Below are 144,179 nucleotides of genomic sequence, written 5' to 3' on the forward strand. Positions count from 1 at the left end.
ACCTATGCCAAGAGTATAATCAACGTAATACTTCTAACAAATCATAATCGACACGAATATACTCTCAATACAATCATATAATAAACAAGATACCCCAAATATTACACCCAACACATCTGCACATATCACAACTCAGATTAGATCGATAAGATACATCCAATAAAACACTCAAACATATGTGCACATTCCACAACATAGTTTTTAATTGACAAATACCTCCAATAAACAATCAGACATGTATGTCTAACCACTCGGGTATAATCTACTAGAAACCCACAATAATCATATGTATAAAGGTATACAACCCAAAAGATAAAGTCAGAATTCAAGAACATCAAGACACTCTCCTTTTTTTTTTCCTCAAAAATATCAGCCCAAACAATATCAGATAAATAAGTCTCTACTCCCCATAAGAGCATATTAGCATTCAAAACATCGATCATTATTTATCCACATAGTCCAATATCAGAGGAAGCATATATCAATTTTTATCATCCTGTTAACTAACCACAACTAACCAGATTCATTAAAATTTCATGGGCACACTCAACCATAAACTCTCTAGCACTCAATTTATAATCTGAGCACCAACTATAATCATCAAACCTGTAAATATCATACATGACACTCATTATGTCACCATTAACGACATCCCAAATATAAATCATCAAAATAGTTATCCACTAATAGATCATCAAAACAAATATCTAGTAATTGATCATCAGACAACCACATAACATTTATCCTCATAAATCATTAGAAATCAACATATCACAATACATGATCTCACAATATCCCTTAACCTCAAACCATTCTCAACAATGATTAAACATGATAACCCCCAATGACCAATTCCCATCGTATCGGGTACCCTAATATCAAAAAGGTAAGAGTATAAAAACTCTACTGGCTAAGTCAACAGGAGTCTGTAGGTATCATCCATTACCCAACTAACAATAGCAGAGGCTGGTATGTGCCTCCATCTCCTAATAGTAGTAACAGAAGCTAAAACTACTGATGGTATGATATATAAAATCACCAGAGACTATAATCCTTGATCTCTATTAGGGTTGACCAAGATCAGTGGCTAACCCATCATATGTAATATGAGCTACAACAACCAGACAGGTAATAAAGATAAAGTGCTAATAGTTGTCCTAACTATCATAAAATAAACATCATACCTATTTGCCGTCTGGAGATGTTCCATCGCTGTCCAGTCCCCAACTTCTGACCTCAAAATTCCGAACGAGAAAATCGGCAGAAATCCATATAAATCCGAAACGGAAGTCCGAAACATAACCATAACGAAAATCCGTACAAACCGAAAAAGACATCCAAAAATCCAGAACACCAAAAGCAGGTATCCATAACCTGCTCTGATACCAATAAATTGGTATCAGATAAATCTCGAAAATCCAAAATACAAAAATCCAACAAGTATCGCCAAACTTGGCGCTCTAATACCAAGTAAATAAATTGGTATCAGGTTATCCCAAACATCAAAAATACGAAAACAAAAGATCGTATACCTGTGCTCTGATACCACTAAATTATCACGCCCCAGAGGAGTCCCTGTCCGAGAAAATTTTGGCAACATCTCCCCTGTACGGTGGACAATCTGAAACTTTTCTACATCCTCATATACCTCAGCCACAGGCGACTGGAATAATAACAATAAATAAAATCAATCACCACGCAGTTTATACAGATATTCAGCCTCTGGCTGTCACAACCACGCAGTTAATAATATGAATCACAAACTATAGTACTCTGACTCGAAATCCACCCTACTCAACTACACTCGTAAAGCTCAAACCCGACGAAACTCAGCTCTTCTACCGTCTAGGCAGGCATGTAGTAAAAACATATCGAATAGAACATCCATCAATATCAAAAGAAAAACATACGATGTCCAAGTATCCAAATAACCAAGTACACACATAAGCAAATAAAAACCAAACCAAATGGTAAATAAATTCTCGAGGTCAGCAGGGATCTAGCACTACGTGCAGTGAGGACTAGCGACTGGAACTCCCTCTGGACAGCATCAACCTGAAAATAACAACAATGGAGGCGGGGTGAGTCCAACACTCAACAGGTACAATTCATATGCAAAGTAGGGAAATAACACCTAGCACTAATCATGCGTACAGTCTCCTGATATAAGAAAGATAAAAATATGCATCTGAAGTAAACAGGAGAGAAACTGTACTAACCAGGACCTGAGTATAAGGTCAAACAGTCTGAGTGGTATAGGAATCCTGTATGCATGTCAAACATAGGTATCCAAACAATATGCAGCATATAAATGCAGCAAGCACAAACACAAGCAATAAATGCATCATGCATATGATGCCAATGATGCGTCCTGGTCACCCCTCACACCAGTCGATCATCTCACACACAATAGTGAGGCCGAGTGGGTAGGGCTGTGACAACCGTGCACTCTGTCGTCACTACTCCTGATGAGTGACCGAGTGAACGGGATGCTGTCGGAGTACACCTATCCTCCTACCCCAAATCATAAATGGGGGAGCGCAATGCTCTCATCTCCCGGTACTCAAAGACGGGGAGGAATCCCTGCCGGATAACACGTTGTGGCACACTACCCATGAGCGGACCAACGGTGCCTAACAGAGTCCCTGCTGCAACACACTCAACCTGAATCGACCACTAACCCATGAGTGGCGGTGTGTGCAGATCCATGTAACTGGCGATGTGCTCAACAATAATGGAGCGGACTATCGCACAGCATGCAATCATGCAAATGGTGCATGGAACTGACCACAAAATATCCTGACCTAATCCACATGTATATAAAAATGCATCATAGGTCAACGAATCAAAAACAATCCAAAGGTACTCAGAAGGTATAAAACCTAGGTCCTGAACATGGTCAAGCATGGTATATCACTACCCCTATAAGCATGTATAAACAGGTAAAATATACATGAGATGCAAAATCAATCAATCAATCAAGCATGTACCAAGATTTGGATAGTGATTAACCGAAACAGATAAGAGAACACAATTAATGCAAATTGTTAATTTCATTACTAAGCATATCAAAGACAATAAGTCAAAAGTACTCGCCTCTGAAAATAGAAAGGTCCAATCTGACTCCGAGATACTCGTCTCGCGTCAAAATCCTGTATATTAAACATAAGGTCTAGTTTAGCTAATTCTATCATACCACAAAATTAGCCAAATTAAATGCTAATCCAATTAAATAATAAGTTCATCCTTAATTCCAATATCGACCCGTAAACCTATTTCATATTCATCATCATAATAATCCAATTCCAACCTAATTCAATGTATTTACCAAATCTAAAAATCCTTTACAGTATGCATCAAATCCCTACTCCTTACCTCAATTCGTATGTATCACTGTTGATCCAAAAATCAAAGATGTTGGCTGCTGAAACAAGATTAGAGCCGTTGCTGGGGATCACAAAGTTACTACCCAAACAACACATGTTATGCTAATACACTGCATCAACATCTCCAGATTGCAAGATGAATCAAATTGAAGCCCAACATTTCATACCTAAATCCCAAGCTCCTGTTGACGCTCAACTGATCAGAAAACCAATTTAGCCGCAACAGATTAAAAACCCTATTCTGCCATATAAACCAAATCCAAACACTTATCAATTCCTCCACAACAAAATCTGAGAACAGAACCACAACCTAATTCCAATCAAAGTTAGGGTACATAGCCTAAAATCTGTGATGAATCGAACCTGTTGCCGGCGACAGTGCTAGGGAACAGTATCGGCGAAGCAAACTCGGCGACGGTGCTAGGTCCAGAGACGTCGGCGCTCAGTGGCTGGCACAGAGGAAAGAAGGGAGAATGGCGGCGATGTCTCGTGAGGCGGCGGTGCTGCTCTCGTCGCCGGCGGCAGAGGATCGGCAGCAGGGGAAAGAAAACTGTCGGCACTTCTCCAGGCGGCGTCGGCTGTGGCTAGGGCAACAGTGGCTGGTGCTAGGAACCCCACGGCAAGGGGCTACGGCAGAGGAGAAGAAGAAGTTCGGGACTAGGGTCGAAGACGACGGCGTCGATAGAAGGAAGACCGGCGGTTTCTCGCCGGACCAGAGGAGGCGGCGTCGGCGGTGACGCTAGGCACAGGGAACTCGGCTTCACAGAAGAGGAGAAAAGGAAGAGGAGGGCTCGGCGGAGGAGTTGTACGCTCGAGGAAGAGTAACCGCCACCGGCGGTTAGGGCAATGAGAGGGCGCGGGCGGCGTCGGGGAGAAGAGGACTCGGGCGCTCGGGTTCGGCGAGAAAGAGGGAACGGCGGAAAAATAAAAGAAAAGGCAAAATAAATAAAGAAAAGGAATTAAGAAATTCAACTTTTCCTCATTTAAATGGGGTAGCCTAAACAGGCTTTTTTGGTCCCCATTTTTATTCCCGTCAACTTGTCCTTACGAGCTCCGAAAAATTCCCAAAAAATTTCCAAAAATACCAGAAAATTCCCTTATTAATATTCGCCTATTTTCTGGTATTTTACATAATCCTAGTTATGTGTTATTAGTGTGTTTCCTAGCTATTATAGAACTCTTGTAGGTGAGTTCGGCACGAAGCAGTGCTGAAATCAGAGTTTTGCTGCGAAATCAGAAACCCCAATCGATCAATGGATCGATTGGGGGCCCTCAATCGATCAGCGGATCGATTGGGAGCTGGTTCCCTGAACAGTAAGCTTCTGGATCGATCAGCCGATCGATCTAGTCACTTTCTGTCGCAAACAGAGAGTTCAGGGATTGATCGTTCGATCGATCGGGAAATCGCTCCTGCGAACAGAGAGCTCTGGAATCGATCGCTGGATCTATTAGCCAGTCTGGATCGATCAGCCGATCGATCCAGAATATTACCCCGAGCACAATAGCAACCAGAATCAATCCATGGATCGATCCAACAGCTTGCAATCAATTGAGTTCAACCTGGATCGATTGGGAAGCTGGGTTTCGACCAAGAGACCTTGTAATTCAGTTCCCTGACCATTGGGGATGTAGGATATGCCATGTATACCTTAGATTGCATCCCTCAGCACATGTAGGACCAAGAACTTGTATTAGCTTAGTAAAGTTTCAAATTGACACAGTTTTCCGCACCTAGACTAGTGATGGTCATGGATATAGCTTAGCACAGCATAATGTGACGGTCCGGCCTTACAGCTTAGTTAGTAGAAGGCGGGCCGTTACACCTAAGGTTACCACACCTTAGGATTTTCACCTAGCTAACCACAGTTAGGACTTTCCTGAAACACTCAATCAAGCACGTTAGATCACAACAAGACTTAACTTTGAACCCTTTGCCATTATCAAAACTTGGGTTCGATCGTCAGATGCTTCCCGCACCAACAAACAAGACCTCTATTATTATAGAAGTATATACTCTTAATCCCGATATAATAACAAGCATGCATACTTAGTGTTAATTTCTTTAATTTATCAATGGGTGAGATTTATTCAGTTGAATCAATAGGCCCGATAAGTTAGAAAATAATATTATTTATATGGTGTGTTGTTGATTATAGAAGGAAACTGTGTCTAGTAATCTAGGTTAATGATGTCCCCTTTAGGAGCTCATAAGGATTGTCATGTAAACCCTGCAAGTGGACTTAGTCTGGCATGATAATAAGGTTGAGTGGTACTACTCTTGGAGTTAGATATTAATTAAGTGAGTTGTCAGTAACTCATTTAATTAGTGGGCATACGATATCTTAAACATAGGGAGATTAATACACTCATAATAAAAAGGAGCTCATAATGTAATTTGGAATTGGTGCGGTAGTTCAATAATAACTCTTTAGTGGTATGAGTTATTACTGTTGAATTTGAATTGGGTGTTCGGGGCGAACACGGGAAGCTCAAGCTCATCGGGAGACCAAAACCAATTTCTTCTCTAGGTCCTTGTTGTAGCCTCTATAAAGCCTTATATCCAAGTCCACTTCTTATCCAAGTAATAGGCCCGACACATCCTTGCTTGGTGCAAGGGGGCCGGCCAAGCATTAGCTTGGAGCCCAAGTAGTGGCCGGCCAAAGCATGCTTGGTGTCCAAGCATAGGGCTGGCCACACAAAGAATAAAAGGAGTTTTTAATTTTGTGTTAAAAACTTTCCTTTTATTGCCATCCACATGGTTTTAAAAGAGAGTTTTAAATTTTAAAATCTTTCCTTTTTTAGTTATCTACAATAGTTAAAAGAGAGATTTTAATTTTGATAAAACTTTCCTTTTTTGTAACCGTGATTTAAAGGAGAGAGATTAATTTTAAAACTTTCCTTTTGTTGCCATGCACAATAGGAAATTTAAAAGAGAGAGATTTTAATTGTTGTTAAATTTTCCTTTTTTACAAATAAGGAAGTTTTAATTATGTTTAAAACTTTCCTTTTTTACCATGACCAAAGATTATAAAAGAGATAGAGAGGGTGCCTAATGAGGACACACAACCTAGAGTCTCCTCTCTCTTATTCTCTTGTGGTCGGCCTTCTCATCTATCTTTCCCCTTTGTTTTCATTCCCATAAGGGCTGGAGGCACCTCTCTACTTATCTTCTTTTTTGCTTCCTTAGGGTCGGTGGCATCAAGGATTGGAAAATCCTTGTGGCCGGTTGCTTGGAGAGGAAGAAAAAGAAGAGGAGAAGCACTTGGTGGCCGGTTGCTTGGAGGAGAAGACGAGGAAGAAAGTTTCCTATTTTGGCATCCCTTGGTGGCTTGAGAGTCTTGGAGGAGAAGAAGTTGTTCGGGTGGAATTCATCTTGGTAGATCGTCACCCACACGACGTCCAAGAGGAGAGGAGTACTACAGAAAATCAAGAGGTCTTTGTCTATAAAGAAAGGTACAACTAGTATATTATCCCGCTGCGTACTAGTTTGTTTTCTTTGTGTGGATCCTGAAATACCAGCACAAGAGGCTAACGATTTTAGGTTGTCGATTTAGTTTTTCAATTTCGTGTTTTGATTTCATGTTTTGATTTCGTGTTTCGATCTTGTGCTGCTATTGAGGTCTCTGTAGTTAAACCTAGGTTACTGTAAGAAGTTTAAATATCCAATTTCTTTGAAAGACTTTGTCTAGGAAGTGGTGGATGATCCCATAACCAAGAAGGTCGAGTGTCTCACAATGTTTAACCTGGAAGTCAATCTTTGAAATAGATATTTAATCAACTTCTGTAATATGGTTTAAATTATGAAGAACACATCGATTGAACTTGGAGTAAAAATGTTAAGTATCGTTTCCAATCCAAGTTTAACTTCTGAAGAACGATTTGGATTAATAATGTTAAGCATTGTTTACAATCCAAGTTGAACTTCAGTAGAGCACATGGGTAGGTAGAAAAGTTCTGTGCTTGCACAAAAAATTTTGTTTAGGGGAACAGAACAGAATCCGGTAGTAGCAACCAACAATTGGTATTAGAGCTTAGATTTTAGCCTTTGTGTGTTTGGTTTTCTGTTAATTATGCACTTTTCATACACATATTTAGGCGGGATAATAGTAGGATGTGCAAATTGATTAACTTTGTTATTGCAGGCATCCTAGTTCCAACTATTATGGCCCAATTGTGTTTGTGTGTGATTGTACCCTTGGGCATGTCGAGGGCATTTTATGTGTGTGCATGATTTTACATTTTGTTCGATCTAGAGTGCATGTACATTCCTTCATGAAATATAGGCTCGATAAATGTAAAATTTTATTTTTGTCGTGGATTGTATCCTTGCGAGGCATGGTACTATTTGAGGACTAGAGGTGTAGCGGAAAAGGAAGCAAGATAGACGTGACGGCATAAACCCATTGGCGATGGCTAGGGTTGGCAGCATACGGAGGATAGCTATGGATGAGGCCATAATAGTTGGGAAATTAGTTTTCATATTTATTGCCTTTTATGCTGTGATGTGTGTGCTGTGTGCATGTTAAAATTCCTCGTTTCTAAATAACTAAGTGAGAGAGTAATTATTTAAATTCCACGGTCTCCATTATTGGTTTGTAAGTGATGCATTCAAACTTGCGCGTTGGCTCTGAGTGCCTTCCTCCACAACGGATGAGTTTGTTTGCGGATCACTAGATCAAACTTCCTTTATGGATGATTATAGGAAGTTATTTAGGTGCATGTGATCTTCTCTAACTGAAGGGGCACAATCCTATTTAATGGACTAAGTATCAAGTAATGGTATACACTTAGGCACATTTAATAGTATCCTCCCTATCGGAGTCACTGCTATTATTTGTATGACCAAAGAAAAATTAACTATTAATTTTATTTGTCATAAAGTTAGGATGACAAGATAATAAAATTAATGGGTAAAACCTCCTCTTACAAATGTTTGAATTTGTATACGTCCACACTAACGTGGCATGCAAAATTCACGGTGTCTTGAGGTATTGGTGAATTTAAATGATATTGTTTGAGGAATCAATATTATTTAAAATTCTAAAGTATTGACCAAATATTTTATGATTCTTAGGATTTCAAATGCTTTTCAAACCTCCTGCTGTTATATTAGAGAATACACTTACTAGTCCCAATAATATTAATTGGAATCAAAAAGTGGACTGTCGTCGCAAAATTGAGAACAATAAAGGTGTATCCTATTCATTAGTTGTTGAAACATGTTTAGTAGTGTTATCTACTGGTACCTGGTGTGTAGATACGGGAGCCACTGATCATGTCTGCAATTCATTGCAAGGGTTTCAGGAAACCCGATGACTATATGAAGGGGAGATCACTGTTGACATGGGCAATGCTACGAAAGTGGCGGCTGTTGTAGTGGGAGATGTTTATTTATCTTTTGATAGGAATAAAATATTGATTTTGATAAATTATCTTTACATACCAAGTTTTAGAAAGAACTTGATTCCAGTTTCTAAACTATTTATGGATGGATATTCTATTTCTTTTGATGACAAAGTTGTTGTTAAGAAAAATAGGGTAGTTATCTGTTCTGGTACGTTGGTTGGTAATTTGTACACCTCAATCCAATAACTCCCATGATGCAATAAATGGAAATTAATAACACATCTTCTAATTCTAATAAGAGAAAGCAACCTTCGGAAATGAACCAAACATATCTTTGGCATCTTAGGCTTAGTCATATTAACTTGAGTAGTATTCAAAGGTTAATAGGCGATAGAATTTTGGGTTCATTGGTGGTGGAAAACATTCCAACCTGTTAATCTTGCTTGGAAGGAAAAATGACTAAGAGACCTTTTAAGGCCAAGGGGTATAGAGCCAAAGATGTGTTAGAATTGGTTCATTCTGATTTGTGTGGTCCTATGACTAACCAGGCAAGAGGTGGTTTCAAATATTTGTCTCTTTTATAGACGACTATTCAAGATACGGGTATATTTACTTGATGCGCCACAAGTCTGAGTACTTTGATAAATTCAAAGAGTACAAGGCTGATGTGGAGACACGTCATGGTTAAAGTATCAAGTCACTACGGTCTGATCGTGGTGGCGAATACCTCTTAGGAGAGTTTAGGAGTTACTTATCAGAGGTCTGGATTCAATTCCAACTGTTTGCACCTAGTACACCCCAATAGAATGGTGTGGCAGAATGAAGGAATATAACTCTTATGAAAATTGTTAGATTAATGATGAGTTATTCAGAATTACCAAATTCATTTTGGGGATATGCTCTAGAAATGACTGTGTGCATTCTGAACTTGGTACCTTCTAAGTCAGTACCCTCTACTCTCACAAAATTATGGAATGGGCGTAAGTCTAGTCTGCAACATATTCAGATTTGGGGTAGTCCAGCACATGTGCTGAAGGGAGACACTGATAAGTTAGAATCACATACAGAAGTTTGCTTGTTTGTAGGATATCCTAAAAAAATGAAAGGCGATTTATTTTATAGTCCTAAAGATCAAAAGGTTATTATTAGCATCAATACCCGATTTTTAGAAGAGAACTATGTAATGAACCACAAGCCCATGTGTAAAATTATTCTTGAAGAAATAAGAGAGGACACATCTAATTTAGTACCAACGGTACAAGATGAGATACCACAAAGAAACTGCAACACGTGTCACAAATGATGCATAATTACAAGTAATGCCTCGTCGTAGTGGGAGGGTTGTTAGACAACCTGAGAAATTCTTATTTTTGGGAGAGTCTTTGGACTTGATCCTAGTAAACATGAACATGATCCCTGGACATATGACTGAAGCAAGCTTCGAGATCTTGAAACATTCGGTTTAATGATGAGATCCAGTCTTATAGATTCATTCAGTAACTAGATGAGTCTTGTGTATACAAGAAACATGACGGAAATGTGGTGATATTTTGCTCATTGGCAACAATGTCAAAATGTTATCAGACGTAAGGGTATGGTTATCCAAGCAGGTTGACATAAAGGACTTGGGAGAATATGGACATATTCTTGGTATCAAAGTAATAAGGGATTACAAGAAAAAATGTTGTGCTTATCCCAAGCTTCATACTATCCTAGCTCGTTTTAGCATACAAAACTCCAAGAAAAGTTTTCTACCTTTTTGGCATGGAGCACCTTTATCTAAAGAGATGTTTCCTAAGACATCAAAGGAGATAGAGGACATGAAGGCAGTTCCTTATGCTTCGGCTGTAGGAAACCTAATGTATGCGATGCTATGTATGAGACCGGATATCTATTTTGCCATGGGCATGGTTAGCAGATATTAAAGTAATCCAGGACAGGGACATTGGACTGTCGTAAAGCATATATTGAATTAACTGAGAAGGACTAGAGATTATATGCTAGTTTACCAGGTAGATGATTTACTTCTTGTGGGTTACAAGGATTAGGACTTCTAATCAGATAGAGACAATAGAAAACCTCGGGGTTTTGTGTTTACATTAGGAGGAAGAGCTATAGCATGGAGGAGTGTTAAAGAAGAAATACCTTTCGGACTCCACCATGGAAGCTGAGTATGTGGCAGCCTCTGAGGTAATCATAGAAGCTGGATGGCTCAGAAACTTGTTGATGGACTTAGATGTAATTCCTGGTTTGTCCAAAATTATCACAGTTTATTATGAATAATAGTGGTGCAGTAGCAAGCTCGGAGGAACCACGAGCCCAGAAGGTAAGTAAATACATAGAGCGCAAGTACCACCTGATACGAGGAGAGGTTGTTGTTGCCAAGATTACATCAAAAGATAACCTGGCAGATCCTTTCACTAAGGCCCTTTTTAGCAAGAGCTTTTGATGGGCATGATGAGAGGATGGGAATCAGATGTATGGCAGTATATATGGCAGCATAGTCTTTTAGTATAAGTGGGAGATTATTAGGATGTATACTAAAAGCTTAGCTTTTTGTATGTATATAAGAATCACATTGGTCAAATGTATGCATTTAATTAAATGTAGTTGTCCATTTAATTTATATTATAGATAACATGGTATATGGTGTCACACAGAAGATCATGTTATCATTTCCTTATAAATTATAAATAATAGCTCATAACCAAGATGGATAGGGACAAACCATTGGAATGGTCGTAGTGTAATTAGGTATTAGTTTATCTTGACTATAAAATTACACTAGTACACTATAAGTGTATTGAGCAGGAATATTTGAGGTTGTTTTTTTTATACTGACTACATAAAAGAATAAGATCTTTGTTATTATAGAAGTATGTACTCTTAATCCCGATATAATAACAAGCACACATACTTAGTGTTTATTTCTTTAATTTATCAATGGGTGAGATTTATTCAGTTGAATCAATAGGCATGATAAGTTGAGAAATAATATTATTTATATTGTGTGTTGTAGATTATAGAAGAAAACTGTGTCCTAATAATCTAGGTTGATGATGTCCCCTTGAGGAGCTCATAAGGATTGTCATGTAAACCTGCAGGTGAACTTAGTCCGGCATAATAATAAGGTTGAGTGGTACTACTCTTGGAGTTAGATATTAATTAAGTGAGTTGTCAGTAACTCATTTAATTAGTGGGCATACGATATCTTAAACACAGGGAGATAACACACTCATAATAAGAAGGAGCTCATATTGTAATTTGGGATTGGTGCGGTAGTTCAATAATAACTCTTTAGTGGTATGAGTTATTATTGATGAATTTGAGTTGGGTGTTCGGGGCGAACACGGGAAGCTCAAGCTCATCGGGAGACCAAAATCAATTTATCCTCTAGGTCCCTGTTGTAGCCTCTATAAAGCCTTATATCCAAGTCCACTTCTTACCCAAGTAATGGGCCGGACACATCCTTGATTGGTGCAAGGGGGCCGACCAAGCATTAGCTTGGAGTCCAAGTAGTGGTTGGCCAAAGCATGCTTGGTGTCCAAGCATAGGGCCGGTCACACAAAGAATAAAAAGAGTTTTTAATTTTGTGTTAAAAACTTTCCTTTTATTGCCATCCACATGGTTTTAAAAGAGAGATTTAAATTTTAAAATCTTTCCTTTTTAGTTATCTACAATAGTTAAAAGAGAGATTTTAATTTTGATAAAACTTTCTTTTTTTGTAACCATAATTTAAAAAAGAGAGATTAATTTTAAAACTTTCCTTTTGTTGCCACGCACAATAGAAAATTTAAAAGAGAGATTTTAATTGTTGTTAAATTTTCCTTTTTTAAGGGGAGACCACAAATAAGGAGGTTTTAATTATGTTTAAAACTTTCATTTTTTGCCATGACCAAGGATAATAAAAGAGAGGAAGAGGGTGCCTCATGAGGACACACAACCTAGAGTCTCCTCTCTCTTATTCTCTTGTGGTCGGCCTTCTCATCTTTTTTCCCCTTTTGTTTTCTTTCCCATAAGGGCCAGCGACACTATTAAAGTGTATACTAAAAGCCTAGCTTTTTGTAAACATTTATTATAAAATAAAGAATTATATTGATCAAATGTTTCATTTATATGCTAAATGTAATTGTTCATTTAATTTATATTGAAGATAACATGGTGTGTGGTGTCATGCATAGAAGATCATGTTATCAGTTCCTTATAAATTATAAATAATAGCTCACGACCAAGATGGAAAGGAACATACCATTGGAACGGTCATAGTGTAATTTGATATTAGTTTATCTTAACTATAAAATTACTCTAGTACATTATGTGTGTATTGAGTAGGACCATTTGAGGTAATTTTTTTTATACTGACTAAATAAAAGAACAAAGCCTCTGTTATTATGGAAGTGTAAACTCTTAATCCTGATATAATAACAAACACGTATATTTAATATTTATTTCTTTAACTTATCAAAGGATTAATGTGGTAGTTCAATAATAACTTTTTATTGGTATGAGATATTATTGATGAACTCGAGTTGGGTGTTCGGGGCGCACACGGGAAGCTCAAATTCATCAGGAGACCAAAACTAATTTCTCCTCTCGATCCTTGTCGTAGCCTCTTATGTATAAAGTATTATACCCACCTATACCCAACTTCTTATCCACCCATAGGTGGCCGGCCAAGCCAAGCTTGGAGCTCAAGCTTGGGTTGACCAAGCCAAGGGTTTAAGCCATGTTAGGTGGTCGGCCAAGCTTGGAGCCCAAGCTTAGGTGGCTGGCCACAATAATTAAAAGAAGATTTTATTTTTTAAAATCTTTCCTTATATGGAATCCATGGTTTTAAAAGAGAGTTTAAATTTAAATCTTCCCTTTTATAGTTTTCTACAAAAGATTAAAAGAAAGATATGATATCTTTCCTTATTTGTAGTTAAAAGGAAGATTTTAATTTTAGAAAAAACTTTCCTTTTTTGTAACCATCCACATGTTTTAAAAGAGAAATTTTAATTTATAAAAGTTTCCTTTTATAACCAACCATGAAGGAAATTTGAAAGATAAATTTTATTTTAAAAATTTCCGGAAACAAATAAGGAAGTTTTAATTCTTTGTTTAAAACTTTCCTTGTTTGGAGCTTGATGAGGTGGCCGGCCATAGACAAAGTTGAAAAGGAAATTTTAACTAAATTTTCCTTTTTAGTTGTTGGCAAGGAAAATAAGGAAGTTTTAATTATATTTAAATTTTCTTATTTGTCATGACCAAGGATATAAAAGAGAGGGTAGGGGTGCCTTCATGAGACACACAACATCTTCTATTTCTCTCTCTTTTCTTCTTTGGTGTGGCCGACCATTGTTCACTTTCTTTTCTTCCTTCTTTCTTCTTCTTGTGGCCGAACCACATCTACTCTTGGAGCTTGGAAGGTGGCCGGATCTTGCTTGAAGAAGAAGAAGAGAAAGGAGGCTTTGTTTCAAGCATCCCTTGGAGCTTGGTGGTGGTGGTCGAAACTCATCATCTCAAGGAGAAGGTTGGTGGCCGAAACTTGGAAGCAGGAAGAAGAAGGCTTGGGTGGATTCTCATCTCATTTGATCGTCGCTCACACGACGTCCGAGATAAGGAGAGGAATACGATAGAAGATCGTGAGGTCTATAAGCAACAAAAGGTATAACTAGTTATTAGTTTCTGCATCATAACTAGTTCATCTCTTTTTGTATAGATCTAGGAAAACCTAACACAAGAGGCAATCGGTTTTAGGCGATCGATTTTATGTAATCATTTTATTTTTTGATTCCGCGTTCGATCTTATGCTTCTATTGAGGTCTCTATAGTTAAATCTAGTTTACAGATAGAAGTTTAAAATTTTTATTTCTTTGAAAGGCTTTGTCTAGGCAGTGGTGGATGATCCCATAACCAAGAAGGCCTAGTGCCTCGCCACGTTTGTCCTGGAAGCCAATCTTTGAAATAGAAATTTAATCAACTTCTGTAATGTGGTTTAACTTGTGAAGAACACATCGGTTAAATTTGGATTAATAATGTTAAGTTTCATTTGCAATCCAAATTTAACTTCTGAAGGACAACTTGGATCAATAATGTTAAGTATCGTTTGCGATCCAAGTCGAACTTCAGTAGAACACATGGGTAGCTAGGAAAGTTCTGTGCTTGTACAAAATTTTTGTACAGGGGAACGGAATGGTATTCAGGTGTAGCAACCAATAATTGGTATCAAAGCTAGGGTTTGCCTCTGTGTATTTGGTTTTCAATTTTATTATGCACATGTCATACATAATTTAGGCATGATAATAGTAGGATGTGCAAATAGATTAACTCTATGGTTGTAGGCTCCAACTATTATGGCTTATGGTTATTGTGTGTGATTGGACCCTTGGACATATCAAGGGCATTTTAATGTGTGTGCATGATTGTATTTATTAAATATAGTAGGAGCTATATTAGACCTAGGGTTTATTTTTAGATTATGTTCGATCTAGACCTCATGTACATTTCCTCGTGAAATATAAGATCGATATATGTAAAATTTATTTTTGTCATGGATCATATCCTTGCAAGGCATGGTGCTATTAAGGACTAGAGGCACAGCAGAAAAGGAAGCTCAATGGACCCGACGACATGAACCCTAGAGTTGGCGGCACACGAAGAACAGTGATGGAAAAAGCCATAATAGTTGAAAAATTATTTTCCATTTTTATTGATTTTATTTGATGTGATGTGTGTGATGTGTGCTTGCATGTTAAAATTCCTCACCTTAAATAACTAAGTGGGAGAGAGATTTATAAATAAATTCCACGGTCTCCATTACTGGTTTGTAAGTGATGCAAACAAGCTTGCGTGTTGGCTCTGAGTGCCTTCCTCCACAACAGATGAGTTTGTTTGCGGGTCACTAAATCAAACTTCCTTTATGGATGGTTATAGGAAATTATTTAGGAGCGTGTGATCTTCTCCAACTGAAGGGGCACAATCCTATTTAATGGACTAAGTATCAAGTAATGGTATGCACTTAGGCACATATAATAGTATCCTCCCCAACGGAGTCACTACTATTATTTGTATGACCAAAGGAAAACCAACTATTAATTTTATTTGTCAAAAGTTAGGTTAACAAGATAATAAAATTAATGGGTAAAACTTCCTCTTACAAATGATGAATTTGTATATGTCCACACTAACGTGTCATGCAAAATTCACGATGTTTTAAGGTGTTGGTAAATTTAAATGCTATTATTTTGAGGAATCAATATTATTCTAAATTTAATGTCTTGACCAAAACTTGTTTTGTGATTCTTAGGATGACCTTCAACTCACTTGCTGTTATACTAAAAGACAACAAACTTACTGGTCCCAACTATATAGATTGGAAAAGAAATTTGGACATTGTCCTAACTGCTGTAGGCTATATGTTTGTACTGTTAGAGTCCTGCCCTAATGCACCTAATAATGACTCTACTGTAGAGGAGATTTAGAATCATAGGAAATGGGTCAAGGCAAATGAGATGGCGAGGTGTTACATTTTGGCATCTATGTCAAATGTACTACAACATCGATATCAGGCCATGGTCTCAGCCTATGATATGATGCTCAATCTCAAGGATCTCTTCGGACACCAGAGTCGAGTTGTTAGGCAAGAGGCTATGAGAAATTTGATGACAGCCACCATGACTGAGGGGACACCCGTAAGGAATCATATTCTCAAAATGATGGCTTACTTGAACAAAATAGAAGTCCTTTGAGCTGAAATCGATGGGGAACCCCAGGTCGATATTATTCTCCAGTCACTATCCAAAAGTTTTGAGCAATTCTGCCTGAACTACAATATGAATAAAAGGAATTATTCATTAGCGAAACTATTGATAGAACTTCAAGCAGCAGAAGGGATATTTCGTCATAATTCTCAAATTCACTTTGCTAGAAAAGTTTCTACTTCTAAATCGAAAGGCTGGAAGAAGAAGAAACAAGCTGGTTCGGCAAAGAAAGTGAATTAATCTCTAGATACTGGACCAAGATATGGAGTAAAGAAGCCAAAAGGTAAGTGCTTCATCTGCAAGCAGGCTGGACATTGGAAGGCGGACTGTCCTCGTAAGAAAGAGAACAATAAAGGTATATCTTATTCTTTAGTAGTTGAAACATATTTAGCGGTGTTATCTACCAGTACCTCGTGTGTAAATACAGGAGCCACTAATCATATCTGCAATTCTTTGCAAGGGTTCCAGGAAACACGACGACTATATGAAGGAAAGATAACTGTTTACATGGGCAATGCTACTAAAGTGGCGGCTGTTACAGTGAGAGACATCTACTTATCATTTGATAGGAATAGGATTTTAGTTTTGAGAAATTGTCTTTATGTACCCAGTTTTAGAAAAAATTTAATTTTAGTTTCTAAACTATTTTTGGATGGGTATTCTATTTCTTTTGATGATAAAGTGATTATCAAGAAAAATAGAGTAATTATTTGTTCTGGTACATTGATTGGCAATTTATATACTCTAAATCTAATTTCTCCCACAAAGCAACAAATGGAAATTAATAACGTATCTTCTAATTCTAATAACAGAAAGGAACTTTCAAAAATGAACCAAATATATCTTTGGCATCTAAGACTTGGTCATATTAACTTAAGTAGAATTCAAAAGCTTAAAGCTGATGGACTTCTGGGTTCATTAGTGGTGGAAGACTTTCCAACCTGCAAATCTTGCTTAGAAGGTAAAATGACCAAGAGACCTTTTAAGGACAAGGGGTATAGAGCCAAAGATGTGTTAGAACTGGTTCATTCTGATTTGTGTGGTCCTATGTCTATCCAGGCAAGAGGTGATTACGAATATTTTGTCTCTTTTATAGATGACTATTTGAGATACGGGTACATTTACTTGATGCGCCGTAAGTCTGAATGCTTTGATAAGTTCAAAGAGTACAAAACTGATGTGCAGAAATGTCATGGTAAAAGTATCAAGACACTACGGTCTGATCGTGGTGGCGAGTACCTCTTAGGAGAGTTTAGGAATTACTTATCAGATGTTAGGATTCAATCCCAATTGTCCGCACGTGGACACCCCAACAGAATGGTGTGGCAGAATGAAGGAATAGGACTCTTATGGAAATGATTAGATCAATGATGAGTTATATAGAATTACCAAATTCGTTTGGGGATACGCTCTAGAAACAACAGTATACATATGGAACATGGTACCTTCTAAAACAGTACCCTTTACAGTACCCATAGAATTATGGAATAGACGTAAGCCTAGTCTAAAACATATTCAGATTTAGGGTAGTCCAGCACATGTGCTGAAGGGAGACACTAATAAGTTGGAATCACGTACAGAAATTTGTCTGTTTGTGGGATATCCAAAAGGAATGAAAGGTTGTATGTTTTATAATTCTAAAGATCAAAAGATCATTTTAAGCACCAATGCTCGATTTTTAAAAGAATATTATATAATGAACCACAAACCCAAATTGTTCTTAAGGAGATTAGAGAGGACACATCTACTTTAGTACCAATAGTACAAGATGAAGTACCACATGACACTGCAATATGTGTCACAAATGATGCACAGTTACAGACAGTGCCTTGTCATAGTGGGAGGGTTGTTAGGCAACCTGAAATATTCATATTTTTTAGAGAGTCTTCGAACTTGATCCCTGGTAAACATGAACCTGATCCCCGAACAAATGATGAAGCACTCCAAGATAAAGATGTTTTATCTTGGCAAAGAGCAATGAATTATGAAATAGAATCTATGTATTCTAATAAAGTCTGGGAGCTTGTAGAACCACCAGATGGTGTAAAAGCCGTTGAATGTAAATGGATCTATAAAAGGAAAAGAGGGATAGACGGGAAGGTGGAAACCTTCAAAGCAAGGCCTATTGCGAAAGGGTATACTCAAAAAGAGGTAATCGATTATGAGGAAACTTTTTTGCCGGTAGTCATGCTTAAGTCTATCCGGATTCTCTTGTCTATTTCTGCTCATATGGATTATGAGATTTGGCAAATGGATGTCAAGACAACTTTCCTTAACGCAAGTCTTGAATAAAACATCCATATGAAGCAACCAGAGGGGTTCATTGCGAAGATCAAAGAGCATTTAGTTTGTATGCTCAATCGGTCCATCTATGGACTGAAGCAAGCTTCGAGATCTTGGAACATCATATTTAATGAAGTAATCCAGTCCTATGGATTTATTCAGTGTTCGGATGAGTCTTGTGTATACAAGAAGTGTAACGGAAACGTGGTGGTATTTCTTGTACTATATGTAGATGACATTTTGTTAATTGGTAACAATTGAAAGTGTTATTAGACGTAAGGGTATGGTTGTCCAAGTAATTTGATATGAAGGACTTGGGAGAATGTGCACATATTCTTGGGATCAAAGTGATAAGGGATTGCAAGAAAAGGATGTTATGCTTATCCCAAGCTTCATATATAGATACAATCCTTGCTCGTTTTAGCATGCAAAATTCCAAGAAAGGGTTCTTACCTTTTCGACATAGAGTAGCTTTATCTAAAGAGATGTCTCCAAAGACATCAAAGGAGATAGAGGACATGAAGGCAGTTCCTTATGATTCGGCTGTCGGAAGCCTTATGTATGCAATGTTATATATGAGACCGGATATCTATTTTGTCATGGGCATGGTTAGCAGATATCAAAGTAACCCAGGACAGGGAAACTGGACTGCTGTAAAGCATATATTAAAGTACTTGAGAATGACTAGAGATTATATGCTAGTTTATCAGTCAGATGATTTGCTTCCTGTGAGTTACACGGATTCTGACTTCCAATTAGATAGGGATAATAGTAAATCTACCTCAGGTTATGTGTTTACTTTAGGAGGAGGAGTCATAGCATGGAGGAGTGTTAAGCAGAAATGCGTTTCGGATTCTACCATGGAAGCTGAGTATGTAGCAGCTTTCGAGACAGCTAAAGAAGTAGTATGGTGCAGGAACTTCTTAATGGACTTAGATGTGATTCCTAGTTTGCCCAAAATTATCACAATTTATTGTGATAATAGTGGTGCAGTAGCAAACTTGAAGGAACCACGAGCCCATAAGGCGAGTAAACATATTGAGCGCAAGTACCACCTGATACGAGACATCGTAAAGCGAGGAGAAGTCGTTGTCGCCAAAATTGCATCAGCAGATAACCTGGCAGATCCTTTCACTAAGGCCCTTTCGGCAAAAGCTTTTGATCGGCATGTTAAGGAGATGTGAATCAGATGTATGGCAGTGTTTATGACAACATAGTCTTTTAGTATAAGTAGAAGATTGTTAGAGTGTATACTAAAAGACTAGCTTTCTGTAAACATTTATAATGAAATAAAGAATCACATTGATCAAATGTTTACATTTATATGCTAAATATAATTGTTCATTTAATTTATGTTGAAGATAACATGCTGTGTGGTGTCACGCACAAAAGATCATGTTATCAATTCCTTATAAATTATAAACAATAGCTCACGACCAAGATGGAAAGGAACAAACCATTGGAACGGCCGTAGTGTAATTTAATATTAGTTTATCTTAACTATAAAATTACACTAGTATATTATGTGTGTATTGAGTAGGACCATTTGAGGTAATTTTTTTAATACTGACTAAATAAAAACAAAGCCTATGTTATTATGGAAGTGTAAATTCTTAATTCTGATATAATAGCAAGCACGTATATGTAACTCCCGAAAATTCTCAAAAATTTTTTAGAAATATTCTATGATTTTTATGGAATTTTAGGATATTTTTACAGAATTTTTAGAGTAGCGGAAGTAGTAAAAACAAATATAACTATAAAATAGCTTACGCGGGAATTGAACCCGCGACCTTTGGTTGAACCGGGACTTAAGTGGAACCGGCTAACCAAGTGAACCCAGAAGGGCCGTTCTGAAAGGAAAGGGGAACAATTGTATTTATGTGTAAGTTGGGTCGAATTACCCACTTAATATAAATATGGGAAAATAATTAAGTGAGGGTTATTTTTTTTTGGTTTCCACCGAGAACTTCCTCTCCTCACCCTAGTTTCCACCGAACCCTTCTCCCTCCTCTTCCTCTCTCGGCACACCAAGCCCTAAGGGCTCTAGGAGCACCTTCCGGCGATGACTCCGACACGAGGACGCTTCTCGCAGCGAGGGGAACACGTAGACGCGAGAGGATCGTCAAGAAGATCGTCTCCACCGGAAATCTAGCGATTAGAATCGTAAGAAAACTAGCGCAGTAAGGTAAGAAACTCCTCACCTGCAGTATAAGTAGTTTCCGTATGATTTTATTGCATTAGTTTAGATATATGCAGTTTTTGGCACATAGGGTGTGCATTAGTGCTCACCGAGTGCTCGATCAAATGCTTAGCCCAGGTAAATGCCACCATAGGCATTTTTAATGGCTTAGATAAATGCAATAGAAGCATTTCACAGCTCATATAGTCTTGCTACAGCTTTCATGGGACTAGATGTCCAATGGGTGGGCCCCCACAGTCGCCTCTAGGTTCAGACAACCTAGCTCTAGGTTCAGATAACCTAGAAATAGCAAGATAAGAAAAATTTTAGCTATAATCAGTATTTTATTTTTGCAATGGCACTGTACTGGATTAGATATCCATTGGGTTGGGCTCCCACAGTCGTCCCTAGGTTTAGATAACCTAGTAAACCCTACTAAATTCGGGACTTGCAAACCCGGATCTAGTTAGGGATGCGCGCATAGCACGTAAAGTTGCCGGGCCCATCAGCAGCATGAATATGTATTTTAATCTATTATGATAGATAGTTTTCAAAACTCACCAATCAGTTGGGTATACAATTTAAACTCAGTTTTAGCTCAGTTTTAGTTTTAGTTCAGTTCATGCTTCAGCTTAGTTTTCATTATTGATACATGTGATAGTTCTATGATTAGTTTTGGTTTCTATATGTATGATACCATGCCATACTCTCACCTGTTCAGCAAGTATTTCAAATAGCATATTTTCAAATCATAAATTGCATCTTATGCATGTTTTATGAGGTAGATGGTTTCTTACTAAGCTCTCAAGCTTACAGATGCTATTTTTCCTTATACTGCAGATAAAGGTAAAGGGAAGATGGACTAGTGGAGGCTGGAGGTCAATGCAATGATGAAAATGTGTGTGGAAGGAACCTAGAGTAAAGATCTTGGAGAAATTAGCAAACTGAGACTTTAGTTTTTTTACAATGTTATCTTCCGCACTTCTAGTTATTTTGATGCTTGAACCGTGAACGACTTGCTTAGATTGTTAGTACTTATGCTCATAATCCTAGTTATGTGTTATTGGTGTGTTTCCCAACTATTATAGAACTCTTGTAGGTGAGTTCGGCACGAAGCAGTGCTGAAATCAGAGTTTTGCTGCGAAATCAGAAACCCCAATCGATCAATGGATCGATTGGGGGCCCTCAATCGATCAATGGATCGATTGAGAGCCTGGTTCCGCGAACAGTAAGCTTCTGGATCGATCAGCCGATCGATCCAGTCGCTTTCTGTCGCAAACAGAGAGTTCAGGGATCGATCGTTCAATCGATCAGGAAATCGCTCCCGCGAACATAGAGCTCTGGAATCGATCGCTGGATCGATTGGCCAGTCTGGATCGATCAGCCGATCGATCCAGAATATTACCCGGAGCACAGTAGCAACCGGAATCGATCCATGGATCGATCCAACAGCTTGCAATCGATTGAGTTCAACCTGGATCGATTGGGAAGCTGGGTTTCTACCAAGACACCTTGTAATTCAGTTCCCTGACCATCGGGGATGTAGGATATGCCATGTATACCTTAGATTGCATCCCTCAGCACATGTAGGACCAAGAACTTGTATTAGCTTAGTAAAGTTTCAAATTGACACAGTTTTCCGCACCTAGACTAGTGATGGTCATGGATATAGCTTAGCACAGCATAATGTGACGGTTCGGCCTTACAGCTTAGTTAGTAGAAGGCAGGTCATTACAGTATATTTAATATTTATTTCTTTAACTTATCAAAGGGTGAGATTTAGTTTCTTAAATCAATAGGCCAGATAAGTTGGGAAATGATATTATTTATATGGTGTGTTGTTGATTATAGAAGGAAATTGTGTCCTAGTAATCTAGGGTGATGATGTCCCCAAGAGGAGCTCATAAGGTTTATCATGTAAAGCCTGCAGGTGGACTTAGTCCGGCAGACAATAAGGATGAGTAGTACTACTCTTGGAACTAGATATTAATTAAGTGAGTGGTCAGTAACTCATTTAATTAATGGACATTCAATATCTTAAACACAGGGAGTCTAATGCACTCATAGTAAGAAGGAGTCCATAATGTAATTTAAGATTGGAGCGGTAGTTCAATAATAACTCTTTAGTGGTATGAGTTATTATTGATGAACTCGAGTTGGGTGTTCGGAGCGAACATGGGAAGCTCAAGCTCATCGAAAGACCAAAACCAATTTCTCCTTTCGGTCCCTGTCGTAGCCTCTTATTTATAAAGTATTATACCACCTATACCCAACTTCTTACCCACCCTTAGGTGGTCGGCCAAGCCAGGCTTGGAGCTCAAGCTTGGGTCGGCCAAGCCAAGGGTTTCAGCCATGTTGCGTGGTCGGCCAAGCTTGGAGCCCAAGCTTAGGTGGTCGACCACAATAATTAAAAGAAGATTTTATTTTTTAAAATCTTTCCTTATGTGGAAGCCATGGTTTTAAAAGAGAGTTTAAAATTTAAATCTTTCCTTTAATAGTTTTCTACAAAAGATTAAAAGAAAGATATGATATCTTTCCTTATTTGTAGTTGAAAGAAAGATTTTAATTTTAGAAAAAGTTTTCCTTTTTTGTAACCATCCACATGTTTTAAAAGAGAAATTTTAATTTATAAAAGTTTCCTTTTATAACCAACCATGAAGGGAATCTGAAAGAGAAATTTTATTTTAAAATTTCCGGAAACAAATAAGGAAGCTTTAATTCTTTGTTTAAAAATTTCCTTGTTTGGAGCTTGATGAGGTGGTCGGCCATAGACAAAGGTGAAAAGGAAATTTTAATTAACTTTTCCTTTTTAGTTGTTGGCAAGGAAAATAAGGATGTTTTAATTATATTTAAATTTCTTTATTTGTCATAACCAAGGATATAAAAGAGAGGGTAGGGGTGTCTTCATGAGACACACAACATCTTCTATTTCTCTCTCTTTTCTTCTTTGGTGTGGCCGACCATTGTTCACTTTCTTTTCTTCCTTCTTTCTTCTTCTTGTGGCCGAACCACATCTACTCTTGGAGCTTGGAAGGTGGCTACATCATGCTTGAAGAAGAAGAAGTGAGAGGAGGCTTTGTTTCTAGCATCCCTTGGAGTTTGGTGGTGGTGGCCAAAACTCATCATCTCAAGGAGAAGGTTGGTGGCCGAAACTTGGAAGCAAGAAAAAGAAGGCTTGGGTGGATTCTCATCTCGGTAGATCGTTGCCTACACGACACCCGAGATAAGGAGAGGAATACGGCAGAAGATCGTGAGGTCTATAAGCAACAAAACGTATAACTAGTTATTAGTTTCTGCATCATTACTAGTTCATCTCTTTTTGTATAGATCTAGGAAAACCTAACACAAGAGGCAATCAGTTTTAGGCGATCGATTTTATGTAATCATTTTATTTTTCAATTTCGCATTCGATCTTGTGCTTCTATTGAGGTCTCTATAGTTAAATCTAGTTTACAGATAGAAGTTTAAATTTTTTATTTCTTTGAAAGGTTTTGTCTAGACAGTGGTAGATGATCTCATAACCAAGAAGGCCTAGTGCCTCGCCACATTTGTCCTAGAATCCAATCTTTAAAATAGAAATTTAATCAACTTCTGTAATGTGGTTTAACTTGTGAAGAACACATCGGTTAAATTTGGATAAATAATATTAAGTTTCGTTTGCAATCCAAATTTTACTTCTGAAGGACAACTTGGATCAATAATGTTAAGTATCGTTTGCAATCTAAGTCGAACTTCAGTAGAGCACATGGGTAGCTAGGAAAGTTCTGTGCTTGTACAAAATTTTTGTACAGGAGAACGAAATGGTATCCAGGTGTAGCAACCAACAGACACCTCTCTATTTATCTTCTTTTTTGCTTCCTTAGTGCCGGCGGCATCAAGGATTGGAAAATCCTTGTGGCCGGTTGCTTAGAGAGGAAGAAGAAGAAGAGGAGAAGCACTTGGTTGCCGGTTGCTTGGAGGAGAAGAAGAGGAAGAAAGTTTCCTCTTTTGGCATCCCTTGGTGGCTTGAGAGTTTTGGAGGAGAAGAAGTGGTTCAGGTGGAATTCATCTTGGTAGATCGTCATCCACACGACATCCAAGAGGAGGAGAGGAATACAACAGAAGATCAAGAGGTCTTTGTCTACAAAGAAAGGTACAATTAGTATATTATCCCGCTTCATACTAGTTTGTTTTCTTTGTTTGGATCCTGAAATACCAGCAAAAGAGGCTAACGATTTTAGGTTGTCGATTTAGTTTTTCAATTTTGTGTTTTGATTTCATGGTTCGATCTTGTGCTTATATTGAGCTCTCTGTAGTTAAACCTAGGTTACTGTAAGAAGTTTAAATATCCAATTTCTTTGAAAGGCTTTGTCTAGGAAGTGGTGGATGATCCCATAACCAAGTAGGCCGAGTGCCTCGCCATGTTTAACCTGGAAGCCAATCTTTGAAATAGATGTTTAATCAATTTCTCTGATATGGTTTAACTTATGAAGAACACATCGGTTGAACTTGTAATAAAAATGTTAAGTATCGTTTCCAATCCAAGTTTAACTTCTAAAGAACAATTTGGATTAATAATGTTAAGCATCGTTTACAATCCAAGTTGAACTTCAGTAGAGCACATGGGTAGCTAGGAAAAGTTCTTTGCTTGAACAAAAAATTTTATACAAGGGAACAGAACGGAATCCGGTAGTAGCGACCTACATATGTTACTTAGTCAATCAGCTCTATTCGCAATTATGGTCGGGGTTGACCATATAAGCGATTAGTTGACACATTAAGGACTCGACCTTGATGAAGAGAATGTTGATTCTCTGGTAGCATCGATTGATACTGAGTCAAAAAGTGAGGGTCAAATCTATCAACAACTTAGTGGAGATTAAAGATTATAGTCTCAAGGAATTGATCCTACCTTACCAGCATTGGTACCAACTCTGGCTACTACCAGCTAGGTGAAAGATAGAGCTGTATACCCTTGTTGGCTTGGTCAATAGAGGACCAATTTATTCGCATTGGCTTGGTTAGTAGAGGATGGATTTAGCTTGTTTCATGGAGTTTCTGACCTTTGAGTTGCTTGTGCCTGGTTTGATAACCTAGAAGGAGCATTTGAGTACATGACTTGTATAGATATAGAAAGGACTGAACTAGATATATACCATTGTTGGATTGACTAGTCTATAGAGGATCAATGTATCATATTCCATGAGGACTTTGACCATAGACTGTATATACCTAGTTGGATAACCTAGAAGATACATTCAGGTAGATGACCCCTACTGATGTGAAAAAGTGAAGAGGTGGCTGCTTAACACTTACGACATACAACCATTACTAGGGTATATAATTTGGAAAGTACATTCGGATATATGACATGTACTGGTTCAAAAATGATGAAGTTCATTTCTTATCTTTTACGTGACCAAGCACCATGTGAAGGAAAATGTAGAAGATAACTTTTGGGAATAAGGCATCACTTGGTGATTACTTTGAGGTATTTTTAAGGGAGAGTGCTTCTCTATCTCCTTTGGTATAGTTCATTGTCAAGATTTTTTGAACCTAAAATGAGGAATTGAGGCATAATAGTTAACAAGGAGATGATTAATTGACTTGCCTAATGTTGTTCCATGGGAGATCCTGACTTGTGGAACTATTGAATATGATTAGATAACCTCAATTGTACATAAAGATATATGACCCACAATGACGGAGAGAAGGTGGTATTAGTTGATTAACACAAATAAAGTGGAAATAACAGATGGTGATCTTTGAGGGTAGAGTGTCGATTGACAATTATTTTAACAAGCTATTTAGTGATAATGCTCCTCTACCCTTATGTGCATGACCCGTCACTAGAGGTTCTTAAACCTCAGGTGGAGCAATCATAGTATGATGGGCTACAAGAAAATGGTTATTCGACTCAACTAACATTGTCTCAATCAAGTAGCTCAATACTTTGACTACATGATCTTTTACCCAAGGTCTTGAAGTATATATCTCATATCAAAGTGTTTCACCTTTTGTCGACATTTGTAGGAGGACATTTATGGGCACGATTATGAGAGTTATGGAGATACCCTCTTAATGGATAGAATCTCGGTCAAGAGGTTATGTGACCCTTTGGGCTTTGGATTATCATTCCCTTATAGCAGATATTTGAGTACCTAGAATGATGAGATTTGACATACTTTGTGGCATGTACTGGTTTGTCACTTATTGTGCAATATTCAATGACTGAGTAAGGGTGGCAACCTTGTAACCCCCGGACCAACCATCTTTGAGATTAGTCAAGACTAATGAAGAAGAAATAATTTGCTTGGGCACTATAAGTCAAGAAGTTACTATCTCATGTTGTCAGAGATATTTACATTCATTAATGAGATTTAACAAGGATAGTACATCACTTCACTCAGATATCTTAAACTCCTTAGCGTTCCACCTGGAAGTCAAGTGGAGTTCATGGTTAAGGTATTTTCAGGTACATCTCTGATACTCACTATCAAAAAGAAAGATGAATGATTTCCTTTAATTCTATTATTGCTCATGAAGTTCTCAAGGTTGATTGATGTTAAGGATGATTTGGGATTGGTGGATATGGTGAAATTAAATGTTGTGATATATACAATCTGATGATCTAGTAGTGGATATTTGACTTGATGGTTTATTGTTCGATAATTGTCATTGATAGTAGCATGAGTAGTAGCATGTGTATGATATCTATAGAGTTGATGATTTGTAATTGGTGATCAAATTATAAACTCATTGCCAGTGATCTTACGATTGAGTGTGTCGGTGTACGAACATTATCAATTCTTAGTAATATTATTTGGACTTACCAATGCTCCAAATATGTTCATGGACTTAAGGAACCGAGTATTCATAGAGTATTTGGATTAATTTATCATTGTCTTCATTGAGATTATTTTGATATATTCCTGATTTGAGGTGGATCACAAATAATATTTTCACATAATTCTCGAGACTCTTCGTCGAGAACATCTCTATTTGAAGTTCGGTAAATGTGCATTCTAGCTATCTTTTGTGGGAGTTATGGGACACATTGTTTCTAACAAGGGCATATTTATAGACCCACAAAAAATAGAGATTGTTATTAGTTGGGAGCAATCGAAGTTTGTATAGGAGATTTGTAGTTTCCTTGGTTTTGATGGATAGTATGAGGGACTTGTTGAGGGTTTTTCTAGCAATGTTATGCCATTGACTCAACTGACTAGGAAAAGAATGAAATTTATTGGACTAGAGGCTTTCGAGGCCAATTTTTAGGAGCTTAAGTAAAAACTAATAATTACACCTATTTTAGTATTATATTCTAGTGAAGACAGATTTGTATTCTTCATAGATCCATCGTATCAAGGATTAGGTGCAATTTTAAGGAAGCAAAAGTGAGTACTATCATATGCTTCTTGTTAGTTGAAAGATCATGAGAAGAATTATATGGTTCATGATCTGGAGTTAGCAGCTATCATTTTTACGCTGAAAATTGGAGACATTATTGTTATGAGATCACTTTTGAGATTTTCATAGATCATAAGAGCCTTAAGTACTCATTTACATAGAAAGAGTTGAACCTTTGATACAACTGATGGATGGAATTCTTGAAAGATTATGACTATACTGTTAGCTATTATCTAGACGAAGCTAATGTGATAGCAGATGCTTTGAGTATAAAATCTTGAGGGATTTTGGCTTGTCACTGAGTTATGATCATAGGATTGGTGCAGAGTTTCCGAGTTAGGATTGGTAGAGTAGGGATAAACAGAGTGAGGGTCTCTGATGTCCATGGTTTCTTAGTCACCTATTGTTGAGCAGATTTAGAAGGATCATGCTAGTGATCAATATCTTTGGTTTAAGCTAGTGATCAATATCTTCAATTTATATGTAGCCGAGTAATCTTAGGACTACAGATAGAATTCTCGTGTGATGAGAACGTGATTCTTTATTATCGTGAGAGATTGTGTATTCCTGGGTCACATCCCATCTAAGAGGATTTACTCCAGGAAGCACATCGATATCGATTTATGATACATCCGGGTGGTACCTGATGTATAGATACTTGAAGCATTACTAATGATGGAACAACATGAAGAAAGCCATTACAAATTTTGGTAACTTGATGTCTTGTATGTTGGCAAGTGGAGGCTGAACATTAGAGACCAATAGGATTGTTTTAGTAGATATATATACCAGGATAGAAATAGGGGCATACCATGATAGACTTTCTTATGGAGCTACTCAAGACATGGGGAGCACATGATGTGATTTGGGTAATTGTTCATTGGTTAACCAAATCTTCTCATTTCTACCGATTTGTGGGATGGATTTTTTGGATTGATTAGTAGAGTTTATGATATACCTCTTAGTATCATACTGGATATAAATTCATTATTTAGATCATGATTCTAGCGTAGTTTACAATAGGTTATGAGTATAGAGCTCTATTCTAGTATAATTTGTAAGTACTCCATGGTAGTTTTGATGTGATGAACCAAGTCAAGTTAAGTCCTATTGTGTTTGATCCTTGTGTCTAAGTGTCCAGGAATTTATGAGCACAAGAAGTTGAGCGAAAGATGCAACTAGTGAGCAAGATGACATGGGAAAGAGTTGATAGGCTCGGTGTATCCGAAGGACAAGGTGTTGTGGAAGAGTATGCTAGCGGATGAGAAGGAAGTGTGCGACATTTTCAAGGGACGAGAAGCCAAAGTGAAAGACTACTCAAGGAGAAGGCCGGAAGATGGATTTGAGTGAGCCCAATTTTGGATGGTCGAAATCACCCAATCGACCGGAGAAGACACTAGACCAGTCAATACAAGGATGAATAATAAGGCCGTCGGACCACCAGGGTGCCCGATGGGCACCTCGATGTCGTGGATCAACTTTTGGGTCCACATCAATAATGGTCTGATCACTCAAGGATGAATAAAACTGTTGTCCATATAGCGTGCGAGATAGAATCTAACTGTAAATGACAACAATCAGATTCAACCAGTAGGCTATAAATAGATACCTGGTCATAGTGGTTTCTAACAACACACTTCTGTACTTTGAAATCAATTCATTATATTTTTCATTTTTGATAATTATTTTCATGTACGAGGCTTCTCCGCCTCCAATGTTTTGTTTGAGAAGGAGATCTTCATAGTGAGTCTACTTTCCTTGGATTAACAATCTTCTAATTGCAAATCAATTAAAATTATTTGTCTCATACTCTTCTTATTTTTATTATCTTTTTGTTATTTGTGTAATTATTGAGGCTCAATAGTTTGAGAAAGGTATACTTTTGTTTTTGTGCAGGGCAATTGACTCTCTCTTACGTACTGCATGGAACCTATAATTGGTATCATAGTCCAACCCCTTTAAAAGGACTAACCACCAACCGAAGTACTGAAGATGATAGTCCGAACAAGTATCCACTTGCCTAAGTTCAAGGGAGACTTTGTTCACTAAGAGAAGAAAATAAAGGTATACTTCAAAATAGATTTTGATATTTTTAAAATTTAAAAAATAGTTTTAGAGTATGTACTGACAACAATGGCGAACTAAAGAAATAAAAAAATTGGACAAAGAAGGAACAAGCCAAATCTGTGGCCAACAGAAAAGTATAATTCCATCTGCTGAGTGCGCTGCCACCACAAGAGGTCAACAGGATCAGAGTCTACAAATCTGCAAAAGATCTCTAGAAAAAATTCCTAGAGCTTCACGAATGATCCTCCAAAGCCAAGCTTGCAAGAAGAGAACTACTTTGGAACCAACTAATAAATCTTTGACTGAATGAAGGTGAAACGATCCCTCAACTGCATGCCAAACTAAAGAGCTAATCACTGAACTCACAAATCTCGGAGAAAAAGTAACTAACTGAGATTCACTAAGGTATGCGCTTAACACTTTTCCAAGAACACAAGAATGGTCTACCTTAGTGGATGTATACTATATCTCTAGAGACTTACTGGTGTAACGCCCACCCCTCCTGCTAGTGGAGGTAGGGTTACTTTCTACATACATAACATACGTACATGAATTTCAAAAACAGCGGAAATAATCATTTTTTTTCTTTTACTTTCATTTAAATCACAACTAATCATACGAGCATGCTTAGCATAGTTATGAACTTAAAGAGTCATAATATCCATTTCTAACATAAGCATAAGTAAAGTGATCATGCAAGTCATCAACATAAATTAAGCATAGGTCATATCAATCCTAAATCAACGTAAGCAGGTCTTTCTTTCTTAGCCAAGCCACCACCACACACATCTCCTGCCCCTCCTACTGCTCCTTTAGTTTATCCATCCTTTACCTTTATCTGTGGTACAAGGAAAGTAACTATAAGCACACAAGGCTTAGTGAGATTCTTTCCTACTCACAAAAAAAACACATGTCATAGCAAAATCATACAACATATAGCATGGACACATAAAACATCTAAACAACATATCATGCAAGAGTATCATATCACATTTTAACAAAGCATAAAAGAGAACATCATATCATACCATATCATAGCATAAAAGAACATCATGTCATATCATATTATAACATAAAAGAAACATCATGTCATAACATAATTGAAAGCATCATGTCATATCATATCATAACGTAAAAGTAAGCATCATGACATATCATATCATAGCATAAGGAACATCATATCATAGCATAAAGAACATCATATCATATCATAAAAGAAACATCATGTCATGTCATATCATAACGTAAAAGTAAGCATCATGACCTATCATATTATAGCATAATCATATATGCAATGCAAGATGTCCTTTAAAACATGGGTAATATCATGTGCAAGATGCTTTTAAAAACAAAACATATCATATAATACTTGAACATAATATCATCATGAGGGCCCGGCTTGTACCACATACATACATAAATGCTCACAATCCCTAGGACAGGGTAGCTAGCCCCGAACCTACTAGGGATCTAGGTCCGTACTACGACCGTCGACCTAGGGGCATACTAAGGAGTCCATCCCTTTACTAGACCCATTCATAGTCCGTCGGCCTAGGGGCACTTATGGAGCCCACCCTTGGTACAAGCCATACAAAGTAAAATAACATGTCATATAATCATAGCATATAATGTTCATGTCATTCATAATTCATCATGTTCATGTCATTCATAACTTAACTTAGCATGAAGAGTGCTCTTAGTCCCACTTGATAGGGAAGAAACTCTTAGACCTTTCACTTAGCATATCATAAAGAGTGCTCTTAGTCCCAACAATTATGGAAGCAACTCTTAGGCCTTTCACTTAGCATATCATAAACATACGTACTTGAGCATATAGCACATCATAGGAGGCATTTTAAATGCATGATTCATAAGCATACATAGATGAACATATACCATATCATGGGAACATAATCATGCATGGAACATAAGTTAACATCTCCTAATTCATATCATGGCATGTGAAGCACATAAAGAGTCATAATTGGGTCTCAATCATCAACCTATCATAGGTGGCCGAAACATGCAAGGAATCACCTAGGTTGAAAGCAACATACAAGCATATGAACCCTAAACCAATTTCATGACATTTATCATAAGGTACATTATGAGCATATTTAGTTTAGGTTCTAAGCTTTCTAGGTCTACAAATCATGTTGTAGCCGAAACATGCAAAGCCTAAACCTAGGTTACAAATAGCATATAAACATGTGAACCCTAAACCAATTCCATATCATTTATCATAAGGAACATCATGAGCATATTTAGTTTAGGTTCTAAGCTTCCTAGGTCTACAAATCATGTTGTGGCCAAAACATACAAAGCCTAAACCTAGGTTACAAATAGCATATAAACATGTGAACCCTAAACCAATTTCATATCATTTATCATAAGGAACATCATGAGCATATTTAGTTTAGGTTCTAAGCTTCCTAGGTCTACAAATCATGTTGTGGTTGAAACATACAAAGCCTAAACATAGGTTACAAATATCATATAAACATGTGAACCCTAAACCAATTTCATATCATTTATCATAAGGAACATCATGAGCATATTTAGTTTAGGTTCTAAGCTTCCTAGGTCTACAAATCATGATGTGGCCGAAAGTCATGAAGTGTGAAACTAAGTTCTAAACCAAAGACAAGCATAAGAATATCATGTTAACTTCATATCATATCATAGGGAAAAACATGAGCATGTTAGGGTTGAGTTTAAGCTTGCCTAGCCCTTTTTAATCCTATCTTGGCCAAAAGTTCAAAGCATGAGTACCTAGTTCTAACCAACATGAAATCATAAGTACATCAAGTTATCTTCATACCATATCATGAGGAAGATCATAAGTAAGTTGGATTTGTGTTTAAGTTTTCCTAGGCTTTTTAAACTTGTCATGGCCGAAACCCTAAGGTGGGGTTCATCTAATTCTAAGTAACATACTAGCATGAAACACCAAGGAAATATTCATATTATGTCATAAGAAAGACCATACACATGTTAGATTTGAGTTTAAGCTTTCCTAGGCATTTAGTCTCCTCATGGCCGAAACCCTAAGGTGGGTTCATCTCCTTCTAAGTAACATACAAGCATGAAACACCAAGGAAATATTCATATCATGTCATAAGAAAGATCATAAACATGTTAGATTTGAGTTTAAACTTTCCTAGGCTTTTAAACTTGGCATGGCCGAAAGTTGCAAGAACCTTCTTAGCTTTTAAGCCATTTAAATTTATGGAAAACCATGAGCTACTTGTACCACAGGTGAGGGAATACTCACATCTTTTCTCTTCCGGTTCCTACAAACATGGTACCCTTGTGAGGAGGAAGAAGAGAGCTTCTCCTTCTAGCACTCCCTTTTTCTTCTCTTGCTGGGAAGGGGTAGATCTTGAAGGCTCCTTCTTGTGGATTAATATTCTTAGGAAGAAAAACCTTAGGTGGATTTCGGAATTAGGAGAGGGAGAGCTTTAGGTTTCGGCAATGGTGAGGAAGAGGAAAAGAAGGAAGAAAAATGAAATCCCTTTCTTTCTTTCCTCTTTATGCTAAGTGGGAGGAAGAAGCAAAGATGAACTTTGCCTTCCCTTTCTCCTTAACTCATTTATATCATTCCGTAATGAGAATATGTCCCCATTCATCCCCTTAATCCTTCTAATCCCATCTCCTCCTTCATCCTCACGAAAATGGAAGGAAGAAGAAGGGAAAGACAATTTGTCTTTTGCTTGTTCTTTTCTTAATCAAGAGAAGGAGGAAGAAAGCTACTTGATATTTTCTTGTTTCCTTCTCTTAACCATATTCTTACTTTATCTAAAATTTCCATCCCCCTTTCAACAATAATTCATGATAGCCTATTGGTCATTCCATAACTCCTAAAGTTTGCCATTTAATTAAAATGTTCAAGGTTCAATCCTTGACCTCATCTCTTTTCTTTTTATATCTTTTTGGTTCTATCTCCCTTTTTATTCTACAAAAACAAAGGATACTGACATATGTATAACTACTAGTTTTCGTGGGTGTTACAACAGGTAAGTAATCTAGAAGAGTTATTTTCTACCTTTAAAATTCATGAATCTAAATGTGCAAATCTAAAGAAGGAGCTGAAACAAAACATTATCTTTAAGACAAAAATGGATAAACCAGATTCTGAAACATCCCCCAACGATGATGAAACAATATTTATGGTAAGTAAATTTTTTAAAAATATAGATCTAATAAATTCAATCAAGTGCAGGCCAAAAGAAGTCAAAGGAAAGTGAGATGCTATCACTGTAATGAAGAATGACACCTCAAAGACAACTACCCAAAACTAAAGAACAAGGACAAGGATAAAAGACTGACCCAGAAAAAGTATAATAACTTAAAGGTGATGTGGGACGAAATGTCATCATCAGGTTCGGCAATTGAAGCCCGTGCCAAACTTGTACCGATGGCAAGTAACCATGAAGGTGATGAAACAAACTCATTTGAAATGAGCATCGAGAGTATCGATGAAGGGGGAGTAACGTCAGAGGGAAGCAGCACTACAGGGGAGCATCAAATAATGAGATTGACAAGGCAAGTAAGGTACGGTCTCTATCTCATGACTAGTTATACAAGTTTATTAAAATACTATCTAAAAATTTATGTCAATTAAAAATGATAATTAAAAATTATTAAAGGAAAACAAAAGGCTAAAAAGAACTTTAGCAAAATCTTGTCAATTAGAAGATTTCGATAAAATAAAATTTTAAAATTGAAAAAATAAATAGAAAATTTGAAGATTTTTGTATGTTCAAATTTTGCTAGTTCAAATTTTAGAAATTATCAATAACTAAATTGACAATTTAGATATTATAAGGGTCAAATTAGAAAATTATCTTAAAAATTTATTCTTAAAAAGTATCTGGTTAATCAAGTAGGAAGTGTTGGAGCAATCTCAATGGTCTGTACGACCATGTGTTTTAGTGTTTGGGCAAAGGGTTTAAGTTAGGTTCACCCTTGTATTTGATATGTGCATTTGAGTTGTGCAGGTTTGCAGGATACACATGTGACTCAGGTTGATGACTTCAGGTCTGGTGAAGGATAGAGCATTCGAGGGACCGTAGACAAGGCAGTGAGGACAAAGGTCGAGGGAACCGACTTCGAGGCATACGCGAAGGATGGCATTGGGGACGAGCCGCGGGACTGAATGCAACCGAGGGACGAGAGTCAAAGGAAGTAAGCTTGAAGGTATGAGGTCAAGGCTGAAAGAAGCGTCAAGTGAGTCATAAGTGTGAGGGTCCGAGTGCTGAGAGATTATACTCGAGTACCAATCGACTGGTGGTTTCATCAGTCGACTGGTGTAGTCAACTGGACAGTTGACTGGAAGCGAACAGAATGCTTCTGTTCGCTCGGCCAATGTGGAGCAGTCGACTGGTACTTTTACCAGTCGACTGGTATTGAGCCGTTGGGTTGTAACGGTCGAATTTTCACAAGTGGGCAATCGACTGATGGTTTTGGCAATCGACTGGTAGGTGGAATTTTTCAACCCATGACATATATAACCAAGCCTTGGGAGCTTGGTTGAGGTTGACGAAATTAGTGGTGGTAAACCCTAATTAGTAGTCTACTAGTTCTCAGGTGCTTGTGAGTGTTGTGGTGAGGTTTCTCCAACCACAAGGAGTGACTTGAGATAGCCAGAGTTTGCTAGGGGCTAACCCACCGATGGATAGGGATCGTCCACTTTACGGACAGCGGTGGAGTAGGAGCCCTAATCTCCGAACCATGTTAAACGAACGTGTTAGTGTTTTGCATTTCATTTCTTGTCTTGTATTTAGATTAGCTTGTTTGTTTTGTTTGTATTCCGCTGCACAAGCTAACATCATAGGAAGAGCGATCAATTTGGGGGCGACGTCTATCCAACCCCCCTCCCTTCTATCCGGTCGTCTGATCCCCAACAAGCAGTATCAGAGCCAGGTTGCACTTCACCAGACTAACCGCCGAGAAGAGCAACTACAAGAAGATGGCCAGCTTAATTGATCCACCGAAGTTTGAAGTGGGAAGTTTATGGGACATCACCTTTTGGAAGTGAAAATGAAGAATTTCGTCGAGACAGATTGGGACACCATGATGGTCATTGAGGAACCATTTGAAGTCCCAAGAGACAAGAAAAGGAAGAAGCTCCGACCACGACATTGGACGGAGGAGCAAACCACACGATCGGAGGCAAATTTAAAGGTAATATCAATATTGATTGAAATTTTGCCTTATAACGTGATAAGTCGTGTAGGTGAATACAAGAATGCCCACAAGTTGTGGAGCAAAATAAAGAAAGTTCTAGGAGAAGAACTTTTACTTACACATGAAGTGATAGAGCCCAAGGAGATAGGTTCAATTGCTCAAGGAGAGGAGGAGGAGCCAACGGAAGTTGAGCCATGCTCAACATCCGAGGAGGAGAAGGATGAAGAAATGCCCTCCGCAAGTGTGGATGAGGAAGTGTCATCAACATCCTCAACGGTTGAAGAAGAGTCCAAGACAAGTAAAGAGGAAGAATAAGAGGTCTTGGATGTCAACCTAGTGAGCACCTCCACCGAAGCAAAGTCAAAGGACCACATCATTTGCTTCGGGTATAATGAGAAGGGACACTACAAGAGTAGATGTCCATTGGGTAAGAAAGAGGTAAATCCTAAACTTAATTCAATTTCTTTAGAATCTAATTTGAGTTGTAAGAAGAAGAAGGAGAAGAAGAAGCACATTAGATGCTTCACGTGTGGAGAAATCGGACATTACCACACAAGATGCTCAAAGAAGGGAGAGTTTAAGAAGTTAGAGCATTTAAAGAAATGGGAGAAAGAGAAGAAGAAGAAAAGCTCAGGTCAAGGGGGAGATACAAGGGTAAGGGAGGTATACCCTAATTTAAAGTGTAATTTAAATTTAAATTCTTATACTCTCATGCATGCTAGGAATAATTCTTATTATTTACCCATGCAAAATTTTGGCTTTAGATATCATGATAGGAATAGGGTAAATGTCAATTATAACCCTAGGAGACCTATGCATGATAGACCTAGACAAGTTAAATTCTCATTGCCTAAGGAAAAGAAGGTAATAGAGAACCTAGGCATTAATCCCAAGAAGGGGAGACACATGCCTAGAAAGGGTAGGTCTAGGAATGTCCAAGGTGGACATGTTGACAAAGTACTCTAAGTTTAGGAACCTAGCAAGGGAAAATTAAGTTTTGAAGGCAAAGCTTGATAAGTTGGAGAAAACCCTAGAAAGATTCAATGTTGGATCTAAGGGTTTAGGTATGGTGTTGAGTAGTCAAAGACCCAACAATAATAGATTGGGTCTAGGGTACCGATCTAGTGTCTCCAATGCTAAGGGAAAATCTTATGCTAGGGTTGCATATAACTATAGCAAGGAGAAGCCAATAAATAGCAAGGGAAAGTCACTTAAAGGTAAGGAGAAATTAACCAAGGACAAGGTGTCCAAGGTTAAGAAGGTTAGGTTTGTAGGCTAAGTGTCACTGGAGGTGCACCGATGTGGCCTAGCAATTATGGATGAGTCACCTAGGGAGGTGACTGAGGCTAAAAGCTCTAAAGGAAGCTCAAAGAGTCAAGTTGGGACCCATGACCAATGGATCTCAAGTGAGTTTTACTTGGGAGTCTAGGTTGGGTCATGGAATGTGCCAAGTGGCTTGGAGATGGACTTGAGTCTCAAACCTAGGGATTTGGCACAATGAAGTTGTGTTTCATGCTTAGAAATATGACATTAGGGGTCATATAACATGATAATTGATTTTGGATATATAGATGCCATAAAAACCAATGCTAGGGATGCATTGTGGATTAGTATATGCAAATACATCAAGAGGAAGCCAAAACTAGGACTTTAGGTCAAGGTTCAATTGAACCATTTAGCTAGTTTTGGGTGTTGTGTCAATCTTGGGATTGGTCATAAATACATTTTTGAATATATTTTCCCAAGTAGACATGGTTAAAACATACCTCTCCACAAAATTTAGAGATTTTTGGATGTCAATGGAATTTTCTATGCATTTCTGAAATTGAGTCAGAAATGTAGGATAGGCTGTAAACAATGTGCCAGTCAACTAGTACAGTTACCAGTCGAATGGTAACAGTGAATATCGAACACAGAATGGTTCTGTGTGTTGTTTCGATAAGGGCAGTCGACTGATACCAGCCTGAAATTGTTTTCAGCATTGGATTCTGACCGGGTCAGCTCGAATAGGTATATGAGATCCAAGGGGGATAAATACACGAGTTTAGGGTCAGTTGAATGATAAGTTTTCAACAATTGGGATATTGTTGGAGAGCTTTTTGGATGTTAGGTAAAGGAGGAGAAGTAAGGTTTAGTTAGGAAAACCTTAGTGTCTTTGCGTAGGGGAGCCTTGTAGGTTCTTAAAAAGCCCTGTGGTAACAATCCTTGCTCAATGGGGAGCATAGGTGTAGGGGGAGCCTTGTTGTAGCTTCTTAAAAAGCCTTGTGATAAAATGCTAGTTCAATGGGGAGCCTTGGGATAGGTTCCAATGCATGGTGAGTCCATTCGGCGGTGTAAGTCCAAATGTGTAGCCTTGGCAACATATGTCCATTCGGCGGTGTAAGTCCAAGTGTGTAGCCTTGGCAACGTAAGTCCATTTGGTGGTGTAAGTCCAAGTGTGTAGCCTTGGTAACGTAAGTCTATTCGGCGGTGTAAGTCCAAGTGTGTAGCCTTGGCATCGTAAGTCCATTGTTTTAGCATGTTTATTTGCTATTTGTTTTCCCTAACTTAAATGTATTACCAAACATCAAAAAGGGGAAGATTGTTGGAGCAATCCCAATGGTCTGTGCAACCATGTGTTTTGACATTTGGGCAAAGGGTTTAAGTTAGTTTCACCCTTATATTTGATATGTGTATTTGAGTTGTGCAGGTTTGCAGGATACACATATGACTTAGGTTGATGGCTTCAGGTCTGGTGAAGGATGGAGCATCCGAGGGACCGTGGACAAGGCAGTGAGGACAAGGGCCAAGGGAAGTAACTTCGAGGCATACGCGAAGGATGGCATTGGGGATGAGCCGCGGGCTTGAATGCATCCGAGGGACGAGAGCCAAAGGAAGTACGCTTGAAGGCAAGAGGTCAAGGCTGCAAAGAAACGTTAAATGAGTCATAAGGGAGGCTCAGGTACCAGTCGACTGGTGGTTGTTGGTGTAATTTCCAGTAGGTCAAGGTTGACCTAGTTGACCAAGCGTAAACCTTGGTCATGGTTTCGATGTTTGACAATACAGAAAGACATGTAGACATGGACAATGCAGGTGCAGTTGTCCATGCGGAGAGATACTGATCAAGGTCTGATCAGGTTGATCAAGGTCTGATCAAGTTGAATGAAGAAGAGTCAAGTAGGTCAAGGTTGACCGGATACTTGACTGGGAAGTCCAAACTGGGATGTTAGAAAGTTCGGAAAATCCTGGTGAGTGAAGCCAGGCAGTCGGGAAATCTTGGTGAGTGAAGCCAGGTGAAAATCCTAGTGAGTGAAGCTAGGTGAGAGTGAAAGTCCTGGTGAGTGAAGCCAGGCAGTTGTGAAAGTCCTGGTGAGTGAAGCCAGGCAGTTGGAAAGTCCTGGTGAGTGAAGTCAGGCAGTTGAGGAAAGTCCTGGTGAGTGAAGCCTGGCAGTTGTGAAAGTCTTGGTGAGTGAAGCCAGGCAGTTGGAAAGTCCTGGTGAGTGAAACCAGGCAAGGGAAATCCAGATGGGTCATGGTCGACCAGACATCTGGTGAAAAGTCTAAGCAGGGAGCTTGGCACAGGAAAAGTCCAAGTATGGAGACTTGGCACAGAGATGGTACGAAAAGTCGGAGAGGGCTCGGTAGCTCGTTCTCCGGACTGTGGTCAGAGAGGGCTCGGTAGCTCGTTCTATGGACCGGACGAAGTCGGAGAGGGCTCGGTAGCTCGTTCTCCGGACTAGGTCAAGAGAGGGCTCGGTAGCTCGTTCTCAGGACCATTTAGGGTTTAGGGCTGGAGCTCTAAACCTGGATCGGTCTGGTGACCTATCCAGTGATACGAGTGATCGGTCTGGTGACCGATCAGTAACCACACAGTGAGCTTCTGTGTGTTATCTGATCGGTCTAGAGACCGATCAGAAGGTCGATCAGAGGGAGGCAACAGGCTCGGGAAGGAACAGCTGATCGGTCTAGGGGCCGATCAGGCTAGGGCCTGATCGGTCCCCATGACCGATCAGATAGGCTGTGGACCAATCAGGGTGGAGCCTGATCGGTCTAGGCCTAGCCGTTGTGACTCAACGGCTAGGCTATTTCGGGCGTCTGTGTTCTGGCCTTTTTGCTTGCAGGTTCGCAGGTTGGCTCAGGATATCAGAGGTTATAAAAGGATCGACGGCTTCTACAGCAGGTCTTTTTCTTCCTCTCCTCAGCTGCTACCTCTTTCTTCTGTAAGAGCTTGCTGTTGCTGAGCTTTGCTGAGCTCTTCTTAGCTGAAGCTTCGTGTGAGCTTCCTCGGCTGGGGTCTCCAACAGTTGCTGCTGTATTTGGCCCGTGAAGTTGCTGCTTCATCAACAGCCGACGAGAAGGCAAGATTGTTTGTTTTTACATTCATATTGTTGCTTCTTCTTGTGTATTATTGTACTCCTATTCTTGCTGGTGCAAGAAAGATTGTGGCGAGGTTTCTCCACCCAGAAGGAGTATATATATTAGCCGGTTCTCCGGGGACTCATCCACCGACGGATTGATAGGCTTCGTCCACCTTACGGACACGCCGAGGAGTAGGAGTATATCTCCGAACCTCGTTACATCGACGCGTATTGAGGTTTGTCTTATTCCTTTTCGTTTCTACGGTTTCATTTCCGCTGCGCTAAAACTAATCGTAGGAAGAAACGAAGATTTGAGGTCGGCTATTCACACCCCCCCTCTCTAGCCGCGACCGTCAATCCTAACAAGTGGTATCAAAGCAAGGTCGCTCTTCATTGGATCAACACCCGGGGGAGCACGAGCTAGAGAATGGATCTATTTGGAGAAGATGTCACGATTCCACCCTTCTACGATCGCGACGACTTCGCGTTTTGGAAGGTAAGAATGAAGTACTTTCTTATGACTAACCTTGAAAATTGGAGTTGTGTTCAATTAGGTTTCAAGCCTTCGATGGACAAGAAAGGAGAAACCCTAGAGAAGAAGGAGTGGACCAAGGAACAAGTCCACCAATCCCTAGTCAACGATGAGGTATTGAAAATTTTTGAATTCTCATTACCTAACGATATCTTGTGTAAGATAGGTGGTTACAACAATGCCAAGGAGTTGTGAAACAACTTGGCGAAGTTCCATGAGGAAAGCTCCAATTCAAGCCATGAAGAGGAGTCAAGTGAGCCAAGTAGCTCACATCATGGAAGTGTCGAATTAGAAGTTGAGGGTTACTCAACATCTAAGGAAGAAGAGGAGGAGAGCACTTCTTCAAGATTGGAGCAAGTAGAAGAAGCATCTACCTCCGGAAGGGATGAAGAAGAGAGTCTACATTCATCCTCAACCCTAGGTAACTCAAGCACTTTAATTTCAAGCAAATTACACATAATGTGTTTTGAGTGTAGGGAGCTTGGGCACTACAAGAGTAAGTGTCCAAAGAGGGTTAGGAAGACTCCACTGACGCCAAAGGTCAAGAAAGCCGGAGTCCTGAAACGCAAGAGCAAGGAGCACGTGGTGTGCTTCCAATGCATGCGAAGGGGACATTATAGGAGCCAATGTCCGAGGGGGAGGCAACCTCACAAGGACAAGAGATCGAGCACATCAATAGGGGGAGCTAAGGCAAACCCTAAGGTACCCTCTAAGGCTCATTTTTGCAATTATAATAAGACACATGCTAGTAGCCTTATTGCAATTGCCAATAATGATAAACATGTTAACCTTAGAAATCAATACATGAGCTTAGGAGCCAAACATGTTAACCTAGGTAAGGACAACACTAGAAATACCAACCCTAGGATTAATTCACCTAAGGCTAAGGAAAATCTAGGTAGAAATCCCAAATCATCTAGACATATGCCTAGGAATACCTCAAAGAAAAATGAAAAATGAAAAATTAAAAATTGAGGTATTAGAGAAGGAGAATCAAGTCTTGAGGTCAAGACTTGATACTTTGGAAAAGGCTCTTAAGAACTTGGAGAAGTCATCTCTAGGGTTTAAGGGTCAAAAACCAATGTCCAAGGACAAGAAAGGTTTGGGTCACAAACCTAAGTCCCAAGTGGTCAAGCCCACATATCATAATGTTCCATTCGATTATGGAACAAAATCTAGGGCTAGGAAGACCATCACCAGGGTCACAAGGGGAGTCACCCCTAGAGTGGATCTTGATGAGTCCCAAATGACCAAGGCTTTAAAGCCTAGGAGGGTCATTAGGAGGGTTGCTAGGGAAGTCATCCCTAGTGAATATTTAGTGAACCCAATGAGCTCCAATAGGTATTGGGTTCCTAGGAGCGTGATTTCATCACGCTAGATGAGTTAGGGTGTGCCAACCTTACTTGAATAGGTAGTTAACCTAATCATGGCAAAATGTGGCACTTTAGGAATTTTTAAGGTGTAATCAAGCCTTGGAAATGAAATGGAAAATTATTCCTAAGGTGTTTAGGTTGTGCCAATCACAATTGAAGAGTTTTCTAGGGTCAATCTAATTGGCACATAGTGATCTAAAAATCCTTAGTATATGATTTTAGGTCTAATACACTTAGGAATATGGATTTTATGGCAAAATGATCAAAAATGGCAACTAAAGCTAGAGTTAGGTATTTTCTATACCTTTACATGTTATTTGCCATATATTGTTTGCCATATGTCATGTCATGACATCATACTTAATTTATCATCATTTGAAATGTCATGATAATGCTTAAGTTATTTATATGTCATGCTCTAGTTAAGTTTCACACTTTATGCCATGACATCATGACATTGGCACATGTTTTCATTTATGATACTATTTTATGTCATGTCATCATCTCTTGCATGTATAATCAATTAAATTGATTTAAGGACAAAAACATAATTTGATATGGAAATCAAATTGTTGTTTAGAAAATGCATGAGAACTTAGCTTAAGGTGACCTAAACCCATATCTCATATCAAAATTGACTTGGATGTGTTTGATACACCTTAGATGTGTGTGAGATATTAGGATCATGAGTTAGGATCAAGGTGCATAGTTCTTGTACCTAGATGAGCCTAATTCGAAATTGAGGATCATAGGGAAAGCTTGTGTACAAGTCATGTACATTTAGCCCTAAGATTGTGGTCCTAAATTAAATGGTTTAAAATCATTTCAAAATTGATTTGAAAAACCTTGATGAAGCTTTTCTAGTGATAGCATTCATCATTGAGCAAGTTGATACAAAGTTTTGAAACTTTGAGCTATTTCAAAACTTTTCAAACTTTGTATCAAGATTTGAAAATGGAAGTTATTTTCATAGAAAACTATTTTTCCATGATAGTATATGTTATGAGGAATGTATCCTCAAAATTTTACAATTTTTGGAATTTTCTGTAATTTTCTATAGGTTTCTGAATTTCGTGGAGAGAAATCAGAACTTATCAGACCTTTATCAGGTTTGTGGACCGATCAGAAGGCTTTCTGATCGGTCCAGGGGAGCCTGGATCGGTCACTGTGACCGATCCAGAGGGAGCCTGATCGGTCTGGTGACCGATCAGGGCGTGCCAACCTGCTGAATTTCGACTGTTTGTCTGAAATTGTAGCTATGGAAGTGGTGTTTTAGAGTTCTAAAGGTTTGAAACTCTCCAAGACATTGTTGGTGCAATGGTCAAGGGGGAGTTGACCTTTAGGGGGAGTTTTACCTATTAGTTAAGGAGGAGTTGACTTTTAGGGGGAGTTTTTACTCATCGAAATTTTTGAGGATGAGTGATACGGGATTATCACTAAGTTGATTGTTGAATTTAGTATCAAGGGGGAAATTAAGGGTTTCAATGAAAGGTATGGGACTTTCATTAGAAATAAACTCTTAACCTTGATTCACTCCTTTTGATGTGTGTCTAAAAGGGGAAGAATGTCTAGAGAATGTTCAAGGAAGAACTTTGGAGTTAGTGGGAGAGTTTGTTGATCACGACGAGTGAAGTTGTGAACAACGATAACTTACTCTTCAGGGGGAGAGTTTGTTGATGTGTGCCAATAGGGGGAGAATGAAGGGTTTAAGTTAGGCCTTCATTATCTAAGAAGGAGGTTGCCTTCTTAGAAGAAGAATGTGAGGTTGTAACTTATGTTTCATTACCTAGTGGCATGAAGAAAGTTGAGGCTATTGGATTAGCCTAACTTAAAGGTATTGTCAAACATCAAAAAGGGGGAGATTGTTGGTGTAATTTCTAGTAGGTCAAGGTTGACCTAGTTGACCAAGCGTAAACCTTGGTCATGGTTTCGATGTTTGACAATACAGAAAGACATGTAGACATGGACAATGCAGGTGCAGTTGTCCATGCGGAGAGATACTGATCAAGGTCTGATCAGGTTGATCAAGGTCTGATCAGGTTGAATGAAGAAGAGTCAAGTAGGTCAAGGTTGACCGGATACTTGACTGGGAAGTCCAAACTGGGATGTTAGGCAGTTCGGAAAATCCTGGTGAGTGAAGCCAGGCAGTCGGGAAATCCTGGTGAGTGAAGCCAGGTGAAAATCCTAGTGAGTGAAGCTAGGTGAGAGTGAAAGTCCTGGTGAGTGAAGCCAGGCAGTTGGGGAAAGTCCTGGTGAGTGAAGCCAGGCAGTTGTGAAAGTCCTGATGAGTGAAGCCAGGCAGTTGGAAAGTCCTGGTGAGTGAAGTCAGGCAGTTGAGGAAAGTCCTGGTGAGTGAAGCCAGGCAATTGTGAAAGTCCTGGTGAGTGAAGCCAGGCAGTTGGAAAGTCCTGGTGAGTGAAACCAGGCAAGGGAAATCCAGATGGGTCAAGGTTGACCAGACATCTGGTGAAAAGTCTAAGTAGGGAGCTTGGCACGGGAAAAGTCCAAGTATGGAGACTTGGCACGGAGATGGTACGAAAAGTCGGAGAGGGCTCGGTAGCTCGTTCTCCGGACTGTGGTCAGAGAGGGCTCGGTAGCTCGTTCTCTGGACCGGACGAAGTCGGAGAGGGCTCAGTAGCTCGTTCTCCAGACTAGGTCAAGAGAGGGCTCGGTAGCTCGTTCTCAGGACCATTTAGGGTTTAGGGCTGGAGCTCTAAACCTGGATCGGTCTGGTGACCAATCCAGTGATACGAGTGATCGGTCTGGTGACCGATCAGTAACCACACAGTGAGCTTCTTTGTGTTATCTGATCGGTCTGGAGACTGATCAGAAGGTCGATCAGAAGGTCGATCAGAGGGAGGCAATAGGCTCGGGAAGGAACAGCTGATCGGTCTGGGGACCGATCAGGCTAGGGCCTGATCGGTCCCCATGACCGCTCAGATAGGCTCTGGACCGATCAGGGTGGAGCCTGATCGGTCCAGGCCTAGCCGTTGTGACTCAACGGCTAGGCTATTTCGGGCGTCTGTGTTCTGGCCTTTTTGCTTGCAGGTTCGCAGGTTGGCTCAGGATATCAGAGGTTATAAAAGGATCGAGGGCTTCTACAGCAGGTCTTTTTCTTCCTCTCCTCAGCTGCTACCTCTTGCTTCTGTAAGAGCTTGTTGTTGCTGAGCTTTGCTGAGCTCTTCTTAGCTGAAGCTTCGCGTGAGCTTCCTCGGCTGGGGTCTCCAACAGTTGCTGCTGTATTTGGCCCGTGAAGTTGCTGCTTCATCAACAGCCGACGAGAAGGCAAGATTGTTTGTTTTTACATTCATATTGTTGCTTCTTCTTGTGTATTATTGTACTCCTATTCTTGCTGGTGCAAGAAAGATTGTGGCGAGGTTTCTCCACCCAGAAGGAGTATATATATTAGCCGGTTCTCCGGGGACTCATCCACCGACGGATTGATAGGCTTCGTCCACCTTACGGACACGTCGAGGAGTAGGAGTATATCTCCGAACCTCGTTACATCGACGCGTATTGAGGTTTGTCTTCTTCCTTTTCGTTTCTACGGTTTCATTTCCACTGCGCTAACACTAATCGTAGGAAGAAACGAAGATTTGAGGTCGGCTATTCACACCCCCCCTCTCTAGCCGCGACCGTCGATCCTAACAGTGGTTTCATTAGTCGACTAGTGTAGTCGATTGGGCAGTCGAATGGGAGTGAACAGAATGCTTCTGTTCTCTCAGCCAATATGGAGCAGTCGACTGGTATCAAGTCGTTGGGATGAATCGATCAAATTTCCACAAGAGGGCAGTCGACTGATAGTTTTGGCAGTCGACTGGTTGGCGGGGTTTTTCAACCCATGGCCAATATAACCAAGCCTTTGGAGCTTGGTTGAGATTGACGAAATTAGTGGTGGTAAACCCTAATTAATAGTCTACTAGTTCTCAGGTGCTTGTGAGTGTTGTGGTGAGTTTTCTCCACCCACAAGGAGCGACTTGAGATAGCCAGAGTTTGTCGGGGGCTAATCCATCGACGGATAGGGATCGTCCACCTTACGGACAACTGTGGAGTAGGAGCCTCTATCTGGTAATATGGATGATCAAAGAAAAATAATAGGTAGTGAGTATAAAATACTTAGTGGGTATAAGAAAATAATGCAAGAATAATATACTATCAAAAGATCAAAGTGTAAGTACTCCAAAGTAGATTTGATGTGATCAATAAAGTTACGTCAGGTCTTGTTGGTATTTAACCCTAGTATCTAAGTGTACGGCTAACATAGGAGCACAGGAAGTCGAACGAAAGATACAACTAGCGAGAAGGACGACATGGAAGAGAATCGACGGGCTCGGTGTGTCTTAGAGGCGAGGTGCTGCGGAAGAGTTTGTGGACAGATGAGAAGGAGGCGCACGACATTTCTGAGAGACGAGAAGCCAAAGCGGAAGATTGTTCGAGAAGGAGGAAGTTGGGTAGGGGTGAGCCATATTCCAGATGGTCGAGATCACCCAAGCGAGTGGAGCCAGAGCGGAAGACTTAGATCAAGGCTTGCAGAAACGGAGCAAAAGACCGGGATCAAAAAATCAACAAGAGCTAATTTTTCGGTCTGGGGCGCCCCGAGCAGGTTTGGGATGCCTAGACCTATTCGGGGCGCCTAGAGCAGAAAATTATCCGAAACACAACGTGGTGTGTTTCGTTGCGACGCGGATAAAAGTTCAAGCACTTTTTATAAAAGTTCGTTGTGACTAACAGTCTTAAGCTCTCATATCATATTACCCATTTTCCACAGATGTTGGGTCATGGTAACATTCGAGCGCTTTTTATATCTATCAAACTTAACTGTTAGCTGACAAAAATTACTAAGACTTACTCTACTGTACTTCTCTCTAATGGCCACCCGGATAACATAAGCTGATGGTAATGGCTCATACTCGAATACTAGGCATCCACCATTGAACTAATTAATATTCCCTTAGTAGTGGAGTCCTTCCTTTTCCATGCCTTATAGGTATCAAGGTCACATCTGTGCTGTGTTGTAAAACCATCAACCGATTCTTTCATGAAATGATTTACAACCTTTAGAATTTCTTGTTCCTTAAGAACGTATTGTATATTGAGGTGCCAGATTTTGTAGTTATTCCCATATAATATCTCCCTTATTGAGTTCAGCAATAATATTCTTAGTTGTCATAATCTACAATAAATACATACATTATTTATTATTTCTGTATAAGTCATATGCATATAATTAATTATTGACTTAGTGTAAATTAAAATTGATTTACAAAACCAAGTGATAACTATGTTTTTACTCATCATTTATACCAATCCAATTAACATTGATAAATTATATTACATACATCTCATCTAATGAACTAATCATTAAATGAACTAATTATTTCATATGAATTAATCATATATTTATAAACTAATCATTAAATGAACTAATTATTTTCATATGAACTAATTATTTTCATATGAACTAATCATATATTTATAAACTAATCATAAAATATTAATTAATCATAAATAAAATGAACTAATTTTTTTCACATGATTAAATCATTGAATATGAACTAATCATATAATATGAACTAATCATAAGAAAGTTAGTTAACACATAACTATTTTATTTTTCATAGAATATAGCACTGTTTGTGCAAAATAATATTTTCCACTACATTATTTTCTGAAAAACAAAATAAGTTCATATAGAAAACTAATAACATAGATAATCTAGCACCACTCCCACTAGAAAATATGCTAATGCAGTGGCCAATTCTATCTCGTTCATGCCAGACTCAACCATGGCAAGATCAGACTCAAAATCATCATTTAGATTCATATTTAGATCCATTTCTAGATCTTCTACATACTCTTCTAGATCTTCTTCTAATTCTTCATGATTTTCCTCCTCAGATTCTTCGAGGTCTATTTCTGGTTCCTCCTCAAATTCTTCAGGCTTGTTCTCTAGATCCTCTGCGAGATCCATTTCTGGATCCTCCTCAAATTCTTCGAGGTCCATTTCTTCAGGATCTAGATCCTCTTTTGATTCAATAGGATTCCATGCCAAATGAAGTAGATCCCTGCACATTTCTAAATATGAGATGCGCCTTTTAGAGCAATCTAGTAACTAGTATGCTATATCAAGAAGATATTCCGAAAGTGACTCGAACAGAGCCCATCTTCTGTGTTGGTCGAGGACTAGATACCCTTCTGCTCAAGTTTCCAAAATATCCGATCGATCAGACTCCGTGATACGGGTCATATTCTAGCCCCTTGATCTCCTCCCAAAGCTCATTTTGTTGTCCACAGCGACTAGTCATTGTGTATCTTGTTCATGGTATCTCGAATTAAAAATAATGATGTCAGTATAAAACCGACAACCCAGTAACAAAACCGATCAAATTCAATTCTCACATATGCATAGAACAAATGTATACAGAATATATAAGAAAAATAAATTTTATTTATTTAGAGGGTTTCTAGTTGACTTACACATTGGATCTGTTGACCAGCTCCTGTGTTCGGTCTTTTTTTCAATCAGAACTAATCTAATTAGAAAGGGATGTTTTATCTATGTTTGTTCTGATCTATATTTACTTATTTCATCAAATCTCGACTCATTAGGTAATTTGACTCATATGATCAAACCTGACATATTAGAACAAATTCGGTCTGATTTGATCAACCCAACTCATGAAATAAAATCAGCCTAATTAATTCAATAACAAGTTGATCCGGATAAACCAACCAATGGTCTGAACCATACCTTGATATTATTAAATCAAACTGGTCTAGTTAAACCAACCAATCGTTTAAACCATACCTATATTTGATTGGACCAAGTTAGTCGGATTCTGTCACGCCCCGGAGGAGTCCCTGTCCGAAGAAATTTCGGCAGCACCTCCCCTGTACGGCGGACAATCTAAAACTTTCTACATACACAATATACATCAGCCACAGGCGGCTGGAATATATACACACAACCACGCAGTTATATATATATCATCAGCCCACTCGGCTGGAACAAAATCAAAACACAAAGACTGCTAGCCGGCTAGGCTTACACAACCAATAACAAATACAAAATACCACATATCAACATCAACACTCCAAAAATAAAACCGGAGTACAGAGCTAAACAAACTGATACATAAACAAACAAAACATACGTGAAACCGATAAGTCTTCTGATGTGACGTGGGGACCAGCAGACAGGATATTCCAAGCGACACCAAAACCAACCTGGTACCTGAAAAAGATAGTATCAACGGGGGTGAGTTCAACAACTCAGCGAATACCAATGGACATGAGTAGTAAGATATATCTAACAGCAACAAACATGGAATACAGCTTCCTAATCATATATAGGGAATACGCAAAACTGAAAGGTAACTAAGGAAGCTGTACTCACCAGGAACTCCTATCCAGACAAAAGGGTCGTCAAACCGAAAGTGTCAATAATCCTGTATGCAGGTCAAAAGTATGTATCCAACCAAAATGCAGCAACCAAATGCAGCAAACACAATCATAAAAATATAAATGCATCAATGCATATGATGCTAATGATGCGTCCTGGTCACCCCTGACGCCAGTCAGTCATCTCACACACAAATGGTGAGACCGAGTGGGTAGGGCTGTGACAACCGTGCACTCTGTCGTCACTGCTCCTGATGAGTGACCGAGTGGACGGGATGCTGTCGGAGTACTCCTGTCCTGTGACCCCAAATCATAAATGGGGGAGCTCAATGCTCTCATCTCCCGGTACACGATGACGGGGAGGAAATCTCTGCCGGCTACTACGCTGCTACACTAAATGCCAGCGGAGCCAAACAGAGCGGAACTGACTGCCGGCTACCACGCTGAGTCCTCAGACCAACGGAGCCAAACAGCAGAACCGCCACACACCTGTCTGATATACCACTAATCCATGAGTGGTGGTGTGTGCAGTACATGTAACTGGCGATGTGCTCAACTATAGTAGAGCCGACAATCGCACAACATGCAATCATGATGCATGACACTAAGCATGGTTATAAACTGATCAACATAACCATATCCATATGTATAAAATGAGTACAGTAAAATCGATGGTCACATACCAAGATCTAGAGTACACAGGTCAGATAGAATATCAAAAACCTATGTCCTGAACATAATAAGTATGGAATGTCCCTATCAGCATAAAGAAAAATCCATATATACATAATATGGGTACCACAGTATCAGTATGTCAAATCCACGGATCTAGGATATACTGGTCCTCTATGGTATAACAACCTAGATCCTAAACATATCCCCCTTCCATAGCATATGTACCTACAATATGCACAGATCAAAGCCACAAGATCTAGGTACACGAATCATATATGATATACCAATAGAAATACACAATCCAAGCATGGCATAAAAACCTAAGTATCAGATAATTTGGATATACATGTCAGAAACAAAAATCCAGAGTCTAACCCTAACCTCAGTAAAGCATGGTATGTCACTCTAGAAACTAAGATACTCATGGCAATAAGGTACTCATGGCAACAAGATACTCATGGTAACAAATCATGAGATATAAGTACGGATACTTCACAGGTGACAAATCTAACATGCTATGGATATCAAACAATGACATACCAAAGGCAAACATATTCATTGCTTGTAGTTATAAAATACTATGCATATCCAATGACAATATCATAAAAGATAAGTCAAGAGGTACCCGCCTCCAATGTAGATCGTATGTCCTCTAATCAAAGCTCTTGTCTCAAATCAGAACCCTGAAATAAATATACAATCAATCACTTAGGTTTATCGTAGATCGGACAATGCAAGCCAAAATCTTAATAAATCCAATCTAACAATCTCATCCCTTTCTTCCAAAATCCATCCAACACTTGATAATCATTTTCTGTTGATTTAATCCACCTTAACAATTCCTCAAGTAAATGATTACTAATGAATCTAAATCTGTAACTAAACTCCAATCATACAGCAAAAGATTTGCTGCAACCCTAATCCTCAGTACAAAAACTCACCTCAACAGATGAATTGCTGTTGATCCAAAATTAAAGAGCTGCAACGATATGCTGGACAAGAACACCTCAGCGCGAAACCACCTTGCTGGATTCTCCCCTTCTGGTCAAAAATCTGCCCGCACAAGGGCGATGATCTAGGGAGAAGGACTGCTGGAAGATGCAGATGATCAACAAAGAAGAAAGTTTGATGATCATACAGCGCCGACACTAGGCTCCTGTGATCGGCGGTGTCTCGGAAGGGTGAGGGAATTGCGGTCGGCCGGCTAGGGCAGAAGAAGTCGCGGCCGGTGAACAGGTGCTTTGGATCTAGGTCTTCATCGTGGCCGGCGAACAGGAGGAAACGTCTAGCACTGGTCCTAATCGAAGGTGTGTGGTGCCAAGGTGCTGCAGCAAGGACGACAATCGATCGGCGGCGGATCGAGAGCTAGGGCTCCGGCGCTAGGTAGAGGAAGGTAGCTTTGCTCGGCGGCCGGAAGAAGAAAACAGAAGGGAAGCAAGGGTTCGGCCGGCGGAAGATCGCGGCGTCGCGTCAGCCAGAGGAGAGAAAGAGGGCGTCGGGAGGCGCTAGGGCACAGGCGACGTGCTAGCTTCCTATGGACGATGATCGGCGCTCGGCTCGACATGTGGTGGAGCAAGGGGCGCCGTCAGGTGGAGGACGAAGAGCTCGGGAGGATTGAGGAGGAGAATCGGCGCCGGAGGGGGTTAGGGCACGCACGGGTTCGGCGGGAGGGAAGAGAAAGGAAATAAGTAAAAAGAAAAAGGAAAAGAAAATGAAAAGAAAAATAACTTTTCCTCACTTAAAAGGGGTAGCCTAAACAGGCTTTCCCGGATCCCGTTTTTATCCCCATTAACTCGTCCGTACGAGCTCCAAAAAATTCCGAAAAATTCCTTTATTAATATTCGCCTATTTTCGGTATTTTACATTCTCCCCCACTAATAAAAATTTGGTCCCCAAATTTCGTTATCTACCATCAGCAAATATTAACAACAGGTAACGAGTATAAATGCTGAACGGTAAATAAAACCACATATCTCTAATGAAAAATGGGGTATCAAGCTCGGATAGTATCCTCAAGCTCCCAAGTAACCTCCTCGTTCAAATGATACTGTCATCTGACTTTAACCAGTCAAATAGTCTTGTTCCGCAACTGACGCTCTTCCCGGTCTAGAATCCGTACCGGAACCTCCTCATAGGTGACGTCAGGCTGAATAGAAACTGAGATATTTGCCAACAAATCTGTCGAGTCGGATATATACCACACATGGAATACATCGTGAACACCTGACAGGAACGATGATAGTATCAGACGATAAGCTACCTCTCCAATCCTCTCCAAGATCTGCAAAAGTCTAATGTATCGCGGAGCTAGCTTACCTCTGAAGCCAAATCTCTTCGCCCCTTTTCGTGGGTGAAACTCGCAGAAATACATGGTCGCCAATAGAGAACGCTAGGGGTCTGCGTCTCCGATCAGCATAACTCTTTTGGCGGTCCTGCGCCTCTAACATTCTCCGTTTGATAGTACGGACCAACTTTGCGTCATGCTAAGCTCTATGAGGTCCCAACCACTGGCCTCCCCAACCTCATCTAGAGGGTGGGTGTCCGTCAAGGTCTACCATACAACGCTTCAAACGGTCGCATCCGGATAGCCGAACGCAAATCGTTGTAGTAGGCGAATTCTACAAATGACAAATGATCCACCTAACTGCCTCAAAAATCCAATACACGTGACCTCAGCAAATCCCCTAGAGTCTGTATGGTCCGCTCTGACTGTCCATCTGTCTGTGGATGGAACGTTGTACTAAAACAGAACTGAGTGCCCAGGGTCTGCTGCAGACTCTGCTAGAATCGAAACGTAAACCGAGGGTCTCTATCCGAAATGATAGTCAAAGGGACACCATATAATATGATGATCTCCCGGCAATACAGATCTGCCAATCGATCCAGGGAATCAAACTTCCGGATCGCCAAGAAGTGCGCCGATTCGGTTAATCAATCAACGATTACCCCAAATCGTGTCATAGCCTCATCGTCTCCTCGGCAAACTCATCATATAGTCCATAGTAATATATTCCCATTTCCACTCGGGAATAGGAATCCGCTGAAGTAAGCCGGCAGATCTCTAATGCTCGGCCTTCACTTGCTGATAGACAAGACATCTAGCTACAAAATCCGCGATGTCTTCCTTCATGTCGTTCCACCAATAGAAACACCTCAAATCTTGGTACACACGGGTACCGCCTGGGTGGACAGCAAATCATGAGCGATGAGCCTCCGAAAGTAACTCTTATAAGACCGGATGAGACTGAGGTACGCATAATCTACCTCGGAAGTATATAATACCCTCCTCGTCTCGTGTGAACTCGGTCTGCTACCCGGAAGCTATCTGGCTGCAAATAACCCGCAAATACAGCCTAGGGCTCTCGGATCCTCGTCCTGATCGACGACTGAGCAACCATGGTAACCAGAGTACCCTGCTCTGTCTGTCCTATCCCCTTAAGGCCCAAATCAGAGAAACCTTGAATCAAGTCTGTGACCACAACTCGGTGGCAAGCTAAAGTCCCTCTAGACTTCCGGCTAAGTGCATCGGCAACCACATTAGCTTTCCCCGGGTGGTAGCTAATGGTACAATCATAATCCTTCAGAAACTCTATCCATCTCCTCTATCGGAGATTAAGTTCCCTCTAAGTAAAAAGTTATTTGAGACTCTTATGAACTGTGAGAATCTCCAATATAATGTCGTATAAATAATGCCGCCAAAGCTTCAAAGCAAAGATGATGACGGCTAGCTCCAGATCATGTACAGGACAGTTCTTCTCATGCTTCGTCAACCGACGAAAAGCATAGGAAAATACTCTATCGTGCTGCATCAGAACGGCGTTCAAACCCTGAATAGATGCGTCGAGGTAGAGGACATATCCGTCCTCTCCAGAAGGTAAAACCAAAAATCGAAGTCGACACTAGTCTCCACTTCAGCTCCTAGAAGCTAGTCTTGCATTCCACAGTCCAAGTAAACTTCACGCCTTTCATGATCAGGCGTGTAAGTAACATAGCAATCCGTGAGAAACCCTCAACGTATCTCCGGAAATATCGAGCCAAACAAAGGAAGTTGCGAGCCTCTTCTATAGACTCCGTCTACTCCCAACGGTAACAACCTCGATCTCCTGTGGAACCACGGTATACTCCTACTGGTGACCGTGTGTCTCAAACATCTCACAGAAGACAACCAAATCAGTACTACAGATAATCACTTGTACATGTTCTCGTCGAAACATCTTTAGATCTATGCAAAGGTGGTGTACTTGACTCACCTCAGATCCGTAATAAATCACAGCATCGTCAAACAAGACAATGGAAACCGATCCAAACATTCTAGGGATACCCATATCATCGAGTCCATGATAACATCTAGGGCACCTCAAGCACTAATGGTAAAACCAAGACACATAATGTCCGTATCACAGACATTCCTAACCATAAGATCCTCAACAATAAACAGATCTAATCACCAACGATATATAATCACCAAAGAATAGAACCTCCAGTGTGAGAGCAATGCTCTATCACACGAAATACCACATATGTGGAAGCAATACTCTACCACAAGAAATCCTCCATATGTGGGAGCAACGCTCCACCACAAATAATCCAAAATATGTATCCACAATAAATATGGGAGCAATGCTCCGCTACAAACAATCCGCAATATGTAGGAGCAACGCTCCACTACAAAACAATCCCTAAATATGTGGGAATCCAGAATATGTGGAAGCTACGCTCCACCATAACCATCTAAAATATGTGGGAGCTACGCTCTACCACAAACAATACATAAATGTCCAAGGCACCTAACTATCACACTAGAGACTGCACGAGATCTCTCTACCACAGATCACTGTGGGTAGCCTAGGGTATAACCACCCAGTAAGAAAATCAAATCCATAGTTAACTCTATCATCATCCTAGTGAGTCGGTCACCCACCAATAGGAGAATTAGTTGACAGGGTAATACAACCAATAACATAATGTAGACACTCAACATTCTACATGTCACGCCCCAGAGGAGTCTCTGTCCAAAGAAATTTCGGCAGCATCTCCCCTGTACGGCGGACAATCTGAAACTTTTCTACAAGCACTATATACCTCAGCCACATGCGGCTGGAATAATAACAATAAAAGAAAACAAACATCACGCAGTTAATATCAAATTCAGCCTCTGGCTGACACAACCACGTAGTTAAATATAAAGCAGCCCACTAGGCTGTACCAAAACCAAAACACAAAACTGCTAGCCGGCTAGGCTTACACAACCAATAACAAATACAAAACACCACATAACAACATCAACTCTCCAAAAATAAAACCAGAATACAGAGCTAAACAAACTGAAACATAAAACAAGCAAAACATACGTGAAACCGATAAGTCCTCTGATGTGACGTGGGGACCAGCAGACAGGATGCTCCAAGCGACACCATAAATAACCTGGTACCTGAAAAATATAGAGTCCACGGGGGTGAGTTCAACAACTCAGCGAATACCAATAGACATGCCTAGTAAGATATATCTAACAGCCATAAACATGGAATACAGCTTCCTAATCATATATCTAGGAAAGATGCAAAACTGAAAGGTAACTAAGGAAGCTGTACTCACCAGGAACTCCTATCCAAACAAAAGGGTCGTCAAACCGAAAGTGCCCTAAATCCTGTATGCATGTCAAACATATGCATCCAACCAAATGCAGCAAATAAATGCAGCAAACACAATCACAAGAAATAAATGCATCAATGCATATGATGCCAATGATGCGTCCTGGTCACCCCTGACGCCAGTCAGTCATCTCACACACAAATGGCGAGATCGAGTGGGTAGGGCTGTGACAACCGTGCACTCTGTCGTCACTGCTCCTGATGAGTGACCGAGTGGACGGGATGTTGTAGGAGTACACCTATCCTCCTACCCAAATCATAAATGGGGGAGCGCAATGCTCTCAACTCCCGGTACACGATGACGGGGAGGAATCCCTGCCGGCTAACACGTTGTGTCACACTACCCATGAGCGGACCAACGTAGCCAAACAAAGTCCCTGCTGCAACACACACTGCCTGAATCGACCACTAACCCATGAGTGGTGGTGTGTGCAGATCCATGTAACTGGCGATGTGCTCAACAACAATGGAGTCGACTATCGCACAGCATGCAATCATGATGCATGACACTAAACATGGCAAAAACTGATCAACATAACCATATCCATACATACAAAATGGGTACTGTAAAAGCGATGGTCACATACCAAGATCTAGAGTACACAGGTCAGATAGAATATCAATAACCCTATGTCCTGAACATGATAAGTATGGAATATCCTGATCAGCATAGAAAAATCCATATATACATAATATGGGTACCACAGTATCAGTAAGTCAAATCCACGGATCTAGGGTATACAAGTCCTCTAAGGTATAACAACCTAGACCCAAATCATATCCCTCTTCCATAGCATATGTACCAACAATATACACAGATCAAAGAATCAGGGTCTAAACACCCGAATCATATATGATATACAAATAGAGGTACACAAATCTGATATGGCACAAAAACCTAAGTATCAGATAATCTAGATACACAGGCCAGAAACAACAATCCAAATCCTAGTCCTAACCTCAGTAAGCATGGTATGTCACTCTAGAAACTAAGATACTCATGGTAACAAGATAACCATGGCAACAAATCACGAGATATAAGCACGGATACATCACAGGCGACAAACCTAACATGCTATGGATATCAAACAGTGACATACCAAAGGCAAACATGTTCATTGCATGTAGTTATAAAATACTATGCATATCCAAAGACATTATCATAAAAGATAAGTCAAGAGGTACCCGCCTTTAACTGTAGATCCAATCCAGTCAAATCCAACGTCAAGATGCTCGTCTCTCGTCAACGTCCTGTGTCCACTAACAATACATATATATTTTATTTAGCTAAATCCATATAATAGCTAAATAAAATCTTTAAGACTAAATTAGGGCAAAATCCTAATCAATCTACACATATACCTAATTTGTATCATTTAAACAAAGTAATAATTAACCTTTAAAAACTTACCCAAATCCAAGGTGATCACCAATAGATCACAATCAAAGATGTTGCTACCGGTTAGGGAAAGTTGCTGGATAACACCTCAATAATCACAATTCCAGCATCACAGTAATAGAGCCTCACTGCTAAAATCCTTCCCACTGATCAGATGAAGATAACATCTCAGGTGATCAAGAAATATACACCACAGAATAGAACAGAACTTCACCTCCTGTAATTCTTCTCCACTGTCCAGATCAAGGTTGGAATCAATCGAATCCAGTAAAGATAGCAATAGAGATCATAGATCAAACAACACAACCTAACTCACCTTGTTGTTACCTTACCGAAACACCCTTGCCCTAAAGAGGAGCCGAAGCTTGGAGCTAGGGCACGGCACGGTAAATCCAAGCCGACGATGAGGAGAAAGGGTCAAGACTAGAGCTAGGATTCCCCTTCTTGATCGGAGACCTCTATCATCGACGCACGCTCCTGGCTCCCGGCGATCTAGGGCACGAGTCCGCAAGGTAGAGGGCAAAGATCGGCTCGCAGTGTGCAACGGGGAGGTGCGGCAGTGGTGACTCGCTGCTGCTCTCTAGGGCACAAGATCACTCGACTGTGGAGAGGAAGAAACCGCCGGCGTCGACGCCGGTTAGGGCAAAGAAGGTGAAGCGCGCGTCGGCGTCGGGGAGAAGAAGGAAGGGGTGCGGCTTTGGCTCGGTTTCGGCGACAACAAAACGAAAAACAAAAACAAAGGAAATAAAAAGGAATAAGACATATAAATAAAATCTTTTCCTCGCTTAAATCGGGTAGCCTAAACAGGCTTTTCCGGGTCCCGCTTTTATCCTCGTGAACTCGTCCGTACGAGCTCCGAAAAATTCCCAAAAAATTTCTAAAAATTCCAGAAAATTTCCTTATTATTATTCGCCATTTTCCGGTATTTTACATTCTCCCCCACTAATAAAAATATGGTCCCCAAATTTCGTTATCTACCATCAGCAAATACTAACAACAGGTAACGAGTATAAATGCTGAACGGTAAATTAAATCACATACCTCAAGTGAAAAGATGGGGATATCGAGCTCGGATAGTATCCTCGAGCTCCCAGGTAGCCTCTTCGGCTGTATTATGCTGCCATCCGACTTAACCAGTCGGATAGTCTTGTTCCGCAACTGACACTCCTTTCGGTCAAAAATTCGTACCGGAACCTCCTCGTAGGTCACGTCAGACTGTACGGAAACTGAGATATCTGCCAGCACATGTGTCGGGTCAGGTATGTATCTCCTCAGCATAGATACGCGGGATATGTCGTGAACTCTTGTCAGGGACGGCTATAGTGCCAGCTGAAAAGCTACCGCTCCAATCCTCTCCAAGATCTGGAAAGATACAATGTATCACGGAGCTAACTTATCTCTGAAGTCAAATCTCTTCACCCCTTTTGTGGGTGAAACTCGCAGAAATACATGGTCGCCTGCAGAGAACTCTAAGAGTCTCTGACTCCGGTCTGCATAACTCTTTTGCCGGTCCTACGCCTCTGACATCCTCCGTCTGATAATACGGACCAACTCTGCCTCATGCTGAGCTCTATGAGGTCCCAACAACTGGGCCTTCCCACTCTCATCCAGAGGGTGGGTGTCCGACAAGGTCTACCATATAACGCCTCAAACGGTGCCATCTAGACAGGCGAATGAAAACTGTTATTGTAGGTGAACTCTACCAATGGCAAATGGTCCTCCCAACTGCCCCTAAAATCCAATACACAAAACCTCAGCAAGTCCTCTAGAGTCTGAATGGTCCGCTCTAACAGTCCATCCGTCTGCGGATGGAAAGTTGTACTGAAACAGAGTTGCGTGCCCAAAGGCCTACTGCAGACTCTGTCAAAAAAACGAGACGTGAATCGGGGTCTCCATCCGAAATAATAATCAACGGGACACTACGTGATCTGATGATCCCCCGGCAAAACAGATCTACCAATCGATCCAAGAAATCTGTCCTCCGATTAGCCAACGAGTGCGTGGATTTGGGTTAATCGATCAACGATTACCCAAATCGCATCATGACCTCGTCGTGTCCTCGGCAAACTCACCACAAGGTCCTTAGTAATATGTTCTCATTTCCACTCAGGAATAGAAATCTGCTGAAGTAAGCCGACAGATCTCTAATGCTCGGCTTTCACTTGCTGACAGACGAGACATCTAGCTACAAAATCCGCGATGTCTTCCTTCATGTCGTTCCACCAATAGAAACACCTCAAATCTTGGTACACACGGGTACCACATGGGTGGACAGCAAATCATGAGCGATGAGCCTCCGGAAGTAACTCTTATAAGACCGGATGAGACTGAGTGCGCATAATCTACCTCGGAAGTATATAATACCCGCTTCATCTCGGGAAAACTTAGCCTGCTGCCCGGAAGCTATCCAGCTGCCAATGGACCGTAAACACTGATCTCCAATCTAGGGCTCTCAGATCCTCGTCCTGACCGACGTCTGAGCAACCATGGTAACAAAAATACCCTGCTCTGTCCGTAGCCACAACTCGGTGGCAAGCCAAAGTCACTCTAGACTTCCGGCTAAGTGCGTTGACAACCACATTAGCTTTTCCTGGGTGATAGCTAATGGTACAATCAAAATCCTTTAGGAACACCATCCATCTTCCCTGTCGGAGATTAGATTCCTTTCTAAGTGAACAAATATTTGAGTCTTATGGTCCGTGAGAATCTCAAATGTAACACTGTATAGATAAGACTGTCAAACCTTCAAGGCACAAAATAATGACGGTCAGCCACAAGTCACATATTGGGTAGTTCTACTCATGCTCCTACAACTGTCGAGAAGCATAGGAGACTACTCTATCGTGCTGCATCAGAACAGTGCTCAAACCCTGAATAGGTGCGTCGGTGTAGAGGACATATCTGTCCTCTCCAGAAAGGTAAACCAAAATCGGAGCCGACACTAGTCTCCACTTCAGCTCCTAGGAGCTGGTCTTGTCATCCTCAGTCCAAGTGAACTTCACGCCTTTCTAGGTCAGGCGTGTAAGTAGCATAACTATACGAAAGAAACCCTCAACGAAAGGTCTGTAATATACTGTCAGTCCCAAGGACTGCGGATCTCCTGCACTGATTTCAGCTGCTCCCAACGGTAACAACCTCTATCTCCTGTGGAACCACGGTACACTCCCACTGGTGATCGTGTGTCCCAAACATCATCTCATAAGACAATCCAAATCAGCACTATTGATAATCACATATAGATATTCTCGTCGAATCATCTCTAGATCTATGCAAAGGTGGTGCACGTGACTCACCTCGGATCCGACATAGATCACCACATCGTCAACAAAGACAATGGAAACCAATCTAAACATCCTAGGAATACCCATATCATCGAGTCTATGATAACATCTAGGGCACCACAAGCACTAATGGTAAAACCAAGACACAAAATGTCCGTATCACAGACATTCCTAACCATGAGATCCTCAACAATAAATAGATCTAATCACCAACGATATATAATCATCAAAGAATAGAACCTCCAGTGTGAGAGCAATGCTCTATCACACGAAATATCATACATGTGGGAGCAACGCTCTACCACAAGAAATCCTCCATATGTGGGAGCAACGCTCCACCACAAATAATCCAGAATATATATCCACAATAAATATGGGAGCAATGCTCCGCTACAAACAATCCGTAATATGTGGGAGCAACGCTCCACCACAAACAATCCAGAATATGTGGGAGCTACGCTCTACCACAAACGATCCATAACATGTGGGAGCTACGCTCTACCACAACAATACATAAGTGCCCAAGCACCTAACTATCTAGCTAGAGACTGCACAAGATCTCTCTACCACAGATCAATGTGGGTAGCCTAGGGTATAACCACCCAATAAGCAAATCAAATCCATAGTCAACTCTATCATCCTCCTAGTGGGTCGGTCACCCACTAATGGGAGAATTAGTTGACAGGGTATAACGACCAATATCATAATGTAGACATTTAATATTCTACATTTAACATAGGTAGAATTATCATGATGCTACCAACCATACATCTGACACACGTGCACACACAACATAGGTATGATCAACATAATCCTCTAATTAGTCCACACCCAACATACTCACAATATAGGTGTAAATCACCGTGATATCTCCAACAATACATACCGAACCCGTGTGCATATATCATCGTAGGTAAAATCAACAATACCCCCAAACAACACTCACATGACAAATATACACATATGCCAAGAGTATAATCAATATATACTTCCAATAAGGCATACTAAAACCCAGGTGCATTTACAAATCGCACATAATCAACAAGATACCTCCAATATGTCAATCAGACACGTACAGCTAACTAAATAGCTATAATCCACAAGGAACCTACAATAACCATATCTAGATGGGAATACCCACACTATCCACAAATGAACTATCCATCATAGAACTCCTTCAACTCATAACAACCATATGTACACTTCATATATATGCATAATCAACATATTTAATCCAATCTATCACACAAATCATATGCCACCTTCTAAGTTATCCAATCAGGTACATACAGTCTAAAATTAAAGTATCCATAGAATATGATACATCGATCCTCCATAGACTGACCAAAATCGACAATGATATACGATCAACTCTGTCTTTTCCACATCAGTACAAAACATGTACTCAAATGTACTTTAGATACCAAACTAAGCACAAACTACCCAAAGATTCAGATCGGACCAATAAAGCTAAATCGGTCATCTATTAACTAATCAAGAATACCTTAATCCTCCATAAGCTACTAAGGTATATCAATCTACGACTACCCAAGTCGACAAGCGTAAGTCAGTTTTCTATTGACCGATCTAACCAGAGTACAATAATCATCTACCGACGAAAACTAACTAAAGTATATCGGTATTCTACTGACTAGTCAACATGAATATGAAGGTACTATCTCCTACACACTAATAACAACAGAGGCTGGTATGTGCCTCCATCTCCTAACCAATTAGTATTAACTAAAGCTAATACTACTAATGGTAAAATATGAAAAATCAACAGAGATTATATTCCTTAATCTCTATTAAGGTCGATCAAGATCAGTGACTATCCCATCACATATAATATGGCTACAACATCAGACAGATACCAGATACAAAGTGTCATAACTATCACAGTCAACAATGCATACACTAACTAAATAATAGGATAACAGTATACCAACATACCTTCCATAGCTTGGAGATGTCCTGCTGCTGCCAGGTCCCGAAAAGTCACATCGAGAAAACCAAAACACAAAATCCGAAACACCGGAAAAAATAAGACACGTAAGTCGATCTCTGATACCAAATAAATTGATATCAGATAAATCTCGAAAGTCCAGAACACATAGCAAGTATCGTATACCTGCTCTGATACCACTAAATTGTCACGCCCAGAGGAGTCTCTGTCCAAAGAAATTTCGGCAACATCTCCCCTGTACGGCGGACAATCTGAAACTTTTCTACAAGCACTATATACCTCAGCCACATGCGGCTGGAATAATAACAATAAAAGAAAACAAACACCACGCAGTTAATATCAAATTCAGCCTCTGGCTGACACAACCACGCAGTTAAATATAAAGCAGCCCACTAGGCTGTACCAAAACCAAAACACAAAACTGCTAGCCGGCTAGGCTTACACAACCAATAACAAATACAAAACACCACATAACAACATCAACTCTCCAAAAATAAAACCAGAATACAGAGCTAAACAAACTGAAACATAAAACAAGCAAAACATACGTGAAACCGATAAGTCTTCTGATGAGACGTGGGGACCAGCAGACAGGATGCTCCAAGCGACACCATAAATAACCTGGTACCTGAAAAATATAGAGTCCACGGGGGTGAGTTCAACAACTCAGCGAATACCAATAGACATGCCTAGTAAGATATATCTAACAGCCATAAACATGGAATACAGCTTCCTAATCATATATCTAGGAAAGATGCAAAACTGAAAGGTAACTAAGGAAGCTGTACTCACCAAGAACTCCTATCCAAACAAAAGGGTCGTCAAACCGAAAGTGCCCTAAATCCTGTATGCATGTCAAACATATGCATCCAACCAAATGCAGCAAATAAATGCAGCAAACACAATCACAAGAAATAAATGCATCAATGCATATGATGTCAATGATGCGTCCTGGTCACCCCTGACGCCAGTCAGTCATCTCACACACAAATGGCGAGACCGAGTGGGTAGGGCTGTGACAACCGTGCACTCTGTCGTCACTACTCCTGATGAGTGACCGAGTGGACGGGATGCTGTCGGAGTACTCCTGTCCTGTGACCCCAAATCATAAATGGGGGAGCTCAATGCTCTCAACTCCCGGTACACGATGACGGGGAGGAATCCCTGCCGGCTAACACGTTGTGTCACACTACCCATGAGCGGACCAACGTAGCCAAACAAAGTCCCTGCTGCAACACACACTGCCTGAATCGACCACTAACCCATGAGTGGTGGTGTGTGCAGATCCATGTAACTGGCGATGTGCTCAACAACAATGGAGTCGACTATCGCACAGCATGCAATCATGATGCATGACACTAAACATGGCAAAAACTGATCAACATAACCATATCCATACATACAAAATGGGTACTGTAAAAGCGATGGTCACATACCAAGATCTAGAGTACACAGGTCAGATAGAATATCAATAACCCTATGTCCTGAACATGATAAGTATGGAATATCCTGATCAGCATAGAAAAATCCATATATACATAATATGGGTACCACAGTATCAGTAAGTCAAATCCACGGATCTAGGGTATACAAGTCCTCTAAGGTATAACAACCTAGACCCAAATCATATCCCTCTTCCATAGCATATGTACCAACAATATACACAGATCAAAGAATCAGGGTCTAAACACCCGAATCATATATGATATACAAATAGAGGTACACAAATCTGATATGGCACAAAACCTAAGTATCAGATAATCTAGATACACAGGCCAGAAACAACAATCCAAATCCTAGTCCTAACCTCAGTAAGCATGGTATGTCACTCTAGAAACTAAGATACTCATGGTAACAAGATAACCATGGCAACAAATCACGAGATATAAGCACGGATACATCACAGGCGACAAACCTAACATGCTATGGATATCAAACAGTGACATACCAAAGGCAAACATGTTCATTGCATGTAGTTATAAAATACTATGCATATCCAAAGACATTATCATAAAAGATAAGTCAAGAGGTACCCGCCTTTAACTGTAGATCCAATCCAGTCAAATCCAACGTCAAGATGCTCGTCTCTCGTCAACGTCCTGTGTCCACTAACAATACATATATATTTTATTTAGCTAAATCCATATAATAGCTAAATAAAATCTTTAAGACTAAATTAGGGCAAAATCCTAATCAATCTACACATATACCTAATTTGTATCATTTAAACAAAGTAATAATTAACCTTTAAAAACTTACCCAAATCCAAGGTGATCACCAATAGATCACAATCAAAGATGTTGCTACCGGTTAGGGAAAGTTGCTGGATAACACCTCAATAATCACAATTCCAGCATCACAGTAATAGAGCCTCACTGCTAAAATCCTTCCCACTGATCAGATGAAGATAACATCTCAGGTGATCAAGAAATATACACCACAGAATAGAACAGAACTTCACCTCCTGAAATTCTTCTCCACTGTCCAGATCAAGGTTGGAATCAATCGAATCCAGTAAAGATAGCAATAGAGATCATAGATCAAACAACACAACCTAACTCACCTTGTTGTTACCTTACCGAAACACCCTTGCCCTAAAGAGGAGCCGAAGCTTGGAGCTAGGGCATGGCACGGTAAATCCAAGCCGACGATGAGGAGAAAGGGTCAAGACTAGAGCTAGGATTCCCCTTCTTGATCGGAGACCTCTATCATCGACGCACGCTCCTGGCTCCCGGCGATCTAGGGCACGAGTCCGCAAGGTAGAGGGCAAAGATCGGCTCGCAGTGTGCAACGGGGAGGTGCGGCGGTGGTGACTTGCTGCTGCTCTCTAGGGCACAAGATCACTCGGTTGTGGAGAGGAAGAAACCGCCGGCGTCGGCGCCGGTTAGGGCAAAGAAGGTGAAGCGCGCGTCGGCGTCGGGGAGAAGAAGGAAGGGGTGCGGCTTTGGCTCGGTTTCGGCGACAACAAAACGAAAAACAAAAACAAAGGAAATAAAAAGGAATAAGGCATATAAATAAAATCTTTTCCTCGCTTAAATCGGGTAGCCTAAACAGGCTTTTCCGGGTCCCGCTTTTATCCTCGTGAACTCGTCCGTACGAGCTCCGAAAAATTCCCGAAAAATTTCTAAAAATTCCAGAAAATTTCCTTATTATTATTCGCCATTTTCCGGTATTTTACACTACATTCAACATAGGTAGAATCATCATGATGCTACCAATCATAGACCTGACACACGTGCACACACAACATAGGTATGATCAACATAATTCTTCAATTATTATACATCAAACACACACACAACTCAGGTATATTCAGTATGATACCTCCAACAATACATACCGAACACGTGTGCAAAAATCAACGTAGGTATAATCGGCAATACATCTTTAAAAATCAACGTGTGAAATAATGTGCAAAAATCAACGTAGGACTTTAGGTCAAGGTTCAATTGAACCATTTAGCTAGTTTTGGGTGTTGTATCAATCTTGGGATTGGTCATAGATACATTTTTGAATATATTTTTCCCAAGTAGACATGGTTAAAACATACCTCTCCACAAAATTTAGAGATTTTTGGACGTCTGTGGAATTTTCTATGCATTTCTGAAATTGAGTCAGAAATGTAGGATAGGCTGTAAACAATGTGCCAGTCAACTAGTACAGTTACCAGTCGAATGGTAACAGTGAATATCGAACATAGAATGGTTCTGTGTGTTGTTTCGATAAGGGCAGTCGACTGATACCAGCCTGAAATTATTTTCAGCATTGGATTCTGACCGAGTCAGCTCGAATAGGTATATGAGATCCAAGGGGGATAAATACACGAGTTTAGGGTCAGTTGAATGATAAGTTTTCAACAATTGGGATATTGTTGGAGAGCTTTTTGGATGTTAGGCAAAGGAGGAGAAGTAAGGTTTAGTTAGGAAAACCTTAGTGTCTTTGCGTAGGGGAGCCTTGTAGGTTCTTAAAAAGCCCTGTGGTAACAATCCTTGCTCAATGGGGAGCATAGGTGTAGGGGGAGCCTTGTTGTAGCTTCTTAAAAAGCCTTGTGATAAAATCCTAGTTCAATGGGGAGCCTTGGGATAGGTTCCAATGCATGGTGAGTCCATTCGGCGGTGTAAGTCCAAATGTGTAGCCTTGGCAACGTATGTCCATTCGGCGGTGTAAGTCCAAGTGTGTAGCCTTGGCAACGTAAGTCCATTTGGTGGTGTAAGTCCAAGTGTGTAGCCTTGGTAACATAAGTCTATTCGGCGGTGTAAGTCCAAGTGTGTAGCCTTGGCATCGTAAGTCCATTGTTTTAGCATGTTTATTTGCTATTTGTTTTCCCTAACTTAAACGTATTACCAAACATCAAAAAGGGGAAGATTGTTGGAGCAATCCCAATGGTCTGTGCAACCATGTGTTTTGACATTTGGGCAAAGGGTTTAAGTTAGTTTCACCCTTATATTTGATATGTGTATTTGAGTTGTGCAGGTTTGCAGGATACACATATGACTTAGGTTGATGGCTTCAGGTCTGGAGAAGGATGGAGCATCCGAGGGACCGTGGACAAGGCAGTGAGGACAAGGGCCAAGGGAAGTGACTTCGAGGCATACGCGAAGGATGGCATTGGGGATGAGCCGCGGGCTTGAATGCATCCGAGGGACGAGAGCCAAAGGAAGTATGCTTGAAGGCAAGAGGTCAAGGCTGCAAAGAAACGTTAAATGAGTCATAAGGGAGGCTCAAGTACCAGTCGACTGGTGGTTTCATTAGTCGACTAGTGTAGTTGATTGGGCAGTCGACTGGGAGTGAACAGAATGCTTCTGTTCTCTCAGCTAATATGGAGCAGTCGACTGGTATCAAGCCGTTGGGATGAATCGATCAAATTTACACAAGCGGGCAGTCGACTGATAGTTTTGGCAGTCGACTGGTTGGCGGGGTTTTTCAACCCATGGCCAATATAACCAAGCCTTTGGAGCTTGGTTGAGATTGACGAAATTAGTGGTGGTAAACCCTAATTAGTAGTCTACTAGTTCTTAGGTGCTTGTGAGTGTTGTGGTGAGGTTTCTCCACCCACAAGGAGCGACTTGAGATAGCTGGAGTTTGTCGGGGGCTAATCCATCGACGGATAGGGATCGTACACCTTACGGACAACTGTGGAGTAGGAGCCTCTATCTGGTAATATGGATGATCAAAGAAAAATAATAGGTAGTGAGTACAAAATACTTAGTGGGTATAAGAAAATAATGCAAGAATAATATACTATCAAAAGATCAAAGTGTAAGAACTCCAAAGTAGATTTGATGTGATCAATAAAGTTACGTCAGGTCTTGTTGGTATTTAACCCGAGTATCTAAGTGTACGGGAACATAGGAGCACAGGAAGTCGAACGAAAGATACAACTAGCGAGAAGGACGACATGGAAGAGAATCGATGGGCTCGGTGTGTCTTAGAGGCGAGGTGCTGCGAAAGAGTTTGTGGACAGATGAGAAGGAGGCGCACGACATTTCTGAGAGACGAGAAACCAAAGTGGAAGATTGTTCGAGAAGGAGGAAGTTGGGTAGGGGTGAGCCATATTCCAGATGGTCGAGATCACCCAAGCGAGTGGAGCCAGAGCGGAAGACTTAGATCAAGGCTAGCAGAAACGGAGCAAAAGACCGAGATCAAAAAATCAACAAGAGCTAATTTTTCGGTCTGGGGCGCCCCGAGCAGGTTTGGGATGCCTAGACCTATTCGGGGCGCCCAGAGCAGAAAATTATCCGAAACACAACGTGGTGTGTTTCGTTGCGACGCGGATAAAAGTTCAAGCACTTTTTATAAAAGTTCGTTGTGACCAACAGTCTTAAGCTCTCATATCATATTACCCATTTTCCACAGATGTTGGGTCATGGTAACATTCGAGCACTTTTTATATCTATCAAACTTAACTGTTAGCTGACAAAAATTACTAAGACTTACTCTACTGTACTTCTCTCTAATGGCCACCCGGATAACATAAGCTGATGGTAATGGCTCATACTCGAATACTAGGCATCCACCATTGAACTAATTAATATTCCCTTAGTAGTGGAGTCCTTCCTTTTCCATGCCTTATAGGTATCAAGGTCACATCTGTGCTGTGTTGTAAAACCATCAACCGATTCTTTCATGAAATGATTTACAACCTTTAGAATTTCTTGTTCCTTAAGAACGTATTTTATATTGAGGTGCCAGATTTTGTAGTTATTCCCATATAATCTCTCCCTTATTGAGTTCAGCAATAATATTCTTAGTTGTCATAATCTACAATAAATACATACATTATTTATTATTTCTGTATAAGTCATATACATATAATTAATTATTGACTTAGTGTAAATTAAAATTGATTTACAAAACCAAGTGATAACTATGTTTTTACTCATCATTTATACCAATCCAATTAACATTGATAAATTATATTACATACATCTCATCTAATGAACTAATCATTAAATGAACTAATTATTTTCATATGAATTAATCATATATTTATAAACTAATCATTAAATGAACTAATTATTTTCATATGAACTAATCATATATTTATAAACTAATCATAAAATATTAATTAATCATAAATAAAATGAACTAATTTTTTTCACATGATTAAATCATTGAATATGAACTAATCATATAATATGAACTAATCATAAGAAAGTTAGTTAACACATAACTATTTTATTTTTCATAGAATATAGCACTGTTTGTGCAAAATAATATTTTCCACAACATTATTTTCTGAAAAACAAAATAAGTTCATATAGAAAACTAATAACATAGATAATCTAGCACAACTCCCACTAGAAAATATGCTAATGCAGTGGCCAATTCTATCTCGTTCATGCCAGACTCAACCATGGCAAGATCAGACTCAAAATCATCATTTAGATTCATATTTAGATCCATTTCTAGATCTTCTACATACTCTTCCAGATCTTCTTCTAATTCTTCATGATTTTCCTCCTCAGATTCTTCGAGGTCTATTTCTGGTTCCTCCTCAAATTCTTCACGCTTGATCTCTAGATCCTCTGTGAGATCCATTTCTGGATCCTCCTCAAATTCTTCGAGGTCCATTTCTTCAGGATCTAGATCCTCTTTTGATTCAATAGGATTCCATGCCAAATGAAGTAGATCCCTGCACATTTCTAAATATGAGATGCGCCTTTTAGAGCAATCTAGTAACTAGTATGCTATATCAAGAAGATATTCCGAAAGTGACTCGAGCAGAGCCCATCCTCTGTGTTGGTCGAGGACTAGATACCCTTCTGCTCAAGTTTCCAAAATATCCGATCGATCAGACTCCGTGATACGGGTCATATTCTAGCCCCTTGATCTCCTCCCAAAGCTCATTTTGTTGTCCACAGCGACTAGTCATTGTGTATCTTGTTCATGGTATCTCGAATTAAAAATAATGATGTCAGTATAAAACCGACAACCCAGTAACAAAATCGATCAAATTCAATTCTCACATATGCATAGAACAAATGTATACAGAATATATAAGAAAAATAAATTTTATTTATTTAGAGGGTTTCTAGTTGACTTACACATTGGATCTGTTGACCAGCTCCTGTGTTCGGTCTTTTTTTCAATCAGAACTAATCTAATTAGAAAAGGATGTTTTATCTATGTTTGTTCTGATCTATATTTACTTATTTCATCAAATCTCGACTCATTAGGTAATTTGACTCATATGATCAAACCTGACATATTAGAACAAATTCGGTCTGATTTGATCAACCCAACTCATGTAATCAAATCAGCCTAATTAATTCAATAACAAGTTGATCCGGATAAGCCAACCAATGGTCTGAACCATACCTTGATATTATTAAATCAAACTGGTCTAGTTAAACCAACCAATCGTTTAAACCATACCTATATTTGATTGGACCAAGTTAGTCCGATTCAATTTTCAATTAACTGAACCTTAATTAATCAATCTCAATTAATTAGATAGTGAACCAATAGATTTATCAATGTCAATGGTTTATTTAAACAAATAAACAAGTTGGAAACTGTTTATGCATGGTTTATTGTTCAGGATTCTAATTTCATTTTATTTGAAACGATTTAATCGATTAAAAATTTAATTGATTGATTTAATCAATTAAATTTCAATCGATTGATTTAATCAATTAAAAATTTAATTTTTTCAATTGATTAATTTAATTGATTAAAATCATGATAAAACTATAGTAGCATTGTCTTCTCCATCATGACGAATGAGTTGGCATGTGAACACCGGCCTTTCAATCCAATAGTGAGCGCTCACCGGCCACAAACACTGGTCGCCAGCCTCTCATCGACGCTTGCGTCAGTTCTGGTGACTGAGAGAAAACGAGTCAGCTATTTTTTTAAAAAAATATCTTTGACTTGAATCGATTACACAGATTTATTATGTTTCGTTAATTTAGTCAATTACATAGATTTTTGAATCGATTAAGATCTATTTTAATCAATTAGTTTAATTAATTAAACTTCTTCTTCTCTTTTCTGTCGCAACTACGACGCTCACTTCTTCTGCTGCGAGGAATACGGTTGTCGCGATTGTCGATCGTCAATCATCTTCTTCTATCTGAATGCTCTTCACAATTGATTCGCGCGTACACGTCTTCTTCTCCGGTCACGTCTTCCTTTGAACTCTTGGATACAGTAACGATAGTGGAATACATGGTCTATGTTAACGTACGCAGCAATAACGTAATAGTAAATCTTGTTTATGTTACTTCACACAGTAGTAACACTAACACTTCTAATTACTCAATTTTTGTACAAGTAGTTTCTGAATCTTTTAAGGTAGAATCCGCTTCTTAGGCTCCGTCAAGTCATTTGCACTAGTAGGTCCTTCTTCACCGAAGATTTCTCAAAATATATTTCTCATTGCATGCTTTAGTGTCGTGTAATTGACTCTTCCTAGTGAATCTCAAATGCTCTATTTATAGGGTTCGGATCTTCTGGTCCCGAAATCCCTGGTCCCTCCCTGGACCACATCTACCATATAAAAGCCTCCCCCACGTGCAAATCATGTGACCGCGCCAACTCAAAAAATAAAAACCCTAGCCTCGTTTGTTTCCTTCTCCAGCACTGCTTCCGCAGCCGTCTCCCTCATCGCCTGCGCCACCTCCGCAAAAAGGCCCGGCACTCTCGACGACCAGTGCCGCCCCCCTCCAGCGCCGCCTCCGTACAAAAGCCCTAGTCTCTCGACATCCAGCGCCGCCTCCCTCCTGCTGATTCCCTCGTCGCCTGCGGCCTACCTCCAGCATCGTCGACCTCCAGCGCCTCCCTTGTCCCCTTGCAGCCTCCCTCCAGCATCGCCGATCCAGCGGCCTCCATCTAGCGTCAGGGACCTCCAGCAACCTCCCGTCCTCCACCTCCAGCGATCTTCTGGCGACCTCGAATTCCCTCGCTCCCGCGACCTAGAAGGATTCCAGCTGCCTCCATCCTTCTCAGAAAGGTAATCGTTTACATATTTTTTTGGTTGAACTATATAGAAAATGTGCCTTGAGCTCTGGTCTCTGAAGATCATTACGGTGTAACTTAGAAAGAAGAGAATATGTAGTGCAAAAGCCAATTTCCAATTAGTATAGACTGTATTATAACGTAGAAAAGTGTCGATGCTAATATATTTCTATCTTTTGGTTGTGATGTTACAAATTCATTCTCAAGTAGTTTTCTTTTAAATCTTAATCCTCATGATCATTTCATCCAAGAATTCATTGCAGAACTTGAGGGTCAAGATCTTTATCACTTTTTTTTCGCTTTAGAGTTTAGGGTTTTTTGCATCATGGTCTTCTGCCACCATCTATAGCTCAATTTAATGCAATTCTATCCCCACTTTTCCTTTTCCATTTCCAGAATGTGTTTGGTCTACTTTTGGATTCTATACAGTTTGTCTAATTCTGAATAGTTATTTGTTTTAATTGTATATTAGGTCTTCACAACCAGATTTGGGAAGATTGGTGTCGGTAAGTAAATTGCTAATTGCGCCTTAACACCGTTTACACTGTGAGGCTGTTAAGGAGCCAAGATTGTAGTTTTAGATAAATATGAAGAATTTTTGGTTTGAGGAACTTGGTGGACTTTCATTGTAGCAATTTGTTGGGATCAGTGGTTCCCTGAAGCTGCTAGAGCTATGGTCCTTCAAGGGGCAGAGATATTACTCTATCCTACTGCCATTGGATCCGAACCTCAAGATCAAGAGCTTGATTCTCGCGAACACTGGAAGCGCGTAATGCAAGGGCATGCTGGTGCTAATTTGGTAGACAGTTTTGCAGAACCAGACCATCTCACAATCTAAATTCTATATCACACAAACCTTCTCCCGCTTTCTATCATTATAGTCAGGTTATGTTTGACGATTCAGGTTCCAGTTGTAGCTTCTAAATCATATTGGGAAAGAGACCATCAGAACCGAGCATGGTGACAGCACAATCACGTTCTATGGAAATTCATTCATTGCAGGTATACAAAGCCTATCAGAGACCCATGTTTGATCTTGTGGCCTTTTCTTTCTTGTGGCATTATATTTATCATGCGCATATAAATGTTCAGGACCTACTGGAAAAATAGTGGCACTTGCTTAATGACAAGGATGAGGAAGTTCTGGTTGCAGAGTTTGACCTAGATTATATTAAAACTCAAAGACACGGTTGGGGAGTTTTTAGAGATCGACATCTAGATTTGTATAAGGTGTTGTTAACTCTTGATGGCACCGAATGATCTGGTTTTTAGTTGATTTAATGAATTTCTTTTAAGTTTTTAGAGTTCAAGCAGAATGCCTCGCGTGGAGGTTCACGTATCACTTTGCTTTAAGCTCGCAGGATATGCTAATAGATTTTTGAAGAATGGGTTCATTCATCGTTGATGTTTGTCCATTCTCCACCAGACATTTTATTGTAGCTATGTTCCATAGTAGATTCAAAATTTCAAATAGAAAAGAAACAATTATCAGGCTAAAGTAAATAGTCAAGTTAATTGGATGTTTGCATTTAATCTTAATCAGTAAAATGACTTGTTTTAATTGCTTGCATGGAAACCTTAAGAGTTATTTAGAAATTTAAAACCAAAGCAATCATTTTCTTATTTCTACCTTCCTTTACGGTGGCCGATTCAATAAATCCAGGAAGCACATAGACAATATTTTTGCATAAAAATCGAACCGACGCAATGTTTTGTACAATCTAATAAGATGGATTGTTGAAAACACGAAATATATGCTGTGGGTAATATTTATGTGAATCTAAAAATGCTAGATTGTCTCATTAATCCTCCAAAATAAAACTCCTAGTCCACCATTTTAACTTAGTCAAATATGTTTCAAAACATAATGCCAACAAATAGTAAGCCAAACGAGCACCAACTTAGTTAACCGTTCGACAAGATTACAACAGCAGAAGTGCAGTAAGTTTTTAATCAACGCGAAAGTGTAGAATTTTTTGATATGGCAATTCAGCCTGGAAAAGAAATTTGAATCGCAGAATTTACTTGATCTTCTTCTTAGGCCTCAGCTGCAGAGATCAACGAATGAAATTCACCAGAAGACAATGCATCGACATAGAAAGCTATAAAAGACGATAATTGTGATCATTTGGGAGGCAAATATACCTGATTGCAGTGGCCACATTTTTTCTTCCGGCAGTTTACAGCCCTCGGATGCAACCGTGCATAGCACCTAGAAAAGATAAATACATGGTTATGAACAATACAGCGAAGATAATCATCACTATGTCTATGATGGAAGCTAAATCATGCATCCAATTGCTAAACATCTCAACAGCCAAAAAGGCATCTCCTTGGAGTCGCATGCAAATTTGTGATTAGTAAACTAAGAAATTAATGATAAACCAGCAAATCCTGAAGAAGCAATTCAATATTGTAACACTTGCAACAAAGGTACATGAGGCATTAACTCAAAGGTCAATCAAGGTAAAGCACCGAAATAGCAAAACATTTGAGAACGAGAAGAAGCCATGGATTCAACATGCAAACAGATAAACTTATACAACTTTTTTTAAAGCGCATGCATTTGAGATCCTTGTGTAGTAAGTTTTGAAGGGGGGAAGAAGTCGATAGACTTAAAAAGTAATACACACGATGATGGGATGAAAAGGCCAAAGAAAATAATACCACTTACCTATAAATTCAGGTAATCAGTATCCATAAAATTATAGCCAATTGGCAGGTCAGAATCCTATTATGCCTGAAAAGTTAAGCTAATTCCTTAGCACATCTAATTGATTCATCACTCTTGCCAGGCAGCTCAGTGTTTTCTAATATTTACGAATTGAGAACGTTGATTTTTCTTTTTCAATTAAAACTTAAAAATAAAGTGAATAAAAAACAAGGTTTTAGCCTTGCCTTAAATTTAAATCCACAATTTTTCAGGTTGTAGATTCATCTAAGATTTAGAGTTCAAAGCACTTCTGAAAGATTCACAAAAAATAGGATTAGACTAGGAATGCTGGACATTTACACACACAAAAAGTGTTATGCAACATTAATCACTAGGATCCTTTTGGCTGATATGGATCTAAACTGCCAATGTCGGTCCAGGGCCAGATGAAAAGATTGAAGGTTGTGTAAAGCCTGGATGAGTATCATAAAAATTTGTCCAAACTTATGAACAGCCAATCACAAAAAGTTAAAACAGGATGATGATGATGATTCACTAATATAGGTTTACAAGTAGATATAACAAAAATAACTTATCAACCAATCTTCCAAGAGATCATTGCAATTGCAGAACAGACATATCTTACACAAAGATGAGGTTGTTACATATCTAATTCAGAAACTAGCATAAACTTTATAGACTTCAAAGTAATTCACATAATATTTAGACGAAGGTACTTGAGAATGAATTTGTAACATCACAACCAAAAGACAGAAACATATTAGCATCGACACTTTTCTACGCTATAATACAGTCTATACTAATTGGAAACTGGCTTTTGTACTACATATTCTCTTCTTTCTAAGTTACACCGTAATGATCTTCAGAGACCAGAGCTCAAAAGGCACATTTTCTATATAGTTCAACCAAAAAAATATGTAAACGATTACCTTTCTGGGAAGGATGGAGGCAGCTGTAATCCTTCTAGGTCGCGGGAGCGAGGGAATTCGAGGTCGTCAGAAGATCGCTGGAGGTGGAGGATGGGAGGTTGTTGGAGGTCCCCGACGCTAGATGGAGGCCGCTGGATCGGCGATGTTGGAGGGAGGCGGCAAGGGGACAAGGGAGGCGCTGGATGTCGGCGATGCTGGAGGTAGGCCGCAGGCAACGAGGGAATCAGCGGGAGGGAGGCGGCGCTGGATGTCGAGAGACTAGGGCTTTTGTGCGGAGGCGGCGCTGGAGGAGGGCGGCACTGGTCGTCGAGAGGGTCGGGCCTTTTGCGGAGGTGGCGCAAGCGATGAGGGAGACGGCTGCGGAAGCAGTGCTGGAGAAGGAAACAAACGAGGCTAGGGTTTTTGTTTTTTGAGTTGGCGCGGTCACGCGATTTGCACGTGGGGGAGGCTTTTATATGATAGATGTGGTCCAGGGAGGGATCAGAGATTTCGGGACCAGAAGATACGAACCCCTATTTATATAGGAAGCCGTGTCCCAATTATCAAGGATCTACACATCTTCTAAATATTCAAGATTTTGATTAACAATCCGAACATATAATCTTACAGAAAGTCTGCTTGGCCTATTAGATCCAACAATCTCTGTTTCATCAGTAGTTTGTCGTGATTGCAAAGATGATGTCCAATCTTCGCAGATAGGACCATCCATGTCACCTTTTACTCATGACTGCCAAAGATGAAATTGATCTTCTTGTGGCATATTCATGATATACTTTTATTGTGTCTTTTCGGATGGGTCTAGTAGTTAGTGTATGAGATGTTATCATAATGAGGTATGGAGTTCGAATCTCGGTAAAGCCGAGGTAAATACCTCTCTTATATGCTAGTCATTATTCCAAAGACTAATAATTACCTATGATTTACCTCCTTATGTTGACCTTGGGACGGATTGATGAAGACATTGATAACGAACATATTCATCATTTTACCACAATATACTTTTATTGTTTCCGATGACATAGTCAGCATCTTTTAGTGAATTAATATAGCTCCATTTCACAATTTCTTCACCATCACAACGTGTCAAAATTTCTACTGGATATCCTCTAAAATGGACCGTTAGATTCGTCTTGCCACTTCATGATGTTTCAGACCAAGGGAAATGAGAAGCATATCATCTTGTTTTAGAATCCTCTGCAATGTTAACCCATTCTTTGCCTGAGCAATTTCAAATGGGTAGGTTCCACTTCTAAGAATTTAGAATCAATTCCATCTGGCGTCTAAAATTTTGCTGTGGGAATTTGATGTCATTATTTTCTGATTTAATCAATTTCACTCATCATCATCGTAACCTGATTCATTAGTCACCTCGATTTCGCCTCACACGTCTTCTTCAATCAACAAACCAACAAATTATTTTCATGTGGTGACCACCGGATATAACGCAAATCTTGAGGGTGAATTGATCAACGATTTTGATCGCCCCTAATCATTGATTTACAGCTCTATGACTTTTCCCCAACTAAGGCACATTGGAAACTTACATCCTACCTCAATATACAGTGTCGCTGAGAGATAGATAGAAATTGAGGGTATTCAAAAAGAAGAAAGTGACTTTTATTTCTTTTTTTTCATCTTCTCTTAATCAGTGATCTTGACTTTGCTTTGTCTAGCTCTTAAGCACCGCAATTGCTCCCATCACGCCAATGCTCAACCCTTGAATTTGATGACAACCATCTTTATTTTCGCACAATCAGGTACTTCCACATAATCAAAAATTCTCACCACTTCGTTAAGTCAATCAACGAATTTCTCAATCCGTAGCGCACTAGTAAACTCCAAAAGATGAACTAGAAATTTGATATCTTCATATCATTTTTCTCGACCAGGGCTTTCATGATTCCAATAGAAGTTTTCAAACGTGGAAGCATAGTTAAGAAAAGGGAACATACAACCTTTAAGATCTTGTGTCGTTAGATGCTTGGATAACTTTGCAACTCGTCTTTGTACTAAATCTTCAAGTATCTCATATTGGGTATTACAATCACCGAGTGAGGCTTACTTAGTAGGAACCTGTCTATCATAATCTCAATCACAACCACAAGGTCTATCCATGGGATTTAAAGCTTTGATACCGACTAATATCAAACATAATAACGATTATCCTGCGGACTTCATTGCTTCCGTTAATTTGACACATGCGAACATCGTTGATATGGCGTATAAGTAAGGGCCTCGAAGGGACGTGGCAGTCAGAGGTCAAGGAAGCGTGACAGTCAAAAGTCAAGGGGAGTGGCAGCCAATAGTCAAGAGAACGTGACAGTCAAAAGTCAAAGAAAGAGGGTGGTTAGACCGCCTTGCCTCACCTACTGCATAACTCCCAATCTGTCATTGGCAGGTCGGGTACCCAGATCTGAGACATAAGACCAAGTAGTTCCTGGCCTGTCTCCGACCGATCAGTTCTTACCAGCCTGGGCTTTATATTGTTCAGCTCACATGGTTCAGCTCATCTTCCTCATCAAAATGCCCCAGCACAGTAGCTCTGTAGTCTCCCAAGCGGTCCACAACTGAACCTGAGCAGGTACAGACAGCGCTAGATGACAATAGTAGTATAGAATCGCAACCGCCTATTAAAGAATAACTGTCATCAGCTAGGAATATTTCAGTGGGCGGTCATTCCCTGAGAATTGAACCTTCTTTCTGTTGGGTTTTTCGGGCCTCAAAAATCGCTTTTTGGGTTGCGGAAACCCCGAAACCCCGCCACCGGATCCGTGCGAAGAAATAAAATTTCGTAAAAACTTTCACGTATGAGTTTTCTAAACCTAGATCTACTTTAGATCTACAAGATAAGAATTTACCCTTGATGCGAAGCCCTTCGCTTAATCCCGCTCGTCCAAGGTTCGTCGGATCTCGAGAGTATCAAAGTAGATACTCCTCTATGTGCATCCACACAAGCAAGAGATGGAGAAACCAAACAAAAGGTGTGCTAGCACCTTTGAAAGGTTCGGCCAAAGAGGAGGAGAGAGAGAGAGGTTGAGAGCTTGAGGAAGAAGAAGGAGGTTTCAACACAAAATGAAACTTACCCTTGAATTCATGTGGTCGGCCACATTAAGAGGGATTATAACCTCCATGGAATGCCAAGAGTCACAACTCTTGGTAACTCCCATGAGGTGGCATCCCACTTAAGCAACCATGATGATGTAGAGCATCATCATTGGCCCACTCTTTGCCAACTCACCAATGAGGTGGCAAATGGTCAAGTAAAACTTGACCCTTCATCTTCCTCTCAAGTCAAGTCAAGCTTGACTACTTCTCTCCCTTGATTTATCTAATCTAACCATTGGTTTAAGTCAATTTTAATTTAATGAATCTCTATTTATTGAATTAAATTAATTAAATGAGTCTAAATCCAAATTAGACTCACTTAACACATGAACCAAATTGAGTCCAACTCAATTAGCTCAATTTGGATTACTCTTAATCCAATTTGGTTCATCACATGAACCTAATCCTTTAGGTTCATCAAATAAACCTAATCTCCATCTAATTGCCCTTTGTGTGTGACCCTATAGGTTCTTATAACGTTGGCAATGCTCCTAAACCCATTTAGAAGCATAAGCAATGAGCGATATCTAGCAACACATCATTACTACCCAATTTACAAGAATGTTGAGATTCAACATCACCTTGTGACTACTAATTATGACTCCTCACAATATATGACATTGTCCTTCTATCCTAGACATCTAGATTGATCAATATGAGGAATAGACCGTGTCATCCTCTAATCAATCTAAATCTTGAACTCCAAGTAGACTCACTCAATCAAATGAGCTCAATATCTTATATTGACTCATTTGGGCATGGCCATGCACTTAGTGGTCTCACTCTATCAAGAATATCGTTGTCACTCTCCTCATATAGGAGGGATAGATCTCATCTACATCGCTCACATCCCTCCGCATAATTTGTTACATATCCAGTAATCGCCTTTATAGTCCACACAATTACGGGTGATGTTTGACGAAGCCAAAGTATGTAACTCCTTATGTAGGGAACCATGGTGACTTCAGGTCCAAGGACTGATAGTTATACTAATAGTCACATGAGAAAGTATATGACACTCATATAACGATCCATGATACTTTCTCATGGTGGATCATTCAGTATACATTCTCCAATGGATACCCATGTGTCAACTTGATATCTCTATATCCATGACTTGTGAGATCAAGTCATCGAGTTGACCTACATGCTAGTCTCATCGTATTAACATTGTCCCTGAATGTTAATACTTGACTAGGAATGATTAAGAGTTGTATTCTCTATATCATCTCACTATCGATTCAACCAATCGATTGATATAGATAAGAACCTTCTACTTAAGGACGCTATTATACTTAGTTATTTGATACTAATACAAGTAAGTATAATAACCATAAAGAAATGTCTTTATAAATATATAGGAATATAATACATCGAGCCCATACAACAATCATCACATTATTGGCTCTAGGGCTCTCACTAACACCGATAATATGATCTTTTATGTGGCACCACACACTATGTTATTTACAATATAAATTAAATAGACAACTACATTTAACATAAATGTAGACATTTGACTAATGTGATTCTTATGTACATACAAAAAGCTAGGCTTTTAGTATACATCCTAACAAGAGGGACGCTAGAAGAAAGGCCTCGATATTAATGCCAATCATGTGATCTGTAAATGATGTATGTGGCGTCAGGTGTAGGCGCGTAACTGATGTTGGCCGTTGGATCATCTTAGAATATCGTGTAGAAGAGTCTTGTCAGAAAAAGTTGGGTCGAACAACATGTGGTAAAAAGGAGTTGGAAGTCTTTATGACATCGGAGACAGGCGATGCTACAGTAATCCCTACTTGGCAAGTGGGAGGACTCTAGAATCACTGTGGTTCGCAACCGATCGAGTAGTTATACTATGTAATCCGTTCGGAGAGATGGAGTGGCCAGTAGGTATTAACGCCCGATCAGTTGAAACGTCTACCCAAGTTATAAGCTGACCAGGCATCCACGAAGGGGACAAACACTTAACAGGTTACTTAATCATACAGGGTGAAATGTCTAAGGGTCCTGGACGCGTCCAATAGACATTTAAGCACCACATTGCATGCTGATAACATGTTCATTTACACAATAGTTACACAACATCTTAAAGAAATTTCAAATTCAAAGTCACAAAGAGGTTGAAAACCTTACATCATCATTCAAAATGGAGAAAGATAGTTACAAGGGGACACAGACTATTTAAAAGTAGGGAAGGCTTTGTCAGGGAGCTCGTTGAGGAGACGGGTCCGGTCCAAGAAGTTTTTAGGAGGAGTCAACTGGAGCAAACCTTTCTCTTGCAGCTGCAACAAAGCCCCTATGCCACCATAACAAAGCATCTGGTCGATGAGGTGACCTATCTTAGCTCCAAATCTTTGGAACCTAGGAAGGAGGTCTTGTGAGCTACTAAACGAGAGTCCTCACTCGCTTGGTAGTCCTTCAGCTCTTCCCTGGCCTTGTCTGTGTCAGCCCGTGCCTTAGCCAACTCCTGGCGAACAGCCACTATCTCTTCCTTGGCCGCTGAGAGCTCCTCCTGCACATACTTGAGGGTAGCCTGAGCTGCATCCAATTACTTCTGAAGGGCGGCCTCCCGATTGATGCTGACAAACAGATTTGCCATTTTAGCCGCTAGGTATATCCGTAGGGAGGCATTTGCCTTTTGGAGATCCTGCAGTTGGAAGGAGAGGTTGGTATCCTCTGTGTCCCTTGCCTCCAAGTCAGCCAGGATTTAAACTCGCCTCATACCCTCAGATATAAGCTTGGACTCACTGGTCTCCACGGCAGTCTCTAAGGACTTTACCTTATCAGACTCGACACGAGCTAGGCCCTGGGCAGTTCAAGTCTGGTCCTTTACTGTCTACGGGTGGGATTGAATCAAGCTCTCAGATGTGGTCAGGTCAAAAGCATGACCCGCGGTCAAAGGGGATGCCATCTCCTGAATTCAAGTCCTCAAAGACTCATTCTCCCGATGAAGACCTGCTACGTACTGGGAGAGGCTCAGCCATATGACATAGATCTGTAAAGAGTACAGGTAGGATTAGCTATATTCCAAGGACATGAAGAGGAAGCAGATAAAACTTACCAACACTAGTCGTTGGGAGAACTGGTTGGCCAAGTCCAGTTAGGGTATTCTAAAATTTGGTCGGTAGTACTCTTCTATGAATCAGCCAGGGCACCATGAAGTTGCACCTGACCGTAGTTGGGAGAAGTCCTGGAGGAAGGGATTGGACCCAACACTTGGAGGGATGGTAGTTGAAATGAACAAGTGAAGGCATACCATCCTTTGAGACACTCCTTGGGGTGAGAAGAGGGAGCAGGAGCCGAAGGTGGTTGCTGGCTCAAGGATGGAGGAGTAGAGGGCATAGAAATCCTGGTCTGGCCTTCTTATCGGGAGGTTGTCTACTCCTAGACCGGGATAGGGACAAGAGAGGAGACAACAACCTCCAACGTAGCTAGAGTGCTTACCCGAGGGGAGTTTTGGCCTTAGAGGGCGCCCGCGACATAGGAGGCCTCTAGGGAGAAGATTGGGCAGCTGGAGTAATACGTCGTCTCTTGCGTTGAAGGTGCAAGCACTGCTTGGGAGCCGAAGAGGAATCCTTCTCATCGGCAGTTGCCTCGATAGGAAGCGATTCATCTTCGGGGGCCTCAGGGTCACCCGACTGTTGAGAGGAGGCCCCTGTTGAGGCGCTGGCCTGGGGAACCTCCTGGCCAGATATAATCTTTCTGCCTCACTTCCGCAGGATTTCTCTAAGCACCATAGAGGAGTCGAGGGTGAAGGATTAGAACATGATGACTTCTGCATGCAAAAGAAAATACCTCAGTTAGTGAAGATATGAAAGGAGAGTTGGGTAATCTTACCAAAAGGTGCACTCAAAGGCGTCTGGATGGGGCTTAGCCGAAAGTGCACAACACACTCTCCTGTAGCAAAGAAGAGAGTCAAAGTTATACTCCATCCAATTTCTCAGAAGCCCTGAAATAGTCGGGTCGATGCTGATAGCCACTCAACTCAAAAGGAGAGGGAAGATTGGGACGTTATTCAACAGGCCAAGTCACAGACTTAGGCAACTAGACATAGAAAAAATGGGACTTCCAGCCTTTATTAGAAGAAGGCATACCCTCAAAAAATTTATACTCGGTCCTGGATTACACCATGAAGATACCCGGATCCGATCGCTTAAGGGAATAGAAATGGTGGAAAAGTTGAGGAGTCAAACGAATCTCATACAAGCGACACAGAATTTGTTAGAGTGTATACTAAAAGTCTAGCTTTTGTAAACATTTATTTTGAAATAAAGAATCACTTTTGGTCAAAAATATCAACATTTATGTTAAGTGTAGTTGTTCAATTAATTTATATTGTAGATAACATGATGTGTGGTGTCACATACAGAAGATCATGTTATCAGTTCTTTATAAATTATAAACAGTTGCTCACGACTAAGATGGAAGGCAACAAACCATTCGAATAGTCGTAGTGTAACTAGGTATTAGTTTATCTAGACTAATAAATTATACTAGTACACTTTAAGTGTATTGAGTAGGACCATTTAAGGTAAGTTTTTTTATACTGACTTAATAAAAGAACGAGACCTTAGTTATTATGACAGTGTGTGTTCTTAATCCTAATATAATAACAAGCACATATATTTAGTATTTATTTCTTTGACTTATCAAATGGTGAGATTTAGCTCGATAAATCAATATGTCCGATAAGTTGGGAAATGATATTACTTATAGTGTGTGTTGTTGATTATAGAAGGAAACTGTAGTTATCTAGGTTGAGAATGTCCTCAAGAGGAGCTTATAAGAATTGTCATGTTAAACCCTGCAAGTGGACTGAATCCGACATGACAATAAAGTTGAGTGGTACTACTCTCGGAGCTAGATGTTAATTAAATGAGTTATCAGTAACTCATTAAATTAATGGGCATTCGATATCTTAAACACAGGGAGACTAACACACTCATGATAAGAAGGAGCCCATAATATAATTTGGGATTGGTGTGATAGTACAATAATAACTCTCTAGTGGAATGAGTTATTATTGATGAACTTAAGTTGTGTGTTTGGAGCGAACACGGGATACTTGAGCTCATCGGGAGGCCAAAATCAATTTCTCCTCTAGGTCCCTATCGTAGCCTCATTAATGTCTCATATTCACCTATGAAAAGCTCATCTTGATGTCCAAGAAGGGGGTCAGCCCAAGGCTTGGTGACCAAGCCAAGCGGTCGGCCACCATCTTCTCTAAAGGGGTCGGCCACAAGTTTAATAAAGGGGGCCGGCCACATAATTCAAACTAGGAGGGGTGTTTTAATTTTTAAAATATTCTCTTTGTAGATATCTACAAGTTTTAAAAGAGAGATTTTAAAATTATAAAACTTTCCTTATTTGAATTAGGCCACATGTTTTAAAAGAAAGTTTAAAACTTTCCTTTTTTAACCATCCTCATTGTTTTAGAAAAAAAAAAAAGAAGAGAGTTTTAAATTTGAAACTTTCTATTTTTGTAACCATGTTAAAAAAAGAAAATTTTAGAAGAGAAGGTTTAAATTTTAAAACTTGGTTTTAATTTTTAAAATTTTTCTTTTTTAACATCCACATTAGGAAATTAAAACAGAGCTTGTAAAATTTTATAAGAGCATTCCTTCTTTGCTTATAAATTTTTACAAAATTATTTTTCCTTCCTCTTAGGGCTAGCCACCCTTGCTTGGTGCCCAAGTAAGGGGTCGGCCAATCAATTAAACCAATCAAAGATTGATGATTGAATCAATCAAGAGGAAAGAAAAGGAAAAATAAGAGGAAGATTTTAATTTTTGTAAAAGTTTTTCCTTATTTGCCTTGGGCAAATAATATAAAAGAAGGGGAGGGGAGGCCTCATGAGACATCAATTCTTATTCTCTTGTTGGAGCTCTTCATTGTGGTTGGCCCCTCTCTTCTTTCTTTTCCCCTTGCTCTCTTTTGTTCCTTAGTGGTGATGGTGGCCGAATACTAGAGAAGGAGGAGGAGCTTTGGGTGGTGTTCATCTTGGAGGATTGTCGCCCACACGACGTCCAAGAGGAGGCGAGGAATACGGCAGAAGATCTCAAGGTTATTAACATACAAAGAAGAGGTATAACTAGTAATTATTTTTCGCATCATACTAGTTCTTCTTTTTTAGAATTCCAAATACTCTTGAATTCCAAATACTAGTAATTATTTTTCGCATCATACTGATTCTAGAGTTTCAGATTTTTTTCGAAGTTGTGTTTTTTTTGTTTTTGGAATTTGTGATTCGATTGTTCTTTTTGGTTAAACCTAATGTTATTTTAGGAAATTAAATATTTAATTTCGTTAAGAGGTTTTGTCGAGGCAGTGGTGGATGCTCCCATACCCAAGAAGACCTTGTAACTTGCCATGTTTGTCCTGGGAACCAATTTCCGAAATAGATATTTAATTGAATTTGTAACATAAGTTGATTTGAATCAATAGTGTTAAGTTCTGCTTGCAATCCAAGTCTAAACCATTAAGAACAGATAAGTTAAATTTGGAATCAATAATGTTAAGTTCCGTTTGCGATTCCTAATTTAATTTCTAAAGAACACAATAGGTTATTTAGGAAAGGTTTGACACTTGTACAAAATTTTTGTACAGTGGAACCGGTACAATCTTCCTAGGACCAACCAACAGAATTATCATTCCACACATGGCATCGAAGGCATTAGGTGCGAACTAGGATAAGGGGATACCAAAATACTGACTCAAAGAGGAAAAGAAGGAAGGGATAGAAAAGCAGAGACTACCGAGAAGCTGGTCTTTGAAGAAGGTCATGAAGCCGGTGGGAGGAGGACAAGGATGGCCGTCGGGTCCCAAAAGGTGAAGCTTGTATGCTTCAGAAAGCTGCAAGCTAGATTGTACCGACATAATGTCACTCTTATCAAAATCAGAACGAAAATACGTATACCACGATACTACCATTTCTCCGGCCACCATCGAATCTAAAAACGAAGGAGCAGAAGATGAGGGAGGAGAAGCACTTACAAAGAAGATGCATGAAGGGGAAATTGAGCAGAAACAAGTAGAGAAGGAAAGGTTAAAGGAAGACAAAACGCCGATGAGCAACTGTGGGAGGCTTTTAGGGTTTTTAAACTAAAACCCTTATAGAACATGTGGATTTGAGCTGGACAATCGAAACAGTGAGGCACACGATTGCAGTCAGATCAAGGGAGAGAAGTGTCATTGGGTCGTGTGTAGAAAGTGTGCGTCAGGCATCATATCAAAGGAAGTTCGTGGGGCACATGTCAGCTTCCTATGAAGTGGCATTTTATGATGGAAAGGACAAGGAAATCAAAGAGTCGATATGGGAACAGTGGCACCATGCCTCAATGGTACCATGCCTCGAGGACTGAAAATTCCATGCGGCTACCTCAAGAAATAAAGTAGGAGGCAACAGGAAGTGTTGATCAAAATTTGGCACCTTATCCCAACCTCAGAATCAGAGTATGACTCAAATTTAACTAATGTCTTATGTAATATGCTTCATGGTCACAGGTGGATTGGGCTAAGTCCACGGGCACATTTCCTTCAATCCCCAACGACCTCTCAGTCGAGATTCCAAACTCTCGCCCCAGTGTAAGTTATAAGTGAACATGTTCTCACGCTCAACGGGCTCTCAGTCATGATTCAAGACTCTCGCCCCAGCGTGAGTTATAAGTGAGCATGCTCTCACGACCAACGACCACTCAGTCAGGATTCCAGACTCTCGCCCTAGCTGAGTTATAAGTGAGCATGTTCCCACGACCAACAACCTCTCTGTTAGGATTTCAGACTCTTGCCCAAACACGAGTTGTAAGTGAGCATGCTCTCACAACCAACAGCCTCTTGGTCGGTATTTCAGACTCTCGTCCCAAGGCAAGTTATAAGTGAGCATGCTCTCATGACCAACGACCTCTTAGTCAGGATTCTAGACTCTCGTCCTAGTGTAAGTTATAAGTGAGCATGCTCTCACGACCAACAGCCTCTCAGTTCATATTCCAGACTCTCGCTCCAGCGCAAGTTATAAATTAGCATGCTCTCACGCCCAACGACCTCTCAGTCGGGATTCCATACTCTCGCCCTAGCACACTACAAGAAAAAAGCTAAACAACAACGCTTTTTTGGCGTTGTCGTATGTACTTAAAAAGTGATGTTGTAGATGGTGTTGTAGAAAGTCATATCAAAGACAACGCTTTAAAAGCGTTGTGGTTGGTCACAAAGACAACGCTTTTTAAGCGTTGTCTTTTCGTTCTTAAAAAGCGTTGTTATAGATGCTGTTGTAAAAATGCACATATCAAAGACAACGCTTTAAAAGCGTTGTGGTTGGTCACAAAGACAACGCTTTTTAAGCGTTGTCTATTCGTTCTTAAAAAGCGTTGTTAAAGATGTTGTTGTAAAAATGCACATATCAAAGACAACGCTTTAAAAGCGTTGTGGTTGGTCTCAAAGACATTATTTTTTAAGCGTTGTCTTTTATTACTTAAAAACGTTGTCTTTTTAAATTTATAAAAATAGTGTTTTTTAAATAGCAAAATTATAAAAATACTCAAAATTTACATATAATTGAATATCCACAACCACAATCATTTTTATAATAAGACTATTTAACAAATAAATAAAACTTTATATTATACAAACAAAATGTATACATATTGATCCACAAATTAAATTTGTATCATACAAGTAAAAGACAACGACATTTGCGGACATTTGCGGACTGGTGCTGCTTAGTCCAGTAAAAGAGCTCACTTGGGACATTTGCGGACTTTGCTGCCCACCAACAGCAAGTTGCTCCTGCTCCTGATCTTGCTCCCTCAAAGCAATAATGTAATCATAGGTGCTGATTCCCTGTAAGCGCATCCATGTAGAGTAGCATGAGCTAGTTAAAGTGTCAATTTTCTCCAGAATTGATGAATAAACAACACCATATCGTTCAAATTCTACTATTTGTTTTCCACTATGGAAAATCTATCAGTTAAATAACAAGCTGTAATAGTTCAGTTGGATAATAAGTTTCAGTAATGCTCAGTGTATGGATGAATGCAAAGAATTTGAAAATATAAAAGATATATTCCTTGAAATAGAGATATTTGACCGGATACATAGGTTTGTTTTATATAAATGTAGGAGTTGTGTAACTGGTAGTGTTTGCTGTGTCACAAGTAGAAATATGAAAGTAGTGTACCTTTTTTATTAAAAGAATATGGAAGAAGAAAAGTTGTGCAACTGGAAGAGTAGCAACCATGGCTAATAAAGTGCACACAGCCTGCATTATAGAGACATTATCAAATTAGTATCAGAACCTTGAAAAATCCTCATTATGATGTGTGATTTTCATTCATTTTCTCTTCTGAGTACTCACCACCACAATGATAAAGGGTGCCAAGGAAAAGCTACTACCCAGCTTTGAAACAATTTCAGCAGAAAATCTCCTTCTCTCAACAAAACACAGTATCAGCACAAGCATCCCAACAGCCCACTGCAGAATAAGCTGGCCCAAGGTGCACAAAGCATGGAGACCAATCAATAGTCAATCAGAATGAAAAGGACCTGACATAAAATGCATTCTATGTATCAGGTCCTTCACGTACTAAGAAAATAGTATCTTCTAAGTTGATGCACACAGATGATAAATCTACACTAAGAAAATAGTGTCAATCACTATGATTAATGAATACAACTATTGGAATGGTAGGAAATATTTGTGCTTACCAAGAGAAGAGCAAACACCATGAGGATGAAGAACCTTTTGTAATTTTTTCTTCCTATGCAGTTATTGATCCACTACAAGGAAAGATGAATACTGCATATTACTACAAGATAACAAAACATATAAGGTTGTGAATGGAGAAAACCCTCACCCTGCAATGATGATCAAAGCCATCAACGCATTTGTCACAGACTCTACAATGCTTACTATATTTTAGAACCTGCAATACAAACAGATAGAAATCATTAGAGAAAAACCAAGTTAATATAAAGCACATAAGAACTTTATTTTTCTTGAAAAGATTGTGTGGCTCATCGTAAATGAGATCTCTATCACCTTTCTCCCTAATAACCAATATTCTGAATTATCCATCTTTTATGGTTATGCATTTGTCCAAAGGCCATCTGATCAAGCAATCAAAAAAAGTAAATTACTCATCTTACTGTCCTATTCTTTTTAAGACATCCTACCACACCACATGAGAAGCACCCACATTGTTTTGGTTAGCCTAGAAATTTGCAACTTATCACCTCGAATCCCAACGGTGGCATCACTCTGAATTATTGCACAACTTCTCCATCCATAGCAATCCAAACATCAGAACACGAAATGGCGAAGAAATATTACCTTAGTTAAGATGGAAGATTAAAAGTATTGATCAGGAAGAGACCAACAACTTTAGAAGCCTCGAAGTTTTAAATTTTGTCCATGCTGGTTGGCACAGGGAAAAAAATTCATTCCATCTGCCAACTGGCACACGAAAAAGAACAAAACTGAAGTGTTCCTCTTTGTCGGTTGAAACCTACTATGTCACCTCATTGCCAATTGAAACCCACTGCATCCCCTCACGAGCAGTCTTCTGAACAGCCACCCACTGCATCCCCTCACGAGCAGTGTCACTTAACATGGCCAATATATATGCTTGGAGAAGATGACTTGTTTCAGAAGCTTTTTAGATCAAAGATACGAAGATGACTAGAGGATCTGGCTTTTTGACTTGAAGTTGGTTCAAAGAAGACAAATCAAATATACAAATACTAAGATGAAAGCATAATGAAGTAGTTAACTTTTTCTACTTTACCTGATTATAAGATCTATAGCTTCTTGCTCAGTATTTTGCTGCACGAGTAATTATTAGAAAAACAAACCCAATAGTGGAACAAAAGCTAGATAAAGAAACTAGATAATTTACACTGACAGAACTTTACAGAATAACATATAATACAGTGCTTTGTACTTGCATATTAATCCAGAAAACATCCTTTCACCTAAGTGACAATTTTTCCAAAACATCATCATTCACAAAACATCATCATTCACTAAAAATTTTCACAAGTTTTTAAACTTCAGTGACAACTTTTCTTTGGGGTCAACTGCTCAAGGTCGATCTGGTAACTATGCACTGCATCAAAAAAATTGGCATTAACTATGATTCCACCAAAAAAACCACCATTCCATGAACTTAAATCTAAATAGAATTATGGCAACTATCATTCCATACCTATTCATAAATATGATCTTGTATGCACTCCGCCAACTCGGACCGAACCTCATCAATTTGTTCACGAGAGTACCCTTTTTTTGTGAACTGTGAGCATACACAATTTATGTTAATGGAAAAAATAATCAACACTGATCACTTTGCAATTTTAAATAGTTTATGTCAAATAATTTGAGATAAGCTAAATAATGTTACTATTGATTGCAGCGAATCTCTCTCAATAGTCTCAACTTCTTCAATAATTTCTCTCATAAAGCGCATCACAAAAAAACCACATTGTTTCGCATCCGGTTGTTGAGGAGCCTATATATAGTAATTAGAGTCAAATTGTTAATGAAAATTATACACATTACAATATATGTTAAACAAAAGTACACATACCTTAACTACTTCCCACTTAACATTTTTCCTACCTTTCCTTCCCTTGGTTGAATTAAACAATTTTAAGGCCCTTCATACGTTAAGAATATTTGTTAAATAAGATTTTTATTATAATAAATATTTACTAAAAGAAATCTGAACTCACATTTCCATTACGTATTTTGAATCATCATCGCGAATGCGGCAACTTAGGGAATCCAACAAGTAAATAGCATCCTTGTAAGGTTCAATAACACTAAGATTCCAATGGAAACTAGGCAAATACATAGGATTAGATCATAAAATTGAATAAATTATCGAAAGGAAGCAATTGAAAGTGATGTTTTACTTCTTGCTTACCCGACATTACATGGCACTAACACTAGTTGATCTGTTGATGCACTTGTCAGCTTATCTGCTAAAAGAGTTGCCCTTTGATTCAGGGTTTCAAGCTTAACTGATTTGTCTTGTGCCGTTTTTGCCAGATATGGGAGTTTGTGAGGATTCATAAATCTGAATTTCTTTGTCTTGGTATCTTTCACCATCTTTTTATACAGACACCTATCATTGCAAAGAAAAAAATATTTAGATACTAAATAATAAAATTTAGATACAAAACACTCATAATAAGTTGGAAAAAATAATGATCACTCATAACACTAAGTTATGGCTGATGATAGTAACATCCATACATGAGAACTTACTATGAACAGTCTTGCATATTAAACATACCAGAAATGTATACATGCAAATTCTTTTATTTCTTGAGGACAAGCACATTTAAGATACTTAAAAATATACAAGAAAAAAGATATGAGCAAAGTACTTCCTGTCTAGAAGAACAAATGGCAGAAGGCAAACATTAAGGGCCGGTTGAAAATGAATGAGCTATATTTATGTAAAGTGTACCACATCAATTGATATTATTAAACCTCTCAATAGAAATGATGAACTATTAACTTAATGAGAATAACATGGTATGAGAAAATTACTAGAAGTTGAATTTTTCAAGAGTAAACTTGTTCACACAACAATATTAGTAAACTTCTTGCAGTTCAAATCAGGGATTTTCTGTCTTGCTAGATATTAGAATTTCCCAGCAAGCATAAAGCAATGCAGTAATTTCCCAGCATAAGTAAAGCAATGCAGTTGCAACCGAGAAAATAATATTTAGATACTAAATAATAAAATTTACTAACAAAACAATCATGTGGATTAAAAAATAATGATCACTCATAATAAGTTGGTGAAATTGTAACAATAAACCATAATAAGTTGCTAAAATTGGGAAGCAAACATGTGATGAAAAAGTTGTTGAAATTGCTTAAATAAACTTACTTACCATATGTAGGCAACGATCAAATTTCCTGAAATTGCCTCCAAATGATACAAAGAATTGATGTCCTCAAGGTCAAGAAAAAGTTCACAATCTTCATCAAACACTTCATTATCTAAGCACATTGATATACATTTTCCTCCATCTAGAGCATGCTTACTGTAACAATATAACATATGTAATGCTCTTGGGACACTTGTTGACAAAGTAGGTTTTGATTTTTTTCGTTCAAACTTCTTCCTTCTAGGCTTCTAATAATTTCAAATATAAACAAGTTAGATAGCTAGGTTGAATAATAATAAAGTGGCAATATAATTAGAAATATAATAATAAAGTGACAATATAATTAGAAATATAATATCTCATATACCTCATCTTGCTTCACAATCTATTGTTCAGGCCAAGCCACAACAGTTCCTATGGCATCACCAATTACTTCACATTCACTTGGAATTGGATATGGCAAAGGAGCGGATTTGTCCACTGCTTGATCAATGGAGACTCGAATGCAATTCTTGGGAAATGGAATACCATGAAGCATTTTTTCCATGCCATTCAAACAAACAATTGTACCATATGCAGCAATATTTGAGCAAGATTCCAATGTCAATGCAACTGATTGACCCTAAAATATTAAAAAAAAACATGTTGATTATATTTAGTTTATAATGCTATAATAATAATGAATATCACTATAACTTGTATTTTACCTGTAAAACTTCGTCTTTACCCACAATCTATACGTCATCTTCTTCAATATTCTTCTGATGAAACTTCACCGAGCAACTGCCTTTGTCATCAATTGAATTGTCCCATGCACCCCTTTTATGCATTAATGCTTCAAGTTTTTGGATGCGTACATCTTGTTCTAAAATTTGCATCTTCGCCTCCTTCAGCTCCCTTTTATGCTCAGCGATTATATCTAGGGTAACATCATATTTCTTCCTTGTTCTACCAACATTGAAATAGATTGTTGGGTTGATATGACCTCCGATACCCCGGACACGCCCAGAATATTCCTGAGTTTCAAGTGCCTTGGTAAGAATATCCTCTTTTGCTCCTTCGCATTGCAGCTTACCCTCCCTCTTTTGCTGTATATATTCATCCTGTAATGCAACATTAAAAAGAATTATCAGTACTTTACCAAGGATAATTACCAAGGATATGCAATATTGGTTTAAAAAATACTGATGTCCAGGCCGGTTCTTCCCCAAGTAAACCACTGCATGTAATAGACTTTTCGACTTGATCTCTTCTCCAAGTAAGAACATTTCAAACCTAGATACCTAGTAAATCCACATCTGTTCTATATAAACCCGTCACCTCTAAGCTCTCAATGCATTCATTCACCATTTACTTCCTCAATACATGCTCTAGTACTGAGAATTCAAGCTATGCAAGGAATGGCTGTTAAACTCCTCATTGCACTGCTTGCCTTGGCTTCCTCACGCAAAGGGTATGCATGCATGCAACTTTACTCTCGAAAACGGCAAGGTTTCTTGAAGTCATTATCAGAAGAACATGAAAATTTACTTACAATCTTGTGTACTGTGTCCACCAAATCTTCACCTTCAAACTCTCCTCCTTTGTTGGCGCGTCCTTTCTTCCACATAATAGCTCTATTGATGTCATTATCATCACATAATTCAGTCCCCTACAACAAAGAAAAATCAAATAACAAATGTGAAATAATTTAATGTGAATCAATTAGAGGGTTCTTAGAGGAAATATATTTTAAAAATACTTACAATTTCTTCAGCAAAGCGTGCATACCCTTTGCGTGAGAGTCGATGAGGATATCTATTTTTTTCCTTCGATCTTTTTGCTGATCACTGCGATTCCCGTTATTTCAAACAAGCGACATATCAAATTTGAATAATACATAATGAATTATGATCGAATAGTTTCAAAAGAAAAAATTTAGAATCTTACAATGAAATCTTCAGAAATGCGACTAATGACAAACGCACGCCAATCTTCTCTTGTAATTTCAAAGCCAACAGGTGGCTCATTCAACTCCTCAGGTTTGTCACGCCTGCTTAAAATAAATTTTTGGGTGAGATGGGTCTTGTATTGCCTCCACTTACTGTTTGCAGACCTCAAACATCCCTTTTTCCACTTTGAGTCAACATTATAAATCAACTGTACATCAAATAAGTGGAAAACATTAATAAGATTAATTAAGACAAACATAAAATATATCTATCATTAGTAGTGAAATATTATAATTGTTAAAACATGCTAACTTGCTTACATTGACTGATTCCCATATTAATTCTTTGACAGCAATTGGGACTTGCTTCCATGTCTTGTATTTAATATTAACCTTTTGCCGAGCCAAGACACCAATGTAACTTTGCATGGCTACAACAGCTGGTCCTATCGGTTGTCCAAAATTATTGAATGACACCTCATTTCTAATACCTTGCATTCTTTGCTTTGTAATCTTATCCAACTGTGTGCGACCTCTAGAAGTTCTTGAGGAGATAGTGTCTTTGGAATCCAACACTTTATCACCCTCGCAACTCTCTTCACGGGCAGCTGTAATGACTTCTTTACCCTTGTCCAACTTTGCAAGTTGCCCTATTCTCTTACTCTTTCTAGTAGAATCCATTGATCTGTAACAACTTAGACTGATCAACATAAGTTTAGTTAGAAACATGCATAAACTCACAGCAAGATGATATATTTACACCAACAAATTCACAACAGTATGAAAAAAAATAAAAGATAAAAGCAGAAACTTGCAATAACATCACAACATATCTGATTCGAATTAAAGTGAGGAATATAACATATTAATATTGTCCACAAATTCATCCTCATAGGTAAATTGTTTACACACTTATATTCAAAAGCAAAAATTCAGCAATTAAATATTGTCAATCCAACTTCCATCACAGTCTTCACGAATACATGGTGGTTCATTATCATCTTCTCCGTCAATATCCATTGATGGTAACCCCCTACTAAAACATTGATAGTGGATAGCAGTGTCCTCTAACTCTTCGCCCTTTAGGTATTCAAAGTAGTCTCTGTTTGGTGTTGCAAGTACAACACTCCATAAAGGATCTTCAGGATCTTCAATGTAAAATACTTGCTTTGCTTGGCTTGCCAGGATAAAAGCGTCAGATTTGAATCCAAGTCTATTGAGGTTTACCAATGTGAAACCAAGATCATCTACTTTAATGCCGTTATTATGCTCCACCCAATTACATTTAAACATTGGAAGTTGAAATTTATGGTAATCAACTACCCATATTTCTTCTATAACTCCATAAAAAACCATATCTGACACAATAGGATTTTTATCCTTTGCACTTGCAACTTGCATTGTCTTTGCAACTAAGCTGACTTCGGAGTTTTGAACAACTCGTATAGCATCACGCTCTTTTGTAGCATAAGTAACCCCATCAATCAAATAGCTAGAGTATTTTAGTACTTGCTTGTTAGGCCCGCGAGCTATCCACATCAATCTTTCTGAAACTTGATGAGTGGAATGGTCAACTACATCAACAACCTAAATTTTTATGCAATAAATTTTAATTATGCATAAATATGAAAATGAATGTATGCCAATATGTAATACTAAAGAAACTTACACGATCACGCAACCAAGTAATAAACGTTCGATTATGCTCATCTTGTAACCACTTCTTGGACTTAGCCTTACGAGGAAATCTTGCATTCAAATACGTCATGTGTTCCCTAATCAAATTATTTGGTATAAATAAACCAACAGAATGTAAGCAAACCACATTAAAATATTAATAAGTTAGATACATTACTCGATATAGAGATCAATCTCAGCATCATTTGCCAATACATAACGATGTGCTTGCGTCAACTCATCGTGAGTAGTGGAGTAGACTACTGCACCTGATAAAGGCTTAGTAAGTTCTATTTGTCGATGACTTGATGGGATCCCAATTGTGTGCACACTAGACAGATAGTCTGAGCAAAATTCAACAACCTCTAGAATATAAGATTCAGCCATACACCCTTCAGGTCGATTGCGATTTCGCACATAACCTTTCAAAATCTTCATGTATCTTTCAAATGGATACATATACCTATACCAAACCGGTCCACACAGTTTCACCTCCCGCACAAGATGAACACTTAAATGAATCATTATATCAAAAAATGAAGGGGGAAATACTTTTCAAGTAAACACAATATTGTCACAATCTCTCTTTGCATATCATCCATCCTTGAAACATCTATCACTTTATTACATAACACATTGAAGAAGAAACACAAGCGAGTGATAGTGTCTCTAACATGTTTGGGCAAAACACCACGTATCGCCACAGGAAGCAATTGTTGCATTAAAGTGTGGTAGTCGTGTGACTTAAGGCCAATAAGTTTTAAGTCCTTCAACGACACGAGGTTTTTAACATTAGATGAGTAACATGATGGAAGTTGTATTCCAAACAAAGAATTCAAAATTTTCCTTTTCTCATCCTTACTAAGTGTATAACAGGCTGCTGGCAAAAATGTTTTCTTCTCCCCCATCCTTGGTGCCAAATCTGTCCTGACATTCATTTCCAAAAGGTCTAATCTCGCTGCTACTCCATCCTTTGTTTTTCCTGGAATATCAAGTAACGTTCCGATAAGACTTTCACAAATATTCTTTTCAATGTGCATCACATCAAGAACATGTCGAATGTATAGATGTTTCCAATACTGAAGTTCAAAGAAAATTGATTTTTTTTTCCAGCATGATTTTACATCATCATTCGACTGAGACTTTCTACTCATTTTTCCCCAATGACAATTAATTCTTTCAACTCTTTCAAAAACTTCATCGCCACTTAATGGTTTTGGAGCAGGGTTAAATTCTTGGTTCCCATTAAATGCCTTCCGTTGCCTTCGATAAGGATGAGTTGCAGGTAGAAACCTTCTATGACCTGTATAAGACATTTTCCTACTATGCTTCAACCTTGTTGAATAGGTATCTTCACCACAAATAGGACATGCATGATATCCTTTCACAATGCATCCTGACATGTTCCCATATGCAGGAAAATCATTGATCGTCCATAATAAGATAGCCCTAAGCATAAAAGTTTCTTGGCGATATGCATCATATGCTTCGACACCTATATCCCATAAGCATTTTAAGTCATCAATTAGAGGTGCTAAGTAAACATCAATATCATTTCCCGGCTGTTTGGGACCAGAAATTAACAATGTGAGCATCATAAATTTTCTCTTCATACACAACCATGGAGGAAGATTATAAGTAATCATTAAAACTGGCCAACAACTATATGCAGAACTCATTAAACCATGAGGATTCATCCCATCAGCTGATATAGCCAATCTGAGATTTCTTGCCTCAATACCAAAATCTGGCCATTTGCGATCAACTATTTTCCAAGAAGGTGTATCAGCTGGATGGCGTAAATATCCATCACAAAGTCTTTTTTCGGCATGCCAAGTCAACTCCTTAGATATCTCTTTATTCCAAAACATTCTTTGAAATCTTGGAATAGGGGGGAAGTACCACAAAACCTTGGCAGGAATTCCTTCATTTATAATATTTTTTTTCCCAACTTCCACCTTGACATCCCGCAAGTAGGGCAATTAGTTAAATCCTCATACTCCTTCCGGTATAAGATACAATCATTAGGACAAGCGTGAATTTTTACATAATCCATCCCTAATGCAGATAAGCTTTTCTTTGCATCATACAGAGATAAAGGCAATTTATTGTCATCTGGAAGTATTTCTCCTAACAAACTGAGTAGGTCAGTGAAACTTTTATCACTCCAACTATATTTGGCCTTCAAGTTGAATAATTTCACAATTGCAGATAACCTTGTAAATTTAGTGCATCCCGGATATAAAGGTGTCTCGGCATCTTCAAGAAGCTTATTGAATTGGGTTGGATTCTCAGCATAACTATCATATGCATCATGAACCATATTTATTGGTTCCTCACGAACATATTCATTTGGCCCTACTTGGTCACTTTCATTTTGTGAAATCCCTATCGTAGATCTTTCGTCGTGCCATATCCATGTATGATATGTCATATCTATACCGTTACAATACAGATGTGCCCTGATAGTTTGTATATTTTTCTTCTTTAGATTGCCACATTTTGCACATGGGCAAGATATTCCCATATTCGGATCATTAGTGTTTTCCATTGCAAATTGCAAGAAAGACTCAACTCCATTCTCATATTCACGTGATAGTCTATCCTTTGACATCCAATCTTTGTCCATTCTTTATAACTAATCAATCAACAATGAGCTAATACCTAAAAATATTAACACAAACAATAGTGTGAAACTATAACAAAATATTTAAACAATTAATCAAAATTGTATTTCTACCTGAAAATTTTTGACCATACAGGTTTCTCATCAAAATGCAATCCCAATAGCAATTTTCTCACTTGGGGAGATAACCTAGTTATCTATATTATCCATATGTACATGTTTGTTAGAGTCTACGTATAGGTAGTTAGGTACTTTTGCCTTGGTATAAATTGTAGAGTCATATAATATTGGAGCATTCACCAAAACATATTCTCTATTGAAACATGTTAACCTTTAGTTGAAAAATGAAACCATTCCAGGAAAATGCTTGAATTATAACTTATAATAAGCAACTTTGTTTCTTTAGCACTTGAGAATCTGCAACTTCCTCAAAGGGACATCAACATAAGCAACTCAATGCAATAGTGCATGATGTATTAAATCATACTTAAGCCATTAAGCTCTTAGAAGGCAAGTGACATAAATATAACAATAGTAGTTGATATAAATTCAACAAACTGAGTAGGCACAAGTCACTGCCCAGAATTAAGATGAGATAATGCAGAACACAAGTTTTAGATACAATAAAAATGAGAGATATTCTCTGCGCATTAAGGGTACACAATAAAAATAATAGTAGAATAACACTAGAGATTGATTATTTTCAAGCTGCACATTATACCTGACGACATAGAAAGTGGATAGCAGTATCCTCTAACTCTTCGCCAACAGCTTCACACTGAATTTGAGAAAAAAGGATAGCATGTTATATGCTTCATGCTATTTTTAAGGATTAATACCTACTGCCAAAGTCTATAGCTAAACGTTTAAAAATTCCAGATTAAATCATGAGAAAATACAATCAGGGGAGGGGGAAAATTGATGCAGTATGAATCCGGCAAAATGGCTAGTTCGGAAAATAATCAAAAATAAACAAAATCTTATTCTAGAGGGATGGAAGAAATTTTACCTTTCTTTCTTCCGTTCCTCCTACTCTCGAATATGCTCTGCGAGGAAGGAACTAAGATCGAAGGGTTCAGAGGAGTTGAGGAGCCGTGAGAAGATTAGGAAGGGTAAGCTGACTTTGATTGAGGAGATGGGGAAATGCGAGATTAGGGATCTCGACTTGGAGGAGTTGGGCCGGCGTGAGGAGTTTTGCGTGAGGAGTTTGGGTCGAGATTAGGGTTCAGAGGAGATCACGCGGCAAGGAGAGGAGAAGGCGCTCGTGGAGAGGAGTGGAGAGGAGAAGGCGCTCGTGGAGAGGAGAAGGAGAGGAGAAGGCACTCGTGGAGACGCCATTACGAAGGGATGAGAGAGCGAAGTCGAGAACGAGCAGTGAAGGTAAGGAAGAGCAGAGAGAGGGAGGAACAGTGAGGGCAAGAGCAAAGATATCGAGGAGCCGGATCGAAGAACCGCGTGGCAGTGCTACGGCTCCGTCGGATAGTAGAAGAAATTGAGGGATCTCGGCTCCGTCGGCTCCGCCGTGAGAAGATTAGGAAGGGTAAGCTGACTTTGATTGAGGAGATGGGGAAATGCGAGATTAGGGATCTCGACTTGGAGGAGTTGGGCCGGCGTGAGGAGTTTGGGTCGAGATTAGGGTTCAGAGGAGATCACGCGGCAAGGAGAGGAGAAGGCGCTCGTGGAGAGGAGAAGGCGCTTGTGGAGAGGAGTGGAGAGGAGAAGGCGCTCGTGGAGAGGAGAAGGAGAGGAGAAGGCACTCGTGGAGAGGAGTGGTGAGGAGAAGGCGCGCGCGCGTTGAGGGTTTAGAGTTTAGCAAAGCGAGGGCTGCGAATTTATTTTAAGTGAGTTTAGGGGAAACATACACAACACTTTAAAAAACGTTTTTTAAAAAAATATTGTCTTTGACCATAAACAACAACACTAAAGACAACACTTCATTAAAAACCGTTGTCTTTAGTAAAAAGTAAATACCATAGACAACGCTTTTCACTAAAAGCGTTGTAAAACAAAGAACGACAACGTTTTTATTAAAAAGCGTTGTCTATTGGGTGTTGTTGAATGCAAAAATTCTTGTAGTGGCACAAGTTATAAGTGAGTATTCTCTCACAACCAACGACCTCTCAATCGAGATTCCAGACTCTTGTCCCAGCGAGAGTTATAAGTGAGCATGCTTTCACAACCATTGACCTCTTGGTCGGGATTCTAGACTCTCGCCCCATCGTGAGTTATAAGTGAGCATGCTCTCATGACCAACAGCCTCTCGGTTGGTATTCCAAACTCTCACCTCGGCGTAAGTTATAAGGGAGCATGCTCTCATAACCAATGACCTCTAGGTCAAGATTCTAGACTCTCGCCCCAGTGCGAGTTATAAGTGAGCATACTCTCACACTCAACGGCCTCTCGGTTGTGATTCTAGACTCTCGCCCCCAACGTGTGTTATAGGTGAGCATGCTTTCAGGACCAACGACCTCTCAATCGGGATTCCAGACTCTCGCCCCAGCGTGAGTTATAAGTAAGCATGCTCTCATGACCAACAACTTCTCTGTCGCTCTATCGGGATTCCAGACTCTCACCCCAGCATGAGTTATAAGTGAGCATGTTTTCACGATCAACGACCTCCTGGTCGATATTCCAAACTCTCGCCCCAGCACAAATTATAAGTGAGTATACTCTCATGACCAAGGACCTCTAGATCAGGATTCCAGACTCTTGTCCCAGCGCGAGTTATAAGTGAGCATGCTCTCACGACCAAAGGCCTCTCGGTCGGTATTCCAAACTCTCGCCCCAGCGTGAGTTATAAATAAGCATGCTCTCATGCTTAATGACCTCTCGATCAGGTTTCCAGACTCTCACACCAGCGCGAGTTATAAGTGAGCATGCTCTCACAACCAACGACCTCTCATTCGGGATTCCAGACTCTCACCCCAGCGCAAGTTATAAGTGAGCATGCTCTCACAACCAACGACCTCTCAATCGGGATTCTAAACTCTCGTCCCAACATGAGTTATAAGTGAGCATGCTCTCATGACCAACGACCTCTCGGTCGGGATTCCAGACTCTCGCCCCAGCATGAGTTATAAGTGATCATGCTCTCACGCTCAATGGCCTCTCGGTTGGGATTCTAGACTCTCGCCCCAACATGAGTTATAAGTTAATATGCTCTCACGACCAACGACCTCTTAATCGGTATTCTAGACTCTCGCTCAAGCGCGAGTTATAAGTGAGCATGCTCTCACTCCCAACAACCTCTCGATCGGGATTTCAGACTCTCACCTCAGCACGAGTTATAAGTAAGCATACTCTCACGACCAATGACCTCCCGGGCGGCCTTCCAAATTATCGCATCAATTCAAGCGCCAATGGCACCTGGTCAATAGATGTAGGGAGTCGCCGTGTAGAAGGAGTTACTGTCTTCGTACTCGCAGAGGATTGAGCCTTTGTTGAGATAATCGACTACACCCCAGTCCCCTACTTACCAAAGGAAGCAACAAAGAGACTAGGGTCTAGTCAGTTGGACTTGGATCTCCTTCAATTAGACTTGGAGGGGAGGCTTATGATACGGCGTATAAGTAAGGGCCTCGAAGGGACGTGGCAGTTGAAAGTCAAAGGGATGTGGCAGTCAGAAGTCAAGGGGATATGACAATTAATAGTCAAGAGGGTGTGGCAGTCAAAAGTCAAGGAAAGAGGGTGGTTAGACAGCCCCGCCTCACCTGCTACAAAACTCCCAATCTGTCACTAGCAGGTTGGGTACTAGATCTGAGACATAAGATCAAGTAGTTCCTGGCCTATCTCTGACCGATCAGTTCTTACCAGCCCAGGCTTTATATGGTTCAGCTCACATAGTTCAGCTCATCTTCCTCATCAAATTCCCCAGCACAATAGCTCAGTAGTCTCCCAAGCGGTCCGCAACTACACATGAGCAGTTACAGACAGCGCTAGATGACAACAGTGTCAGAGAATCACAACCGCCTATCAAAGAATAACTGTCATCAGCTAGGTAATATTTCAGTGGTCGACCATTCCTTGAGAATAGAACCTTCTTTCAACCAATGAGAGGGCACCACGTTTCCTTCATCACCCGATAGACCCTGACATCCGACATTCTCTGACATCGATCAAGCTCGAGAGGTACACATTGTCATATAAAAAAAGGACATCCTTTCCCTTGAGCAGATACGCAACATTTACAATAGCCAATAGGCAATAGCAATAGCATACTGTATAAGACGGGCATTCATATATATGCACTTGACATTAATCAAGGACAATCATCAACGACAACTTGCCCTGATCTCTCTAAGGACAATTATCAACGACAGGATGAAGACGTAATCCACGTTCGGAGTCACTGTCACCTCCAGTTTGTCCCTTGCAAAAAATGCATTTTTGGGATGCATCTACAACATCGATTAATTATATATGAAACAAAGAAAATTAAATAGGGAAAGAAGAGAAAATTAAATCTCTAATTTATGTATTTTTGTACATGCTCACTTGTGCTATGATTTCATCGGATTCGCCAATGCAAATGGTGCAGCTCTTGCACCTTCCAGTTATCTTAAAATCACAAGGGGTAGCTTGGTCGGTGTTGGCGGTCGCCAAGATCACATCAAAGTTGTCCTTCCACTGACATATCTTGGGCTTTCGCACGCTGAACAGCAAATCGTTCGGGCTGGTGCTCTCTCCTCTGAACACTCTCCATCTTGCGTGCCAAGTATATGCCTAAAATTTTATGAGAATTAAGCGTGAGTACATACATGATTTGAATTGGGCAAAATAGAATACCTTTTGTTTCATGGTGAGGAGAGGGGTGCCGGCGGCGTCGAGGAGGAGCCAGCGGTCCCTGAAGCATCTGAAACCCTTCGCCTTGAACACCACGTCGCCGTTGGTGTCCTTGACCTCGTAATAGCCGTTCAGGCAGAGCAAGCCGCCGGTAGTGGTGATGGTGAAATTGACAGCACGGCAAACTGTGAAATGCCGGCCGACCACCACCACGGCAGGCGCAACATCTTTAGCTGTCTGCCCATCCATGACTCGAACACCCCGAGGCTCTGTGAAGGTTTTGTGAATTAATCAGTATTAATTAATGGGGAGATCTGTTGTGTTGTCCAATCTTGTTAAATAAATACGATCCTCAGGCCGGGAATAAGAAGTTAAGTCAACGTGTATTTTAAAAATAAAAAGGAGAAAATCAGTGGCGGTTCGTCTTATTTTATTCTTCGCTTACTGCATTAAGACGGCCGGAGTTGATTGCAGCTTCTCGGAAACTTCTGGCTGCATAATATAGATTAAGGGAAAATTTGCCAGCCAATCCATCGCAGCTTAATTTTTACATACCGTCTCCGTGTCTGAAAACAAAAATTATTTTCACTCGTTAAGAACAAAAATGATAGACACGAATTTATTTAATTATTATTTATATTTTTCAAAATTTAAACATGAGTATAATTTTTTTAAAAAAAATTGAACATATTAAATTAGAATATAATATATTTTTTATAATTTTTTTACATCTTAATTGGATGAAAAATATATTAGATTTTATTTAAATAATATTTTAATTTGATGAAAAATATATTAGATTTTTTTTAAATGATGTTAAATTTAAAAGTAATTAAATAATGGTGTTGATATGAGAAAGCAAAATTTTTCAATAGGGTGAAAATAAAAATTTTTTTACATGAAAATTATATGTAAAATTGAAATTATCATTGAGGATTTTTCAGATAATTCACCAAAAGATTAAAGAGAAGACGGATAATTTTAAATCCTTCTGCAGATTAATTTAAAGTTTTTTGTTATTTGTTTCAAATTCGGCATAAATAATTTTTCATCTTATCTCCTACTACCGACTTAGTTGACCTTTTGCTGCCGGCGAGTTTCTGCCCTGATCCGATCTGACGTCAACGGATGAGTTGACGAAGGTCAGTCAATGGTTATTGGTGGAGACTTTGATTGAGTTTCCGCTGACTCAGCTTTCGCCTTCCGGTAAGGTCGGTCTTCAATGAGGTCGGTTTTAGCCAATGTTTTGAAAATCGGATCGATGATTGAATCGGTGAGATGATCTAATCGAGATTTTTAAAGTTTGATTGATCGATCCGATGGTTGATCGATTTAGGACGATTTTGATAGATCGGTTTTGTTTGATTTTGACCGATTTTAACCGATTTTAAGTAGTTTTGACCAATTTTGATCATTTTTTTTTATTTTTTCGATTTTAATGATTGATTAGACCGGATCAAAAATCAGCTCGTGGTTCAACCGGTCGGACCTGTCGGACCAGCCGATCCGGTCCGATTTTCTCGACACTGGTTTTAGCTGAGATCAGCCTACAGTAAGGTCTGCTTCCGGTGAGATCGGACTTCAATATTGAGCTAGGTCACAATCAGCCTACTCTTAAAGTAGTTGAAGAATACATTGACTCATGCATAAGAAAAAAAGATTTTTCCATTCTTAGACTTGCGTAGTGTACAATCAAAAGGCTACTTCACGTGACAATTTAACGCATTAGGATTCGAAAATTTGTTGATGAAAGCAAATTGCTATTCTAACAGGCGTCACAATTGATACAATTGATATCTAAGCAAATCGATTAAGCTTTCATGTACGAGAGCTCTATGGTTAGTGCTTGCTTCCAAAGTTACGGTACAATAGAAAGATATTAAATTATCATTCAAATATCTGCTGTTTGATCTAAATATGTTCTATTAACCCAGTGACATTTGAAATATTTATTTCTATTAGGATTTTGAATTTTGATCCTCTTATTTACTCCTCTACAAGATTTACCACTATAATATACCCTGTGCTAATAAGATTTTAAAATATGATATACCCTTTAAATATTTGATAAAATTTATCGTGTCCTTTGTTAATTAGTATAAGTCCTAAAAGTCAATCAAGAGTGTTGATTGACTTATGACATATTATATCATATTTAATTAATAAAAGATAAAAAGATTATGATTATTATATTTACTTCAAATTTATGTCAGATTAATAAATATAATAATGTTCTACGATAATAGACTTTAGTTTATAGCATATCAATTGGTTGAATTGATAGTGGGAGGCTGTAGCTATATATAGAACACTACTCTAAACGATTCCTAGTCAAAACTAATATACAAGGACAATAATAGTACGTTGAGACTAGCATGTAGGTCAATTGATAACTTAATCTCATAAGTTATATATATAAGATATCAAGTTGATACATGGATATATATTAGAGAATATGTATTGAATTGATCTGCCATGAGAATGTCTCATGGATCGTTATATAAGTGTCATAAACATTCTCATAGTGATTATTGATATGAATAGTCTTTAGATCTGAAGTCACTATAGTTCCCTACATAAGGAGTTGTGTACTTTGGTATTGGTAAATATCACATGTAACAAGGTAGATTATAAAGTCGAACACTAGATATGCAATAATTTATGCAGAGAAATGTGAGTGATTAAATGTGATATATCTCTTCCATATGATAAAAGTGATATATGTGAGCTCATTGATTAAGTAGGACTACTAAAATACATGATCATGCTCAAATGAATCAATATGAGATTTTGAGCGCATTTGGTTGAATATATTTGGAGATCAAGAAACATAAAGATTGATAAGAGGATGATACAGTCTATACCTCATTAATCAATTTAGATATCAAGGATAGAAGAATTAAGTCATATAATATAATAGACACAGAAAGGTTAGGTTTGATCTCAATATTCTCATCACTTATGTAGCAATGATGCATTGCTAGATGTCACTCATTTTTTATATATCTAAAATGTTATTTTAGATACATCACTAACATTATGAGAACATATTGGGTCACTCACAAAGAATATGTTAATTTGGAGATAAGTTCATTTTTAGTTTGACTAAAATATGATAAATTATTGGATTTTTATTGAATTAAGTCTAATCCAGAATTAGACTTATTGGATTAAACTTAAATGAATTCAACTATTGGATTGAGTTTAATTCGAATTAGATTCATTGAATTAGATCAATTGAATTCACTCATTAAAGAAGAATAGTGATGATTAATTTGGATTAATCATGCATTGAAGAAGGAAGATCAAAAGATAAAAAACCTTTGGTATTATTTGAATGAATACAAAAGGATTTTTTTTATGACTTTTGAGGATTCATTCTAGTTTTTTTCTTCTCCTTGTCTTAGTCGAAACTTCCTTGAGTTGTTGATAGCATAATAAAAATTGTTTCTTCTCCAAGTAGTGAGTTCATCAGACAGACAACAAATGTATTTGTGTGGATATCGAAGAAGTGCGAATATTCTGATTATGCTGATATTTGCATCCAAATCAAAATACTGTTAGAAGTTCTGTTCAAATAACAAAGGTAACCAACTATGTGATTCGCATGAATTTTTTGTTATGTTATATATCGTTTTATGCATAACATCTCTGCACCCTTGACCTGTGGTAAAACAAGTTATATAATATCAACTTATATTAAAATTACAATTTACAGATCTGATTAATTATCTGTGTAGTTAACGAAATCCAGCCAACAAAATATATGCAAATTGATTTTAAACGTGTATATATATATAAAATTGATCTGTTGCACGCCCATGGTTGTGCACCTAAGAGGGCATGCCCATGCGATAACGTTGACCACTAACTGCCACATGGGCGCGCCCTCCAAGTGCGCTCGCGGGCGTGCACCCATGGGCATGCAGCAGATCAGTCCCCTTCCTTTTGTTTTTGTGTAATTAAGTTAATCCATGAACCATCTTCATTGATTCCTCCCTCTGCATCTTCAGTTGCATGTAGAAGTTCCCAATGAATGCTTCACTCTTGGCAAACAATTCTTCCTTGCTTAGCTCTTCCTTTGAGTGGCACCGCTTCAATCTCCGCGGTCTTGGTGCAACTTTCATAATCTCCTCCTCACAAGTCTGTTTAGGAATGCCAATCACTTCCTTAGCTATAAGCTCACTAGTCGGAGTATGCTCCTCGATGTTCAATGTTTCCATGCTGTCATGAGGCCGAGAGATGGCCTCAAGGAAGCCAGCCTCCATGCCGAGGCAAACGATAAGTATGTTGAGGAGCAAGTAGAGATAGGAGGATCTGAAAGACGACGGTATGAAAGGGATGAACATGAATAGGACGAGGAAAACAAGTCCCTTTGCTACTTGAGACTTGGGCAACTTCTCCATTAATGCGTAGTGGTAATGTAACATGGAGCAAAGTGGCACGTATTTATAGAGAGTAAGGGGCTAGAAATGATCCATAAACAATTGCTTATTAATTGTTAAAGAAGACAAAGATCAATAAAGGTCGTTGAGGAACCCCCGGGACTTGAGTACAATGGTAAACGGTGGGATGAGTCGCTTAATTATCAAGAATTTAAATCTTATCCAAAACACATTACCCTGGATGAATTCAAATTATTTATGACATTGGGGCTATCAATCAGAATCCATCTATATTTTTTAATTTATTCTAGTGGCCGATAAAAATTTTTTTTTATAATCGGATTGATCATTTTCAAGATTAATTAGATCACAAAAGTTGGATAACTGGATTAAAAAATAATAATTATAAAGTTCGTTATTGAGGATCTTTCACCACTGGTTTTAAGGGATACATCAAAGACAACACAACATGCATTGTTGGGCACACTGGAAACATTAATGTTTTGGAATCTTATACTTTGCTCACCACTTCTTGTCATGGGATAAGATCTCTTCTTCTTTACTGTGATCTTAACTTCATTTCTCATAGAATATTGAACCCTTTACTCTAATGGTAAAAGTATGACTTCTTGTGAAGGATTAAGGCATTTTTTCAAGCACAAAATTGAAAGTATACTTTCAATTATCTATATTACCAAAAGAGTATTTTTTTTTTTTCAGCAGCAATGGTGTAGCGATAACTTCTTAATTTTTCAAATATTTAAGGATTAAATCTTAATTTTGACGAATTAACAACTTCGATGAATTAATGAATGAATTTCTTTTTAATGACAATGGACCTAATAATACTATCCGATACTTTCCGATTTATCCTCAATATTCCTCTTTTAAATATAATTAAAATTACATTTCATTAGTTGATGCCCGAAATGACTTTATGCTCCACTTTAGAGTAGTTTAGTCAAAGTGCTCCAAGATGATATCGTTTTTGACAAAATTAATGATCTAAGGTAATGTAATTTTAGTCAAAACTATTCTAAAATGATGCATTTTTTATATCAAAATTACTTTAAGGTGGTTCAATTTTAGTTACTAATTAAAAGTGGTACAATTTTGATCAAAATTGATTTTATAATCTAGGTGTCCAAGTTTTGCTCGATTAATCCTAGAGGTAAATGATTTTCCTCCTAGTTCTCTTGTCGAGTAAATTGAATCATAACTTATACACACTTAAAGGCCGGCCTTTGTCCCCAGGGCATAGCACAGATGGAGAGTGCATGGTTCTATGGCTAAAAGGTCCAGGGGTCGATCCCCGGGGTGTCACTGCCTGGGGTTAACGTCTCCGCCATGCACTTTCCACCTGTGTACCTGCATTTACCTCCCTCCATATCCGTGGGACCGGCTCTAGGGGGGCCGCTGATGTGACGGTTCCACATTTTTAAAGGCCGACCTTCAAAATATTCATTTATATTGAAATTCAAATTATGATCTTATTTATTCTCTCAAGTATTTTACCACTACACTACACTCGTAGAGCTGGTCAAGGTTACTTTTATAATAGATAACTAAGAGGTACGAGTGCCCCCACGAGTTGACACAGATGATTCCTACATAGGTATTTGTTCTAATAGGCCATTGGATCAATTCCAACGAGTGTACAATGCATCATTGGATATCTGACCTCCCTCATTAGAAATGATTGTTGCGTTCGAGTAAAATCTCCCTCGTGATTTATCTATCTGTATCTTGTTTTAAGGTTGATGACCATTTGGGACGAACGATATCACCTTATTACTCCACTGAGATGTACGAGTGAATATTATTTTGATAATTTTTTAAAGAAAAATGCCCTTTTAACTATATAAATAATTAGGTTAGGGTTCGGTTTAAATTTCCTGCCATATTTTTTCTCCCACCAGCAAAGCGCAGCTGAAACGAATATTTTAAAAGGATAAGAGATAAGGTATATTGTATATCTTCATGGATTGATCTACCTTTCCACATGCATGTGCATTAAGAGGCTGTCAAGAACGCAAGACGAATCCATGGGGAAAGGAAAGAAAGCTCAAGATTGCCAGAAAGAGAGGTGCTTGATAGTGAAACAAAAGTGGAAGACCTTTACCGTCTCCAGCGCTACTTCTATTTACTAAGATAAGCTTTAGTCAATGCGGTGTAAGGAGAAACATCCGATCATATTTTATAAGAGGCTATTTTCAGTATTCAAAGAGTGCGTTCCTAAAAACATCGACTTAAACTAAGAACTCAGGGAGTTAAGTTGCAGAACAGATTCGTTCTCTCTCTATTGAGGCAGGTTGTTCATTGCGAATTGAACAATGTCTCCGAACATTATCACTAGATAGAGGCAAAGAATTGCTTACAAGTTGCGCTCGCATACAAGTCAATTTAGTTCAAAACAATTCAATCCTTAGTTTTGTAGCCCCCTTGCAAGAGCAAGGACAAGCACTAGAGAGAATCTCTCGTCCAATCATATCTACAATGTTTTTAAATTGTGATTCAATATAAATCAACATTATTACTATAAAACTTTTGATGTTAGCTAGTCATTCATATTGGAGCTAATGTTATTCATTTTTCATTTACTTTTCTAGCAAGTTGAAAAGATTATAGAACATCACGACGAATCCTCATGTAGTAGTAATGAAAGTGAAGACAATACTCCATCCACACTTTCCTCCCATGCCTTTGATATTGAAGAAATCGGTTTTTTGTTGAGCAACCTGCACTCTAAGCTATTTTACACGAAAAATGCTCAAGGGTGACGGATTTCACCTTTGTAGTATTTTACACGAAGAAAAAGAGTCAATGTACAATTTCAAATAGTAATGAAGGAAAATTTAAGAAAGAGGACGAAGTCGAAACGTCAAAAAGGAAAGCCTTTCAAATGTCTTTTGAATTTCTTAATTATTCATTCGATGATCACATAAATGATCGATCGAACAAGAAGATGAATGAACATTACAAATAGAGAAAAAGCATCATCTTCAAAATTCTTCAATTTTTTGTGTTAATACAAGTATCCAAGCCTTTACAACCCAACAATTCCACCTTGCACAGTCACTCCATCAATTAATAACCTTATTGCATGCCCTAGCAGCCTAGCTAGGTATTAAATTGGCATGCTATGTGAAGCCATCAAATATCTTATTGCTAAACATAGAGTCGTTAATTTGAATTGGGTTGTCTCGTCAAGTAATTTAAATTAATTGAGTTGAAATTTTATCAACTCATTTAAAAGTGGGTCTAAGTGAGTTGACCTACCTAGGTTCATAACCCACGTGGGTCGGCCTGCAACAGGCTGGCCCACGGGTTGACGAAAAAAAATTCCCTAAACTTAAAACTAAAATGGAATGTTTTTTGGCATACTAAAGTAGTCACCAGATTTTAACTTTTGTACATGCATTATCACCATATTTTGTTGTATTATGCCTATTTTGTTGGGGTTTAAGGGTTTGGGGTTTTGTTGTGTGGTCACCACCAATTCTTGCTTGTGCATTGCTATGTGATCATCACCAATTCTTAGTATACCTGAGTTGTCTATATGTCATTGCCCCTTCTTTTTGTTGACTAGTGGCCACCCATCTATTTTCTCACACAACTCAAACTCATTCAAATTCTAATCTTCCACAGATAGTGGTGTTTTTTAAGTCTTGGCTATGCCAAGGTTGATTTTGCAAGGAGATACATGGACACATTACAAATTGGAGGTTATTTTTGTTAGGACCAAAAGTACTCATGGTTTTATTTTTGGACTTTACTCAAAAGGTCTCATATTAATGGAGATATATTTCCCTTATAAGTCCATGATCTCTTACATGTGTTTTCAATGTATGACTTGGTTTGAAATTGATGTGGTGATAAAGGGAGCCCCTACCAGTGGGTCAAAGTAAAAGAAAAGCAGCGGACGTGGAGGTCAAGGCCAGAGCAATCAAAGGCCCCATCCCAGGAAACAAACAAATTGAGCTGAGCGGCGCATCGTCTGTCTAGTCGGGCGTAACCACTCGGTCAGCCCTAACCATGTCCGAATGGTCGTTCTAGGAATTAAAGCTCGCAAGTAAGGCTGATAGCCAAGCAGCAACTCCCCTGAACCACCACTCCTAGCGGGAGGCATGTCCGATCGAACAAAGGGCAACCCTCCGACAACAGTATAGCTGAACGGAAGACAGGACAATAGTTCTATGTGTTACGGCCGGACGATGACTACTCGGCCAAAAAGCGGTCGGTCGATTGTGTGTGGACCTACGGACTATCTCATCATATCCTTTTGGAAGTTGTTACCGATGACGACATAGTATATCCAGCAGGTAAATCGTACTTTAGAAGCTTCCAGGTTGTCACATCAGAAAGTTACATTGCTGCTTAAGAAATGGTGTTAAAGACACTTTTTAACATGTCTTTTCCTAGGATGCCTAGGGAAATATGTCTACGCTTTGAGATGCGTGCATGAACACTACAGTGACATTAGAAAAGGAGATTCTCATATATAGGTGAAGATATACGGAACTTAGTTTTCTACACGCTCTTGCTATAGTTCTTTATTTTTCTACTCATCGAAAACTGACTTAGCATCGGAGGGTCATCGTTGGGAACCCCTTCTCGGCTTGGCACTAATGACTTTGCATTGCAGGCTTACATGTTCACTTCATCAACTTTCAAACCACATCCCTAGTTTTCTATCATCTCCATTTTCAGACAGGATCAGAAACCATTGCAAGTTCGGTGAAATAAAAGAAAAGAGACTTCGGCTCGGAGCAAAATTAAATAATCCGAGCGGAAGTAGAAAAGATATTAGAGGTCGGCCACATACGAGAAGTACAATTTCTGAGTTGGCTAGCTAATGTGGTGCTAGTCTCCAAGCCAGGCAATAAATGACGGGTTTGCATTGACTTTCGAAACTTGAACAAGGCTTGCCCGAAGGACTATTACTTGCTGTCGTGCATTGATCAGATGGTGGACTCAACGACGGGCTATGAACTGATCTGCATGTTAGATGCATATTAGGGCTACCACCAAGTCCTACTCGCCAGAGAAGATCAGGAAAAGGTTAGTTTTATCATGACCGATGGGACCTTATGTTGGTTGCTACTCGGAATACCGTCCTAGTTCCCCTGTACAAAAATTTGTACAACATTAGAACTAACCTAGCTACTCATGTACTCTGCTAAAGTTAAATTTAGATTGCAAACGATGTTTAACATTATTAATCCAAATTTTCCTTTAGAAGTTAAACTTAGATTGGGAACGAAACTTAACATTCTTACTCCAAGTTCAACTGATGTGATTTTCCTAAGTTAAATCATATTACAAAAGTTATTAAATATCTATTTCAAAGATCGACTTCCAGATTAAATATGGCGAGACACTAGACCTTCTTGGGTATGAGATCATCCACCACTTTCTAGACAAAGCCTCACAAAGAAATCAGATATTTAACTTCTTACAGTAAACTGGGTTTAACTATAGAGACCTCAATAGAAGCACATTATCGAAACATGAAATCGAAAAATAAAATCGATAACAAAAATGACAGCATAAAATCAATAGCCTCTTGTGTTTGTTTTTTCAAGATCTATACAAAGATCATGAACTAGTTATGATGCAGAAACAAATAACTAGTTATACCTTTCTTTGTAGCTTAAAGACCTCTTGATCTTCTGTTGTATTCCTCTCCTCCTCTTGGACGTCGTGTGGACGACGATCTATCAAGATGGAATCCACTCGAACCACTTCTTCTCCTCCAAAACTCTCAAGCCATCAAAGGATGCCAAAATAGGAAACTCCTTCTCTTCTTCTTCCTTACCTCCAAGCAACCGACCACAACAAGATAAGCTTCCTCTCTTGTCGTCGGCCCTAAGAAAGCCTCCTCTCTTGCCGCCGACCCTAGGATGGAATGCTTCTTCTCTTGTATCACCGACCCTTACTCAAATAAGGAAGACTATTGCCGCCGGCCTCTAGGAGAGAAACCAAAGGGAGAAGAGAAAAGAAAGAGTGGTCGGAATCCAAGGATAAGACAAGAGGGAATAGAATTATGTGTACCCATGAATCAACCTCTCCTTCTCTTTTATAACCCTTGGTCATAGCAAAGAAGGAAAGTTTTAAACATAATTAAAACTTCCTTGTTTGTGGCCTCCCTTTTTAAAAAGGAAATTTTAATAACAATTAAAATCTCTCTTTTAAATTTCCTATTATACATGGCAATAAAGGAAAGTTTTAAAATTAATCTCTCTCTTTTAAAACATGTAGACAACTACAAAAAACGAAAGATTAATTAAAACTTATCCTTTTTAAATCATGGTTACAAAAAGAGAAAGTTTTATCAAAAATTAAAATATCTCTTTTAAACATTATAGATATCTAAAAATAAGAAAAGATTTTAACAAAATTAAAATCTCTCTTTAAACTTTTGTAGATAGCTATAAAAGGAAAGGTTTTAAAATTTTAAAACTCTCTTTTAAAACCATGAGGATGGCTATAAAAGGAAAATTAAAATCTTTCTTTTAACCATTGTAGATAACTACAAAAAAGAAAAGATTTTAACAAAATAAAATCTCTCTTTTAACCATTGTAGATAACTACAAAAAAGGAAACATTTTAACAAAATAAAATCTCTCTTTTAACCATTATAGATAACTACAAATAAGAAAAGATTTTAACAAAATTTTGTTTTAAACAAAACTTCATTTTCCTTTTATTCTCCATGTGGTCGGCCCTTAGCTTGGGCACCAAGCTATGGCTGGCCACCTCTTGGCTTCCAAGCTCATGCTTGGTCGGCTTCTTGCACCAAGCAAAGATGCGATCGACCCATTACTTGGGTAAGAAGTGGACTTTGTGGATACAAGGTTTTATAGAGACTACAACAGGGGCCGAGAGGAGAAATTGGTTTTGGTCTCCTGATGAGCTTGAGCTTCCTGTGTTCGCCCCGAACACCCAACTCAAGTTCATCAATAATAACTCATACCACTAAAGTGTTATTATTGAACTACCGCACCAATTTCAAATTATATTATGGGCTCCTTCTTATTATGAGTGCATTAATCTCCCTGTGTTTAAGATATAGAATGTCCACTAATTAAATGAGTTACTGACAACTCACTTAATTAACATCTAGCTCCAAGAGTAGTACTACTCAACTTCATTATCATGCCGGACTAGGTCCACCTGCAGGATTTACATGACAATCCTTATGAGCTCCTCAAGGGGACATCATCAACCTAGATTACTAGGACACAGTTTCATTATATAATCAACAACACACCATATAAATAATATCATTTCTCAACTTATCGGGTCTATTGATTTAACGAGCTAAATCGCACCCTTTGATAAATTAAAGAAATAAATATTAAATATATGTGCTTGTTATTATATCATGATTAAGAGTACGCACTTCCATAATAACATAAGTTTTGTTCTTTTATATAGTTAATATAAAAATAAACTACCTCATAATGGTCCTACACAAAACACTCATAGTGTACTAGTGTAATTTTATAGTCTAGATAAACTAATATCAAATTATACTATAACCACTCCAATGGTTTATCCATTCCATTTTGGTTGTGAGCTACTATTTATAATTTATAAGAATCTGATAACATGATCTTCTGTGTGTCTCCTCACACCATGTTATCTACAATATAAATTAAATGGACAACTACACTTAGCATAAATGTAGACATTTGACCAATGTGATTCTTATTTCTAAATAAATATTTATACAAAAGCTAGGCTTTTAGTATACATTCCAACAGTTCGAAGGGACTCAATATCGATCGACCAGAGGAGACTTCGCTAGCTATATCTACCAGTCGGTCGAGAATTCGAGCCGAACAGGGAGACAGACGTAGAAGTAATGCTCCTTCTAGTGCTTATTGGAGGAAGATATTTTATCGAAGTAGACTGTGCCCACTTAGGCTTGAAATAGAAAGGTGTCCAGCTCAGATAGTTTGGGGTAGTAGAAATAATGAAACACACAGGGTATCAAAAGAATGTCGTGCAGGCGGAATAGTATGACTACCCCGCACAACAGTCTAAAGGAGTTGGGCATTAATTGATATAAAGAAATATAAAAATATTTACAAACTTTGGAGAAAAGGGGTGAATGAGAAATTACAGGCCGGTTAGAAACTGATCCTTAAAAAAGGACAAAAAATTATCGAGAGGTGTATGAGGACGGTATTAGGCAAATGGGATGACCATCTGATAACCCTCGAGGAAACGATATGTTAGCTGCATCTGGTCAACCTCATCGTCGTTGAACTTAGATTCGATGAAGGTATACCATAGCCTTAGGACGGCTAGGGGAGGATGAGGAGATTCAGCCATAGAGCAAAGAAAGGGAAGGAAGGCAAGGATTCAATGAGAAGAGAGGGCTTACTGCAAAAAAAAAATCGTTGGTGGAGAAGAAGAGAAGATGACTGTGAGCGCGAGGAAGACGATAGGGCAAAAAGAAAGGGATGAGAGCTTAAAAACCTGGAGAGCGACTGGTCTGAGTCGTTCAATCTATGGCTTTAGAAAATCGACATTCATCACAACCGTTGAATTCAAAAAGGTAGTCATCACATCAAGCACAAACAACCATCTATCACATCACACAAGCGGTGGTATATATGTAGAGGCGACACATGACATTTTGTTACAAGTGGCATTAATGATAAGGCAGAAAGCATGATTACGGGGTAGACCAAGTGTGCTTGGCATTAATCAGAGAAGATTTGAATGACTCTTGAGAAATTATAGTAACATCAACAACAATTAAAAGGGACTATGGTCAAAGAAGAGATCAGCAACAAGTTCAAAAATTGGCTAAGTGTTGATAGAGCCGAATGACGACTATAAAATCGTTGGAGGTCGTCATCAGTAGCGAACAATGGCTATAAAACCATTGGAGGTCATCAACAGCAGCCGAATGATGACTATAAAATTGTTGGAGGTCATAATTAGCAGCCGAACGATGGCTATACAACCATTGGAGGTCGTCATTAGCAACCAAATGACGACTATAAAATTGTTGGAGGTCATCATCAGTAGCCGAACGATGGCTATAAAATCATTGGAGGTCGTCATCAGCAGTTGAGTGGCGACTATAAAACTGTTGGAAGTCATCATCAACAGTCAAACGACGGCTATAAAATTGTTGGAGTCGTCATCAGCAGCCGAACGACGACTATAAAATGGTTGGAAGTCATCATCAGTAGTTGAACAACGGCTATAAACCCTTGAGTCAAAAAACATTGAAAGTCGGGCGACAACTATAAATCCTTGAACACCCAGATGGGGAGAAAAGAGTTCTCGAATATACTAATCATCCAGTCAGTCGGACTTGTAGCCTCCTTCGACTAAACTTGTGGAGAAGGCTTATGATGCGGTGATAAATGGGGGCCCTACCAGCAGGTCAAAGTAGAAGAAAAGCAGCAGATGTGGAGGTGAAGGCCAGAATAGTCAAAGGCCTCGGCCTGAGAAACAGACAAATTGAGCTAAGTGGCGCGTCTTCTGTCTGGCCGGGCGTGACCACTAAGTCGGTCCAAACTGTGTCCGAATTGTCGCTCTAGGAAAGCTCGCGAGTAAAGCTGATAGCCAAGTAACAACTCCCCCGGACCGCCACCCCAAGCGGGAGGCATGTCCGGTCTGACAAAGAGCAGCCTTCCAACAATAGTAGAGTCGAACGAAAGGCAGGACAATAGTTCTATGCATTACGATCGGAAGGGGACTACTCGGCTGAACAGTGACCAGTCGGCCACATGTGGACCTATGGAATATCTTATCATATCCTTTTAGAAGTTTGTGCCGCTGACAGCAGAGCACGTCTAGCAAGCAAATCATACTTTAGAAACTTCTAGGTGTAACATCAGAAAGTTGCATAACTACTTAAGGAATGATGTTATAAACACTTTTTGACGTGTCTTTTCCTAGGATGCCTAGGGAAATATTCTTATGCTTTGAGATGCTTACACGAATATTATAGTGACATTATAAAAGGAGGTTCTCATCTACAAGTGAAGGTATGCGCAATTTCATTTTCTACATGCTCTTGCTAAAGTTCTCCATTTTTCTACTCATCGGAGACTGACTTGAGCATCAGAGAGCCATCTCAGGAACCCCTTTTTGACTCGGTACTAACGACTTTGCGTTTAAGGCTTGCGTGGAGTCTTCGCTTCGTCAACTTTCCAACCACAACCCCAGTTTACCATCATCTCAGTTTTCGAACAAGATCATAAACCATTGCATGTCAACAATCCCCCCTCAAACAAAGAACTGCCCCTCAAGCTTATCCGCTTGATGTCATCTAATTCTTGATCCACCAGGACTTTCCTGCCTTTCGGTCCAACTGACCTATTAGAATTTCCTTGACCCTCAGTCCAACCAACTTACTAGGTCTTCCTTGCTCAGCTGTAACTAGGACTTTTCTGCTTATTGTCTGGTCGTCTTGATCCAAACATGGAAGCCTCCACTTTCTTCATTAGAAGTCAATATTCCACCCACATGGCTCAAATGGACCATGACTCTTGTGCACAATCGCCAATTAGTTCTTCTAGTAGTCCGATCTCTAATACCATGATATAATATTGTCCACTTTTGACTTAAACTCTCATGATTTTATTTTTTGTCTATATCCAAAAGACCTTATACCAATAGAGATATCTTTCTTTTATAAATCTATAATCATTTGTATATATTTTCAATATGAGACTTTATTTACAATCATTACAACTCAATAATTTTTTACAATAAAAACTAATTGATCAAATACTATTTTGATCTATTTAATTGTCCCATCAATTCACGTAAACAAAGGAAAATGTGGAATATTTAGATGACCCACCGTCTCATTGATACAATGATACATTTGTCTACTTAACAAACAAAAGATTATTAAAGTTGGAAGCTAATAACAATATTTATTTTGTAGAAGCAGTAATATTGTTCAAATTTTTAGCAAACACTTTAGGAACTCAAATTTCAGTAATAAATTTCAAAATTCAACAACCGGTGTGAGTTTTTATCACTCAAAGTAAAAGCATTTATACACTGATAAAATTTGTTCCTATCTCTTTGATTGTTTGAGGGGAATTTTTAATTTTTGAATATATATATATATATATATATATATATATATATATATATATATATATATATATATATATATATATAGTGGGATGATGAGTTAGCTCGTCTAATCTGTAACCCATTTTAAATTGGATTGAGTTAAAGATTTTCTAATGTACTAAGATAATGAGTTAGTCGGTCCCATCTTACGGAATGATTAGACTATCGCATACCGATCCATTCTACTATAAATTAGTCCATCTGAAAGCTCTAAGCCTATACAGTGTCAAGGGCACTCAAGGGGTGAAAAATCCACATTAGACATTTAATTTTACTTAATTGAAAATGTTAAAGATTAGTATAAAATTACCACGAGCAGAATTAGTTTCATATCCTACTTTCGCCCTTGTAGTTTTACATTTTCTACTTTGATCCTTCAAATGCTAATCTCATACTGTAAAGTCTGAATATAAAAAAGGGTGGGTGCTATCCACACCCCAACATTTACAAAACACACCCCAATTTTTTTGTAAAATACGACACCTATATATAACCTTAAGGAAATTTTTAGAAATTTTTTGAAAATTTTTCGGAACTCCTCATAGCTACAGATCTGTTTCGGGGTAAGGTTGCTGAATTTAGTTTTTCCTTTGGAGTACAAGGCAGTTTCTGTTGTGGATCATATTGGAGTGTAGGAACCATACTAAATGTTGATTTGGGGAATGACTAATGCAGAAGGCAGCGGCTTCACTTGGTCTCAACCACCGTCACCGGCAGTGGGTTGCTCCGACCGTGAGTAGAGCAATGGAATTGGGTAAATTTTGGTGTTGAGGTAAGAAGTAGAGGAATTGTTTCATTGTTGTTGAAGCTAGGAAAGGTTAGGGATGAACTGTACTCGAATTTATGTAAGCTTAGGTTGATTATGTATAGATTTTGATCAAATTGAATAGTGGAAGGGTTAGGGTTAATGGAGCTAACCCTAATTAACTTGTGAGTTATATTTAGGGGCTGCTTGTTTGGGGGGTTTGGAATGGGAATGAAACTAAACTTGTGCTTGGTTTGAGGAAATGAAGGTGGGACCCATGGATTCATTCCTCTAAATAGAGGAATGGGTCATTCCCCACTAATATAAGGGGTATGAGTATTATTCTCATTTCATTAATATTTGCAATCATTCTCATATCCTTTCTCATTCCCTTACCCAAACCAAGCGCCCCCTTAGTTAGGGATTAAGTAATGGATTTAATCTAAGCTTCAGATTAGACTCGATTATGTAGCTAACGAGATATAATGAAAGAATTATGGTTCTTGGTAAATAAGAATTTGGTTTAGCTGATTTGATATATATATGTGGGAGTAGCTAAATTAAATGTGTTGTTACAAGACTCTGATTTGCGACAAGCCGCTTTACGTAGGGATTTTTTTTGGCATGCGCTATTTTTGAGGTGAGTACTTTGACTTATCTTTTAGATATTGTCATTTGATATGCATAGTGGATTTTAATGAGTAGTAATAATTATGTTATATCTGCATCAGTATGTCATTGCTTGATTCCTTCAGCATGCTTATTTATTACCTATTTTACATCCATGACCCTCTTGATTATTTATGCTCATAGAGGTAGTGACATACCATGCCTTATGATGTACCGGACTAGACATTTACTATATCTGATATGTGTACCTAGATCTTCTTATTTGAGCCATTTATTTTTGGTACATGTTTTATGAAGGTAGATATGGTCAGGATTTTCATGCTTAGTGTCATGCACCATCTCGCATGATTGCATGCTGAGCGATTGTCGGCTCCATTATTGTTGAGCAAATCGCCAGTTACATGGATCTACACACACAACCACTCATGGGTTAGTGATTTTTATTCAGGTAGGGTGTGTTGCAGCAGGTTGCTCTGTCAGTGCTCCACTGGTCCACTCATGGTTAGCGTGATGCAGCGTGGTAGCAGGACAGGGATCCCTCCTCTGAACTATCTCAGGGAGATAAGAGCATGAGTTCCCCCACTTATGATTTGGGATAGGAGGATAGGTGTATTCTGACAACATCCTGTCCACTCGGTTACTCAGGAGCAGTGATGGCAGAGTGCACAGTTATCACAACCCTACCCATTTGGTCTCACCATCGTGTGTGAGATGCTGACTGGCGTCATGGGTGACCAGGACATGTCATTTGCATCATATGCATGATTGCATTTATTGCTTATGTTTGTTGCACTTTGGTTGCTGCATATTTGGTGGATGCATATGATTGACATGCATACAGGAGATATGACATTTTCTGTTTGACGACCTTATTATTCTGATAGGAGGTCCTGGTGAGTACAACTTCTCCCATTTCCTTCAGTTTTACATTTTTCCATTATTATTCCAGGACACTGTACGCATAATTGTTACTATTGGTTATTTCGTACTATGCATGTCATCTTGGTATCCGCTGAGTGTTGGACTCACCTCGTTGATATATTTTCTATTTCAGGTTGAAGCTGTCAGAAGATTCTAGTCGCTAGTCCCCACTAGGTGTCGAGGAGGTTTTATATTACCGGACTTGTATTTCCTTGTTAGTGAACTACATACTTGTGATGCATGTGTTTTGCACTTTGGATTTTATATCGTGCTTCGGGTATGATGCCCATGTTTCCACTGCGAAGGTTTTCCGTTGTATTGTTTCTTCCTCGTTGTAGTGGAGTAGGTTTTTACCATTATAACTATGTGGTTGTGTCAGCCGGAGGCTGAATTATATAAACTGCGTAGAATGCTTATCTTATTTCATTATATATGTTCCGACCGTATTGGTTGAGATTTGTGAGTCCTGAGGGCTTTGCAGTGAGTTTCATATTATCACTCGTATAGGGGAGATGTTGCCGAAATTTCCTCTGGCAGGGACTCCTCCGGGGCGTGACATTTTCTCTCTCAAAAATGCCCTTAGATAAAAAGTCTAAAATGCCTTTTTTTTTAAAAAAGCAGTAGAAATTGTTAAGCAGCAGTAGTAGAAATTGCCCCCATTCCCCCTTCACGACAGATGACAACGAGCTTATTGAAGTTGTGCGAGCCGACGACTAGCCCCGCGCTTGTCTCCATGCGTCGGCAAGAGATATTACTTCAAATCACGGGATAGAAGCAAAGAAAGACAACAATTTTATTCAAATCAAGGCGGCTGTGATGTCATTAGAGCACCATGGACTCACATCCCTATGCGACCCCCTATTTCTCCTTCCTCCGCCCATCTCTTTTCTCTATTTCTTTCTTTCTATCTAAACCCTAACAACCTAATATCTCTAAAAACTTTAATTTTGTAACAAATCAAAGACGATGGACCATGAAGATCCAATTCCCATTAGCAAATCTGTTGGTGTTCAGCTACTAGAGGCCAACGTTTAGTGTTTTATTCGACGATCATTGATCGAATATATTGTGTTGTATTCGGTAGACCAAACAGATCTTGGTGTGTTCGGTAGATTGTGTTGGATCGAAAGCGCTAGAGGGGGTGAATAGCGCTCGTGACTTTCACTCGTTTCATATTCGGAAATCGTTCGAGAGTTTAAGCAGCGGAAATAAAACAACAGAAGAACAATCACACAGAACAAACCAAGAATTTACTTAGTTTGGAGTCTAGGGTGACTCCTACTCCAAGACCCGCGATCATTGATCGCTTACTGTGGGCAACAACTATATCACGCAAAATGTTTACAAATATGTATTACAATAAGTGCAATAATAAAACTTTATACCGACGACAATAATCGGAATCTCGGAGCTTCGGGTCGTCAGGGACTTGCAACAACACTTCTGGGCTTATTTTGGAGCAGCACGTTGATGAAAGATCGCGTTTTTTCTGATTGTTCAAGGAGCTGCTCAAAGTCCTCTTTTATACAGTGCTGGAGGTGCCTCCAATACCATCCAAGGCGCCTCCAGGCCTTCGAGTCAACCGCGTGGATCACTGCTGAACTCGTCGCACCTTATCAGCTTGAAGGCGCCTCCATGGTCGTCCAAGGCGCATCTAATCCCTGGTCCAAGGCACCTTCAGTCCCCATGAAGGCGCCTCCAGCTCCTCTAGACAGCTGGCTTCGGCTTGCACCCGAGGCACCTCCAAGCTCCATGGAGGCGCCTCGGACACTGTTCATCCGAGGTATAAGTTGCTTCTTTGTTCCTGCAAAACGTGTTAGTCCCAAACACATACCCTGCAAAACAAAGTTAGCACATAATAGGTATACTAAATGAAATATCGACAGTCAACGGACTGTCCGGGTCGGACTTCGGATTTCCAACCGGAAACCCTAGGTCGACCCGACGCCTACTATTCCCTCTACGGGGAACGCGTTCTCACCTACTCCCCTCAGGAGAGATTACCTTGTGCTAGTCCAGTCCTCCAGATCGACTGGACTTTCTGCTTAGGGTTACCACCCCCTAGGACCTAGCGTTACCGCCCCCTAGGGTTTTTCTCCACCTAGGGTTACCACCCCTAGGACCTAAGGTTACCCCCCCCTTTAGGATTTTCCTCCACCTAGGGTTACCACCCCCTAGGACCTAAGGTTACCGCCCCTTAGGATTTTCCTACCACCTAGGGTTACCACCCCCTAGGACCTAGAGTTACCACCCCCTAAGGTTTTTCACCTACCTAACCGTAGTTAGGACTTTCCTGCAATCTCATTTAAGCACATTAGATAACAAGGAATCTTAACTTTGGATCCCTTTGCCATTATCAAAACTTAGGTTCGATCGTCGGATGCTTCCCGCACCAACAATCTCTCCCTTTTTTATTATGGCAACAAAGATTCAAAGTTAAGTAAAACAAGATGCACAAAATAAAGATAAGCAAACTATAACCAGTGCAAGCATAATTCAAGCTAAAAGCATCGTGTATAAGGCTCCCCCTTAATGAGAGCTCTGTTTTTCTTATCACTTAATTCAAATTAGTACACTTGAATTTGTCCTACCCTTAATTTGAATTTGTCCTACTCTCCCCCTTTGCCATATATCAAAAAAGACTTTTGTAGAAAGAAGAAGACAAGTTGAAGGTCTAAGTTCTAAAACAAATAAATTATGTTTTTAACCAAGCAATATTTCTAGTAGGTGTTACTTTAAAATTACCTTAGTTTTGAAGAACTTAGCCAAGATATGTGCAAAAAGGTAGGTTAAATTTTAAAATGATTTTCAAAAGATAAGTTTCGAAAGTAGTAGGCTAAGTTTGCTAAATTTTGAAAGGCTTTTGTTGAGAAAATATTTCGTTAAATTTTTAAAGCCTTTTTAGAATCATTAATTTTGAATGAGTTTAAAAACTTTTGAAAAGTTGGGTTAACTTGCGACCTTAATTTTGAAGACGACTATAGAAGTCAAAAAGGAAATTTTTAAGAGGTTTGAAAATCCTTAAAGGCCAGGGAGGAGCAGTAAGCTTAAAACCTAATGTCCAAGCATGAGTTGAGTTAAATGGATTGTGAATCAATTTCCTTTAGCAAGGTATCAAAGCCCTAAAGTGCAAGCAGAGTCAGTTTGGAATTTTAATATCCTTAACCAACTGTCTAACCTTTAGCTATTGGCTGAGTACCTAGAGGGTACTAGTTTTCACTTGGTTAATAAGTTAAGTTAGTAATTCAGTTATATTTGACTAGGGCTGGATCATTCAACTTAATTAATATAGAGTTAGTTTTTAACGCCCAGACTCACTCTGATGCACAGATATAAGCATTCTGGAGTCCAAGCTGTACCCTATGCATCTCACGCCATTCTAAGTTCCATTCATACACAAACAAGTTATGCCTAGTGTGTTTGTGAGATGCTCTGGCTGAAGCTAGGGGAGCATGATATCTAAGGGGTAGATTCTAAGCTAAGTCCAAATTTTGAAAGACTAATAAGATTGGGATTTTGAAAACATCATTTTTCCTAGAATTTTAAAAGTTAATTTTAACATTAGGCAATTTTGAAAAAAAAAAATTTAAATTAGATGTAGGAAATTTATTTGAAAATCAAGATCTATTCTACCCAACACATATCAAGCAAAATAGAAGACCATAAAAGACTGGTATGCAGAAATAAGCAGAGTAACTGAATTCTTCTAAGCATAAGTACAACTAGACGAGGAAATGAAAGTGTCTGTGTCCAAAATCCATGGGACAATGCATGAGATGAGAGCGTCAAAGAGTAGGGTCATCAGCTGGAGGGTCGTCAGCTGGAGGTGGTGTAAGGGGCTGTTCGGGTGCAGGCTGTCCCTGGCAACGTATCTCACCCCGGAGAGAAGCGAATCCGACAGCTATCTCGGATCGTAGGGATCAGAGGAAGAGATGGCTATCTAGAACGGCCCGTCGCGTCTAAATAGATTGAACCTCTAGACGAGCGAGTTTGCCCTCGACGGAAAGTGGTGCCGAAGTCGAAGGTCCGACTGAAGTGGAAGGCCCGGCGGAGGTGGAAGGTAATGGATCTCCGAAAAACTCCTCGGCTAAGAAGTTGGGCCACTCCTCTCCCTCGCCCGTGACAATGTCGGGCAGTGCATCCTCGGCCTCTGGATCAATCGGAGCAGCGGCTGGCTGTAGTCGACCCTTCCAGGCTAGAATCCCTTCAGCGGTGGCCTCTATACTGGCTAACCGAAGACTACGCTGCCCTAACTCGTCGTATGATGTAAGCGGGATAAGTGTCCCTATGGCTGTGTCTATCCTTAAGTTTGAAAAGATTTGAGTCATGATATGACAGTAGGGCATGTGGACTACTCCAGATGTGATTGTACTAGATGCATGTATAATGTTCTGGAACATATGCAGTGCAATATCTATATCTAAATGTTGACTCAGGACGTACAGAAAGAATGAGTGAGAGGGTCGCATCTTCGAGACGTCCCGAGATGTGATCGGCAAAATGCATGCTGTCAATAGGGGTGGCAATTTTTGACCTGACACGAAAACACGACCCGAACCGAACACGAAAAAATCAGGTTAGGGCTGGGTAGTTTCGGGTTCGGGTCGAAATCGGGTCGACCCATTTGATCCAATTAATAAACAGGTCAGGTTCGGGTCAACCTGAAATGACCCAATTACAACCCGCGAACCCGTTTATAAATAATTATAAATTTAAACTAAAATTACAAATTTTAAAAAGTTAAAAACCCTAAACATAGAGATATGTTATGCTATTGATTGCAATGTTGCTATGGCTTATCATTTATGATATGAATTTTCAATTTGTGTAGATAAATGTTATTTTTAATTTTTAATTAAATATACAAATTTTATTTAATGAATTAGGTCATATTCGGGTCAAATGGGTCAAACAGGTTAAACGGGTCGAACGAGTTAAACGGGTCAAACGGGTTAAACGGGTCAAACGGGTCAGGTTCGGGTCGGGTTCGGGTCAAGTGCAAATAAACAGATCAGGTTCAGATTGAATATTTTGACCCGAATTAATAATCAGGTCGGGTTCAGGTTGTCATTTGCCAACCCGCCAACCTGCCAACCCGAACCTGTCAACCCGAACCTGAACCAAATTGCCACCCCTAGCTGTCAAGACTCTGTACATAACGTAGTCCTGAACCCTAAGAAGAGTGGACAGGAACTCAGTCAGGCCGAATGGTCTCTCCTCCTCGAAAAAATACATATAGATGGTGTCTAATGTGATATGAGAATAGGGATCACCAAATGGTAGATCTCTACTCAGGTAGCATAGGAATGCACATGTAGACTCCCTAAGCTCTAAACTAGTGCGAATCAAGGAGGGAGTAAACTAGAAGTCTGTTCCACCAACTCTAGTAGAATACGTACTATCATCAACATTCTCGAGGTTGTGATAGAACTGTGCACACAAATCCTGGTTTACTGTATTGTTGCAGTAAACCAGTTTCTCTAACTGATAGTGTTCTATCATATGAATTGCGGGGTGACAGTACTGGGCAAAAAATGACCTACCTACGTACCTAGGTTTAATAGATTCAAATGTAAATCTAGCAAAGTCTACCCTATGTCGCTCTGAGGGGAATCTAGGATCCGTAGAAGGGGTCCTAGCCGGTGTAGGATCAGCATGTCTGCGTTTTATGATTTATGCCAACATACAAGAAAAAATAACAAAAACTAGCACTAAAATCATGTAGGAGATGATTAAGAGTAGTTTAGAGTATACCTAGGAGGTATTGTTAGGGGTAGAGGAAGAAGATTTAAGTTGAAGGCGCCTTAGAGGGGAGAAATCACCGGATTTGGAGAAAAATCGGTGGAAAAACTTGAGTCGTGAACGAACAGAAAGTGTTATGTTCATTTATGAAATTAGGGATTTAAGGCACCTTATATGATGCTTAAGGCGCCTTAAGTAGACTTTTGGAGGTACCTCGGAGATCATCTGAGGCGCTTTTAGTTGAGGCGGCGGGAGATTTCCCTCGTGTGGGAGGCGCCTCCGACGGGCGCCTATGTGTCTAACACATTTTTTTAAAAAATTAAACTTAAAAAAAATTAAGTTAATTAAATTTGAAAAATGTTAAGTTAATTAAATTTGAAAAATATTTAAGTTTAATTGGATTTAAAAAATATTTAAGTTAATTAATTTTTGAAAAAATATTTAAGGTAATTGAATTTGAAAAATATTTAAGTTAATTGAATTTTGAAAAATATATTTAAGTTAATTTAATTTTTAAAAATTAATTAAATTTTGAAAAATCTTAAGTTAATTAAATTTTGAAAAATCTTAAGTTAATTAAATTTTGAAAAATATTAAGTTTATTAAAATTTGAAAAGTTAATTAAAATTTTGAAAAAAATTAAGTTAATTAAAATTTGGAAAAATATTAAGTTAATTAAATTTTGAAAGACATTAAGTTAATTAAATTAATTAAAATTTTGAAAAATATTAAGTTAATTAAAATTTTGAAAAATATTAAGTTAATTAAAATTTGAAAGATATTAAGTTTATTAGAATTTTGAAAAATATTAAGTTAATTAAAATTTGAAAAGTTAATTATATTTTGAAAAAATATTAAGTTAATTAAATTTTAAAAAAAATAATTAAATTTATTAAAATTTGAAAAGTTAATTAAATTTTGAAAAATATTAAGTTAATTAAAATTTGAGAAGATATTAAGTTAATTAAATTTTGAAAAAATAATTAAATTTTAAAAAATATTAAGTTAATTAAAATTTGAAAAGTTAATTAAATTTGAAAAAGATATTAAATTTTAAAAAATATTAAGTTAATTAAATTTTGAAAAATATTAAGTTAATTAAATTTTGAAAAATATCAAGTTTTAAAAACTATTTAATTTAATTAAATTTGAAGAATTATTTAAGTTTTAATTAAATTTTAATTTACGTTAATTTAATTTTAATTTTTATTTTCACTTGATTTAATTTTAAGATAAACTTGATTTAATTTTAATTTTAATTTTTACTTGATTTAATTTTAATTTTCACTTGATTTAATTTTAATTTTAATTTTCACTTGATTTAATTTTAATTTTAATTTTAATTTTGTCCTTAGTCATCTCACCCAATCTGGATTTTTCAATCAGGAGACTCTATAATTTTGTGAGATGAATTAGTTTTATTATGAAGTTTGGTTTAACTTTATATTAGATTCAGGTTGACCTTTGAGCTCAACAAATAAGTATTTTTTGGATAAACTTCTGGGGTATGGTGAGTCACTTGAACATCATTAAAGTAACCATGCCTTCGAGGTTTTTCAAATAATTCTATCCGCTGAACTTAGTACAAAACCTTGGTCTAACTAGTTAGGATCCATAAAGGGTAGCTTCGGTCAGTTCCATTTAGCCAAATGCACCAGGTCGAAGTCATATCTTCCTAGACATGCATAGACTAAGCTTCCCTAACGTATTATCATCCAATACTTCACCAATACCATGGGTCAAGTTAAACTTAGCTCTTTTTATTCTAGTCCTAATTACCCTGCCGGGTAGGTTGCGTTCGGTTACCCTATCGGGTAGATTCCTTTTTGGAGGTGCCAGCTATTCTGAAGCCTCCATTATTGATTAGTTATTTGTTAAGATTATTTTTATTTATTTATTAATTAAAATAGTTTTTCTTTTTGCTCCCCCTAGATCATAGCCTCAATAAGGTTTTTCTAGGTAATGTACTTGATCCTTGGGGACCCATGCTTGGACTAGTTTACTATTTGGTCTGTTGACTAAGGATAGATAGGATCTATATTTCTTTTTGGATTTAAAACCTAGTCCAGTTCTATTGTAAACGACTCTTTGAGTCCCAAGAATTAGGTCAAGGTTCTTGGACCCAAAAGAAAACCTTTCTAGGGTCTTCTCCAAATCCTTGACCTGAGTTTTCAGATTAAAATTTTCTTCCTCAAGCTTTTGGACTTGAATTGAATTTCTAGTGTGAACTGGGTCAGGCAAGGTTATGGAGTTAGTCACTTCTTTAAGGAGTGTTACCTCCTTTAGAAGCGACTTAATTCGAACTTTCGACTTAGCTACTTTATGCATTAAATAATTGATTAAACTATATAAACGACATTTACTTACAGAGGGGTTTGGCCTTTCAGAAACGGATCCGGATCCGTGGCTTCTCTCGGACTCGGCTTCCGATTCGTCCTCGCTTCTGGTGTAATCTCGGGCTGTCAATGCGAGGAAGCTTGCCTGCTCGACTTCTTCATCGTCGGATTCCTCGGAAGAAGATTCGTCCCAAGTTGCCTTCAGAGTCTTCTTCCTTCTTGGTTTCTTTGGATCCTTTTGGTTCGGGCAGTTCGCCTTGATGTGCCCTTTTGATTGCACCTGTAGCAAGTCACCTCGAACTTGACATTTGAGCCTGATTGAGCTTCTTTGGTCTGGATGGCCTTTTTGACATCCTTTTTGTTGAAGCCCTTCTTTTTGTAGAGTTTTTTCATCAGGTTGACGAATTCGCTTGTGATATTGTCGTCGTCTTTTGAATCTTGTTCCTCTTCTGATTCTTGTTCGGTTCTATGCTTTGATTTTGACTCGCGTGCTCTTCTTGTACCTGCAATCAAAGCCAACCCTTTCTCGGCCAGACGTGAGTTAGTCTATTCATGAAGCTCAAACTTAGAAAACAACTCATCTAATTTAATAGTAGAGAGGTCCTTAGAAACCTTGTAGGCATCTACCATGGATGCCCACAAGATGTTCCTCGGAAAGGCGTTTAAGAAGTACCTTATGATGTCCCGGTTATCTACCTTCTGTCCGATCGCATGGAGTCCATTTAGTAGTTCTTGAATTCGAGCGTGGAGCTGGCTAGCCGTTTCACCTTCCTGCATTTTTAAGTTATATAATTTATTGAATAACAAATCTCGCTTACTTACTTTGGTATCAGAGGTCCCTTCGTGAAGCTCGATCAGCTTCTCCCATAGCTCCTTGGCGATTGAGAATGGACCGACACAGTTTAGCTCTTCCTTTGTTAGTCCGCACTGGAGGGTACAAGTTGCTCTAGCATTTGCCTCCACCTTCTTGATTAATGCTGGTTCCTAGTCCTCGCAGGGTGTAGGTTTGCCGTCTTTATCAGTTGGTAGTTCCAAACCAGTCTTGATGATCATCCATGTCTCAAACTGGATCTTCAGGAAGTTCTCCATTCTACCTTTCCAGTAACCGAAGTCCTCTCCGGTGAAGAGCGGGGGGCGGGTAGTGCTATAACCCTCTTGTTGAGCCATTGATATCTTGCACGACAAAAACAATAAAATCTATTCCAAGACTTGGTCTTGAATTAGTAGTGCTAGAATAAATAAAAAATGAACTCGAGTGGTGTTGCACCAGCCTCGAGCAAAACCGATTCAAATGAGAAATAGATCGGAATATAGTAATTATACTAATTCTGGTCGACTCTGAAAAACTGAAAATATCATGAAAAAATTGCTTGATTGGTGGTTGCACCAAATCGAAGCGACCCCGCTCTGATACCAATTGTTGGATCGAAAGCGCTAGAGAGGGGGGGGGGTGAATAGCGCTCTTGACTTTCACTCGTTTCGTATTCGGAAATCGTTCGAGATTTTAAGCAGCAGAAATAAAACAACAGAAGAACAATCACACAGAACGACCCAAGAATTTACTTGGTTCAGAGCTTAGGACGACTCCTACTCCAAGGCCCGCGATCATTGATCGCTTACTGTGGGCAACAACTATATCGCGCAAAATGTTTACAAATATGTATTACAATAAGTGCAATAATAAAACTTTATACCGACGACAATAATCAGAATCTCGGAGCTTCGGGTCATCGGGGACTTGTAACAGCACTTCTGGGCGTATTTTGGAGCAGCACGTTGATGAAAGATCGCGTTTTTTTTATTGTTCAAGGAGCTGCTCGAAGTCCTCTTTTATACAGTGCTGGAGGTACCTCCAATACCATCCAAGGCGCCTCCAGGCCTCCGAGTCAACCGCATGGATCACTGCTGAACTCATCGCACCTTATCAGCTTGAAGGTGCCTCCATGGCCGTCCAAGGCGCCTCCAATCCCTGGTCCAAGGTGCCTTCAGTCCCCATGAAGGCGCCTCCAGCTCCTCTGGACAACTGGCTTCGGCTTGCACCCGAGGCGCCTCCAAGCTCCATGGAGGCGCCTCGGACACTGTTCATCCGAGGTATAAGTTGCTTCTTTGTTTCTCCAAAACGTGTTAGTCCCAAACACATACCCTGCAAAACAAAGTTAGCACAGAATAGATATACTAAATGAAATATCGACAGTCAACGGACTGTCCGGGTCTGACTTCGGATTTCCAACCGGAAACCCTAGGTCGACCCGACGCCTACTGTTCTCTCTACGGGGAACGCACCCTCACCTACTCCCCTCAGGAGAGATTACCTGATGCTAGTCCGGTCCTTTAGATCGACTGGACTTTCTGCCAAGGGTTACCACCCTCTAGGACCTAGGGTTACCACCCCCTAGGGTTTTTCTCCACCTAAGGTTACCTCCCCCTAGGACCTAAGGTTACCCTCCCCCCCTTAGGATTTTCCTCCACCTAGGGTTACCACTCCTAGGACCTAAGGTTATCACCCCTTAGGATTTTTCTACAACCTAGGGTTACCACCCCCTAAGACCTAGGGTTACCACCCCCTAGGGTTTTCACATGCCTAACCATAGTTAGGACTTTCCTGCAATCTCATTTAAGTACATTAGATAACAAGGAATCTTAACTTTGGATTCTTTTGCCATTATCAAAACTTAGGTTCGATCGTCGGATGCTTCCCACACCAACAGATTGTAGCTGAACAAGCAGCAATGTATTCGACAAACCAGGGAAGAACGATGCATGACTGAAATTCGAGATATTTTCATGAACACTTGAAACCTAGACACAAAATCTAACAAAAATAATATAATGATTTGAACAAGCACTAACATTGTCTGATGTTGCTAGAGACTGAGTTGCCCAAGTGGAGAAATGAGAAGGAGAGACGAAGGGTCCTCTCATTTCTTCGATCCTCGAATCCCAACGACTGCGAAAATGGCACAGGTAAGAGCAGCTGAGAAAGATGACGTTGAGGGTTTTGTTTGACTTTTAGGGTTTTTAGAAAGGATAAAATAAGAATTTTATAGGGTGTATTTAGAAAGAATTATGATAAAATATTTTTTTGATGGACGTATTTAGAAAATGGGGTTTGTTTAGTAATTGATGAGGTGTGAATAGCTCCACCCATAAAAAAATAGAAGAAAGAAATAATGATTTGTACCATTTAATTTCACATATTTAATATCAAAAGGAGTAAATTAAAGATTTGTCTAGTTTAATTTGTAATACAAAAACACATTTCTTAATTTTGAAGACTGGCGTTTGGTTCTCTCCTAGGAATCGGAATGAGAATGGATATCATAGTATTGTGAAATGGGAATAAGTATGAGTTTGGGTATCATTCTTAAAAATAATATTTGGTTAGTTGAATATTTCAATCGGAATGAACCTAAATTTCCTTTTTTACCCTTAGAGGAAAATAAGAGAAAAAAATTAGATGGAAGATAAAGTTGAATTTGAGAGAAACATATGATGAGAGAGAATGATGAGAGAGAAAGTATGATGAGAGAGAAAGTGTGATGGGAAAAAATGAAGAGAAAGAAAGTGTGATGAGAGAAAATGAGGAGATAGAGCGTGATAGGAGAGATTGAGAAGAGAAAAAGTATGATAAGAGTGAAAGTGTGTTGAGAGAGAAAGAGTGATGAGAAAATGAAGAGAGAGAAAGTGTGATGAGAGAAAATGAGAGATTGAGGAGAGAAAGTATGATGAAAAATGTGATGAGAGAGAAAGTTGATGGGAAAAAAAGAATAGAGGGAAAGTGTGATGAGAGAAAATAAGGAGAGAGAGTGTGATGGAAGAGAAAGAAGAGAGAGAAAATATGGAGAGAGAGAGAGAGTATGGTAAGAGAGATTGAGGAGAGAGAAAGTATGATGAAAATGAGGAGAGAATGAAGAGAGAGAGAATAATGAGAGAGAATATAGAGAGAAAATAATAAAGAATATGTGATGACAGAGAATAAAGAGAGAGAAAGTATGGTGAAAGAGAAAATATGGTGATAGACTGAGGACAGAGAAAGTATGATGAGAGAGAACAAGAAGAGAGAGTGGAATGAAAGAAAAATTGAACAAATATACTAAGAGTATTTTCGTCCAAAACTTAATTCTTATTTTCATTCCATCAAAACCCAAGAGAGGGGGTGGATTTCATCCATACCCAAGTTTTTTAGTTTCAATCCAAAATCTTGATTTCATTCCCATCAATCAAACATAAGATTTGAGAATGAATCCATTCCCTCATTCCCAAACTTCTAAACCAAATGTCACCTAAAATATCTTTTTTTTTCCTTTTTTAGGGTAGCATAAACAAGTAAATAGGGCCTAAACCCAAGTAGTTCTCTTGTCATTGATAGTCTCATTTTAGTACCTGGAATTTATTTATATGCAGCATTTAGCTTCAAATATGAAGTGCGGCCTGCCTAGAGTAATGAAGTTAATTAAAGGCATTAAATTGAAGTTGTCGTAACCTCAACTTTTGTCGTCTTCCTCGATTATGAGCAAAACGGTGGCACCGGGGACGAGTAGGATCGCTCCTCATCCTCTCAATCTCTCTCCCGCGGTTTCACTCCTCTCCCGCCCATTTCTCTCTGTTGCATCTCGATTGCTTGATCCATAGCCATGCCGTCGGGGCCGAGGAAGCGAAGAGCCGCCAGGCGCAAAAAGGGGATGGAGAATTCGGCGACCCTCCTCCCTTCCGATCCTTCTAAAGGTACCTTTTTTTTTTTTTTTCCTCCGGTTGAGTTTCTTTTCTCTCTTTTTTCTTCGTTTTGTGGTTTTCGACCACAATTTCTTCAGATGGCGAGCAGCACGAGGATCTGATGCTGCACGAGAGCAGAGAGAGCGAAAGAGAGTCCCCTCTATATTCCTCTGCCCCATCATCGCCATTTGTCGAGAGCCGACCCACTCGATCCTTGAACCATTGGTTTGGATCTGAAGCTGTCGATTGTGCGGCGGAGAGTTCGCAGAATGACCTAAAAGCAGCGGACTTGGTCCAGCAAGATGAGCAGGATGTTGCTTTCGCAGTAACGGAAGTTGCTTTACTGCCCACAGATGCATCGGATGCTAAATCAGAATTATTTGCCCAATCTGAGAAGGAATATAGGAAATCTTTCGAGGAATCAACTATTTCTATTGAAAAGATTGTTTCTTTGTCCGAGGAGAGGAGCCAAGGTAAATCAGATGAATTTGTCGAATCTGATAAGGAAGATAAGAAACCCTCTGAGAAATCGGCTATTTCTGTCAAAGACATTACTGCTTTGCCCGAGGAGAGTAGCCAAATCAGTGAGGTAGCTGCTAATGTTCTTGAGAAGGTTTCAGGTGATCAGAGATTAAAAGGAGCACAACCCCATGATGCTAATGGGATCGTCAAACAAGATGGTGGGACTAGTGAACCTTGTCAGGTTGCTAGAGGAGAGAAGACATTGCCGGCAGCCGAGGTGCTAAAATTAGACTCTTGTAGCACTCCTCTTATTGGAATGAATGTACTGATTAGGCAATATCGATTTATGCAGGCCTTACACCATGCTCCTCTGGTCATTCACCATACGAAGTGGTGGAATTGTTGTGGGCTGCTTAATTTGATCAGGGGCCGTGATATATAAGTTTAGGTATCCTATTAACCTCAGAGGTAAGTTTTGGTTAATTTCTGCCTCTTGCCTTGGTTAACTATTTCAGAAAAATCTAAGATTGAACAAAAACTTAATAGAGGCTTTACTTTTGTTTTGCTTAGAAAATTGAAGCTAAAATCTAGAAAATGGTCAGGATATTATAGTTTTGTTGGAATTCTGTGAGATCATGATCTACTCATTTATTACTTTCCATAACTACAAAAATGAGAGTTATCTTGATAGACAAACTCCATTTTTATTTTAAAAATATCTCATATACCTCTGGACATCTGAAAAGTTTGTATATTCTTTAATCAAGAATTGAGGCACCATTTTTGTTAACTTCAAAGTATGCCTTTCTTTTACTATGTATTCAATGTCCATTAAATGATGATTTATATAGAGTTTATAGTGCACTGGTTAAATCTTTGATGAGTATATCAATAAATATTAGTGGTTTTTGATAATTTTAGCATGTTGATATGCTCCTGGAAATAATACAGAGAGCTTTAGTTATTCGGATGCCATGGCTGCACCCCTATGCCCTTCTTTTATCAACATTCAGATTTGTTCTGGTTTCTTATGAGTCAATGTTTGTACCACTGAGGTCCCATTTTTTATTAAATTTACTGTCTCGTTTCTCCAACCAATTTTGCAAAAATTTTACTTTTGAAAATCTCAATTTTGTAACCAGACTTCAAAGATCCTTTAAGTTTGTGCCTCTTGTTAAATTACATTAGGTAGGATCAGTTTCAAATGGTGTCCACAACCATGTTGCCAGCAGATTGAAGATGGGGTTAAATCAAAATGAAAAAGGAGCTGATTCAAATTGTTTGCATTATAACATTTGATCATAGTTGACATAATTGACTTTATCAAAAAGTGCAAATTGAACAAAAGATTAAAAGTTTGAAGAGAGCAAAGCACCAGGTTGTAATAAGAACAGAGCTTAATAAGTAAATTTCTCTTGAGAACTATTTGTTTCTTGTACTTCATTGATTTGGTTTATTCGTGTGCATTAAATCCTTATTGATATTTTAATGCATGTCTTCACAAGTCATCTTTTTTACTATTCTATATATTATGGCTTATTTTAGTTTCCTTTCTTTCTCTTGTACGTCTCTCATGTTTTGGTAATGCTGGTGCAGACACCGTTTGTCTTTCATGATGATTACCCTAATAAAGCTTCTCAAAATATCATTGTCGTCATCGTCCTCCGCTTGAGTATCTTAACTATGAAAGTCCAGGAGTAATAATTTTGCTGCTTCATTATAAAGCAGAGTAGTAGCATTGTTCAATCTTGGTTCCTAGCAAATCTCTTTGTTCTCCTTTTGGCTTTAGCCATCAATCTACTAGACTTGATTTTATAAAGAATAGTTTGCATTATTTGGCTTCTTCACCATAAACTGCAGTAATGGCATCTATTCTGATAGTGCAGTAGCTTCAGTAATGTTATATTTGCTGATGCCTTCAGTAGCTTGGTCAGTTTTGTTTGTGTGGCGTTCAGTTGTAGCTGCAGTGAGAATTGTACACGATGTGAAAAGAGTCCAAGTAAACTTGGATAGTTATGTTGGTATCTCTAGGCATTTTTGAACTTTAAGGTTCACCTGAGAAGTAGGACATGATCATACTACCTCGTGGCTATTGGATCGGGTTGCATATGAGAGAGGGGGTGAATCATGTGGTTTTGAAAACTTATTTCTTTTTGAAATCTAAGTACGCAACGGAAAATTGAGAAGAAAAAGAACACAATAAAACACAATCCGTTTTACTTAGTTTGGAGCCTTCGACGACTCCTACTCTAAGATCCAAGTTTCGTGGACCTATCGATAGATAATCCACTAAAATTTCTCTTCCGGTACCTCCGGAAGAGGTAATTGATAGAAAGAAAATTAGAATAAGTGCAACACCCTGCACTTGTTCTTTTGCAATAATTAATTACAAAAAACTATAGGACCGTTGGGCCGGCTAGGAGGGGGTTGTTGGATAGTCCTGTAGAATAAAACAAACAACCCTTCCTCGAACTCTTTAAGCTAACACTTGCATAAATAAACTAAGCGGTAAATTAAAAGCATAAAGAAAAAGCGAGGCACCAGATGTTTACTTGGTTACAACCGATGTTGTTGTTAATCCAAGGAAGATTAAGCTCAATAAAACTCCTTCAGGCGGAGAAGCCTCTTACAATGTTGAAGCGCAGAAAATAGAAGCTTAGACTAAAAGAGAGCGTGCAAGCACTGGATTTACAATCAGTGAGTTCGTTTAAAAGCTTCTGGACCAAGGTTATATTTATAGCCTTGGTCGGAGCGCTTGGAAGGGTTCCGGGCGCCCTGGGGGGATAAAACTTTATCCCCCAACGTCCAGAACGCAAAAGATGCGTTCTGCTCAAACTTCACGTTCCGGGCGGCCCGGACAGTTCCGGGCGGCCCGGACCAAAAAGTCAACTCTGGTTGACTTTTGCGTTCGGGACCTCTGCTCCGTTTCAGTCCCGCCTCGGTCCGGGTCTTCCGTTCCGGATCCGCTTACTTGGGTGATCTCTGCCATCCGGAATAGGGTTCACCCGAACCCAACTTCCGGTCTTCTCGAGCAGCCTTCCGCTCCGGCTTCTCGTCCCTCGGAATCGCTGCGTGTTTTCTTCTCGTCCACCAGCGTACTCATCCGCAGTCTTCGTCCCTCGGTCGCACCCTGTGCCGACCTTCTCGCTAGCTGCGTCTCTTGCTCCCCGAGCAATCTTCCGCTCCGGCTTTCGTCCCTCAGAACCACCACACGCTTTCTTCTCGTCCACCGGGGTACTCTTCCGCAGCACCTCGTCCCTCGGACTGTCGTCCTTCTCGCTAGCTGCGTTTTCCGCTCGAGTACCTGTGCTCCTAAGTTCCTGCACACTTAGACACAAGGTTAAATACAACGCAGGACCTAACTTAACTTGTTGTTCACACCAAAACAACCTTGGGGTTCCAACAATCTCCCCCTTTTTGGTGTGATCAACGCAAGTTAAGCTAGGGTCAAAAATAAATATGAAAAATTAAACAATGTTCAATTTTCAATTTTCAATAACGTGCAACATGATAGAAAAAATGAATTCTACCTCCCCCTAGACTTATACTTTTCCTCTTCTCCCCCTTTGATCACAATAAAAATGGGGTTTGAGAAAAAAAAAACAATCTAAGGGTTTGACACTTAGAAAGATTATAGAAATCTATTTCAATGATTTTTCCAAGTTAAGGAAAAAGATTTCTAAGTCAAAGAATAACTTTTAAAAAATTTCTAAGTTTTCACCAAAAAAAACTTTCTAAGCTCAAAAGTTTATGCAAGAAAATTTAGGAAGATTGATAACATTAAAAGAATTTTCTATGCATTTATTTATTTTAATACTTATATCAAAAAGTTTTAAATTTCCATTTCAATTTATTAGAACTTCTTAAATCACACTTTTTCAAATTTAAAGCCACAAATATTAAACGTGCAAAAAATTGTATCATGTTAATTTCTATAATTTTTTGAATTTCTACTTCACAAAAATATTTCAATGGCATAAACTTGATAAAATTTTTCGACAATCTAATTTGTAAAAATTCTTTCGGCAATGTGCAAAATTCGTTTGAAAGAATATTTTGTGATAAAAATTCTAATTTGCAGGAATTTATTAATAAAAAATTTCTTAATCCGAAACACTTTTTCGATGACTCAATTTCTAAATCGCAAAACTCTTTCGAGAAAGTAATTTGTAATTCGAAAAAATATTCGAAGAAAGTTTTCGACAACACTTCTAATTTGCATAATTCTTTCGAATAAATGTTTTACAATTTACAAAAGTTTTTTGATAAAATTTCTAACTTCCAAAATTCTTTAAATAATATTTTTGATTTGCAAGACAGGTTTGACAATTGATTTTCTAATTCGAAAAATTCAATCGATGATTCAATTTCTGATTCGAAAGACTCCTTAGGCAATTTTTCGATTGAATCATTTAATTGATCAGAGGTTCGAGTCCATACCTTACTTACCTTGTCGGTCATTGGTTCTCCCCCTGTTGAATTGCTTTCTTCCGAAGTTTCTCCCCCTTCAACGATGCTCAGTGAAGAAGGGTTTTCTGTGTCCTCGAGATGTACTTCGGTTGTTGGGGCTATTGCGGACTCTTCAGATGACGGATCGGTGTTGGAGTTAGCCTCGACTTGTTCTTCGTAGAGTTTTAAGAACTTTTCCCAAAGTTCTTTTGCGCTGTTGTATTCGCCAACTCTATCAAAATCTTCATTTGGTATTGCGGTTAGAATGTGAAACTCTGCCCGACCGTTTTCCATTGACTCGTCACGCTGCTTCTCGTTCCAGAGGCGTAGATCGAGTTCTTCTCCATTCGCTGTCTTTGGTGCTTCATAACCTGTTTTCATTATTAGAGAAATACCAATATCAGAGTTAAGAAATACCGTCATTTGTTGTTTCCAAGAAGCAAGCTCCCCCTCGAATGCTAGTGGGTAGTTGCTAGCTCCAGCCATTGTTATGTTGCTTCAGACGACGGTTAGTCCTTCTGAGGCGTACTCGGCTCTGATACCACTTGTAGGACCGTTGGGCCGGCTAGGAGGGGGTTGTTGGATAGTCCTGTAGAATAAAACAAACAACCCTTCCTCGAACTCTTTAAGCTAACACTTGTAAAATGAATAAACTAAGCGGTAAATTAAAAGCATAAAGAAAAAGCGAGGCACCAGATGTTTACTTGGTTACAACCGATGTGGTTGTTAATCCAAGGAAGATTAAGCTCAATAAAACTCCTTCAGGCGGAGAAGCCTCTTACAATGTTGAAGCGCAGAAAATAGAAGCTTAGACTAAAAGAGAGCGTGCAAGCACTGGATTTACAATCAGTGAGTTCGTTTAAAAACTTCTGGACCAAGGCTATATTTATAGCCTTGGTCGGGGCGCCTGGAAGGGTTCCGGGCGCCCTGGGGGGATAAAACTTTATCCCCCAACGTCCAGAACGCAAAAGATGCGTTCTGGTCAAACTTCACGTTCCGAGCGCCCCGGACTGTTCCGGGCGCCCCGGGCTACTCCGGGCGCCCCGGACAGTTCCGGGCGCCCCGGAGCAAAAAGTCAACTCTGGTTGACTTTTGCGTTCAGGACCTCTGCTCCGTTTCAGTCCCGCATCGGTCCGGGTCTTCCGCTCCGGATCCGCTTACTTGGGTGATCTCTGCCATCCGGAATAGGGCTCACCCGAACCCAACTTCCGGTCTTCTCGAGCAGCCTTCCGTTCCGGCTTCACGTCCCTCAGAATCGCTGCGTGTTTCTTTCTCGTCCACCAGCGTACTCATCCGCAGTCTTCGTCCCTCGGTCGCACCCTGTGCCGACCTTCTCGCTAGCTGTGTCTCTTGCTCCCCGAGCAATCTTCCGCTCCGGCTTTCGTCCCTCGGAACCACCACACGATTCCTTCTCGTCCACCGGGGTACTCTTCCGCAGCACCTCGTCCCTCGGACTGCCGTCCTTCTCGCTAGCTGCGTCTTCCGCTCGAGTACCTGTACTCCTAAGTTTCTGCACACTTAGACACAAGGTTAAATACAACGCAGGACCTAACTTAACTTGTTGTTCACACCAAAACAACTTTGGGGTTCCAACAAAAACAACTTTCGTTACCGACACGTATGAATTGGAGTGACAGCGCTTAAGTGTCAGTGTCGATGTGTCAGCCGCGATCGGAAGTTCTCGGAGTAGTAGTCGGGCGCAGTACCTTCGCAGCAGAGTCGCAACAGGATGTCGGAGCAGTCAGAACCTCAAATGGACACGTAGTAGCTCCTATCTTAGATGTTTTTTGAAGCTTGGTCGAGATTGTCTTAAATAAGGCATGGAAGGTGCCTTTCATAGGTGTTGAAGGCGCCTCCAATGAGAGAAACTTTATCTCGTTTTTATTCTGCCTTATCTACACCAAAATCCAAATTTTATCAGTTGGAAGGCACCTTCAAGATATTGAAGACGCCTTCCATGAACAGTACGAAGATGTCTTCCAATGCTTGAAAGCACCTTAGGGTATTGTTCATTCGAAGACTTTTTGCTCCTTTTTATCCTGCAAGTTGTGTTAGTCCAAAATTAAAATATCTAACCTGCAAAACAAAGTTAGTACAGTGAGAATAAGTAGTAATTAGCTTCTGTCTTCCCAGGACCAAGAAGTAGTTCAGGTCTCAGATTAGAGATCCAAAATAGACTTAACCTAGACTAACGCCTACTGTCCCTCAACTGGGATGCGTCCTCACAAAGTCACTCTCATCTAGTGACTTACCTTTACTTATCATTTTGTAGTTGGTTGACTAGTCTTCTGACCCACTAGGTTTTCATCCAGTGTCTGGTTTACAGACCCAACTGGACTTCTGCCGGTTGTCTGGTCTGCAGACCCAATCAAACTTCTTGTCAGATATTAGGTCAGCCCGTTGACCTATATGAACTTCGCACTAGCTATCTGGTCCCGCGAACCTAGCTGGATTTCAGCCTGGTGTCTAGTCCTTTGTCAATTCCTGCACACTCAATAAAACAATTAGATCGCAAAATACCTAACTTAACTCACTTGTCATTCATCAAAACCTGAGTTAGACCGTTAGTGCAAAATTGTACCAATAATTTTTCCTTTTTGATGCAATGACAACCTGAGTTAAGTTAGGAAAAAAAATATATAATAAATACACATAAAATTATTCTAAGAGAAGCGACACAAAAAAAATGAGATAGTGAGTTTCGTTCTCTTTATCATTTTTGGAGTTAAGTTATTCTGATTTGCATTTGTTTTCTAACTTAACCCTCCCCTTTTGACATTCATAAAAAAAACATGAGTAGATAAATGAGTCAACAGAAAATTGTGTGATAAGTAAAGTAATCAGTGAGAATAATAAAATTTTCTTAACACAATAAAAACTTTCAGGATTGTTAGGGAAAGGAGTTAAAGAGTTTTATAAATCTTAAAAGAAACTTTCATCAAAACACTTGTATTTTTTAAAAATACTAGAATTTTGTGCATAGAAAGTTTAGAAGTTTTATGCTAGGTTTTGAAGATAACTTTTACAAATTTCAAAGTTTAAAGTTTAAATAGCTTTAAAGAAATTTTTAAAGTAATTTTCAAAAATAGCATAATAGTGGTTTGAAAAGTACTTTTGTATTTTGAAATGAGTTTTGAAGAATTTGTGCATAAGGAATTTCAAAGAATCTTAAATAAGAATTTGAGAATATTTTCATAATTCCTTATTAAGAATTTTGAACTTGAAAATATTTGAAGATAAGTTGTATTATCTTTTTCAACCTACTTGCAAAATGTAGTCAACATGATCTGGAAGCGTAATTTTTCAAAAAGAATTTTTGAAAAGTTGAGTGAGTTTTCGAAAATATTTTTCAAAAGTATATTTAAAGACACTTGAAATTATTGTGAAAATTTATTTTAAATATCCTCCCTTTGAATCTAATATTTAAATTTCAAGAAAATGTCCTTCCATGTCTAGCCAGTAGTTATTAATTAACTATCAAAAGATAATAGTATTCACTTAGTTAGTCAAGTTAAGTAAGTGTGTCTAGTTAGTATTTAACTAAGATGAATTACTTAATCTGATCACTATAATTTGGTATTTCTCGCCCAGACTTGTGTTGATGCATAAATATAAGCATCTTTAAGTCTAGATAATCTTCTTATGCATCTCACATCGTTCTAAGTTGGTGAATACATAATCAAGATAAGTTTAGTGTGTTTGTGAGATGCTCAAGTCCTAGATCTATAGGAACATGCTTGCTATGAATCTTATCTAGACTAAGGCTAAAATTAATTTTGAAATTATAAATAAATGGGAAATTTTAGAATGTAAGAATTTTTTTCTAGAATTTACAAATTATTTGAAAAATATTTTGAAAACAACAAGCCTAGTCTATGAAGCACATTCCTAATTGTTGACGTAAATTGCTAAATTCACTTTCAGGGAGGAGTTTAATAAATATGTCAGCTAAGTTTGACTTAGACTCAATGTAATTGAGTTCAATGTCATCCTTAGTTACAAGATCCCTGATGAAGTGATGTTTAATTTCGATATATTTAGTTGATTGAACTAATATTGCCAATTAGAACTTTTGTATTTTTAAGATTTAGATTGAAGTCTTTTAGGGTATGTATCATCCATAATATGTAGGTGCAGCGGAGGCCGGCAAAAGGGGAGGTGAATTGCCTGAAAAAATAAAGTATACCCACCTCGTCTTTCAACTAAAAAAGATAACAATAATTAAAAATTAAACTTAACAGAAATAAAGAAAAAGAACTCAACAATTTACTTGGTTACAACCAAGACGGTTGTTAATCCAAGGCAGAAGAAAAGCGCTATGAAAAGATCTCCTTCTCTGAAGGCGGAGAAGCCTTTTACACAATGGAAAGCTCAGACAAGTTTCTAGGAATGACTACAGAGTTGAAAGAACAATTGATGATTAATTCCTAGGTCCAGGGGTCCTTTTATAGCCCCTGGAAAGTCTATCTCGAAGCTCCAAGGTGCCTCCAAGTGAGTGATCGGATAGAACTCTATCCGAATGCAAACGGTCAATTTGACCTGGTTGAAGGCGCCTTCAACAAGGGCTGTAGGCGCCTTTAAGCTGGAGGCGCCTCCAATGCCTGATGGAGGCGCCTCCAAGCTGGCAGCTTTTCCAGCTTGCTTCGACTTCCGAAGTTCCGTTCTTTTGGATGATTTCGGCCAACCGAAATAGGGCTCACTTGAACCCAATTTCCGGTCTTCTCCTTGAGCAGTCTTCCGTCTCGGCTTTACTTCCCTCGAACACCGCGCACGTTCTTCTCGTCAACTGGTATACTCTTCCATAGCTCTCTCGTCCGTCGGACGCACCGAGCCCGTTGGCTCCCTTCCCGTGTCGTCCTTCTCGCTAGCTGCTCTTCCGCTCGACTCCCTGCGCTCCTAAGCTCCTGCACACTCAAACACAGGGATCAAACACAAAGCAGGACCTAACCAACTTGGTTGATCACATCAAAACAACCACGGGGTCCAACAATCTCCTCCTTTTTGATGTGCATCAACCTAAGTTCAAGTTAGGGTAAAAGTAAATAAATAGTAATTTTAAAGAAAATTACTAAACTAACATGTTAAGCATAAATTTGCAATAAATAAAATTACAACTATTTAATTAAGAGTTTAAACAGAATTTTTCAAAAAATATTTTTAAAACTCAGAGTTTTGAAAACAAATAAAAAAAATTCAAAATTCTCTCCCCCTAAACTTGTACCTTCAAAATTCTCTCCCCCTAAACTTGTACCTTCAAAATTCTCTCCCCCTAAACTTGTACCTTTCTCTCCCCCTTTGATCACAGCAAAAATGGGGTAAGAATATGATATTTTAAAAAAAATATTTAGAAAAATTTCTGAGCAAGATGAATTTTTCCAAAAATTT

The 144,179-nt window shown here is 39.1% G+C and overlaps 3 protein-coding genes, 3 long non-coding RNA genes and 2 pseudogenes across 8 annotated transcripts; 2 read left to right on the forward strand and 6 right to left on the reverse strand.

The window, feature by feature from the left end:
• Positions 1 to 57,746: 57,746 nt before the first annotated feature.
• On the reverse strand, positions 57,747 to 58,497 carry LOC122032954. The gene is made up of 3 exons (XR_006126259.1): positions 58,269 to 58,497; positions 57,965 to 58,185; positions 57,747 to 57,813 (listed from the first exon to the last, which is right to left on the reverse strand). It is a non-coding gene; the product is annotated as an uncharacterized LOC122032954 (long non-coding RNA).
• Positions 58,498 to 65,240: 6,743 nt separating this feature from the next.
• LOC122030984 lies at positions 65,241 to 65,810 on the reverse strand. Its single transcript, XR_006125692.1, has 3 exons — positions 65,763 to 65,810; positions 65,459 to 65,679; positions 65,241 to 65,307 (listed from the first exon to the last, which is right to left on the reverse strand). It is a non-coding gene; the product is annotated as an uncharacterized LOC122030984 (long non-coding RNA).
• Positions 65,811 to 71,417: 5,607 nt separating this feature from the next.
• On the forward strand, positions 71,418 to 73,921 carry LOC122031214 (annotated as a pseudogene).
• Positions 73,922 to 74,401: 480 nt separating this feature from the next.
• Positions 74,402 to 76,685, reverse strand: LOC122031986. The gene is made up of 3 exons (XR_006125910.1): positions 76,265 to 76,685; positions 74,807 to 74,873; positions 74,402 to 74,709 (listed from the first exon to the last, which is right to left on the reverse strand). It is a non-coding gene; the product is annotated as an uncharacterized LOC122031986 (long non-coding RNA).
• On the reverse strand, positions 75,375 to 75,458 carry LOC122033220 (annotated as a pseudogene).
• Positions 76,686 to 78,751: 2,066 nt separating the features above from the next.
• LOC122031215 (probable protein S-acyltransferase 22) lies at positions 78,752 to 89,979 on the reverse strand. Its single transcript, XM_042590357.1, has 7 exons — positions 89,887 to 89,979; positions 89,224 to 89,292; positions 89,075 to 89,146; positions 88,725 to 88,853; positions 88,548 to 88,628; positions 88,081 to 88,210; positions 78,752 to 78,837 (listed from the first exon to the last, which is right to left on the reverse strand). Exons 1-7 carry the CDS (start codon positions 89,977 to 89,979, stop codon positions 78,752 to 78,754), a joined length of 660 nt encoding a protein of 219 aa, XP_042446291.1.
• Positions 89,980 to 102,674: 12,695 nt separating this feature from the next.
• Positions 102,675 to 103,576, reverse strand: LOC122032693 (protein LURP-one-related 15-like). The gene is made up of 3 exons (XM_042592011.1): positions 103,291 to 103,576; positions 103,000 to 103,227; positions 102,675 to 102,902 (listed from the first exon to the last, which is right to left on the reverse strand). The coding sequence occupies exons 1-3, from the start codon at positions 103,534 to 103,536 to the stop codon at positions 102,777 to 102,779; spliced, it is 600 nt and encodes a 199-aa protein (XP_042447945.1). The 5' UTR covers positions 103,537 to 103,576; the 3' UTR covers positions 102,675 to 102,776.
• Positions 103,577 to 133,669: 30,093 nt separating this feature from the next.
• Positions 133,670 to 136,179, forward strand: LOC122030944. 3 transcript variants are annotated; one of them, XM_042589985.1, is made up of 4 exons: positions 133,670 to 133,895; positions 133,982 to 134,622; positions 134,698 to 134,813; positions 135,942 to 136,179. In XM_042589985.1, exons 1-3 carry the CDS (start codon positions 133,805 to 133,807, stop codon positions 134,785 to 134,787), a joined length of 822 nt encoding a protein of 273 aa, XP_042445919.1. In that variant the 5' UTR covers positions 133,670 to 133,804; the 3' UTR covers positions 134,788 to 134,813; positions 135,942 to 136,179. The 3 variants fall into 3 exon arrangements, with proteins under 3 accessions (XP_042445919.1, XP_042445920.1, XP_042445921.1); XM_042589986.1 differs by lacking the exon at positions 135,942 to 136,179 and adding an exon at positions 135,534 to 135,770; XM_042589987.1 differs by lacking the exon at positions 135,942 to 136,179 and adding an exon at positions 135,534 to 135,770 and having other exon boundaries at positions 134,698 to 134,793.
• Positions 136,180 to 144,179: the final 8,000 nt, after the last annotated feature.

Source organism: Zingiber officinale, chromosome 11A (assembly GCF_018446385.1).
Source record: "Zingiber officinale cultivar Zhangliang chromosome 11A, Zo_v1.1, whole genome shotgun sequence".
Taxonomy (NCBI): domain Eukaryota; kingdom Viridiplantae; phylum Streptophyta; class Magnoliopsida; order Zingiberales; family Zingiberaceae; genus Zingiber; species Zingiber officinale.

Bases quoted from the DNA above. Each gene is read 5' to 3' on its own strand.
- LOC122031215 (XM_042590357.1), bottom strand. From the start codon at position 89,979: ATGTTAAGTGACACTGCTCGTGAGGGGATGCAGTGGGTGGCTGTTCAG. The intron at 88,211-88,547 runs GTACACTACTTT...ATGCGCTTACAG, and splicing joins ATATTCTTTTAATAAAAAAG to GGAATCAGCACCTATGATTA. The intron at 78,838-88,080 runs GTCCGCAAATGT...GTACCTGCTCAG, and splicing joins TACTGGACTAAGCAGCACCA to GTTCAGTTGTGGACCGCTTG.
- LOC122030944 (XM_042589985.1), top strand. From the start codon at position 133,805: ATGCCGTCGGGGCCGAGGAAGCGAAGAGCCGCCAGGCGCAAAAAGGGG. The intron at 133,896-133,981 runs GTACCTTTTTTT...CAATTTCTTCAG, and splicing joins CCCTTCCGATCCTTCTAAAG to ATGGCGAGCAGCACGAGGAT. The intron at 134,623-134,697 runs GTGCTAAAATTA...CGATTTATGCAG, and splicing joins AGACATTGCCGGCAGCCGAG to GCCTTACACCATGCTCCTCT.
- LOC122032693 (XM_042592011.1), bottom strand. From the start codon at position 103,536: ATGGATGGGCAGACAGCTAAAGATGTTGCGCCTGCCGTGGTGGTGGTC. The intron at 103,228-103,290 runs GTATTCTATTTT...ATAAAATTTTAG, and splicing joins TCCTCACCATGAAACAAAAG to GCATATACTTGGCACGCAAG. The intron at 102,903-102,999 runs GTGAGCATGTAC...TCGATGTTGTAG, and splicing joins CCGATGAAATCATAGCACAA to ATGCATCCCAAAAATGCATT.